We start from the raw sequence: 126,612 nt of genomic DNA on the forward strand, positions 1-126,612 counted from the left end.
TTATATATAACTTTTTTATATTAACTCAGAAAAATTGGGTCATGGGTCACAATGTATGTGTGTTGCACCCAGATGGCCCCAAAATAATAGCGTGAAACAGACAAAAGATTTTCCAACATGACACTACCTAGAAACGGCACCCAAAGTACTGCATTCTGTAAACTAATATTCTGTGTGTGTGTGTGTGTGTGTGTGTGTGTGCACGTGCAAATTCTGATTCTGAAAGGACTTTCTGAAATGTAGAAATGGAAGCACAATTTCATCTGATGTGTAGCGACGTTGTCTGCATTCTATATTCTTCTAACTTGAACTGAAGTGCCATGCTTGAGTTAATGTACATGTAGATAGATTTCACCACTGCTTCTGCACACGGAACATCCTTGACTTTTTCCTCTGTCAAAGTTGAAGTTAGACATGGATATAAACACTGCCTAGAATGCTGCTGTGGCTTATTTGCACTGGGTGTTTCCATCTCCAAGCTGTTTGCCTTCAGAGTCAGCTGAGATTGTTTATCCCAAAGTGATGACTCGTTTCTTGCTTACTGCGTTTCCTGAACCAGGGAACTGCGTGGGAATACTATTAACTGTAGCCCTGAAGTAAACACGTGCACACACACACACACGCACACACATACACACACTCCTGTGTAGCCAAAACAAAAGGAAAACTGGAAAAACCAAATGAAGCGAGCAGGTTGGTTCTTGACTGGTGAGAAACCAACAGCGACTGCATTGCCAGCTGTGTTCTGGTTTGCTTTCGTCTTTTCCAGGGCAGCCCTTCAAAGTCCACTTTGTTATTCAAAGCACAGACAAAGGCCAGCCCTGAAAGCTTTAGTGAATCGCAGCAGAAATAAAAGCTCTTGATATTCCTGTTTAACCATCCACAGCTCAAATAACCTTCAAGCAAGCACCTGGAAATCCAGTCACAGTGGTTCCATGTTACACACACACACACACACCCTCACGCACACATGAGTTCTACTAGTACACAGTGTTCCCAGAAAGATTTTTTTATCCCCTTGACTTTCTGGAGTGACGCCAGAATGTGTCTTAATCTTCATTCCTTCCATTCTTAACTTTGTTGTACTTTGTGTTAATGTTTTGCAGCTGACTTAGTTTTTAAAAAATATTAAACTGCAACAAGAAAAGGGCAAAGAGCAAAGAGCAATAACACTCCCTGTTTTTTTTTAATGAAAGAGAAGGAATGAAAGGGTGAGTTGAAAGACATGTTTTACAGATATATGATTCTGCCAAAGACAAGCCTGTTCTTGTGAGCTGGCGTTCCAGTGAGTAAATTTACTTTAGGAGGAAGCAAACAAACAGGAAAAAAAAAAGAAAAAAAGCCACAGTTAGACTCAACAGTCGCTCTGGAGGACAGCCTTATGAAAGGCTGACATGCTGTACAGGACTTCCTGGCTTTATCAGTTTATTGGTGACAAAAAAGAGAATATGTAGAATAATGATGTCAACACTTATACGTGGTCCAGAGTTCTGCTGTTGAGTCCTTAGAAAAAGTCAGCTGATCACGATGGTAGAGAACAGCTGCTTGGAAACAGGAAGCATAAAACGCCACAGAAACATACACAATCAACAATAATAGGAAGTTCCATTCATTCATTTGTTTCAGAGAGTTTAGTGAGGACAGAGAGTGAACAGGAACGAGGAAGACGATGAATTCCAGTTTAGCTTCTGGTTAGACAAACAGAACTGAAAGACACCAGTAAAAGCAGAGACTGGAACCATTATAACTCAGAAATGACTTCATCTACTTCCTGTGTAGCCCGGGTCTAAATGAGTGGGGGTTAAATTTGGATGACTCCACAGAAAGGAAGGAAAGAAATTCCAGATAAAGTTCAAGAACAACAGCATTAGCTGATCTTAACTGGATCACTTGATTACAGTAGACAGCGGTGAAGAATGTTATTGCGTTATAAGGTGGGTGTAGTTCACAAACATGCCATTCATTCCTCTTTAAAAGATGTTGCAGTTGTAGTTTCTGTCAGGATGGGCCTATGTTCAGGTCTAAATTCACACTAGTTCAATTCATTTAAAAGTTCTTTAAGTCCAAAACCCAAATGAAGGGAAAAGATTTCACTATTCAGTTCACAAAACTGCCAAGACAAAGCCTGTCAAGTTCAGATGAGCAACTGTGAATCATCTTGTAATCTACATAGAAACCATATCTTGCTCTTCAAGCCGTCAGTTCCCAGGCAGCTCATTCATTGGTTTCTTCCAACATGTGACTGTTATTAATTGATTACCATGGAAGGTACCATGGAAGGTACCATGGAAGGTACCATGGAGGCGGTGGAGATACTCTGAATGAGGTTCAAGATTTTGTGAGGTCTTTACTTTATGGTAGTCAGTGGCTTGAGGGGACTTGTGTTGTGAATTAGCTTTATATGAATAAAATGTATTTAATTTACATATTGTGTTGGAAATAACTAAAATAATTTTAGGGAAGTTTGGTGTACAGGATGCAGTTTGCAGGACATGAGACATCCACTGGTTCAGTGTAAATGCTTGCTTTGTTCTCACATGGCCTTAATCATGCATTATGCATACTTTGTACTAGACAGCCAGGAAATGACTTAAAATATCTGATCTGATCTAATCTAATCAATTCAGCCATTTGTTTTCTTACATAAAGCTCCAGAAGCTCATTGCTATAGAAGATCAGCACTGCAGTGCATGCTTCAAATCTATTCTAGAATCTGATTTTTGTTGTTGTTGTTCATATTTAATGTAGGAGGTGGTTGCACAAACTTTTTTGGCTCTACTGACACGTGAATTTTTTTATTCTCAGGAATTCTAGTCATGAGCCCTGTGACTGCTGCAGAATGTTAGGATCACACGCTGTGTTTGCTGTGGGGAGACTAAAACTAAACTTTTTAAAGTAGATTTTCCAAATGTGCTGCCTCCCATATTAAAAAGGTTGATTTGTTGTGGATTTGGGTAGAATATCTTGTTATCTCCAAGACTGAAACTTGTGTGGGAGCGTCACTCTGTACAAGTGCAAAATGAAACTCTTTGAGTGTGGGCGTGAAGCAAAAGAATGTGGTGAGTATGCCAAAAGCTATCTCACATTCGGTAAACAGATGTGTCTCCCCAGTCCAAAGACTCCTGTGTCAGGACCTTTAATTAAGTCGGATATGTGAGTGGGATGTAAAAGTCTGCCAGTATCTTACTCAAAGTACTGAAGGTGCCAGATTATGTAAAAAATATAAATAAGAGAGGACTTTTTTTTTTTTTTTGCGTGGGCTCATAAACCATAGACAAACCATGACCATGAAATAACTGTGTCTCATGAAAACATCATACCTCAGGGAGACAAAATCTGTTCAGGCAGGCAAGTAGAGAAAGGTTTTAAATTGGTTGTATCACTTGGGGCTTGGAATGGATACAGCCTTTGATATTTGTGTGCTACCCATGAAGCCACAAAAAGGAACATCCCAGGTTTGAGGACTAAAATGTTCTCCCAGAAAGAAGATGACATTTCTACACCGATGTTGGTTAAGTGCAGGAAAACAATTGCTTTTCCATAACTTTTTGTAACAGATTCCTGGTGTCTTGGCAGATTACAGCCATTTACTCTACATTTAAGTGTGTTTCATGATGTTTGTTAAGAGATTGGCTGTGTTCCTGTTCCTTTTACTGCAAAGAGTATCAAATAACTATGAACCAGAAAGCATGATATTTCAGACAAGGAGGAATGCAAACCGAAACTAAGGCAAACAACACTGTTCCTCTCTTTCTGTAAGCCGAGGAGCCTCTTCAAGGTCCACTGAAGGGCTCTCTGCATTCCTTTGCACTCAGCTCTTGTTTTTCTGGACCAAAGAGGGAATGGCTGGGTGCTCTCACTAAGGCTGAAAAAGCCTTGGATCACTGAACTAAAGCAATGCAGTTCACGTGCACTTCAGGCAGACTGCATGTGACAACATTAGGTTGTCAGGGTCCATTTCCAGGGCACATGGACCTGTGGTTAGTCAGCACACCTGTATGACCAGCCAGTTTTCTGCAGAGTCACACAACTTTCCACTTATCCACAAATTCACATACCAAAGGAAAGGAAAGAACAAGCTAGCACATTAGTTAGCACTAAACAATGAAACTACTTTAGCAGATATTTGGTCATAGACTAAAATACTGTACAAATTGACAATTTGACATGATGACTCAAATCTGCACTTAAGATTTCATGTTAATTAAAACCACAAAGAACATCCTCATGTTTGCACTACAAGATGAGGGATCATAAAGTTTAGATACATTATCCGCAAATGAAAGGGCATAAAATATAGTATTGCATGTACGTATTTTCATTAAGTAACTGGACACGAGGACGCAAGCTCTCAAGGGTATTTCTCAATGACCTTGACTGGATGTCCTTGATCACGTGCTGTCATTAGCCCAAGAACACTGTTCTTGTTGATAATCATTGCATTGCACCCATGTCTTCACATGGGACTGTACACTGCTTCCCTGTCTCACGCTTATCATGTTTCATAGCCAGAACATGATGCAGTGTCAGTTAACATCTACAGACGTGGACAGAATTGTTGCTTCTGTTAAGGAAAGAAGACCCACAAAAGGTCACTGAAATAACTTGAAACTGACAAAAGTAATAATAAGTAAAAATTTACTTAAAATTAACTAATGAAAATCAGGCATTGCTTTTAAATTGTGGTTCAAGAGAATTATTTTAAAAAACAAACAGTGAAACTGGCCTGGAGAAAAATGACAGTATGCTTAACTTAATATTTTGTTACACAACCTTTTGAGGCAATCGCTGCAGTCAACCCATTTCTGTAACTTGCAATGAGGCTTCTGCACCTGTTGACAGGTATTTTGGCCCACTCTCCATGAACAAACTGCTCCAGGGGTCTCAAATTTAAAGGGTGCCTTCTCCAGACTGCACTTCTGCAAACATCCTTCCACAGATGTTCAGTAGGATTTAGATCAGGGTTCATACAAGGCCACTTCAGAATAGTCCAATGTTTCATTCTTAGCCATTCCTGGGTGTTTTTAGCTGTGTTTTGGGTCATTATCCTGTTGGAGGACCTATGATCTGCAACTGAGACAAAGCTTTCTGACACTGGGCAGCACATTTCACTCCAGAATGCTTTGGTAGTCTTGAGATTTCATTGTCCCCTGCCTAGATTCAAAACACCCTGTTCCAGATGCTAAAGTTTTGTCTCATTTGCCCAAAGGACATTTTCCCAGAAGCTGTGTGGCCTGTCAATATGGCAAATTCCACTCTCACTTTTTAATGATTTGCTTTCAACAGTGGCATTCTCCTCGATCATCTTCCATTAAGTCCACTTTGGGTCAAACGGCAACGGAATCGGACACTGGTGTACCTTGAACTTGGAGTTCACCTCCAATCCTTTTGGAAGTTGTTCTGGGCTCTTTGGTTACCATTCACATTATTTATCTCTTCAATTTGTCATCAAGTTTCCTCTTCCACATCCAGGGAGGTTGGTTACAGTCCCATGGACATTAAACTACTGAATAATATGTGCAACTGTAATGATAAGAACATCAAGCTGCTTGGAGATGGTCTTGTAGCTTTTACTCTTAACATGCTTGTCAATAATTGTCTCTCATATCCCAAGACAGTTCTCACCTTAGCCTTCTGTGGCCCATGTTCAGTGTGGTTTGATACCAAACAGCACAGTGACTACTTTTTACCTTTTAAAATAAGTTAGAAGACACCTGTGGTGCTTATTACAAAGACACCTCAGTTTAACATGTCCCTATGGTCAACTTGCTTTCAATCTTTTCTAGGGGTGCCATAATTTTTGTCCACGCAAGTCAATGTTTGATTTTTATTTTAATTTTCATTAAATTTTAATTTATTATTACTTTGTTCAGTTTCAAGTTATTTCAGTGACCACTGTGGGTTTTCCTTTAACAGAAGGGTACCAACAATTTTGTTCCTGTCTGTATTTTTCGCCAAGTCCTACAATAAGGCTAACCAGAATGTTTTAGTTGGGGGCTTTCCAACCTGCTTAATTCCAACCACGAACACAGAAGGCGAAATAGAAAATAGTTTCCTTTCCCTTTCATTCTATAAAATCAATCAATGGCCAAAAGCTTCCCAGAAATCAGTTGTAATTATATAAATGCTTCACACACTCAGCCAGTGCTCCTGCTATTACGTCACCAAAGGTGAATACCCTTTTTCAGCACTAATAACTGTTTGATTGTCTGGGAAATATAACAGAACGAAAACACATGAGCTCATAAAAAGATTTTATCATTATGTCTGCACCATGAGGGTACAGTGTTATAACAAGAATAGATTTGTTTGTTTTTTTAAGTAATTAGCTCACACAAGATGCATGTCAGCTGTAATGGTCTTAAATCCTGACAGATTAGCTAAATAGAAAGGCAAAAAAACCACTGTTTCAATGAAGTATCAACAATAGTTTTGCAAGGTTAAGTGCAGCATAAATGGACAGACACACAAAACGCTACACACGCAACATTCAAGATCAAACGGACTCAGAGAAGCATGTTAGGTTCACAGAGGTCACACAGCAAATCCCAGATTTATCAGCAGTATCTGCTTCCAGTCAGCAGGTACTGGATAACTGAATACAGTTTAATGACCTGTCTGACAAGAATGAATTATTCAGGGGTGTTTCTGTGTATTTCTGATTAAGAAACAAATTAAGTAGCTGGGTTGAATGGAGGAATGACATCACTATATTGTACAGTGGCAATGGTTGGGGGTGAAGAATAAGGTCTGTTAGCTCTCATGCAGAGATGAGTAGGAGGATGTTGTTTATAGCCTACTTCCTACAAGTGCTTTCAAGTACAGTAAATATATTCAGTTTCCTCTCTCGTGAGCAAGTTTATATTGTAAGACCCTCTAGACTTTTTAACTCCCTTTTGTTAGCGATAAAACTGTAACTCAAGTTTGTCTACCCTGTTTAAAAACTTATACTTGTACAAGGAATCCTGAGCTGGAGTTAGAACCTGGTTATCTTAGTTTTTCTTCTTAAAAGACTATAAACAGCCTCTAAAATCTTATAAATAATTTATCATTTAAAGTTTTTCACTGGTTGCTTGTGAAATTATCATTTAAAATTTTTGATTTTTACAAGTCAGAAAGTGTGATTTAGGGGTTCATATTGGTTGCTTGGACAAGTAAGTTAGTAGTAGTATGTAGTATGATCTGCACTCACAGGCCACATCGTTAGGTAGACCTGTTGAAGTGTTTGTTAATGGAAAACTCTAATCAGTCAAACAGCATTTAGGCATGTAGAATTGGTCAAAAAGACCTGCTGAAATTCAAACTATGCATCAGAATGGGGGAAAACGGTGGCTTAAGTGATGCTGGGATTTTCCCGCACAACCATCCCACGTGAGCATCAGTTCTCTGGGCAAAAAAATGCCTCATTGATGCCAGAGTTCAGAGGAGAAATGTCAGACTGCCTCGGGCTTACAGGAAGGTAACAGTAGTTCAAATAACCACTGGTTAAAACCAAGGTATGCAGAAGACTATCACCGAACACACAACACTGAAGTAGATAGGCTACAGCGGCAGAAGGCCACACTGAGGTGCAACTCCTGTCAGCTAAAAACCAGAAACTGAGGGTACAATCAGCATGGGCTCACCGAAATTGGACAATAAAAGACAGTTTTGTAGGGGCACCCTTAGCACCAGTTGAGCATCATTTACACACCACAGGCTACCTTAGTATTTTTGTCACTTTATACCATAGTCTACACAAATTCTGATGTATGCCTTTAGCAGAATAATGCACCATGTAACAAAGCTCAAAGTACATCAAACTGGTCTCTTGAACATGACGGTGGATTCACTGTACTCAACTAGTCACTAGATCTCCATCCAATAGAGCACCTTTGGAATGTGGTGGAACAGGACATTTGTTCACAAATGTGCAGCCGACATCTGCAGCAACTGCGAAATGCTGTAATATCAATATTTACCGAACTCTCTGAAGAACATTTCCAGCACCTTGCTGAACCAATACTATGAAGAATTAAGGCAATACTTACAGCAAAAATGATCAAGCCTAGTACTAGCAAGGTGTAACTAATAGAGTGGCTGTTAAATGTATAGTTATATTTTATTGTGGCAGCAGCCTCACTTGGCCAAAGTGAATATATCGTACAGAAAAGATGTTGGGATCGATGGCATAATTTACCAAACTCTGCATTTTAACATTTTACTTTCCATTTCAAACTAATAGTCAATGTTATTTTATTTATATATCGCCAAATCACAACAAACAGTCACTTCAAGGCACTTTATATTGTAAGGTAAAGACTCTACAGTAATTACAGAGAAAACCCAACAGTCAAAACGACCCCCTATGAGCAAGCACTTGGTGACAGTGGGAAGGAAAAACTCCCTTTTAACAGGAAGAAACCTCCAGCAGAACCAGGCTCAGGGAGGGGCAGTCATCTGCCATGACCAGTTGGGCCTGAGGGGAGACACAGGACAAAAGACACTGTGGAAGAGAGCCAGAAATTAATAATAACTAATGAATAAATGCAGAGTGGGGTATAAACAGAGTAACAAGAGGTGAATGAAAAGAAACACTCAGTGCATCATGGGAACCACCCAGCAGACTAGGCCTATTACTCTAGCTGCAGCATTTTGGATCAGCTGATGGCTTTTCGGGGAGCTTTTAGGACAGCCTGATAATAATGAATTACAATAGTCCAGCCTGTAAGTAATAAATGCATGAATTAGCTTTTCAGCATCACTCTGAGACAGGATGTTTCATAATAACGCGCAAATGCAAAATAGCAGTCCTACATATTTGTTTAATATGTACATTGAAGGACATATCCTGGTCAAAAATGACTCCAAGATTTCTCACAGTGTTACTGGAGGCCAAAGTAATGCCATCCAAAGTATCTGTTTCGACACCACATTTCTAAGATTTGTGGAGCCGAGTACAAGAACTTCAGTTTTAGCTGAATTTAGAAGCAGGAAATTAGAGGTCATCCAGGACTTTGTCCATAAGACATTCCTACAGTTTAACTAATTGATGTGTGTCATCTGGTTTCATGGATAGATAAAGTTGAGTATCATTTGCATAACAATGAAAATGCATGCAATGCTTTCTAATAATACTGAATAAGGGAAGCATGTATAATGTAAATAAAATTGGTCCTAGCACAGAACCCTGTGGAACTCCATAATTAACCTTAGTGTGTGAAGAGGACTCCCCATTTACATGAATAAATGGGAGTCTATTAGATAAATATGATTTGACCCATTGCAGTGCAGTACCTTTAATACCTATAGTATGCTCTAATCTCTGTAATAAAATATTATGGTCAACAGTATCAAAGCTGTACTGAGGTCCAACAGGACAAGAACAGAGATGAGTCCACTGTCAGAGGCTCTAAGAAGATCATTTGTAACCTTCACTAATGCTGTTTCTGTACTGTGATGAATTCTGAAACCTGACTGAAACTCTTCAAATAAACCGTTCCTCTGCAGATGATCAGGTAGCGGTTTTACAACTACTCTTTCAAGAATCTTTGAGAGAAAAGGAAGGTTGGAGATTGGCCTATAATTAGCTAAGACAGCTGGGTTAAGTGATGGCTTTTTAAGTAAGGGTTTAATTACTGCCACCTTAAAAGTTCATGTTACATAGCCAAGAGATTGATCATATTTAAGATTGAAGCATCAATTAATGGAAGGGCTTCTTTGAGCAGTCTAGTAGGAATTGGATCTAATAAATATGTTGATAATTTGGTGGAAGTAACTATACTCAGAAAGATCAACTGGAGCGAAAGAGTCTAAACAAATACCAGCAGTGCTGAAAGCAGCCGAACATGAAGATAAATCTTTGAGATGGTTATTAATAATTTTTTCTCATGTCTAAAATTTTATTTGTAAAGAAATCCATGAAGTCATTACTAGTTAAAGTGAAAGGAATACTCAGCTCTACAGAGCTCTGACTCTTTGTCAGCCTGGCTACAGTGCTGAAAAGAAACCTGGGGTTGTTCTTATTTTTAATGATGAGTAGTAAGATGTCCTAGCTTTACGGAGGGCTTTTTTTTATAGAGCAACAAACTCTTTTTCCAGGCTAAATGAGCATCTTCTAAGTTAGTGAGATGCCATTTCCTCTCCAACTTATGGGTTATCTGCTTTAAGCTGTGCGTTTGTAAGTTATGCCAAGGACTCAGGCACTTCTGATTTGAGGCTTTCCTTTTTGGAGGAGCCACAGTATCCAAAGTCGTACGCGGCATGAATGTCAAACTATTGACAAGATAATCGACCTCAATGGGAGGAAAGTCTAGGTAGCTGCTCTGCACTGTAATAAAACTTATTCCCTACTGCTGTGTAATCCATTAAAGTAACTGTAAATGTTATTTAAAAAAGGATCAGACAGGACGGGGCTTTCAGGGAATACTGTTAAGTCTTCAGTTTCTATATGTCCGGACAAGATCCAGCCTATGATTAAAGTGGTGGGTGGGCTCATTTACATTTTGAGAGAAGCCAATTGAATCTAATAATAGATTAAATGCAGTGTTGAGGACGTCATGTTCAGCATCTACATGGCTGTTAAAAATCACCCACTATAATTATTTTATCTGAACTAAGCACTAAATCAGATAAAATGTCTGAGAAATCAGACAGAAACTCTGAATAAGGACCAGGTGGACGATAGATAATAACAAATAAAACAGATTTTTGAATTTCCCAATTAGGATGGACAAGACTAAGAGTCAGGCTTTCAAAGGAATTAAAACTTTGTCTGGGTCTTCGATTAATTAATAAGCTATAATGGAAGATTGCTGCTACTACTCCTCCTAAACCTGTGCTTTGAGCATTCTGACAGTTAATGTGACTCGGGGGTGTTTATTCGTTTAAACTAACACGTTTATCCTGCTGTAAACAGGTTTCTGTAAGGCACAATAAATCAATATGTTGATCAATTATTAAATGATTTACTAACAGGTACTTGGAAGTGAGAGACCTAATGTTTAATAATCTACATTTAACTATTTTACTCTTTGATGCAGTTGATGATGCTATATTATTTTTTCTTTTTGAATTTTTAAGCTTAAATAGTTTTTGTTTTGTTTTTTCACTGATTTTTTTATTTGATTTTGGTGGTCTGTGAGCAGGGACCATCATTTTTGCCATGAACATTCCATAGCCTTACTGGTCTAACCAAAGGGCTGCTGTTTATTTCCCTTTCTAAATTTAGTGCTTTTTGTGCCTCATCCTAACCAAACATATATTATCTATGCTGTAATAAGCTTCAGTTGGTCATATTCCAGGGTGCAGTTTTCAAGGTTGTAGGTTATGTCAGTTATGACATTTAGATATGACAAAGCTGCCCTTCTTCTCATTAAATAGGCACATTTCCCAAATGTATGCTGGTTCATTTAATCCAGCTCAGCTCATTGTTGAAACAGGCAAATACAGAACTGCAAACAACAGCTTCTGCACAAACACTATTATCAGATGACATATATTATAGCCCATGGCAAATATATACCTAATATCACCTGATAGTTCAGTGCTTTCTTCATTACTCTTCACTGGGTACATAATGAATCCAGTCATGATCAGGTCAGGTCTTGGAGTGTTTTTTAAAAACAGATAGCTTGTGTATTACCCTGAGATGAGATATAGAGATATGTATATAAGTCCACTCCAAACTCTGCACTGACTTTGTGCTAACCTGGTAAATATAATCAGCTCTTTCTTATTCAGAGTGCAGACCTTCAGTGCAGTCTTAAGGTGTGCTTGTGTTCTTCAGACAGCTAACACATGAACCACCATCACTTTCCAGTAAAGAAAATATTTACAATTAATTTGGGTGTTTGACCAGAAAAAAAGAAAAAAGAGAGAAATTGATATATTTTTGGAAAGTTTATAATAAAGTAAACACTAACCTTTAGCAGCAAGTCAGTGATCTTAATTAACATCTGTTGTTCCATTGTTATTGGTTTACATTTGCTTAGTACCATGATCACACTTCCCACGCAGTAATTTCCGTCTGATCCTATGCTCAGCCTATCTCTCGGATTTATGGTTTGATAAGTTTCCACTTCATTTAGCAAAACATTCTTATGAGAGATTTAACCCAATGCTTTCCTGGCCACATCTGGCCGTTCAGGACTAATGTAATAATTTAAATGTACTTGCACCAAAATCCAATGTATGCATTTAGCTTGTTGCAAAAAATAGAAAATGTATTTACTGTAAGAATAAATGGAATTGTGGTTACCCAGTCTTACTAGCACAAGATTGTTTGTTAAAGCTGAATATATTCATCTGTACAATTCACAGCACTGCCCACCCCAAGAATGCAGAAACTGATAGCATAAAAGATCATCTACGCTTTCTATTCAGTTAAAGGTCCCCACAATCAAACAATAAAAATATTAGATTTTAAAGACTCTATTAAGATGCTAGTCATCTAGTGTTTGCGTGATCCAGCAAAACAGCAAAATATTCTCCTGCTCCTTCAAGATCATTAGATTTCCATTTTTTGATAAAAAAACATTTAGAGTTATAATTTTAGAGTTAAACAATAATACTGGTATTTAACATATTTGTGAATATTGGGTCTTCTCTTGACAACAAAAGCAATAAAAAGAATAAAGCTAGCAATGTGTTAGTCTGGCATAATGCCCATTTATAAAAGTGGTTTCTAAATGTATGGTTTCAATAAAATAATTAAAAGGCTTTGAAATGTTTCTTAAAAATCTCTGCATTATTGTTTTTACAAAATTTATCACTATATTCTCGTTGCTTGTGCAGAGGCTACTTATAAGTCATTCTCAGGGAGCTCCAAAACTGGGACAAACTGCACACTGATGCCTGACACTTGTCACTGTGTGGTGAGCGTGGCATGTGGCAAATTAAAGTTGAGCTAGCCTCAGCTTTTTTCCTCCAGCACTTCAATGACACATTAAAGCATCAACCATACCCTCATATGTTCGTACACAAAAAAGCATGAGTGTGCTGTAGCTGGCCACACTCACGTCGTTATGCAACAGCAGTTTAGGGTTAGTCTAAACCAGCGCTGTAAAGTTGCAATTCTTACCAGCAATGTAGCCACACTTGACTTAGTAAGTTGACAAACTGGAGTAAATAGTTTGTTGGGGATTATCTTCAGCTGTGGATTAATACACATTTATTTTAAGTCAAAATAAACTACCAGTGTTTGCCACATGTCACCCATCATAATGGTGTGGCTTTCTGATGAGTTTAAACTTTTTAACACCCATGAAAATTAATCGCAAAGAAGAATAAGATAAATATAAATTAGTATGGTCAGGTTATTGTTGGTTTTATTCCTCTTATGGATTTGGTAATAACTGGAAAAAAATAGCCTGAGCCCCATTCTGATTAGAAGGACCTTCAGACAGTAGGTTTTGCTGTTTACGAACATGTCATGTCTTCTGCTAAATCTCTTTTCTGGTTTGAACTTTGATTTAATTCTCTTATAGAACGATTTGGATAGTAAAACACTTGATTAAGGCACTGGCAGAACTCACAAAAAAAACATATTTATAATTTTTTAAATCCATTTGATAAGCATTCATAGCAGACTTTATGTGGATTATCTTTTCAAATTATGTTTTCCATAACACAGAGAGCACTGTTTTCTTTTTCTCTAAGAAATGACAGCCTACCAACACAGGGATCAACACTTTAACCAAGCAGCTCTTTTTCTGGTAATGTGAAGGCGACAGGCTGGAGCTGGCAGACCTCCCTTTTTGTCTTTGATTATCAGCTGAGCTTATATTTTGTCTGTGCAGTAATCCCTCATATCGTCATGTATGGGGGAGGATAAAAGACTTTAGCCCTGACCCAAATTCACAGAAAAACCTTGAGTCAAAACAATGGCACAGCCTATAGCAAAAGCCCCTAATTATCGTTTTTGTAGGTGTGTAGGTATTCTCTGTGGCATGTAACTGGGGAACCACGCGCTGAAAACAATAATTTAACTCTCTTTGTAAAACATTTATCAGTGCTTGGACTTCACCTAACAATCTAACACTATTCATTTTTATTGTCTGGAGATTGTGGTGCTTGAGTGAGTTTTTACAGCCAAGTAAAAAAAAAATGAAAGTAAGAAAGAAACTCTCAAATGGCAGGATAAAATCTTGGCAGGAAAGTTAAAGGTCTTTAACTACTCTTCTACTACGCTACTTAACTGCCATTTTGTCCCTGAAGTGCATGACTATCAAATGTTTAAACAAATCTTTTGAAATTAAAATATTCTGAACCACTATGCCATTTAGGTGGTTCATTGTTGACTGCAGCTCAGCTGGATGGGTAAGTTTCATTTTAAAAATATGGAAGGTGTCTTATCTCCTGAACCCAACCTGGGAGCTGGTTCCATAACAGAGGCCTGTAGCTGAAGGCTCTGCCTCCCATTCTACTTTTGTGAACTCTAGTGACCACAAGAACAAAGTGCTCTATTGGGATAATATGGTACTATGGGATAATATGGGATAATATGGTACATCTGTAAGATATGATGAGGTCTAATCATTCAAGAATCTATCCGCGGGTTTCTGGAAGAGCACACGTAGGCTGCCATGACAGACTGCTATTCCGCTGTTCGGTTTTATACTTCCGGTTACCCAAAGTTACAGCCAGAGTTAATGACAAAATTCGGTTACTTTGTGCTGTAACAGGCGGCTTTATTAGTTGGAACATGAGCTCGGATTCAACTTGTGCTGTTGTCGGTTGTCACTACATCAGTCTGTACATTTTTTCAAATTATTTTATTCTGTAAATTTGTTCTTTTTCCCCCAAATTATACTACTCAGTTGCACATCCTATTACTGTATTTTCTCCTTATGTATTAAGTTTTCCTTTAATGTACAGCCTCTTTTTTTTACATTATTTTATTTATAGTGTGACACTACAGTATACAGCCTGCACAAAGCTTAAACAATGCGTGCCTTCATGTAGACACGTAGCAGTTAGCAAGATGACAGCTGCGTGTCTCCCTGATCACAGCCTTCGGCCAGTCCAGTGTTTCTGTTTCAGTGATCTGAACACTCTGATATCCAGATAATTGATTTACCTTCCACAGAATAGCTGCAGCATCACTACATGATTTCCCTAATCAGGATACAGGAACAGCTGTCTCCACCACTCCACTTTCCCTTAGCATGACCCATGCTAAGGGATGCTTAGCTTGGCCGAGGCGCTGGCTCGGCTCTACAGCTGCTTTAAGGAAAACAGCGTTGCCTTGTTTGTTAAGCATTACTTTATTGATTTTATTGCTTTGAAGGTAATCTGGTGCTCTTATAATTACGCGATTTCCCCGCCATCAACACCTTCGGAAAAAACAAGGTAACTGATAATGTGGATGTAGCTGACTTCAGGCCATAATTTCATGTCATTTACACAAGTGATGGGTGAGGCACTGTTACCTCGCTGCTTTTTAAAACATCCTTGCAATGTCTCCACCTCCAATGTGGTACCATTTAGGCCAGGTAAAAGAACTGCAGTGTTAAAATGTTAAACTGAACGGCAAGCGTGTAAGCCCGCAACCGTGAACAACAGCGCAAACGGAAGTAAACAACCGGTTTCCACTATGAATTATGGGTAGTGGCGCGAAGTCAGGAATACTGTGGATATGTGAGAAGGATTTTAAATTGAATTCTGGATTTAACAGAGAGCCAATGAAGAGAAATTACAAGTACCAACAGAGTTCTTTGTAATGACTTCAATTTTGCTGCTAAAATATGGGGTTCACCTCAGTCCAATACACAAGCTTCTTAAGGTGCATGTGTCCTTACAATGAAACTTCAAACACGCCCTGTTGTCTTTAAGTTAAATTACAGGTGAACTGCAGGGTCCTAGCCAGAAATTTTTTACAGGCCAGAATGATCGTATGACCGAGGGTGGGGTTGGGCTGGGGTGGGGGGGTTGACTCTCAGTACCGACCCAGTGTACCAGACAACCACTTGCTAATGCTAATGGCCGCGGCGCTACCTAACTGTGATGATAGCAATCTGTTCGCGGGAGCTAACTGCTGAAATTCTCAGCCCGGCGCAGCTCCAGGTAATCAACCACTGGCTAGAACCCCGAACTGGGAAAATAAAATTAAAAAATAACTCAGTTGGAGAAATACATCTCTATTATGTGCATATTATCTTTACTTGAGGCTAGTCACTCAAGGCAAGCTGGTATTATCATAACACACCCTATCCACCAAATGATCTTAGTTGTTAAGTCTACAAGGACAGGTTAGATAATGATTAATATAGGAACCAGGTTTATAAAAAAATGTGTGGAATCACTTACGTTTACTATACTAGTAGACATACTGTATGTCTAGTGTTGCAAAGCAAAGACAAAGCGTAACATGCAATAGGCTATATGATACTCTACTAGCATAGATCTCAACCTCTCTTCATGGGTCAGGTGAAATGCAAATGTTATTGTTAGGTAATGCAAAAGTCAGAGTGTGATCTTTAGAAGGGACTGCACTGAATTCATTCCAGCTGCACAATATAAAGAGAAGAATGGCACTAATACAATGCAGATGAAGGCAAATACATCAAAACAAGTGAAACTAAGTGAACTTTTCCAATCTGGGGTTAGATCAGACAAAACAAAAAAAAAGGTGTGAGCATGCCTTATCTAATATAGGTGTCATTTTCCATGTTTACTATCTCTAATGCAGAGTATTGGACAACACCTACATAGGAGAGGTCACACAGCAGGTGTTAAAAATAAGTGATACCTAATGAAGAGTCTGTCTGAATCTTGGTTGTGATTATGATATTTGATTATGTCAGGTTAAAAACTAAACAAATCGAGTTAATTTTTTTTAACATTGTTAATAGTACTTAAATGTAAAGAAAGGAGCAGGTGAGCAAACATGTTAAAGATCATATGTTAAGGGTTTATAAATGAAAAATTAAACATGACCAATATCATTTGTTGTTGTAATTCCTGTGTAGGCAGCTTGTGTGCATATATTATTAGGCCTTGTTGGGTTTTCTGATAGTCTAGCCTTCATTTAGATTTTTTTTTTTCCCCCATTTATTCAATTCAGGGTCACAGTTGGGCTGGAGCCTATCATAGCTGCCATTGGGCAAAGAGTATGGTACGACCTGGACAGGTTGGCAGCCTGTTGCAGGGCTAGCACAGAAAAACAACCACTCACATATACATTCAGTTTTGAATTACCAATTAACCTAACGTGCATGTTTTTGAACTGTGGGAGGAAGCCAGAGTACCTGGAAGGAACGTGCATTTAAACTTCATACAAAAAGGCCCAAGCCAACTAACAGATTTGAACCCAGGACTCAGAACCCAGAACCTTCTTACTGCAAGGTGACAATGCTACTCCCCCCCACCACACACACACACCAAAAAGCCAAACAGATGACAAAAAAATGTATGTATTTCCTTTTTTATTAAAAAAAAAAAAAAAGATTTACCATTTTAAAAACATTTTTCACTGGTTGGGTATGCCTACTAGTGAAAATTCTATCCAAATAGCCACAGTTCTAAGCCATTTGATACGATTGAGAGGGAACCTAAAACTAACAGGGGTGAGAAATAGCTTCCATAAAATTACAAAGTAAACTGTATGAATAAGGTACTAATGTTACACAGTAATTCACCAGGAAGCTTACATGCAGCTTTTTTTGCCCAAGCCCTCTGCCCAGACTGCCCTGTTGTGCCGTATGACCAGCCATATGACTGGAACAACTGAATGAAGGATCCCTTAGTGTGGCTTAGCTCATGGCATTAATAAAGTATGACTCATCATGTTTGTCTCCCCTGCAGAAGTATTATTTGCTAGTCCAACTAAAAATCTGTGGGTTTGCTTGGGTAGTAAGTTTTGACCTCATACACTGGAGAGCCACAGGAATGATTCATTCCCAAAGGGTCTGTGTTGCATCTTTTTGCCGACTAAGTGCTGATCACAGCCTCAGACGAGAGACAAAAAGGGGATCTAAAATTATCCTGCTGACGACAAAAACACGGGTTTCAACAACTCATTCTTTCAGCAAGAAAAATCATGGAAAAATCATATGATGCAGGGATGCATGATCCATGATTGCTGTGTCGAAATGGTAAGTCATATGAATTCTGTTAACAGATGACCATCAACAGCATGCTGTTTTTTTCCCCTAAAAACAAAAAAACACTATAACCTCCATTCAACTGGGATCAATGGCTTCTGAAACTGAACTCCACAGGTTTGCTGTGTGGAATGTTAAAGACTGCCGATGTCTATAAACAGCCATCGGCAAACGTGGTTTCCCAACAAAAGGTGAAGACACGCAGAGTAGGGGGCCAACAAGCTGTAACCAACACTGACCATTTGACCTCCACCTACCTGATGATTTAGCCAGATATAACAACATCACACCTTGGAGCATTCTGGTTAAACAAGCCCAGGCCTGTCACAGTTTGACCCCAAAACACCAGAAGTCAAAGGAAAGAGACGCACTGCAGTCACGATGCTTCTGAAAAACAGAATGCAGAGCAAAAGCAACTACTGTCACAGGTCATAAGAGTTTAGTGGCTAAGAAGGAAACCAATTACGTCATTCTGAGAGGTTTGTCACCCCTGCTGATTGTTCCCTAAGAACTGTATCTTCAACACAAACACGGAAAACGTCATAAAGCTAAAATTAACACCACTAAACTACATCTAAAACCAGATTTTAAGACTTTGTTGTTGTTTTTTTTAATTTTTATTGGTGAGGGCACTTCACCAGGTGCCTAGGGGAGAAGAAGAGGGTTCGTCACTGAGAGGACCCTGGTTCAAATCCTCGGGCTGGCATCACTGTGGGTCCCTGAGCAAGCCCACCCCCCCAGGTTGCTCCCCGGGCGCCCTTTGGCTGCCCCCTGCTCCATGCTGTGCTGTGTGTACTACATACTCCATGTGTGTGATGGGTTAAATGCAGAGAATGAATTTCACTGCATGTAAATGTATGTGACAAATAAAGCTCTTTCTTTCTTCTTCTTCATTATGAAGTCTGTACTTAGAGTCTTTAGTTTCATTTTTTCCTGCAGTGGCCAAAATCTTACAATCACTCTGCTGTTTATTCAGACTTATTTAAGTTTTGCTTTCAGTTTTATTCTGACTTTGAACTTGAATATTTTGAATGTATGTACAGCTGCAAATGGCTGTACATTAACGGTTTTCTGGCAGAAATTTGACTCCAATAATATTGATCATTGCATTTCCCTACAACATCAGCAACTTCTAGGTGAATGGCTCTGCTGAGTTCCCATGGTACACATTACCAAACTAAGCTGTGTTTAGTTATGTTACCATAAAGAGAAACAACATCATTCCAGCATTTTACTAGTTGTGTTGACATCAGGTCATTGGACAGATGGTAGTAGGTGGGCAATCAATGGGGACACAATTGAAAAATTTGACCTTAGGGCACACCAACAGGTCAATCCAACTACACTGCTCAAAAAAATAAAGGGAACACTTAAACAACACAATATAACTCCAAGTAAATGAGACTTCTGTGAAATCAAACTGTTCATTCATTCAGATCTAGGATGTGTTATTTGAGTGTTCCCTTTATTTTTTTGAGCAGTGTACTTCCACTATTACGGTCTCTCTATAGCATCACATTTATTACAGAAATCCAATGGTAACCTATTTCTCAACTGCACAGTTGCACACTGGGTTGCCAAACTACATCACAAACACGCTTAAAATGCTCACTTTTTTTTAAGGCACATCTGCTCATGAAGAACACTAACTGGAGACAAATTCTGCCTGCTTTTATGCAGCTAAAAGGTTATTTTTGCTGCCCTTATGCTCATTTAAGTCTAAGTAAAGTAAATTCAGAGTAGAGTTTTTGGAATATAACAAGCATGAGGCCAAACAGAAACAAGGACTGAAGAAACACTCCCATGTAAAGGCTTGATAAACAGTTGACTGACAAGTACACACACTGCAGAGGCCTGGTATTTATTCTTAGACTAAACGTTCTGCTATTTCCTTCCCATTGGTAACAAGATGGGAATTTTGCTGGGAACATCCCACCCCTTCCAGACAGAATGTGACTCTTGTTACCAAACTGTTCTTTTCTCTGAATAAAACAAAACATGGCAAGCCTCCAGTGACTTCATACATGGCCAACAGAGTACACCATGTGCTGAGAAAAAGCTTAGAGTTAGAATAGCTTCTGCTTAAGCAAAGAAATAACATGTTGCTGCTGTCTCACAGCAGGCAGTGGTAAGCAAATATAAATGTATTTTTTTAAGCATTATTTATTTAGCCTTAAAGATGCAATATCTGTTCTATCGGGAAACAGAACTGTCTTCTGGCAGGAGAAGTAAGAGTAAAGACTGCAGAGGTTAAAACTGTGCCAGAAACCTTTACGCTCTTCCTAAAAGACAAAATAAACCCAGAGGAAGCAAACCCTGTATGAGCCCATAAAGTAAATTAGATGTTCAATGCTGTTTCCAAAAAAAGTTGTAAATAAATACAGAATGCAATGATTTAATTTAAATAATAAATGAAAGCACTATAAAGAAAACAGTTCAGATACTGACATTAAGAAATGTTATTATTTAAAAAGTCTATGCTAATTTTGAATTTGGCCCCAGCAAAAAGTTGGGTCAGGTGGCAACAAAAGCCACCTAATACCAAAAGCCAAATATGTTCTGGAAACTAATCAGGTTAATTGGCAAGATGACTGGGTGTAAGAAACAAAACACCACAGAGATCAGTTTTTCAAAGTCAAAGATAGGTACCACATCACCTATGTAAACTTACAAAGAATTATAATAATAACAATAATAATCACCCTACTATTACTACTACTACTACTACTAATAATAATATACAGTACTGCACAAAAGTCTTGATCCTCCCCTCATTTTTCTATGCTTTGCTTCCAAGGAGTCAGACTTTTTTGTAATTTTTGAAAGGGATCTTGAGCAATAGTTCTTCAGGCTTTTTGAAGGTGTTTCAAAGTTTTTCTTTGGACATTGGCTCCTTTTTCACTCATTTTCAGAGGAATTTTTTTTTTGTTCATCAAGCCACTTAACACTGACTGTTCAAGTATAAAAAGGCAACTCAAGGGATGAACCAATGCGGTGTCTACACATAGCAGGAAATTTAGCAAAGAACCAATTTTACATTGTACTTGTAGGTATTTTGTTACTAGCAGCCAATTGCAAAAGCAGTATCTGAAAGTCAAATCCTTAGGAAATAGGAAAAGAATACAGCAAAGACTTGACACAGAACCTGAGCGATAGATCTGGCCCTTCAGATGATTGATCTACTGCTTTGCTGAAGTATCATCAGAAGTGGTTTCAGTGGAAAGGTGGCTGTCAAGAAGCCATTACTATGAAGGAAAACAAGGCGAAAAGACCGAGGTATGCCAAATTACACAAGAACTGGACTGGACTTATGGTGGGATGAATTCAAATTTGACATTTTGGTCCAAATCATCATCAATATGTACAGAGGGGCTCAGAAGAGAGGTACAACAGTGAGTGTCTACAGCTATCTGTAAAACATGGTGGAGCTCATCGTCATCATTTGGGGCTGCATTTCAGCCAGTGGTGTTGATGGAATTATGAATACAGAAAAATACTGTCCTGACTGAAAGTACTAATTTTGATCCATCATGCAATACCATTGGGAAAACATCTAACTGGCAATGATCCCAAACTGCCAGTGCAGTAAAAACATACTTGTATAGAAAGACAAACAATGGAACACTATCAGTCATGGATTGGCCTCCCCACAGTTCAGTGTGGGATCATCTTGTGATAATGGAACAAAGGCAGCCAACATCCAAAGAAGAGTCTTAACATCCTTCAAGAAGCCTGGAGAACTATTCCTAAAGACTACTAAAAGAAATTATAAGAAAACTAGATTAAGAGAATTCAAGCTATGCTGAAGAAAGAAGATAGTCATACCAAATATTGACTTTCAAGGTTAGAGTTGTACAAACTCTGTTTTTGCCTTATTTACTGTATTTCCATGTATGCTTGCACGTTTAAACCAAATGACTACACCCATTTTCCGTTTACCTTTGAAAATATAAAGAAATGAAAGATGACTCGAGTCTTTTGCCCAGTACTGTAGAAATTATTCAAAATGTTTAAACAATGTCTGGTTCCAGCTTCTCCACTGTGGACATGGACATTTTTCACAATCTTGTGGTGTTTATGGATCAAATTAAACTAATAATTACTTCATTATTTGCAGCCTTTTGCTTGAAACTGTGGAAGCTAGACTTTACAATATAACTATCATAAATAAAACAACTACTCTGTAAAGGAGTAGGAAGCATTTGTTGCTAGGGAGTATCTTGAATCCTAAACTTGTCAGGCTACACAATTTGAAAACAAATGCCTTATTTTCCTGTAATTTGCATATCTTTGCATACTGTACAGAGGTAAAACATATTTATAGTATCACAAACCATATGCCCATATCAAGATTACAGAGAAGCTAGGTGGGGAACCAAAGCTCATGCTAAAGTGATGTAATCTGCCAAAGAATATAAAATGTATACATTTCAAGCAATGCAATCACTAAGAGTAACCAAGAACAGATGTTTTAAAAGGAAGTTTTTGTTGTGTTTTGTTTTGTTTTTTAAAAATATATAATTTAAACACAGATGTCAAAACAAAAAAAAGCTATTCTGACATGAGGAACTGCAGACTGCAGTAAAAACTGATAGAGCCCAGCCTGCACGTCACAACTGCCAACACGGATGAGTCCATAAATAGTGCACTATGGTCTTCAGTCAAGTCAAAGAATAAAGTTTCAGGAGGTGGGATGACTCCACTCTGAAAGGAACGTGACACGTCACACAGAGGATTCAGTTTGATCTGAGATAAGTATCACCTCACCAAGATTGTTCAAAAGTTCATGCTGAGCCACTGATGAATGTGAGCCACAGAACCTCTGGCCTGCAATTATTTTGAAAACGTCTATTTAAAGGCTTTTTTCCCTTATCTGTATTCTACAATGGTCAACATTGTCCAAGAACAGTGAGCTCACAAAAGCTTTGGAAATGCCGGGAGCAAGGCACGCATTTGTATGAACAATGCTCACCACAGAGCACACAAGACAAGCCACGAAAAAATTATTATTTGACACAGCAGCAGATGCCTAATTTGAGCATGTATATACACACACACACACACACATACACACTTCATTCTCTCTCTCTCACTCTCTATCAGCTGCATAGTGTAGTGGTAACATTACCGGCTTGGACTTTGCCCGGATTAACAAGGTCCGCATCAGGTGTTGAGGAACAGGGCATACTGACGACAAATGGGCTACTGGAACAAGAATATGGTATAAGTGGACACAAGATGAGAATCGGGAACTATTGGAATGCTACTACACATGAATAGTTCTGATGCAAAACCCTCTAAATCCACCTGGAAACTTTTCTTTTAAAAACATTTTTTTATATGTGGCTCTTATGGTAAAGTTCAGTAATTTAATTTTACAGGCAATGGTGGGGATATTACTGAGAGAACAAACTGCCTTTTTTCAAAAATTTAAATATAGTAATTTCCCTACTTTTTAACAATTTTGTTTTGTGGTAATACCAGCTAAATCCAAAGGTTCTTTTTTTTTTTTTTTTTTGCAAAAACCTCTAAATCCACTTCTTCCACATAGACATAGTTAAAAGTGGCAAAATCACCTTTGATTGAACTGTAAACATTGAAAATGATGAAAGAACACAGAATAAATTAGAAATTCACCATTTCTGGGGATTAAGGGGGTGGATAGGTTCATCCATATCCATACTATTTTCGGAAAAGACATGCGATTGTTCTCTTCAGTCCGCTTTCTGCCCATTGTGAATGATGGCAAAAGGCCCAAATATTAGATCATCATAAAAAGATTTCTACGTGGATGCACACAGTACAACTGCAACAGCACAGCATGGCAGCATATTTGCTTTAACAATAACAGAATAGTAGATACTACGTCACGGTGGTCATGACGACGAAGAGATGCAAACGCTGTGCCCGGCATACACACAGAGCCATCAAGCCTCCAACCCGCCGAACTTTCTCCGCCACCCGGTTACTCCACAAGTGGACCCTGTGAGAGACCCTCGGCAGTGAAGGAAATGGGAGTGCCGCTGGACCCGTGCTGGCCTGCGAGTACGTTTGGCAGCCAGTAATGATCCTTCCGCAGGTTCACCAATGTAAATCTCTTTACGACTTTTACCTCCTTTAAATAGTTAAGTTTGACTGATTTTTCTACACACAAAATAATGCTAGACTCACATATGGCTGTGTTTACAATCTGATCCCCACCAACAAAAGCAGTCTCCTCAGTGCAAACACTTCAAGTCATATGATTCAATCTTGCGTTCTGATTGGTTCTAGGAAAGTAGAGGCTTTTGCGGGCAATGGAAAGTGGCGTTTAGAGAATTTTGACAACACACAGATAATTCAGGCTAGGCGGAGACGGTATTTAGCAGGTTATGATGCAAAATGATTTGATTCGAGCATAATACATGTGGAAAGGATTTTGCAAATATTGTTATCTCATTTTTGACGGCGGTGGCATTTATCGTATCATCCCCACACCCCAAGACTGGGTAACAAGCCCCAATTACAACTGGTATGTTGAATGCCAGAGCAGCTGATCTGAAAGGTAAGAGCTGGAAAACTGGACCCCCCGTGGCCAATTACCAAGACTATGTGAAGTACCCTTGGAAAGTCTATTAGAAGACGTGAATGCAGCACTATGAACAATCCCTACTTCAACCATCACTGAAACCAACCAGCTGATCTATACCACGGCAGCAGGGATCCTTGAGTTGCTTGGCAATAAGATGAACAGTCACAAGGAGCAGTACCCTGCATGGAAAAGATGACTAGAGGCTAAGATCAAGGTAACACGGATCGAAGCTAGCCAGCTATTAGAGCTGCAGAAAGGTGTGATGAAGAAAGGGGGGCCTAAGAAATACAACAAGCTGTCCATACCTGAGGCATTAGAAACTGCCAAGCAAAGACTCAAAGCCTCGGCTAACCGCTTCAAGAGGTATTCCAGGAAAATAAACCAGATGATTCCTGAAATGCCTAAAACTGTACAAGATCAACAGGACCCTAAGAGCCTTCATCAAGAACTCAATGGGAATGTGGAGAAGCCAACTTCAAGCCAATTGCATGATGTACCAATGAGATGCTCTGCCCCCACTGGTGTTCTGCATAGGCGTGAACCCCCCTCAGCCTGATCATCAACAATACTGGCTACGGATAACGACTACGGAATGAAGAAAAAATCATCCACCTCCTCTACATGGATGACATCAATCTGTATGCCAGGAGTGAACGAGATATCGATTCACTGATCCACACCACTAGGATCTACAGCAATGACATCAGAATGTCATTCGGACTGGAGGAGTGTAGTTGGATGGTAACAAAGAGAGGGAAGGTAGTCAGAACTGAAGTGATTGCACTACCAGATGGCAACTTTGCAGACATTGTGGACAGCTACAAGTATCTTGGAATCCCACAGGCAAATGGGAACCATCAAGAGGCCGCTAGGAAAGCTGCAACCTCTAAGTACCTGCAAAGAATTAGGCAAGTCCTAAGGAGTAAGCTGATTGGGAAGAACAAGATCCGGGCTATCAACACCTATGCCCTGCCAGTTGTCAGATACCCTGGTGGGATAATAAGCTGGCCAAAGGAAGCAACAGAAGCCACTGATGTCAAGACAAGAAAGCTCCTTACCACGCATGGTGGGTTTCACCCCAAATTCAGCACCATGAGACTGTACGCTAAGCGGAAGGAACGAGGCCAAGGACTAGTGAGTGTCAGAACCACTATCCTAGATGAAACAACAAAGATCCATGAATACATCAGGAAGATGGCCACAAAGGACCGTGTTCCTGTTCTTGCTCCTTTTCTTTCTTGGGTTTCTGCTGCCTGAGGTACTCACTAAGCACATGGTCCTTTGTGGCCATAGGAGCAAGAACAGGAACGATCATGGAAGGACAGACCATCAGCAGATCAAAGAAGTGGTTGACATAGAAAAGTCCTACCAATGGCTGGACAAAGCTGGACCGATAGACAGCACAGAGGCACTAATCATGGCAGCACAGGAACAAGCTCTAAGCACAAGGTTGATAGAGGCTGGGGGGTACCACACCAGGCAAGATTCCAGGTGCAGGCTGTGCAAAGATGACCCTGAGACAATCCAGCACATAACAGCAGGGTGCAAGATGCTAGCAGGCAGGGCATACATGGAACACTATAACCAAGTGGTCGGCATAGTATACAGGAACATCTGTGCTGAGTATGACTTGGAAGTCCCGACATCAAAATGGGATACACCCCAAAGGTGGTTGAGAGCAACAGAGCTAAGATCCTGTGGGACTTCCAGATACAGACAGACAAAGTTGTGATCGCTAACCAACCGGACATCGTAGTGGTGGACAAACAAAGGAAGAAGGTCGTAGTGATAGACGTTGCAATACCAAGTGACAGCAACATCAAGAAGAAGGAACATGAGAAGCTCGATAAATACCAAGGGCTCAGAGAGGAGCTGAAAGGATGTGGAAGGTGAAGGTAACAGTGGTCCCCGTGGTAATCAGAACTGTCGGGGCAGTGACCCCCAAACTGGGAGAGTGGCACCAGCAGATTCTTGGAATGACATCCAAGATCTCTGTCCAGAAGAGCGCAATCCTTGGAACAGTTAAGATACTGTGCAGGACCCTAAAGCTCCCAGGCCTCTGGTAGAGGACCCGAGATTGGAAGGCAAATAGACCACCTGTAGGGGCAAGCTGGGATTGGTTTATATATATATATATATATATATATATATATATATATATATATATATATATATATATATATATATATATATTAGGGGTGGGACTCGATTAAAAAAATTAATCGAATTAATTACAAGCTTTGTAATTAATTAATCGAAATTAATCGCATTTTAATCGCATTTCAATATTTGACATGAGAAATATTAATTTAAGTTTAGTTGATGAATGAATCAATATACATAAGCTTAAACTTCAAAATTTTGTTTATTTTCCCACCAGTCTACTACACAGACCAACGAAGGCCGGAAGTGCTCCTGTGATAAGCAAACACCTGAAACTAAAGTTAAGCATCATAACTGGATAGTTTTATTCAACATTAATGTCTGACTTAATATAGTTGGAAATTAATCATTCGCTCAGCTGTATTCCTTGATGTTGAAATGTGTTATGCTTGTTTTAACAGCTTATTTTGAATTAAAGACTTCAAATTAAACCACAAAAAGGAGAAAACGTTCGTTCTCCGTTTAACCAGCTGTTTTTACACAGCTGTGCTTCGCACTCACGGTTGCTAGGCGACATGAGCTACGCAGAGGTGATGGCAGCTGATATGAAGGCTAGCCGCTCACTTCCGGCCTTTGTGGCGTTCGTGGGCTGCGAAAGACGTGGGCCGGGTCCTTCGCAGGATGCGGCCCCTAATTTGGACATTGTGCGTCGATATAATCTGTATGCCGGGAACTCGCGCACTGAGAAAGGTTCCACGGTGCAAAGTGCGATTAAAATGCGTTAAAATTTTTAACGCGTTAATTTCCCCGTAATTAATTAATCGAAATTAACGCGTTAAAGTCCCACCCCTAATATATATATATATATATATATATATATATATATATAAACTGAAAGTTATTCTCAGTTGCAATGTGGACTCTTAATCAAGTTTACATATTTTCATGGTATGTTTTCAGTTCAGGGAGCGTATGGATCACATTTGTCCTCTTAATGTGCCATCACACTAGTGTATCTGTTTAAATGCTGCTTTGTCTTTGTTGAAGTCATTCTAGGACCAGGCACAACCTGCTTTCTTTGATTCTGAATGTAAATGCAAATAGGAGAGTGTTGACACCCTTTTATAAGTAACCATACATGAATGAAAGGCTTGAGTGTGATTCAAAATAGAAGTTCTAACAAGGATGGACTTGTAGCTAGTTTTATTAGAGAGAATGTGCATGCATATCTCTGCTTTTTTTTTTTTTTTTTTGCATAAATGGTAATGGCATTCAACAGGCGTTTTTCTTCTGGGCAAACCAGTTTAGAATTGCAGATTCCAAAGAAGTGTGGGGAGCTAGTGGCAGCAGAGATAAAGGCTGTGACTGGGCCAGCCACCAAAAATAAAAAGTGAAAGTCACCTAAGAGTTTAAGCTGTGATGTAGAAGCACCACAGCAATAGCTGCTGAGCACCCAACTCAGAGATTATATAGCACTAAACACAGGGAATCAACTTTTTTATTTGCATCAGCGTCTTGAGACTAATTTAGACTTGTTTTGCTCAAAGGCACTTCTGCCAATAAAGGAGAGGCTTCAGCAAGATACTTTGCACAATTATATAAACATGTTCTCTTCAACTAGAGCACAGACTTAGACAAAGGTTTAATTAAAGACTCCTTTCAAACCTCACAGTAAACAGTGCAAATCTCTAATTCTATGCCACTGAAGCAGCTCTGTAAACTTTTGTTTTGTTTGCACACTTTTTTTGCTAGTAAGACATGCAAGCACATAACTTTTTAATCTAACAAATTCTGCTTCCCTTTTACGCAGTGTTAATGCAATCTGCGAAAACCGGGCCTATCTTTGTAGCTCAGGGTCAGAGTTCTGAGAATTCTACAGTGCGCAGCCTTGTTAAAGATTAACTTCTGCGTCAGCTGACTTCTCAGAAACTTTGCCATTTTTAAATCAGGGGCGGGCTGTTGCTATGAGGAAGTGAAGCAACTTAATAACCAATACTGTCTGAAAGGCAGTTCCTCAGCTCATGTTACAATGTTACAACACTTGAGCGACTGAAATGGGTTGTACTTTTGAAACTAAAACTGTTTTGTGAAGTTTACTTTTGAATATCTCAGATGAGAGTTAGGCTGCCCTAAACACCTAATAGCCTGCAGACTGAAACCACTAGTTTTCATGGCAAAGGGGTGGGGGAAAAAAAAACAAGGACAATAATATCCAAAAACTTTTGCAGTTTGAGTAAAGACAGATTAGGCCTGAAAATTGTTATTTCTCTTAGACGGGCAGTTTCTGGGACGTGCTCTATGATGGCTACAGGGTGCATGCAGACAAAGGTTTCTAAACCACTCCTCTAACTATCCCATGTTAGGAATGTAGTACTATTACATTCAAGCACAACTAAATGTTTGAAAGGAGTTTAAAAAAAAAAAAACACAATGCACTGTAATGGTTTCATAGAATCCATATGACAGCTTCCTCTTAAGTTTTGCCACAACTGACCACTTATCCCAATGTACAAACCACAATGAGTTTGAAATTTGGTGCAACAGCAGTTTCATTTTCAGTTCAGTATACAATATTTAACTCTTTTGCAACAAAATGTTTTAATTTCATCTGTAAATTGGTGGCATTTTAGAATTTCTCTGCCAATATGTAGTTATGTGCTACCCCCATGTTTTTGTGCCATCACACCACTTTTGGTCTTTTTATATTGATGGATTCCCTCAAATATAAAAGCCACTTCATACTTTTGGAAAACAGCATTACTCCTTTAAAAAAGAAGCAAAAATTAAAGATAAACACCCTCACACACACACACACACACAGTGTATTGTTCTAACCTGGTTACCAGTTTCAAGGTTGTTCAAAGACTGTTTCACACTACAGAGGAGTCTGTTTTCTGCATGCACAATCCATATGGGGATTGTGCAAACTGTTGTATGAAATTGCCTCAGCCTTAATTCCCCATTGTCTACCAGTCTTTTCTTCAGTTAGCCACCACCCAGGTTACTCCTGTAGTTATCATTAGCTGCAGGAAAAGACTAGGAGAGGTCTGCTGTGGATCATCACCATGGTGAGACTCTACTCCATTTCTTCCTGAGACCTCAGTGAGCGTTGTTTGTTCTGTAACCCAAGACAACAGGAGGATCTGAACAAACAGGGGTGAAGCCACACATCATTACCAAGGATCCCCCTGCTTGAGACTTGATGCCACTTCTCAGATTAATGACACAAGCAAAAAGAGAGCAGAACACATCAGAAGTGTACTTTAGAAACCTTCTCGCCAACAAGCATATTAAATATGTGGTTAAAAGACATTAAAAACATTACAAATTCAAATACCCAATTAAATGTATCATATCTGACCAAGTCATAAGTTTCTAGGTAGCTAAAACACAGGAAGTAGACTGTTATGTAATTTCAGGATGTTGTGAACTCCTTTACCCCAGTTTCACAAACTACTTGTTGAATTCAGTTGTGCACCAGCTCTTTGCAGATAAAATGCTACAGATGCACCTAGCAGAAGTGCAGACGCAGCTGAGCACTTTGTGTGATGAAGGTGTTGCTGCAGTCTCAAATTTCTAGGAAATGGCAGCCATTGCTCTGCATTTGGGTTGTGGTGTCATTGTACTTCAAAGGCTAACAGATATGGAGATATTAAACTTTAAAGCTTAGTGCAGTGTTTAAATATGAAAATAATTAGTGTAGATATAACCAGTTTCCTGCTTTTGCAAATTTCCCTTTAAGGATAGACTGTCAAAAGGCCAAACTGTGTGAATTAAATACATTTTTAATTCTAGGTTGTGTGCGTTTTTTTTTTTTTTTGAAAGCTTACATCTGGGTTTCATTATTCAGAGTCCATTGTTGGTACAGAGTAATGTTATTTTGGGCAACTGTCATCTTCTAGTCCTTGCTCTGTTTGTCCCCTCACAAACTTTCCAGGATCCTGAACACTCAAAAGTCCAGCGTGATGTTGGGATCATCTCTTAGTCCAACATTTTCAGAACCAGGAAGTATTTCCACTCATGCAATTCCTCCTCCTCCAGCACTCAGTGGAAAAATTGCAATCATTCAGGTTTTCCTTCCATTTCTGTATCATTCTCACAAACCACTGTCACCAAAAACCAAGTAAACACAAGAGGGGGAAAAGACTAGGAAAAAACCAAAAAAAATTTTTTTTTCTCATTTTAATACATCTAGCACAGTTTACAGAGTTAAAAAAATAAGATCTGTAAATTAAATAATATTTATATATATTATAAATTCACATGGTGGTTGAAGTTCAGATAAGCAAGGCTGGGGGGGAAAAAAAAAAAAAAAAAAAAAAAAACTGTCCAAAAAAGGCTGGTGTGTCCTTTTTCACCTGATCAACAGGGCCAGTGTTGCCCCAATACCAGCAAATCCAGCAAAGGCCATGAGTGTGTTCCTCACTGTTGACTCGGGGTCTGCTACACGAAAAAACTCCACAAATCCATCCTGGAAACAAAGAATAAAGATGCGAAGGTCAAGCAGAGATACAGAAAAAGTCCTTTGAAGCACAGTAAGGGAAGTTATGCAACCAGGAACTTTTTTGGCAAAAAAAAAAAAAAAAAACCCCATTCAAATGAATCATTACTCACCCATGCATTGTTTTTAACCAGCCAGTCTCGTTGGTCAGACAGCAGGTATGTGGAAATCTCCTGGCTCACCAGCTCCACACAATTGTCCCTGCCTTTTTCCTTCAAGCGCTGACACACCACTGCCCCAAAGGCCATCAGACTGGCAATACGACCCCAGTTGGTGGTTTTGTCTGCAAACAGGCTCTTGGCTACCGCGCTCACAAATGTCACGTCCTCCCCTCTTTCATCCAATGACAATTTGTTGACCATTCCTATAAACAAAAACAAAAAAACAACTCTAGTTCAGACATCTAAATTACTGCCATTCAAATAATTAAGTTGAAACTTAGTGAGACAGAAGAATCAATTCAAAAGCAGCCCGTGACTGAAAGACAAACGCTGTGAGCCGTCTTTGTGTAACATCCGCACAGACTGGTTTCAACTTACCGTTGTATGCGTATCGGTGCTTTTCTAATACGTCCGCCACAACTCTTTTCATTGTTTTTAGTGCTTCGCTTTCTTTCCATCGTCGTTGAGAAAGTCCAGTAAAGTCTCTAAAGAAACTAGTAATGAGGCTTTTCGTTTCCCTCTCCAGCGCCTCGTCGGATTCACTATCCGAATGAAACTCCGGGGTGCTCGGCAACGAACCGTCTTCCACGTCGTCCGTGATATTTTTTGGTGCATATCCGTTTGTTGAGACCACCCCCAGGTTGTTCGGCCGTTTTGGGGTACCATTGGAGTCTTTAGGTGTACCTGTGGCATCTTGCGGAGAGGAATTCCCCGATCCATAGTGCATTGTTCCGTCCACGACTCCATTTTGAGGAAGAAAAAGGTCCATGACATTTTTATACGAGCTCATTCGACAATTCCTCATAGTACACGTGTTCATTTTGACTGTTTTAAACTAACACCAATTCGTTAACGCGAAACTGTATTTCGAGAAACTTTCGGCGCTAGCCTGTATCAGACAAAAAGCTGGCTTCTTGCCTAATACCCTACGTTGTTCATCTCTGCAGCGGAAGCAAGTATTGCGCTGAACAGCCGTGCGCACCGACTTTATACCTGCAGCTGACGTCAAAGCACATCCGGCCGATCCAACGTCATCTGGTTATAACCAGTATAAATGTTATACCAGTATTAACCAGAAGAAAATTGTGTTTTATATAAAAACGAGAGAAAAAATATAGAAAGTCATAGTTATTAAAAAAGAGAACTTAAGTGAGCAAAGATTTATCTATGAACGCTGTTGTTTTTCCATGGCATCAAAAATTAAGGTATGAAGTTATGATTGGCATCGTCATAAACACTCCCAAAGTCAATCACAATAATAATAATAACTACAATACCACTGATATTACTCACAAGTTAAAATTACAACAATGTGTTAAATCTGCATCAATACCTGACAGAACATTTGAAATGAATTTACTTTTAACCTTTAATTTGGGAAATATTTTTCCCAAAATAAAAACTAAATATATTCAAAGTACAGTTTTTTAACAGATGTTGAAAGAAAAAATATACTTTATTTATCTCAGATTGGGTAAAATCTTTTGCTACAGTTGTCAATATAAATAATAATAATAATAATAATCCAAAGTAAAATATTTTAAACTCAAAGCAAAACTTGTAATAATTTACTAAACGTAGTAAAAAAAAAAAAAAAAAAAAAAAATCACACGGCATAACAATGTGTAAGACTAGGGTTAAAATAAAATGTTAAAATGAGAGTACATTAGATCATCTCCTGGACAGATGTGCTGAACGGCAGATATCCACCAAGGTATGAAATAGCATCATTACAGGCCTTCAATCTCACTCCAACATTAATCTCACAAAATAACAGAGGGAAATTAATCATTGTTAAAACTCCAGACTCCATAATGTTCATTTACCACCACCCTGTCTTGCGTGTAAGCACACACACTTTTATGCCTCTTTAAGTTTAAGAATAGCTTTTGTGTTCTCCAAACTATAAGATTATTATTAGTGGTTCTCATCAAGTAAGATGCTAGTAAATTGGAAATTCCTAGAATCTTCCATGCTGGTTGTCTGTCTCACACCTAAATGATAATGCTTCCCCCTAGTGGAAAATGCAAGGTTGCACCTCCCATGTGTGTGAGTGTGCGCTTATGTTTTCATCCAGAACATTCTGGGTTTCAGACTTCTTCTGATGTCCACCTAAGAAATCTCAGGATGTAGTCGCCAACAAATGCATCTGTTCAACATGTAACAAGCAGAAATAGCCAAAAACTCATCAAAAAACAACAAGAAAGTCTTATTAATGTAAAAGTTTATTTCAAATACTGACAAAAATCCTCTCACCTACTTCCACACAACTGAAACATTCGAAGTACCCTTGTACTTTTCTGAAGTCTTAAAATCACTCCCATATTTTCCAGACATCCTGTTTATCATGTAAACCCTTAATTTTTTTTTTTTTTTTTTTTTTTTGTGGAAGCAAGGGTGCATCTGATTTCCCTGCAGTTATCTTGGGCCAGGATGAAATATACTAATTATTCATTAAGAGAATACAAGAAAAAAAATATTACTTGCAAAACAAGAAAACAGATAAGGTAAAAGCAGCACAAGAGTACTTCAGAGCACACAGCCTGTTAATTTCTTTATACATTCTGGCACATATTTATCAAAGCTGAACAAGAGACACCCTGTGTACTGGGTTTGAAACATATCCTGGCATTTCCTCTTGCTGCACTGCTTGGTGCGAAGCCAAACATTAAGTAGCATTCAAGAACCTCTCTTTACTGTTGTTTCATAGCATCACAGCATATTCGCCCTTTTAAAAAAAAGAAAGAAGAAGAATTAAGCCAGCCTTACTCCTTGAAGCAGAAACATGTTGGCTTTTTAAACACAATAGTCTGTTCTTTGCAGTATCAAGTGGCAAAGCAGATCAGAATTTTAAGATCTGGCTAGACCACATGATCCAAACCAACAATGCACTTACATATACTTTTCTTTTTTTGTTGTTTTTTTAATTTGCACTTAAGTTGAAGTTTAACATAGTTAACATGTAACCAGACTTTGCCACAGGAGCTTTAGAACTCTGAAAGTGAGATGCTTAAGAAGAGTCAGACTGGCATAATCAAGAAGACAGGTGTTCTTTACAGGGTATGCACTCTTAGATTTGTCATTGACTGAATCAGCAGCATTTACACATATTTCCATTTGATACAGATTCACATAGCCTCTGCGATACGATAAGATACAGCAGAAGTAGTGTTAAACAGAAAGGAGAGAGGAACCATAGAATCAGAAATCGCTCGGGCTATGAAAGAGTGAAAAGCAGGTGGGAAACAACAAAAATAATTTCCTGTTTAAGTCTATTTACAATAGCTGGAACGGAGAAAAGCAGTGCATTCATACACCACCACAGCAAGCACATATGCACGGGTCAGTCCTCTTTCACCCACTGCAACTTTGACACATTTTAAAGTCTCACTGAAAAATATGCGAGGTTGAGAGTGTGATGGTGCATGCACCCTGTTACCTAGCCTACGTGGTGGAGTGTGCGTTTGTGAAGGTTCCCTGAAGCAGTAATTTACACTGATTCTCAGTGAGTGACGGCATCCAGTTCAGGTTCTTGAATGTGTGAAGGGTGCACATTCAAAGTCTAGAGATTTAGTGATCATTCCATTGACCTGTTTTAGAGGTTGAATCACGATAACAGGTGGGATTACCCCCATCACCATGTTTTATGAAATCTCACTCTGCCTTGCCAAGTCTTGGTGCTCCTGGATAAATGCAGTGTCCCACTTTAAACCTGCGATGATCATTTTCAGAGCTGCACTTATCAGGTTGCCTACTGTTTACCCAATGACACCCCTGAGATCAAACGTCCATATGAATAGTGAGAGTTTGCAAAGAAACTTCTACAAGGTGCTGGTAGTAAAGTAGGTCTATAGTCCAGCTGAGATTTTTAGTGAAGTACTAAGTTTAGTGTTTAATAATGTGAAAGAGGATCAGATGTTAAGGGAACCATGTTGACATACTGTTTATTCTTAAGTGTTGAAACATTTTCCTACAAGAAATTAAACATCACTGGTCAGTCTTTAAGTACTATGAGAAAATTTACTTTACGTATGGCCTTGAAGGACAACAATGACTGCAATGTCTCTGGGTACTTTTGTCATCTCAATGAGACTTTTGCGGTTTAGACAAAAACCTTTAGCAGTGTATCAGTGTGTCAAAGATAGCCAGGAAGTTATGTGGATGGTAACATCACTCCTTACATCTTTAGCCAGATCAGTGTAAGCTCAAAGCTCCCTCATCACACTTCAATGTAAGCTGGATGACTAGACAGCAACAGCCACATTGAAAAGACAAGTGTATCCACAGCCTCTGGACTTGCAATGTGGAATTTGGCTCTGTTGTTAAAGCAAAAAATATCCAAGCCAGAAATCCTAGGATGTAATCCCAACTGAGTTGATATAGCACTACCATTTCTCTCAGGCATGCTAGCTGGTTCTGTTCTCAATGCGCTAAGCTTATCACGAGTTACGTGCTTGTTTGAGTATTATTTACAGAAGCATATACTCTATGCAGGGTGCTTCCAAACCCCCCACCCCACCCCCAAACAAATCTTTTAGGCTCATAGTTAACACATATCTTGATGCAACTCAACACCAACCAAACAAAGGCTGAGCTCATAGGCTGGCAGGATTCCCAGCCTTTAAAAATAATACCAGGATATACTCAGCTGGCTCCCACCCTGGGCAGCAAACAGGAGTGTGTGTACATGGATTGTCAGAACAGCAAAAAAGCAAAGCAAGTAAGGAAGTGTGACTGTGGACATTTCAGGGCTTCAGGTGTTTGTTGTGATCACTTACTAAGCAGCTGCTCCACTCCTACTACAAAAACATCTTAAATCTTTTTTTTGTTACATATTACAAACATGCAGCCTTTTTTTTTTAAAGAGAGAACAGGAGTAGAGGGGTAAGAAAGGAAAGCAACAGAAGCACAGAAACAGGGAAAAAAGTGTTTCAAATCCCTGCCTGGATGAGTTGCAGCAGTTGTCCTCAGGTTATATTTCACAAAGTGACCACAGGGGTGAGATGCAAGGAACCTTCCATTCATTTCCCAATAGGGTGTTGGTGAATGCCAAGTATCCCTTGAGCTGCCCCTCACAGATTTGGTAAGCAAGCAGTTATTCACATACATCTTCAAACCCCTCCTGTTGAAGCTAGCCACCATAGAAAGGGAACATGAAGATCAAAGAACACCCTGTGATCATGGTTCCTAACTCCCTTACACACATTATTTTGGTGTCATTCAGGATGCAAAAAAAAAAGAAAAAAAAAATACTATACAGAATACAAAGTGCATTAACTCATCCCATCCAAACCCTGCCCGATAACACACACACCTACTGTAATGCATCTTGGAACACTGAAAACCAAGATATAAGGGAGGCGGTAGCGCAGAGTGCACAGAGGGGGCAGAGCTGTGCGTGGTGGGAAGACAGAGAAGGCTGCAAACTTGTGGGCCGCCTAAACCTCCATCCCTCCCATCCCGCCCCACCCACATACAAGCAAATGGAGTTTCAACTTATACAACTCTGCCCGATATGTTAAAGCCAGTGGTGCCTGGGGATGTAAAAGGAAGAGAGGGAAGGGGATGGACATACTGGGGATACAGGTAAGGTGGAGGAGGGACGTTTGCTGGGAATCCCAGGGAGGGGAGGGTGCTTCTTGGATGATGAAGGCTAGCCAGCTAGCTTGCTGGTCACCAAGGAGGACTTCCTCTGGGGTAGATCTTGTGGCGTGGGGATGTGGTCACCAGTTACCAGGTTCTTGTCAGGTCCTGCCACAGGAAGCTGCTTGTTCTTCATCTTTGCCTTGGCCATGTTGTAGTCACCCGAATCAAAGTACTTTTGCTGTGTGAGAAGAGAGACAAAGAGGTGCTCCAAGCTTTAGAGACATGCTTAATATCAAAAACAATACTTGCATGCACATTCATACACTGAAAGAGTTATTGCTGATTGCAGTGGTGCTATAGAGAACCTTCCAAATACTATTCCAGTGTAAGAGATGGAGAACAAATCCATATTAATCTTTAGCAGTCTGAGTTAAGCCACCATATTTTTAGTGCTGAGCACCACAATTATACCCATAAACCTGAACAACTTTAAAAGCAGGTAGTGTGTGTATGCCTCAAAATTTGCAGCAATGCTAACTGAATGTAGCTTGTAATCTGTGATACACAAGGCTTATTCCTCCTTCCAAATTGCCACAAATGAAATAAGGATACAGTTAACATACAAGCTGTAACCATTACAAAACATAGATGCAAAATTTCTTTGCATTTCTTTCTACAATCACCTTAATATAAATGTAACCATCAGTATAACAGCTAAAGAGAACCAGAACCTTGTACACTGACACACCAGCACAACTGACAAATATGTTGACAGTGCTCACGCATCAGAGAACGTACCACAGGGGTAATGCTATTCTTTTTAATCAAATCATATGCTTATGTTTCAACATTAAAGTGTTTCAAGTATGAAGTTACCAACCTCCTCAGCCTTTGATAATGTTCATTATCTTATAATAAAGCACTTTTACTTCTGACTGCCTTGACTGCCTTGGGTACTCCTACCCAGTGATTTCCCATGTTTCCCAGAATGACTTTTAACAACCTCTAGAGGTGGAAGTTCTCTGTAGCATATACAGCATGTGTAGGTGGAGAGAGCAACAGATTTTCAAGTCAAAGGACAGTGAGAGGGGAGCGAAATTTCCCTCCTGGTGCTCAGCTCTGCAGTTCAAAATACAAATGAAAGTTATTCTCTCAAGCAAGCTGTATTTCACATGCTACCAACACAGCAGCTTTGTCTTCTAGTCTACTGAGGATGGAGGAATATTTTTTTTTCTGCTTCAATGGATCTACACATGTAAAAGTGATTAATCAACAACTAAAGGGTAGTTCGAGGTAGAACCTTTGCTCTTTAGCTTTAAAGGTGAGCATAACCTTTATCAGTTATGTTTTGGATATATTTATCATAAATTACAGATATGTTCACTGTAGCTCCTTTCAACTGTTAAGTGTTCAGTAATAGGAATATCAGTTTGTCTATACCAAAATGTCACCTATATATTGACAATTTTATGTAGGAGTGCAGGTGTTTCTTAACTTTGACTATGAAGATCAAATTGGTGACCAAGTTTCAATAAGGCACAATCCTGTTTCTCTAAAGCTACTGCCTCTGATCACATCATAGACAAACCATAGTAACTCACCCCTTTCTGTAGTCTCTTCATCAGGAAGTCTGACCCACCAGGCCTCTGGCCTAAACCAGGATACTTGGCCTTTAGCTTGGCCTCTTCTGCCTTAACTGGGTTTGCATTCTTCTCTTGAGAGTCCTGTGAAAACCAAAAGAAAAAAGAAAAGGTTTTACCCCCCCTGTGCTGCAGAAAAACAGGGATCCTTTAAAATGTCAGTGGATGCAGCTTTAGGAAAGTTCAGTCACAACCGTAACAGCTGGTTACATGACAGGCACTCATTTCTGGCCACTGTGCAATTCTAAAATTTCCCCCATTTCCAACAGGATACAGCATTTTATGCAGCAAAGTGTGGAGCACAGGACCACTTCACTAAAAACACCAAACTAAAACTACTTCTGTTAAGTGGGTTCAAAACTATGACCATGACAAGTGGAAACTTGATATGCTTCATGCTAGCATGAGTCACAGCATGAGCCTCCCATAACACCATAACGCCTGACAGGAAACTTGGTACAAACAGAGACCTTAAAAAAGAACCTTGAATGATTTTAGAAGCTTATGATGAAAACTAACAATCAAAGCTCAGTTGGGAAGTTATGTTATAAAGACCTCATTTCTGACCCTCCCAAGTCTGAACAAGCTCTTTTAGCAAATCTGTTTATGTGAAATTATTATTATAAAACTAAGAAATCTGCAGCACAGTCCATTACACACAACTGAATTCTGCAACTTTCCATTATTAAACAAGCCAAGGAATCAATGCTATTTTAAATATATATATATAAATAAATGAAGGAAAATATGAAAATTGGGTCAAGAAACTATAACGTGACCTTAGGTTTCAAACCTAAGCTGGGAATTTTGTTTAAACAATGAAAGGGTTTGTGCTGTTGCCTCTGACAAATACTAACAAAACTAGTCAGACACTGCCATTCAAGTACCTGACAGGCAGGTACTGAGGCTATTAATTTGGGGCACCACCCTGTGCACAAAGCAGGAGTCAAGCGTTTGACTCAATGTTAAATCTATTTCAGGAAACAGACTAGTGCAAGACTACAACAGACAAAATCCAGAGGGCATTTAGACACTCCTTGCACACACACCTGAAGTGAGCAGCACAGCGTAGACCTACTTCCACTATGTAGACAAGATAGGGCACTCAGCCTATAAAGCTTGTTGGGGCAGGGATAAAATGTGACCCAGGACACAGAAGCCGATGAACAGATTCCCTTAGGAGGAGGGTGTGTGTGTGTGTGTGTGTGTTGCACAGAGCGTGCTGATTCACTTGGGTCCATGAAGAGAAATTTATGAGCTACTATATTTGGTTTCAATGCAGAGAAACTGCAGAATCCAAAAACACAATCTTTGTGTGCACACTGGAACTGATGTATGACTGTAAAAATTCTGCTCAGGAAGGACTACAGCTTCTTGTTCACTTGAGGTGAGAGAAAGGGTTAAGACCCTTTTGTTCAAAAGGACTGTTTAAAGTACTGCAGCTTAAATGCACAGATTGTGTCACCATATGAAGAAAAATATTTGACAAAATAGTAACAGCAATTTGTGATTTGAACTGATTTATAACTATGTCAACATGAAGCAATGCATGTCACAACACCAAACAACTTCTATTCACTGCAACTTTTTATGACCAGATGGACATGAGAATACAAGTAGATTGCATGGTTATGCACAGAAATCAACAGGTTTGTCAATATAAGTCTCAATTTCAAACTTCCTATCACCCACCTTGCAAAGGATGGGCAACATTTAAAATCTTCAGTTGTCATTCTTTTTCTTGTATTGTGGGTTTAACACAATTTAGATGTGTGAATTATAACAACAAAGTTGAGAGTTCTTGCTATTGTTTCTAGAATACTTGCAAGCAGAAAACTACACTTTACATTTTAGCCTTTGGGTTTTACAGATTAACGTTGTTCTTGTAAAGTTAATAGATACTGAACTTTAACATTATCATCCACTAACCTTGTTGTTTCTACTTCACTGCTGGTAAAATGTAAACAAACCTAACGAGTGCCAACACCAAATCTAACATATACTGACACAGGTAAACCTTCGATCCAAATGAGGTGGACTATATTGCATCACTGCTGTGCTTATAGCATAGTATGGAAATGCGGAAACACTGGTGGTCTTGCACTGAATGTGATCAGTCAGGAATCCAGAACCTACTAGCCATTCAGGACAGTTTTCCATTAGAATTTTGCGCAGTTATCTTTACTTTCTCAGTATGCACTGAATGAAATCACCCTGTCATGCCTTTATCTGGAGTTTGCAGACCACACGTTTCGTGTGTAGCCCCCCCACCCCCCCGGGTACAGACCAATGAGGCCTGAGCTGCTGTGGATCGCCAGCCAATGACACCAAGCAAGGGACAAAACAAAGTGACACACAGGCAAGGTGCTCCGTGTGGTACGGCAGCTACAACCAAACCACTTCCATAATACCGAGCAGCACGTATGAGCTGTACGCGTCTTCCAGGTCTCCTCCCGTGCCTTGGTGCAGCGCTGAGGTTACTGCAAACACTTATGCTAACTGGTGCTAGCCGCTGCTTAGCTAGCATGCTCAGTAGTTAGCTAACAACATCAAGATAGCAGAAACCCACCTGTTTTTCGTCCTCGTAGTCCACCTGAGTGTCCGAGTCCAGGTTTTCTGACGACATTTTGTGACTGTGGAGGACAAGCAGGTGTCCCGTCGGTTGCCGGACTAACTCAAAGAGATGATTATTCAAGGTACCGTTTTGTGTACCTGTACTGAATCTAATCCTGCTTTTCTGAACACGACTGCGCTCCAACAAAAATGGCGTAACGACATATGACATCACCATTGGGGCCGGTGTCTTACTTGCAACTAACAAATACAGTAACCAATAGAAGATGAGTAATGGCCCACCCGGAGCCAATAGGATTACGCTAAATGTGTCGACCACTGTGATTGACAACCGGTTGGCGAATAAAATTACAAAATGAAGACGGGGGCGATGCGGGGCCGCACTGCATCAATACAAACCACCCGAACAAAACAAAACATATATTTTGGATGAAACGTGTTCTTTACACTTTATATCACATCTGAGAACGAACACACAAAATCTAGTTTAGTAATAGGCTCCGAAGCTGTCTTTTTTTTAGTTTTTCTTTTTTTTTTTTTTTTTTTAGCTCCCGGCGCTGTGATTGGCTCCCTGCTGGCGAACCTGTTGCTGAGCGTTAATCAAACAATTAGCGGGAACGTCTATTTTAGCTAACAGCAAAAAGTTATCGTCTATTTCCTATCCCATTAAACGACGGTACTGTATTGTTTTTGTAAAAAATATATATATATATAATGTTATTGTTCCCATGTAATTACAAGATCATGATCTAAAGGATAAAATTTGATGCAGGTCAATCATAGTGTGCAAGAAACAATTTCAGTACAGTGCTACATTATTTAGAAACTAGAAGGTTGGCTAGCTAGTTGTAATTTACAGTATTGTTTGTCGAGTAGACCCCTGTCTGTTCTCAGATTTTATGTTTGTGCTTTGCAGCTTTTGATTTTGTGCTCGTTTTACAACAAAGGCATGGCGTGCGCACAGCAAGTGAGAACATCACAGGTAAAATGTATCACTCGAATAACTCATTTTCTTGTTTTGTTATGCTGCAAACACTAAGCTGCTTAGCTAGCAGGCAAATAAAAACTTATACAGTTTTATACAAAATAGCGCTCTATTACGCACACTCTTCTATTTACAACAGCAGATTTGGAATCAGTAGTTATTATATTATTACATTGCGATATTTTTATTTTATGTGACTTTGTGACAGGGGAATACAGTATATAAGGCAAAAACAGAGCTTGTGCCGTTACAACTAGCTTGAAAGTTAGAATTTGGTATGAACACCTTTATTCTTCAACAAAGCCTGAACTCTCTTAGGAAAGCTTTCTCATAATTTCTTTAAGCAGGTTTCTGGAATAGTTCTCCCGGCATCTTTAAGTAGACACTCACTGTTGTACCTCTATCCCTCTATCCTACATATTGATGATTATTTGAACCAAAAAATTTTAATTTGGATTCATCACAACATAAGACCTGTTGCCACTGATTTTCAGCCCACTTCTTGTGTCAGACTTTTCTCCCAGTTTAATTTCTTTAAGAATGGCTTCTTGACAGGCGCAGCCATTTCTGATGAGGCTTCAGTGAACAGTAGATGGAGTGCCTCAAGGGCCAGATGCATCTCTCAGGTCCTATGCCAGGTCTTTGCTGGATTTATTTTCTTAATATTTTCTTAACTTTTTTATTGTTAAACAATTCATAGGTCAGTGTTAAGTGGCTATATTGCCTTTCAAGTTTGAATTGTACAAACATTGTTTTTGCCTTATATACTGTATTTTCATGTATATTTGCGTGTTTCAATAAATTGCTGCATGAGGTGGCTCAGGACACTCTCGCACCTGCCATAGAAATTTTGACTGTCCACCAAAGGAAAATCACCAGGACTGTGATTTTGTGAAGACAAGTTTTTTTGTAAGTGGGGTGTAATCTGCTCAAGATTAAAGTACATTTTGCTTATGACATGGCCAAAAATTAAAAGAAGATTTCTGTTAAGTTAGGTAGCACAAACAAGTGCCTTAACTGTATGCAGACCAGCCATACTTATGTATGTACTTTGAGCTGGGGGAAAAAAACCTGACTTAAGCACATAATCATTATAGTTTATATTTATCACATACAGTTGAGTACCTTGCTTTGTGATAAAATAGTGTTTGTCAGGCATGTTTCATGAGTAATAATTCATTTTAAGTTTCATCTTAGGTGAAACCAGGACTTACAAAGACTTTAACAGAAAAAAATTATGTAAAGTGACACCAGTATTGAGGTGTCACTTTACATAATTTTTATGTAAAGTGACACCTAAAGTGGTATTAAATAAGGTACCGTAGCCAGTTAAATGCAGCTGTTGGATGTCTAGATTTGTAATAATTGTGTTAACTGTCGCAACTAAGCAGTGCTGAGTCTGATTAATTTGTTTCTGATTAAGCTGTCTCCTGATCAGATTGTCTCGGAGCAGCAGTCATTGGTTGTTATAAAGAAGCTTCTGGCCATCGCAGTGTCTGGCATCACATACCTCAGGGGTATTTTCCCAGGGAAAGCCTATGGGAGCAAATATCTGGAAGGTTAGATTACATATGAAACTAATTGCATGCACATCCCATTAGCTTTCAAATTCACTTTAGCAGTGAATTTAAAAGCTTTAACAGTTCCAAAGAAGGTTCTTACCTCCTATTTTTTCCTTATAGATCAGCAAGTGATGATCCTTAGAGAGGAGCACAGCTGTCCTGGTGCCAGTCAGATTCTTCAGTGGTAAATTACAGCAACTTGACATTTGCTAGCCAGAGCTTTTCAGCAGGGTCACTAAAGCCAACTGGAAACCATCTTGTGATGGAATCACATCAGCTCCTCCATTTTGATGCAACTGTTTTGATTCTGTCTTGAAATACTGTTGCTTTCATAAAATCTGTTCACGGGACTATATTTTACCATGATTAGACAAACAGACCCACAAGGTACGAAGAAGACCATCATATCTTTTGTGGGTGGTAACAGATTGAACTAGAGTGAGCTTGGTGATGTTTACACAATATTGATCTTTGTTAGCATTAGGAAGATATTTGCACACATTGAACAAATATGATCACATCAGTGCTCGATACAAAAATGATTCATAGCATAGCTCTTAAAATCATGGAAAGTGAAACGAGAAGTAAACCGTAGTGTTACACTGAGCAGTGACTGGCTGTAAATGTGGGATAAGTTGAGGAGTTTTTGAATTTTTTTAATGAAATGAAGAACTCTGATGTCACTTCGTTCCTCAAAGATTTCTTGGTTCCTCCGTCTTTGCTTGTGTCATTCTTTTGTGCTTTAAAGTGTGCTAGTTTTAGATCTTAAAGCATTTCTCTTACATGCACATAACAAGCCAGAGCACGTGGCTTTGCATGATTTAGTGCTTACCAATGGTAGTACTGTAATCATTTTAGTGGGAACATTTTGGCGTACATGTGCTGTCGGCTAATTGTTTTTCCATTCCTTCAGGATGCAGGGGTGCTTCGATGCCATCCAGAAGAAATATGTAAGTCACATTTGACATTTCCATCAGTCATAAGATTTGTAATGTACACTTAGTTGAGTTGTTATGAATCAGGCAATATTAATTAACATTTTTTAGTTAATTTGTTTTGTATCGTTTCACCTTATACAGTCAAAATATTTTCTTTTTCCTCCACCAGCTTCGGACAGTCATTATGTCTGTGAGTATTTTACTAATATTTGACTTTGACTGTGTGTTCTTGAATATTTGATTCATTGTATTAAAAAATTAAGTTAGGGTAAGGAGTTGGCTTTGAAGACTGAAAGTAGTAAACACACGAGCAAGTAAATGTCTGAAGAACTGTAACTCTCCCTCAGAGTTTTAAGCTGTTGTGTTGGAGAATTTGGTCTTAAATTCTCCATGGTACTAACTTTTATTTATTTGGCCCTATTTTATAGATTTATACTGACCCAGAGAACCCACAGGTAAGTATTGGATTGCTTTTTTGCAATATTCGATGTTTAACAAATATATTGTACATACTGTATATCTAGATAGTTACTACATCATCTGGCATGTCATCTTTTTTCAGAAAGTGACTGAGTGTTACCAGTTTAGTATCCAATACTCTGCAAAAGGGGCGCAAATGGAATTTGAAAGGTGGGCTGTGTTTATGCATAGAAGTTCCACTCACATATGAGAAAGCAACTTGAATTTTGTTTTAATTGTTATTAAATCAGTCCTTGAATTTATCTCTGTTTCTTTGGTTCACAAGTTGCTTGAAAGTTGGAGAAAGAAAGTGACAGAAGCTGACATATAAACGAATGGAAACTTTTATTAGTGCATTATGACAACAAATCAAAGACTTGAAAGAGTAATTATATTTGAATCAATACTGGGCTACAACTGAGGTAAGAGGTGGAGTGCTAAACATCTCTGCCTGTCTGACTGGATCACCTATAAAATGTGACTTCAGAGTGACTGGCTTACCTCAGACCACCCCAAGAACCTTAATATATTTTACCATTCAGTGCAATGGTTGCCTGGCAAAGCAACTGAAAAAGCAGGTGCGTTTAAGCTCATTTCTTGTCTTGCTTGCCTTTCTTGATCAGCAACAACAACATCAAAGTCTCATCAGTGTCATGTGGAAACACCAGGAAAGCCAGCATCCTGCTGGTGAGGAAGCTCTACACTCTGATGCAGAACCTGGGCCCTCTGCCAGACAATGTCTGCCTCAACATGAAGCTGGCTTACTATGATGATGGTAACACTCACATCAAAATTGATCAGCATTAATTATACAGAGCCCACATTTTTAAAGCTTTGAACATTTTTATTATACCAATCACCATAAAGACTTTTTAAACCCAGTGTTTTAAGCAGCACTGCTTGATGTCTCGTACATGCCCCAGCTTTGATCTTTTTTGGCAATTATCCAACAATGGTGGTTTTCTTTTATGGTTTTTCAAAAGTAGACAAGATGAGTCTAGCATCTAGGTGTATATGATTTATACACAGGAAAAACAGTGCAGTGCCCAGGTGAATATTTTCATATTAGCCACTGTTTATTAACCTTTCTGTAGACTCACCAGTCACTTTGTTAGGTACACCTATTCAATTGCTTGTTGATCCAAGTATCTAATCAGTCAGTGACATGGCAGCAACTCAGTACATTCAGGATGACCTGCTCAAGTTCAAAACGTGCATCAGAATGGGAACAAAGTTGATTTAATTGACTTAGATCAGCCCGTCTGGCGCCAACAACCATGCCACATTCAGAATATTTCAGAAGCTGCTGAGCTGGGATTTTCCCACACAATCATCTCTAGGGTTTTCAGAGAACAACAGCAACAGAAACTCAAATAATCACTCGTTAAAACCAAAGTATGCAGAAAAGCGTCTCTGAGTGCACAACATGTCTAACCTTGAAGCAGAGGGCCTACAGCAGGAGAATAGAATAGAAAGCTTTATTGTCATCAAACACAGAGTATGATGAAAATGTAGCAGCTGCCACAGTTCAGTGCTCCTTATGAAACTTAAACAAAATAAAGAAAAATATTGTAAAACCAGTATGTATATATATTTATCAAAAAATACAAGGAGTTACAGGGGAGTAAATAAATGTAACAAATATACAAAATATACCAGATATTGGACAAGTGTCAGTTATTACGCAGAGAAGAGTTATGATATACTGAATGTACTAGGTAGTCAGACCACACCAGGTCCCATTCCTGTCAGCTAAGAACAGGAAATTGAAGCTGGAGTTCTCACAGGGGTCACCAAAATTGGTGAGTAGAAGATTGGAAAAATGTTGCCTGGTCTGATGAGTCTCAGTTTCTACTGCAACATTTGAATCGTAGGGTCAGAATTTGGTGTAAACTGCAGGAGAGCATGGATCCACTCTGGCAGGTCTGTGGCAACTGCTTGATGCTATCATATCAATATGGACTGTAGTCTTCTAGGAATGTTTCCAGCACCTTGTTAAATATTTACTACAGAGAATTGAGGCAGTTTTGAAGGCAAAAGATGGTTCAAACCAGTACTAGCAAGGTGTAGCAAAAAAAGTGATAGGTAATGTATTTTTTATTTTTGTCAGGTTGTCTTTGTGACTTTGACATAATGATTTTTGCTATGTTTAGTTTTTCTGCTTCGGTTCAGAGTTTTAAAATTGTCACAATTCAAAAACAAGGCATATGTTTATATTATTAATGTCTGGTTACTTATATTTGGACCACGACATTTCTTTTTTTGCTTCTTCATGGAGTAATATTCAACATCAGAAGGCCAACATACTTCTGTGAGAGAAAGTATACAGGGTTGATTATCGGCCATGACCATTTATACATCACTTGTGTGTTACTGTCTCTTGTTCAGTATTTGTATCCGTTTCATTATTGCTTCACTTTATGCTTGCTTCTCTATTTTCTAGTTACTCCTCAGACCTACCAGCCACCCGGCTTTAGGGAGGCTGACGGCGACACTATGGAGTTTGAGAAGGAGCCTGTCAGACTGACCGTGGGGGAGGTGGTCAGCCCCTACCACACTTTAAAGTTTGACATGGCCACAGAGAGACACAGGCTAGAGCAGGTTAATTAAAGGAAGCATAAGATAGAGGGATAGAAAGGGATAATGCTCATTAAAGCACATATAAAGACTTTTGTCTTCATTTGTCATAAAGTTTTTACTGTCTCACATCTGCAGCTTTTTTTCATAAGCATTTCTGAGAGCACGCGGTTTAATGTATGCAGGTGGAGGAGAGCAGTCAAGTGAAGGAGAATTGGCTCCTGAAGATGGACGAGAAGGAGGATGTCGTCACCCAGGTCAGTGGAAAAAAACCTCAGATGTGTTTTTTTTTTAACTCATTAGGTCATTTGCGATCTGAGTCATTCACAGGTTAATTTATATTACACATTTTCATTTTAGACAAAATAATCATTACAGTGGTTAAAAAAGTTTTGTTTTCATCTCTCTGGTAAATCTGATAAAATGTATTATATAAATCATTGTAACTTTTCCATCAGATTTTTCTTCTATTACATTTCTCCTTTTAGAAAATGTGTTCTACATAAACATTTTATTTTGGAGTAAAGATTGTTAATGAGATCACTGTGCAATGCACTGAATAGCTCCACTATCAACATATGAATTTGGAAGTACTAAATGATGCAAAGACAAGTGTGTCCGTGTCTGTTATCAGCAGCACTTTGTCAGTGTGTTGACATTTTCCAGTCATGATGTTTAGATAAGCTTTTGTAACCCTATAGAGAGAAGTCCCCAAAGATGTGGAGGAGTCTCAAAATGACCTGGATGGCACTGGTAAAAATGCTTAAAATATATCACTGCTACTGTCTTTCACATTGGTAACACATGATCCATAAATACCATAAATGTATCTTAGAATGTGATAACTGAATGCTTCCCGTCTTATTTTGTTATTTTCAGGATGTTTCAGTTGTTAAACTGAACAATACTCGTATTTACAGAATCTTAAATTTCCTGTTAAACTTACAGATAATTATTATTTTAAGACTCTACATAATATATCATCATATTTACTCAAGCTGAACTTAATGAAAATCTTGTGGAGTGTGTGTGTGTGTGTGTTTTTTTTTAACAAATTCAAGAGATCCAGATGATTTGTGATGAGGAGATCAAGACTTGTGAAAAAGTCCCGGAGGTATGTGTGACTGCACTGGCGATGCTCAACACATTGCGAGCAGGTGATGTTTAAAACTTCAAAGCTGCAGTAGGCCAGGCAGATTTGGTGCATCAAAATGCACCAAATCTGTAACTTGAGGCATTGCTGTTTCCTGGCATTTTGCATTGATGACTCAAAATATAAAATCAAATGCAAAGAAGAACTAGACGGGCACTCAGTAGAGCGCATACCTCACCCGCCCAGTGGTTTCATACGCCATCATAAATTACTAGATCGCAAAGACTACAAATTTATTTTATTGGCTTTTAAAAACTGTAAAATATTACTTTATATTTTTGTTATTCATTAATTTTTTTAAATGAACAGATAATGACTTATATAGTTTGGATATGTTTTATTCAGTTTATGCACCCTAGTAGCATCCTGTAAAAAAAAAAAAAAACTAAATGAAAAAAGAAAAACAAACACTTGCCGAGATATGAATTATATATTTGTGTGTGATTTTTGTGTAGGGTTTGTAGTTTACTTTGTATTATTGCAAATATTTTAATTTAAAATAGAAAACACAATGAATTATCAACAGTAATTATTTATACGTAAGTACCAAAATTCATCGCCATAGATGAAAAATTAAATGAGATATGAATTTAAAAATTTTGCCAGTGACGACATAGGGATTCTTTTTTCTTTTTTTGAAGATTTTTGGTGACCTTGACCTTTGGCATTTGACCTTGAAAATGAAATGATATGCTCTTGGGTCCCTAAGGAATATTTCCACAAACTTTAATAAATTTTGGTTCAAATCCTCATAAGGTTAGATGCAAATATGCGAATGTTGTCCCTCTCTCACAATCGTAAAGAATCCTTTTAAAAATTCCGGGATCCAGTTGTGTTCTGGATCACCACCAAAATGAAATCCATTGTTCCTTGTATCACCCCAACTACTCCAGAAATTTTAATTGAAATCCATTCATAATTTTTCTAATAATCCTGCTAATGGACAGACAGGCAAACGCTACCAAAACATAATATTTCCGCCTATTGGTGGGCAAGGTAAAAAGAAGGAGTGAGATAATGATTGCTCTTTTAAGAATTCAAAGGATCTCTGAAACTTTACCTTTGAGCGGTCTCAAAATTTATAGCATTTAAGACAACTGTTGGAGCTGAAACTGAAAAAACTTCAGCTTTAATACACAGAGTTTAGGAAAAGTATTTCTATTAACTATTTAGGAATTAAAGTCATTTTATACGTAGTCCCCAATTTTCAGAACTTGTAGCTGTTCACTGAAACTCTTGATAAGAGGTCCAAAGAGATGTAGATGCAAGCTAAGGAGACCATCAACAAAACTTTGTCACTTAGGGCTCTAACTGTATATTCCAAGGCTGTAAATGATAATACAAAAAAGTTAAAGACCTCTAATGTGCTCAAACTGCAAAGCTGCTGAAGGTGCTGGAGAAAGATAAAGCAGAAGTGTACAACAAGTGTACTTAATGATCGCTGGTGTTACAGACCATCTCTCCCCTGTCAGATGGAGACTCTGGTGAAGAGAACCTCTGATATGGAGGTGGACATAAAAAGGACCAGGAGCGGACGGATCATCAGGTCGACTACGGTCAGTCTACCTCTCAATAGCTCCAAGTTCTTGCTTCACTCTTTTACAGCTTGACAACCTCAGCCCCCTCCACACTTAAAACCCTCTGTAACTGTGTACAGGTTAGAATTTTACCTAAAAAGCCTTCCAGAGTTTGCAATATTTTTAACACAGGAAGACTTGTTGCCTTTTCTGAGGCAACAATTATATTATTGTATAAACCTAATGTCTCAATCACGCAGGTTTTCTTTCATAAATATGTCCCCAGTAAAGTGATTGCTGCTCGTTCAGCATGCACTGGTCTTCAGCTGGGCTCTGAAAGCAAAAAACAGGGATGTAAATTATCATATTGTTACCTAAGTAACACTGTTAATTTCTTCCGGGAATCTGTGTTGTTGAAAATTCATTTTGTTTTACACATTTTTGCACTTATTGTAAGATTTTTTTTTTTTTTTCAAAGTGTGTTTCTGTATGTGTGTCAGCAGAAGACAACCCTGAGTGTGGGCAACAAGCAGCTTACAGCTATGAAGGACAAAATGGTGGGAAACCCCTTACAGCATTTGTTACCTCTGACCTGATAATATATATATATGCATATATCAGTTTAAATGCAGGTGATTAGATAATTTGTCCAAACTGTTGTTCTGACAACAGTGACCTGTTGTCAGAAGATTACATGTGGGTTTTGTCTTCACATGACCTATAACTCAGTTTGAAAAAGCACCATTTGATTTGAGTGATAAAACAGCAGTATTTGTGCATAACAAAGATGTGTTCTGCAGATTTAGGATAAATTTTTGAACTGGAAAGTGCGTAGGAACCCTGTTTGCTTCACAGATGAGTCAACACTGATCGCTTTGGTTTCTCAGAGTGGGATGTTGCCTGTCAGTAGACACATAGTGCCGTGCTTTACTAAATGTCAAATGCATGTTTCTAATGCTGTTTTCAGGTTTCTCAGTATGAGATTCCCACCACCCAGGAAACACCATCTACCACTGTGCCTAAGAAGAAACGTAAGTTTAGCGAGCCTAAAGAACGTTACTGACTTCACACCCTACTGCTGATCCCGCAGTGATGTTTTTTATTTTGATTTCGTTTTTGATCACAAGTTCCACCGTTTGATTTTTTTTAGAGGGTGTTACCCACTTTTTTGGCAATGTTTCAGAAACATTTTGAGGTTGTGACATTACTGCGAAATGGTTAGTTTTGTTTAACAGTTTGAATAACATGCAGATCTGAAATGCATTGTTAAGTAACGTTCATCTGTGATATTGTAATACTTATACACAAAACAGTGTTTGCTACTTTTTTTAATGATTGTTTTATTGTTACCATTATCAGTTACTTGTGTATAAAGCAGTACTGTAAACATGAATTAAATGCAAAAATACTTCAAAGTGTAATCTATTTTTTTCAGTAACATGTCAGTGATGAGGGTGAAAAGGTACTACAAGTCTTTCTGTGCATTTTAAAAAGGGGTCATGACTGAGTTTTTGCATGAAGATATTTTAGTTATATCTCTAATTTTATGCATTTATTTGTTCCATAGTCTAAGGCTTTACACATTTGCTTAACAAATGAAAGATCCCTGGTTCAATCCTGGGAAGAGACACAAATCCTTTTGGGGTCGTGTGGGGAAGGGCATCTGGCATAAAAACCTACCACATCAAATATGCAGAGCTATCTGCTGTGGCGACCCCTTGTGAATGAGGTAGCAGCCGAAGGTTTTCTAAAATTTTTAAATTATACAATTTTTTCATTATGACTCTGTGGTCTTGAAAAAGTGAATTGATTAATAAGTGCAGAAATGCACCTCTGGAATCAAAAATACTGCTTCCATCAGCATTTAGATGCCATAAAAACTCCTGTGCTTCTTGGTTTGGAAACTCAAGGAGCACAGTCTACTACAGTTTAAACTTTGAACACTTTTATCCTCCTGTCTCTGAAAATATGTTTAAAAAAAACACAGTGTCTGCACTGTGGAAAAAACAAAATCTTAATCTTTGAATAGACCCTGAAATGCCACCATTTGCATACGAGGTGCCTTAAATGAAGCTGTTAAGTGAAAGTGGATTATATCTGTACACAGTGACCTTTCAGCCCAGATAAGAGCCCATCAGCAGCCTCCCGCCCAGCAAGCTGTGTGTTTTTAATCTATTGTTTTTCCCAGAGAGAGGGACATTTGCTGATAGACTGCCTTAACCCACTGCAGATCAATACTGCAGGAAGCCTTTGTGATGCATATCCAAGCAACCTGCCCCCTCTCCCCATGTCTGCAGCAGGCCAGAGTGGAGAAAGAGAGACTCCATCAAATCAGCCCTCACTTCCTAACTCGGGCATTGTCTTGGTCGTCACATTTATTTCATAGTCTTTGTGTTTTTATGGGCATTTCTGATAACAGGGAAGCATAAAGCAGAATGGACTGGGAAATCCATGGTGGACAATACCCACTCACCGATGCGTTGGCGCTCTTTATGAGCTGTGAAATGGATCGGGGTTACCTAACCTCATGGCCTGACTCGAGTGGCTTTTTCAGCACTTTTTATTACTTTAACAGCAGGAGGGGGGTTTCTTGCTGGTGATAAGTGATGAAATGCAATGACAACAAAGGCTTCTTTGCAGGTATTTTCATGTATTGTTCATAAACAATATCTCAGTTATAGACATTGCAACAGTACAAAGGGCGAAATGCCCAATGGCCTGGAAAATAAAACGCCCTGATGAATACAAATATTGAGAAGTTGTCTTGTGTAGCACCCAAAGGGGGTGAATAAAAACTTTAATGCTCAGAGACTCAGATATGGTCCACTTTTGATCACATTTTAGATGAAAATCTAAGAACTATATAAGGCCATGTTTTAAGGGTTGGCGAGCGTTCCTGTTAAGCACGTTCCAAATATCTAATGGTAAAGGGTGGTAAAGAAATCTAAATTGCATTATTACTTCACCTCCACCATCAATCTTTCACTCAGATCCTGGGACTCTACATCATTTCTGTACACACACGTCCCCCAGAAATGAATTCTGAAATTAAATTCAGAGACACACGTCCAGCGGCCAGTGTTAACAGATCAATCACCTGGTCAAACAGCAGGAGGGGCCCACCGGACGACTCTGCAAACCAATCACAAATCTGGGTTCGGATCGTCTAAGTCGATAGCTCAGGTCCGGGGCTGCTCGTGTACGGTCAAGGCAAGACACACTGACAGTCTGATGGACAGACAGCCGCAGTCCATCCCAGAGCTCCGTATAGATTAAAGCCAGCTTCTGTGAACCTATAGTCGCGTAGCGGTGATTGTGCCTGCAGGGCCTATAGGCCCCAAGGGGAGGCTGGGCTTTACAGCACGGGGGGAGGAGTTCAGGATGGAGTGGACATCCAGCCTAGGGACCATGACCCCTTTGACCTTGCCAGAAGGGCAGCAAATGTTTCCGAGCTGATTAGCGCTTCCCCAGCAGAGTACCCTACTCACTGTTGAATCAGAAAGTAGACAGAGATATTGGATGAAATCCAGAAAACATGTCATTCACATATTTTCTAGAAAAAAACAAAAACAAAACATGAACCATGGCTTACTGTATTCTTAAGCATGCTAATTTAATATTTAAGCAAATATTTTCATATTTTTTATTTTCTATAGTTTACCATTTTACGTATTTGCAATAGATAGTTAATTTGCAGGGAGACTTTTTAATTTGTACAGACTTTCCAGTAAGTTTTAATGGCAAATATGATTAAATGTTAATGCATCGGTAAGTTATCTTAAATGCTATTCAGAAGACAAAACGTCATCAAAAATAATGCATAAAAAAAGAGGTTGAATTAAAAATGCACATGTAATTTTGATTTTAAAGTGTAAAATAGCTGAAGTAAAAACAAGGCCTACTTTGGGAGATGTAAAGAAATAATAGCTATTCAAAAATATGTTAGTATTACATAGGCTTGGTTTGAAAAGAATTTACACACTGTCTCATGTTCCTTCTCCCACAGTTTGAAGAGCAGTATTAAAGTTAGACGCTGAACCAGGACCTTAACCTTTTGAGTTTAGGTTGCTGCATGTGTCAGCAGACCCTAATGATGTATACGCGTATTTTTGCAGGGTAAACAAAATACGCGTAAAAACAAAACAAAAACATTACAGCTACAGCACAGTACAAAGTATCATCAAATAGTAATTTAATCTGATAAAAGATAGTGTAAAAAAAAAAAGTTTAATCTTTTTGAAAATTACCTGGAAATTGGAGCAGATTTGTGGAGCTCTTAAAATCACGTAATACCCGTGAATTGAGCAAAGTTTTGAATTTACGATTTTAACCATGCCAAGTAAAGGAGCTTACCACTTATCTTAATCTTTATTACTACATTTTTTCATTCATATAACCATGTAACTACACAGAATAACAGCCTCACCATAAAAACAGTAGACAAATTTAGAAGCAGGAATGAAATGTGCTGAATATCCACAAGGGGGTGATAAGTAGCCATGGACTTTGCTGTTTGAATGAGGCCCACATAGATAACTCCTTGTGCCCTATGTCTTGACAGAAAAGCATCTTCTCTCTCATGCATGCCTTAATCAGCTCATACAGTTTGCTGCCACACTTTAGACAATTTAAAAAGCATGAGATCCTACTGAACAGCCAGCACAAGGCTATTCAACTTGTCTTTTGAGAGATACTGCAGTGGAGTCAACAGTATTGATCTGAATAAGGAATAATAAAGGGAGGGGAGGCTGAGAGCAGGTGGTAGTGGGCCAGCAGATTCAGGGATTTAGTTGCACACCGTGCTTGTATGGTCAGCGCTGCTGTGCAGTGAGGGGACCAGTACCTAGTAGAAACAGATGCTCAAAGCAATGGGATGTGCCCCCATTGTGATCAGAGTGGACAGCTGAATTGTTTATCACCAAAGGGCCCTTTTCTTCAGTGGAAGGCCCATGCACAATGGGGCCCCCACCGTACTGACACACTGAGGATTTCTGCAGGGTGAAGCATAGGGGTGGGGGGGTGAGTAGTTTGTGTGCACTGAGTAATAGGGGGTTTGTAGGGTGAGCCTCTCTCCGGACCCCCTTTTTTCTTTCTCTGTGCTCAGATGGACCTCTCTGTGGCCCCCCATCTTCTCCACAAAGCCCCCCTAAATCTACCGCAGGGCAGGGGTTTAAATGTTACGCTTGGCCATCAGAGCGCCCAGCCCCCGGCTCGTGTCTCCTGGGGGAAGCACGCCAAGAGACAGGGTGAGGGAGAGAGGAAAGCTTAGGGGAGGGAGACACTTGCCCTTGCCCCATTGTCCATTATGATAGGCATGAGCTGGTAACTGACTCCAAATCAAGTGTATCCTCTCACCACGTGCCCTGGCCTTGTCCTGCTCCTGCTCAAACACAAAAGCCCTCTGTGTTTTTATTTTTTTAACCATCCATAGGTGAATAGCAGCTTTGGTCATGGTATGTTTGAACGAGCAGCTTAAAGGAGGCTGCAGAGTCTAAATTCAGCTGGCCAACGGACTGAATGATAAACACAGTTTGTCATCCTGAGATGCTCAAGATCCATCCACATTGCACTCTGGTGAGCTCTAACATGGCAAAAATCAATGCTAACTTTCTGTGTTCAGTCACATAAGAGGGACTTCAAAACGTTAAAGTGAGTGGAGGTGGTAGATGGAGAGTGGATGAGGTGTGGGGTGACAAAATGTCAAGCTGAAATACAAGTACAGGACGAAATATACGAGCTACTGGCCAACTTTATCCCAGCCCAAGGTCCCGGCCCATACCTTACACACCCACAAGATTGAGTGTTTTATGTATCTATTTGTTCTAAATAGTGGCACACTTGACCTTGAGGCAAGATGTGTGTGGTTGCAGCTTGGCCCGGGAATCATCCCTCCTGTCAGAGACTGGAGGGAGTGACCTTGAACTGCCGAGGCACAGGCGTAGCTGAGTGCACAAACTCATTTAACTCCTGGGTTTGTTATCGACATGCTGTAATCGTTAACATTATGGATGATGAATAACTACTGACTGCCTTATACCTACGCAATATGTCGCTGTGCCATGCAGACTTTGGCCAGCTAGGGGCCCACAGTGGCATTCATGATGGTCAGGTGACTAAAGGGCCACATCACTTAGGCTTGTTTTTCTACCAAGTTACAGCGACAACTCATCAAGAGTCCCAGCAAAGCACACCGAGGTGCTTAAGGACATGGATCATTTCTGTGCTTTATGCTTTTCTCTCCCTTTTTTTTAGCAGACATATCTCAATGTGTACTCAGGAACACTTAACCTCTAGCACCAGCTGTTCAGGCATCTGCAGTGGATTTTTTTTTCTCTGAGTCTGTATTGATTCTAAATGGTTGAATTTACTGTAGATTCTGAAAAACCCAGAAAACGGACAAAGAAATTATGATCAACACTGCCAGAGCTGGGGGCATGAATTTTTAATTTTTAAGCAAGTTAATTAGTGTGGAAGTCATCCGTGAGATGAGCCCAGAATATAGAGACACTAAGTTCATTTCTTTTAGAGCTGCAGTGATAACAGTGCGGTCTCTAATGACCAAATCTTCCAAGGAACTAAAGTAAAAAATTGAAAGTTCCTTTGGGAATTCTTATTTGCATTTCCCCTGCAGTCAGCATTTTAACCTATTACTGTCTTAACAGGCAACAGAGACCCCCCCCCCCCCCCCCCCCCCCCAAAAAAAAAGAAAAATTCAAATTTATGCCATCCTCATTCCAGCTGTTTGAGAGAACTAAAATAAATAGAAATAAAAATGTTTACAGTATGGCAGAAAAGAAATACTTTGACATGAATGTCTCATACCTTTCCCCTTAATCTACAATTTTTCTATAATTCAGCTTTTAGAAACTGGAGTTTGATATTCATGTTTTAAGACATGCAAGGATACTCTACATTAAAACAGAATTTCATAAGCTATTCACATATATGTAAAGAAATAAATTGGACATTTTTTTCAGAGTATTGAAAAAACAATATCTGTGCATCACACATATATTGTTAAAAAAAAAAAAAAAAAAAAAAAAAAAAAAAATATATATATATATATATATATATATATATATATATATATATATATATATATATATATATATATATATTACTGAAACTATACATATATATATATATATATATATATATATATATATATATATATATATATATATATATATATATATATATATATATATATATATATATATATATATATATATATATATATATATATATGTATAGTTTCAGTAATTTATATTGTGTATTGTTTCTATATACTCAAAGACATGCAGTGCCAGATTCAGATTACAGTAACATTTCACAATTGACTTTACCAAAATTTAATAAAAATGTACTGCATGATGTAATACCTTAGGCAAAAATTTTCTGAAACTGCACTTGTCAAACTCACCATACAGTGAGATACTAAATGCAAAACCAGGTCACTGCTGTCAGGCAGCTTTTCACAAGTTGCTCAGAAGTTTTCTGTGGCACTGAATGCACATTTCATATACAATAACTCAGTTTTAACACCAGGCCCTCAGTTTGACCACACACACAATCTGCCAGAGGATACAAGAAAAAGTTTGGTAGTTTTTCCTCTCTCTTTCTCTCTGATGGCCTAAGGAGTTTGACTTCTGCCCTGCCAGTGTTTTTCTGCTCTCCAGGCTTTGAGAGCTTTTCATCTCACCAAGGTGCAAGGGCAGCCACTTCTCTCCACTCCCAGCCCCTTCCCGCCCATCCAACATGGATGTACACATGCGGATTTCCAATTCAGCTACAGTGTGAGATTAGCAGCTCCACCACCCCAAGGCTGGCTTAAGACGGGAGGGCAGACATCCAGCAGTGTTGGTGGGATGCATGCGGGGGAGAAGATCCCCTAAGACTTGTTTGAGGCCACTGTGGATTCTATGGATGAATCCTCAAAACATACATGTGGTTGTTTAGGATGAGCTGTTTTCTGAAGTGTCAATTTGTTGTCAACTTGATGACCTCACATATAGCTATCTCTCCGCTGCATGGGGAGAAGACATTTAAAGGTGTGTTGTTTTGAAGAACACTGTTTGATCTGTGGGGTTTCTTTGTTTTCATTACCACATGAAACAGTAGAGCTGTATAATTTTGGTTTTTAATTGTTGAGGTAGTGAATTGATCCGTAAAACACAATGATCTTAAGCCGCACCTTACTGTTTCCATTTGTCTATACTGCTTAGTTGCACTATTTGCTACAAGTTGTTATTGTATAGGTACAACGGTGCTGTAGGTGCTCATTTTTTCTTAAGATTTAATTCCAGATGATTTATATTTCTGTTAAAAACTATCTATTCTGATATTTTTCTAATTGTTCTGAATGAGTTGGAGCAAATCACAGATCTGGAAACAAAATGTGCTTTAAAAATAATAGTAAAATAAACCCAGATGTATCAGTTTTAATTAAAAGTTTGATTAAAATATTAATCAGTAGCATATTCCTCTTTAGAATAGAATAGAATGCCTTTATTGTCATTATACAGGATGTACAATGAGATTTATGATCCATACTGTAGGCAGTCAACAGAATATTAATTTTTTTCCACATAATTTAGCTTCATTGACAATTAGAAGATTACGATTTGAAAGACGCACTTACTTTATATAGTAAATAATTAGTTATTTGAACACCATGATATAATATCTCTGTTATTTCTGCTGGTGTGGTGCTAAAAAAATTCAAATCTATCTGCACAACTACTGCTTAGGAATATTTTGCTGAACTCACCCTACATCTTTTACAACAGAAACAGACCCATTTATTTGAAAATTTGACCTTAGTCCACTTAGATATACACCATGAGCTGCAGCTGTACATTATTCTGAAAAGCTCTTAACAGAGTTCAACAGGCTTACATGTAGATCTGTATGAGTCAAGCAGTGATAGGACACACAGGCCAAACCTCCAGCAAAGCCCATCAGATGGAGCAGGCATCCGGTAGCAGTATCACCCGTTTCAACTGACCCGTAACATGTGGCCCAACTACAACTAAATTGTGGCTGAATTATTGATATAGTGGCGTCGGCTGCTTTGCAAGTGGGGGCATGAAAGGAAGCCAACATGGGAATGGTCTGCTAATTTTATATGGGAGCCTCAGGGCACATTCCTACCACTGAAGACCAAACATATTGACATATGTGTGTAGGGGGAGAGACTGTATATAACAGCAACTTGATTCTGAAGGAGAAAAAAGGACAATATGACCCTCCATATAGGCTCAACTTCATACGCATGTATTAAATCTTTTTTTTTATGTAAATATCACTATAAAATGTGAAAATTTGAGGCGTGAGATGGTGCATGAATGGAGAATTTGACTGGTGGAGTAAAAATATGTCTAATGGCCTTTACACTTTTCAAATTTCTTCCTAAACTCATTACAGCAAAACTGCCTGTTTCACATTCATTTGTCAGTGTAATATCAATACTGTACTGAGAAATGGCGAGATGAATTGTGATGTATGGGATCGTGCCGTGTAGAAGGGTGGACCGGGGGGGGGCTGTTTGTAGCTAAGCCAAGGTTGTTGACCATCAGTGAGCTGGCCAGCTAATTTTTCCAGAAGGGCCAAAAGCCTTTGTGTTCTCAGTGCACTTTTATTTCCACCTTTCTTGGAATTGTGATGACCGTGCCTCGGGGCGACAGAGACACCTTGAGGAGTGCCCACCTTTAAATCTGCTGCTCCATGACTTCAACCATGACCCCTCGCTTGAGGGATCCCTCAGGCGAGATTTAAACGAGCTCCCCCAGGTCTGCAGCAGCTCCTCTATTCATCGTCACGTTTTTAAAGACATGAATTGGCCCTCTCTGATGGTTGATAGTAAAAATTAATTTAAATAAAAAAAGATTTTGGTAAATTGATATAAAAACGCATGTAGGTAAACGTAACGTGACATGTATGTGTAAATAGTCTCCCAGAGAGAAGAAAAGGGTAGATTTGAAGTGACTGTGACAGAAGGAATGTAGATTCCCTTTGAGAGTCACTTTATTTCGTTCTTGCTTTCTTGGTTGCTTGTTTACTTGCTTGAGTAGCAATTTTCATTATCCTTAATATAAATGCAGCTTTACAATATTTACATTTTGTCAGACTGCAGGCATTTTTCTTTTGATTTGATATGATCTTATTTCCTGTTAAATGCGATCGCTTACATTCTTTTCTGCCTCTCTCATTTTTTTTTTCTTTTTTTTTTTGCTATTATGGAGGACGAATGGTGAGAAAACCATACAATATACAGGCTATTGATCCACGCCCATCACTGCAGAAAAAAAGTCAGTACAGGGGGTGGGGGGAACATAGGGGGACTGGACACAGCGATCGATAACCTACTCTATCAGCCGTTTCCATGGCAACCAGCCGAGCAAGGACAGAGGGTTGCCATGCATTTTGCACCTGTCTATTTCTTATACCTATCGTGATAATGAAAGTGTCAGAGAAACTAATGCAAAGGTGACATGGGGCTCCTGCGCAGTGTCAACTTTCACAATTAAAAAAATTATATAAAGGTTAAAAGCTTGCTGGAAATCAGTGGTGAAAAATGGAAGCAAGGCTAGTAGTTCTTTAGGCATTTAGGTGGCCCTCCATATGTGGGCTGAAGGACGCTTGAAGGCAAAGTAGGTTGCAGCATGTTGGGTGCAAATCCAGGTTCCTGGTTCTTTGTTATTTTCAGAAAAACACACACAAATGATAGTTTGAAAATGGCAATTGTTTCCTGACACTGGAGACTTGGCCTCTTTTGTGGTTGACCCCAATTTGGAGGTCAAGCAAGCATGATCAATGTGCTGGTCTTTAGCTTGAGAAGAGCAACTGTAGACGCAAGAGCAGAGAATTATAGCAGGGTAGATACTGAAAAGGACTGAGAAGTGAAGACAGGCAGGAGGGTGGGAGTGGTGCTGTGGCCAAGGTTAGCCACAGCTTTCTTCAGATCAACACCCAGCAGGATGAGCCAGACAGACTGTCAGGAGAACTTGACACCCAGGCGATCACTGAATCTCTGTCTTCCTGACCATTGCAGGCATTGAACCCCGACTGAACTACAGGCTCCAGAGCCATAGCACTAAGATAAGTTGGCCCTAAGTGAAGGTAACAGATATCATGATCTGGGGCCCATGTCGATCATATGCTGTATTGATCACCAATCGAAACTACTGCTGAAAACGCAGGATTGTGAGGAAGAGAGCAAGAGACATAGTGGGAGGGAAGGCAATCAGCTGTGGCTTCTTGCTACGGTCAGTGATCCTGTTTCTGGCTGTTGTGGTTGCTGACATTGCCGCATAGGAGGAGATGGTGGTTTCTGAGAGTGTTGTATGCAACACATACGGCTTATGTACATTTCTTTGTGGATTGCCCCTCTTTACAAGTGTATACTAGTATTTTCATTGAGGCATCAGCCATGAATGACAAATCACAAACTACAGTGGATTTGCTTGAATGACAGAATAGAGAAACTCGAGCGTGAGCACAGCATGTCGACGTGTAGCAGGCAGCACTGCTGTGGACGACACAGTGGTTGTCCTCTAGCACTAGAGGCATTCCATGTTTTGTGAGCTGTGACAGCGAACTATTGACAGGCACGTGGCTCTACACTGTTGTTCAGGGGTTATTGGCTACTGAGCTGACCTTTGACATCCCTTCCATGCGCTGGCCCTGATTGTTCGGGGTAGAGGAGGAAGTGGGAGTAAACGGGAAATAAATGACCCTTGGGCTCCTAGTGTTTGGATTCTCCCTCCCCCACAGCCTCACCCCTCCCATCCCAACACTATCCATCCCTCCCCCCTTCCCTTAGCCCCGCTTCCCCCGTACACTCCACCTTATGCCGATCAATGACAGTTTCATGTGGCTTCACTGGGCCTGCAGTGACGTGTGTCCTATTGATTTATCGACATTACTCCAGGCAAGCAAACCCAGAAGCCCCCTCTCTCAGTAGGCAGCCAGGCTCCAGCCCAGCAGAGGCATACCTCCCTCTGCGCCGGGTGGGCCCATGCCAAGTCATCCAACTGTACCAGTATCTGGGAGCCGCAGCGCATTAGTTGCACACAACCGAACAGTATTTTATTGTGATTGCATGTGTGCGTATGTCATTGAGAATGCTTTTAAGCATCACCCCTCCCTTTCTCCATCTAGTTTCAACCCGTTCCCCCTCTTCTCTCCTGCCCTCCATGAGACATGTAATGGGGACAATGAGTGAGACACCCTGGCACTCACAAATGCATTTACTGTCGCCTCCAATTTCCAGAGGCGACTATTCCACTTTTATGGTTAAAAGGTTCTTTTCTTTCGTCCGTGTCAATGTCATGCCTACGTGGTCATCATCCTTGTGGCTATTGCTCTCATCTCTCCCTTTTTCTCTCTTTTACTGAGGGGGGAGGCTCAGACCAGCCCACCCTTTTACACTTTTTCCCCACCCCCCTGACAGTCCTGTGTCCAGTGAAAGGCCAGTGGATTCAAGGAGGGGAGAGTAATAGGGCATCTGGACACTCCCTGTGGCCTGGCTAGCCGGTGATGCGGGGGGGGGGGTTTAGAGGGGAGGCAATCCAACTCCATTAGGCTAGGAGTGTGGCGATGGCAGCTGGCCCTAAAAAAAAAAAAAAAAAAAAAAAAAAAGGCTCAGAGATCAGTGACCTGGCCACAGTGTCCAGCTGGGGGGTCATTTCACAGCCCACCTCCGGCCACATGCTGGATGACCATCTGGGGATCTGGCAAACCCCACAACAGAGGTAGAATCATCTTCTTAGTTGCAGGGATGGACAACAACAAAAGTCAAGAAATCTGTCAGCCTAATCTGAAGCACAGTGGGAGGGGACACTGCAGCTGCCTGTTGTTGTTTGGTATTAAGTGTGCACAACTACTTTTTAATGGTCGAGTGTTTGGATTTCCACAAGTGTTTTGGTCTTTGTGAATAAATGCAGATAAACTCAGTCTTTACTCTTTGTGTTGCTTGTCAATACATTTTTCTTAGTTCTGTCAGTAATGCTTACATCAATTGTCTAATTTTCCAGACACCACAGATAACTTGCTTTGTCTAGCAAATCCAGCTTTCAAAGATTTTTGTTTCACACTTGTTAAAAATAGTGAAAAGCAGCAAAACTTAACATTCAAGAAGCTACAGCCATACTGTGTTTGGAAATTGATTATTCTTTGCATTTGATGCAACATTCATGAGTCTTTGAGTAAAAAGATGACTATAGTTTAGATATGATGGTTCTTAAAGATGTTTTTAGAGAGATTTAAGACAGTGGAGAGTATCACAAAGGGAGGGGGGGGGGGGGGGGGGGGGGGGGGGCACCCCAGATGGAGTTTGATGACTGATCAGAGAACAGATTAGCACTGGTTTCTTGTCAGTTCCAACCTCACCCCTCCTTCTTTGCCTCCACCCCTTCTTTCTTCTACATCCAAGCTCTGTCCTCCCCCATCTTTTCATCCTCCTCTCCTTCTCCCAGAGCCCTCGCTCTTAAAACTGTTTAAGGTGATCGAATTGTGCCCATCCTCTCAATATGTTGGGAAGGGATCAAAGGTTGTGCACCCCAGCTTGATTGTAAAGGTTGTAGTGAGGAACCTCCATAATAAATAGAGGTCCCTGCTAGACAGATCTGACTTTCTAGATGTTTTTATAGGCTTAAAAAAAATTAAATTTTTTTTATTTGAGCAACTGTGTAATCCTTTTAACATTTATCATTGTTCTGCTAATGAAAGTGATCTATGTGTTCATGTCTGATAGGTTTCTAATTAGATTCACATAGACCCATGTGGAAATGATCCAAAAGATGAGCCATGGGAGGATTGGAGTGGTGGAGTTACTGCTCTCAAAAACGCCAAAGTGCCACAATGTGCTGAAAGAAATTCATAAATGTGGTGGAGGAATGGGGTGGGCTGCAATTGTGCACCAGTGTAATCTTTGGTCAGCACTTCTTCATGGCCGGTACTACGATAGGAGAGAAATCCTCTTCTGAAATTTGATTAATTGCTGTCTCTCCGCCTCTCAATCCAAACATTGGTGGAAATGGAGGCCAGTTGACAGGACAGATACATCAGCCTCGAGAGCTGCAAGCCCCTGGCAAGCAGAGGCATTTCTTATCCTGTAACAGGATATCCACATACACTGAGGTGTGGAAAAGTGAGAACTGCATCGTCTTCATTTGGCCATAACAAGGGAGAGGGGGAGGAAGCTTGTGAGGAGGGAAGATATGGGGAGGGAGGGGGGGACAGCCAGCCAGCCAGGCAGGCAGCTCTCTAGGTTGGGCTGAGGCGTATCGATTGATTTCCCAATAGCCTCTGGTCCATGAGCAGCGAACTCTGGCCCCGGTTGCTAGGTGACCACACCATCCAAGATGGAGAGCGGGGTGATGAAGGGTGACAGCAGCTCTGAGGGTCAGTGGGGCCACTGGTCATTCTGCAGCCCCTCTGGGACACTCCGGACATGCAGATAATGCAATGAAATTGGACCTCAGCTTGCAGTGAAAATCGGGCAAAGCAGAAATATAGAAAGACAATATCAGAGAGCAGAGTGTTGTGCACCATATTTGTTGTACTCGCCTGTGATCAATGCACCGTCAACATGTATCATTGCATGCATGTTGCTGTATGCATGTTCATGATGTATATTACAACAGGAATTGAAAAGCAGCTGTTAGATCAGTTTTATATGAGGTTTCAGGTTTCATGTCACAGCATCTTCTGCAAAAATAGATTCCCTGAAAAAATATTTATGGGCCCAGTGTGATTTCAGAACAGCCGTTGACCATATATGAAAATATTGATTTGGAAAACAAAAGGCTATTCAGATAGTCGTTGTCCAAAACATATTGCCTAAATTTGAAAATGGAGGTTATTGTCTTCTTGCAGTCACAGTAAAACCACACCACAGTTCTCATTACAGAGCAACGCAATTTACTGAAATGTACAATTTACAAGCAGAAGAACCCGAGAAATTTATTGTCATAGTTCTGCCAACATAAATACGCAGCGCTGAGTTCTTTTTGTCCATGGAGTGAAATTGTTCATGCGTTGTCACTGTAACCTTAAATGCAGTTTATAAAATAAAGTGTTTTTTTTCTTCTGCAGGCTAATTACAGGCGTGCAAGTGGAATGTTTTCTAGCTTTTTATTCCAAGTGTAGCTTATGATAAGGCATCTCCTCGCATGAGCATATGTTTTAGTTATATAGTCATTTGCTTTGAATAATCCGTTAGCGAAACCTTCAATCTAAAAACAATAAATCTTTGCTACACACAAATGGTAAACAGTACAAAAGAAAAATATTGTAAACATGAACTGACCATAATCTATATCACATATTCCACAATGATACATGATACCGTAGCGCTTTTCTACATATCGATTGTTCCACTGCATGAGTGAAAAATGATATGGAGGTAAAAGTGAAGAAGAAGAAGCACGAGGAGGAGGAGGAGAAGGAAAAAGAAGAAGTGGGAGGGGGGGGGGGGGTAAACTGGGAGACAAATGTAAAAGGATCTATCTCACACTGTAAGCTTTGCACTGAGACAGAAGTTACCAGAAGGCAAAAAAAGCAGCACAGAAGGGGGTGGGAGGTTTTTGTGCGCACTTGTGTATGTGTGTGTGTGTCGGGGTGAGGGTCATGGGGAGAAACCCATTCAGTCAGCCCTGAAAGGCCACCTTGCATTCTTGCAGTTGCCTGTGTTGTTCCTGTATGAAGGATTTCCCTTCATCCTGTGCCATGCCTCTAATGTCCTCCTCAGAAGGAGCCGGAGTGTTTTCATGTCTGTTGGAGTTCCATATCCTGAGGAGGGAGGACTTATGTGTCTTTGTGTGTGCGCCTGTGTATTTTCCTCCCTGCTACAGTATCTATTAATAATATTGGGGAGAGAGAGAGACAGGGAGATAGAAGTGGATGTTTGCTTTGGTATAAGGCGAGATGTTTCTGTTTGCAGCCCTAAGCTGTGCGAGTATTCAGCTCTTAAATATTCCCTTCCCTTGTGATTTCAAACTATCTTGTGCCCTAAAGGGATGCATGGACCTCCCTGGCCAAATATCCACATACCTTTAACAGCAACTGGCAACTGAATTATTTTTTTTTAAATGGGAGAATTTGGGCTTGGTGGCTGGAAAAAAAGAGTTAAAGATGAGAAAAAATGGGAAAGAGAAAAGAGCGACGTACAGTCCGAAGAAGTGCTAGACATTAAGGCAGCCATTTATTATGAGAGATTGTTCTCTGTAAGCCTCGAAACTCAAAAATTATAATAACTGAAAAACATGAAAAGTTGGATAAATGTTTTAAATTATATGCCAGAAATCTTCACCAGTTTTTATTCCAGTCTCAGCTTTGAAAAGCAGCGCAGTCCTACAGTTCAGTCCAGTCTGCGGACAGTTTCCAAAGCAGCTCGTCACTTTCATCTGGAGAAAGTTACGCACCCTCATGTCTTGTTGCCTAGATTACTGTACGTTTAATGTAACTATTGGAATTACTTTCATTTTTGTCAGCTTTTTCAAAATGCTTTTTATTACTCTCATGTCTTCCATGACTTTCGGTGCGTTATAGAATTGATTTTAAAACATTACTGCTCGTTTGTTTGGCGTGTATTTGGAAGTCCATGCCAGGTCTTCTGACCTGAAGCTATTGATGTTTCATGGTGAAAAATCAAACCAGCTGCTCTTTCAAAATTGAATAGGATAATGGGTCTTTTGATATGGCCTGAGAAATTGCTGATATGTGATTTTTTTTAACCTACTAAAAGAACAGCATTTGCTTGGTCCATGTGTAAGCACCCTTATGGAAAAATTAGTGATATATATATTACTACTTCCTCATCCACTGCTATTATGTACGCTCCAACGACTTATGTCTAAAATGTTCATTTACAGCCAGGTGAACAGAGTTAGATTGTGCTGAGTGTGTTTATAGCAGTGCAGCTCGAGTTTACTGTCTGAATTTGTTCATTCAAGGATTAGGCAAAAAGGATATGACCCTAAAAGCCACTGTTTTGACCTGACCTTTTTACCTGAATTTGTCTATCCTCTAAAGCCCTGGGATTTACCAACATTACCACTTCCACATTTCTCAATAGCCGTAATTTGTATGCCAGCAAGACATCCTAGTCTAATGACCATGAGGCATTAAGGCATTTGGACAAATAACCGATGCTCTTATTTTTCTTTTGAGGACAGCCTCTCTGCAAAGAAAACACATTTGACCCCTGACTGATGAGACTCTGAGAGTGGAAAAAGGCCTTGCTCTTAATATTACAAATGACCCTACAAGAAAGTCCTGCTGCAAAAGCATTTGAGCATTTTTTAAAATTTCCTTGTCAACTGGCCCTGAATCAGTGTGGTCCAATGTGCACGTCCGTATCTCACACACAAGAAGAATTTTGGCATCATTTTGGTCAGCCTTTGCTGTTTATAAATGTGTTTTCTAAATAAAATGACTTGAATAAATTACCACTAAGGGCCTCTGCACCCAAGACCGTCCTCCAGTTGTGTATCTGTGTGTGCGTGTTACTTTGTATGTGTGTGTGTTTAGCAGCACAGAGCGAGGGGGAGGTGGATGGAGATCGTATCAATCGCCAAGCCAGGCCATTGAATGTATTGATTAGTTACCTTTCTTATTAACATGCTGATTAAAGAGAGAAGGGAGAGAGAGAGGGAGAGGGAGTGAAAGAGAGGCTGCACACACACGCACTCCTTGCCTCAGCTCAGATGGACGGAGAGGAAGCAGCAGCCGATGCCGGGGAAAAGAAAAGGATGCAGAGTGGATTTAACAGCCGAGCAGGGAAGGAAAATCAGGGAATAATTGGGAAGAGGAGGAGAGAGGGAAGCAAGGAGCGGATGCAAAAGAAGAGGAGGAGGGTGAGGAAGAGGAGGAGGTGGTGGAAGGGGTGAGGGGGTGGAAGCAAATGGGAGGGGGGCAACCTGACTGGAAAACCAGGAAAAAGAGAGAAACCCTGCTGCCTTTGATCCCCCACCAAGTTACACTGGCTGGATAGACTGACACACAGTTTTCAGCTGGTAGACACACACTTTTACACCCACACACACTCACAAGCTTACACACACACACACACACACACCTGCACTCTAGCTTAGACACACACACATACACACACCCTTAGAGACTGACAGGCCTTGGCAAACGCATGCATTATCGTAGCAGAAAATAGCTGCGAGTTTTTATGTGATCGATATGTAGATGCTTTTTAAATGGTATTTTTATCTGTGAGTGACCATGTTAAGCAGCATGCGACAAGGGATTTCTTAAGATGAACACCAAGGTTGTCTGAGAAAGGGTGTGCTTTATTCCAAGAGGGACCAGAAGGTGTGGAGAGCAAGTTGGAGGAAGGGAGGGAGGGAGGGATGGAAGGAAAACAGAGGATGCAGACTTGTTTATGTGTATGTTTGTGTGGAAGCATTTGAGTGTGTGTGTGTGTGTGTGTGTGTGTGTGTGTGTGTGTGTGTGTGTGTGTGTGTGTGTGTGTGTGTGTGTGTGTGTGTGCTTGTTCGTCAGTAATTTTGCATGGAAGAGAAGAAAGTGGGTTTCAGTGTTTCACTTGGCGGCTGACTCTCATTATAAATTGACATATGCATGTTGTCTTATTTAGAAAAATAGCTCGAGCTGTTTGCCGCATACTGCAATCTGGTAACAGCTTTGGTAATGCCTGCTGTGTGCAATGTGGTTGTGACGGTACCTGCAGCCTGCAATGGTAACAATACAGGCCCAGGAATGCATGTGTGTATTTAAGAGTAGGCCTCGTGTTGTTCTTGTGACTGTTTTTCTTTAGCATGATCTATGTCTTAAATTGTGCTAAAAGTTGCTCAAAAGATGTCTCACTCTGCCCTTACGGTAATCTGATGTCCAATCAGAAAAACAAGTGGAAAACAACAACAAAAACAAAACTTTGTCATTTGATTGCCTGATTATGGCATTATGTAATTTCTTCTTTTTTTATATGAAGGGAAATTGGGTTTAAAATAACCATCATAATGCTTTTTTCCCCACAGTTTTCCCATTATTTGTGTTTGATTGATATTGGAAATTATATTCATGTGCTTTCATGTGACAGCTTGTTGGCTTCCACTTAACACTCCAGCTCCAGAAAAATACATTTGATTAATTGTTACTAAACCACTGCAGTTTTAGTAAAAGAAGCGTATAAGCAATTGGAGCTTAGACAAACATTTAAATAAAAACCAAAGTTGAAAATTAACATAACTGTCTCAATATAAGATGATGGATATGAAACCATAGTTTCTGACTAAACTTTCATATAATAAAGCAGCACATTTAAATCCCCTTTCAAAAGTTCCTGTAAGAGCAGGGCTTCACTTCCTCCCCCTGCTCTATGGCTAATAGTGATCAGCGCTAATTGTTTAACTTTTACGAACTTGTAATGAGCACTGACTCAGAAATAGACAGAGAGGGAAAAAAAATAACAAATAAACTCAGACGAGTTGCAACTTATCGACCTTTGCACCCCCTTGAGCTCCATTTTACATAAACACTTTTTCTTTTCTCCCCCCGCAGACGGGGCCAACAGATAATTTCATTTACATAAAGAATGCAGAGCCAATTATAGAGGGATATATTTGCATTTTATATGAAAAATAGTTGTAGGGCAAATAGGAGGCTGTTTAAAATGCATGGATCGATAATGGCTGATGCGCGCTCAAGCAGGACGCGCGCTCACACAAGAACACACACACGCACGCACACACCTACACGGTATCCATTATAACTTAGTAATGAAGAATTTTATAAAATAAAAGCTTTCTTTTTTTTTATATAAAAACATTTATGACAAAAAATACTTTAAACACCTTAATTTAATGCCCGTAAAGAAAATATAGCAAACTAAATAATTTCTATTAGTTTGCTTTTTGCAAGTGAAACTAGTTTTTTGTATGTTTTTTTTCTCCTTGCGGCTGTAGCGCATTATTGGCTCATGAGCACAGGAGGCAAACGCAGTGAATTAAACGAGTGAATTTGCATTAATCGGAGATATGATCGATAATAACATTATTCACGCTGCGAAGTCAAGTTCCACATCACGGCGTACACGATCATTACTGCAACTAAAACTGCAAATAATAGAGGAAAATAATGTGATTATCATTCATTCACTTGCTCCAACTTTCCAGCAGCAGCTCCAGTGACTATTTTACATTTTCGACCTGGTGGAGGATGGTGCCAGGTGGACTCCACTGTGTCTCGAAAAAATTGTTTATTTATTTATTTGGTAATTTTAATAAAAATATTTCTATAAAATGAGACATCTGTTTTGAGCTGTAGGCTAGCATAACCAACACTGAATATGGCGTGGGAATAAATAGTTATTATTATATAATAGTGGGCTTCTCTTTATTCATTTTGCTTGATGTGAAATTGTGTGTTAATATTCAGGTAATAGCGTGTGTATTTGCAGCAGGCCACACACTGTAATGCAGATAAATTGCAGGCCTGCATGAACACACATTTACCTGCAGCTTATTTTTGTTTGTTTCAACCTCCTTAAAGCAGCGCACACGAGAAAAGGCCAAGAAACGATCACTCAGCGTCATATTAATCATATTTTTTCGTGTTGCATAAGAGATCAAATGATGAAAGACCATTTTAACCTCATAATGACCAGTGTGTGTGTGCAGCTCAGCTTATCTGATAGCCACCTAAATGTGTTGAATCAATATGGTGGTTACATCTATGCTAATTCCTACCATTCTTATGATCAGGTATATTCTCTTCATTTTCTTCCCCTTCAGGTCTTATCTAGGCAAATTTATTCAGTTATTGATTATTCGCATTGTGATCTGTGTAACGCCGGGTCTCGTGGTAATAATTGATTCTATCGATTAGTTAGGGATGGGAAAGGGAAGAAAAGGCAACAACGGGGGGAGGAAGAGAAAAACAGTGCAGTGTCAAAGTGATAAAATATTATTATTCATGAGTGAACGTTTTCATTTAAAATGAGAAAACTGTAAATTTCGCTAATCTGCTTTGGGGTCAAAATTAAATTTTTTTGTTCATTTTTCAAACGCTAATTATCTAATTTTATTTCTTTATCTTTTTTTTCCTCTAGATTTTCAGATGTAATCTATTATATGTTTTATAATATACAAATATTGTCAGGCATATTAGTGTAATCCGAGTCAATAATAATAATAAATATTTTTAGAAAATATAATAAGCAAAGTTGTTACCTTAATAAGGTTTGTTAACCTCTTACACAGACAATGTAAAGATGTGAATATCGAGACCATTAAGACAAAGTTTAACTCTCAGTCAGCACAAAAAAGTTCTTATTTAAAGCTTCCCTGTAAAGTTTTAAACGCCAGTTTTAAAACTTCTGATCACAGGCGCTTATCAAAATCTGTAAAGTCAGCTTCACAGGTTTTTATTCTACCTATAGAGTAGGAAAAAAATCTATTTCTGCTGGTAAACAATGTCAGCTATTTCATTTTAAAAGCGTCTGTAGTAGGATGGAGCATTTATTACTTCATTAACAACTGTAGTTATTATTTTTTTTTTATATCGTCACCTGAAAGCGATATTTGCGCATGTTTTGCAGAGGAACAGGTGATACTTGTTTCTCACGGTTGCCCTTTCCTAATGATTTTCATCACAAAGAAAACCCTCCCTCCCACATATTTCAACTGCCCTCGAAGAAATGAATTTTTATACTGTTTGGGTTTACATCGCATTTAAACTAGTTGTAAATAAATGTTTCTAAATGTGTGCTGTTTGTAGCAAACTCCTGTTAACATATTGGCGCTTGTGGTATCTTTTTCTAACGCAAAATATAAGTGACAGGTAACGCAGCGGCGGTGAAATGATGAAGAAAGTTAAACTTAATAAATGGATCTGTGAATATCCATCTATCCCTGTGAATATGATGTAGAAAACTGATGGAAACGCCGTCACTGTGGAGCCGTTCACACCTGAAGCGTTTTAACTTTTTCTGTTATTTCCTGATGAACTTTGTTTTCAGTGCATGTATATATGAAGGTGGTTTTTTTTTCTTGTTTTTTTTTTGTCATAAAAGAGTCGAACAAGGTGAAAATTTGTCCATTTTCTAGTTTTCTTTCAAAGTAAGACTTGGTAAATATTAACTGTCCAAAATACGGTGTTCTGTAAGCATTATTACACATAATAATAAATGACTTTAAAATCAACTTGTGTTCTGTGTTTACTGTGTTAGAATATGTGCGCTGATAAAGTCTTTACACACACACTCACCTAAAGTAACGTGAACATGCAAGATTTTAGATGTCACATTTACCAGTCATTATCGTGTGTGTGTGTGTGTGTGTGTGTGTGTGTGTGTGTGTGTGTGTGTGTGTGTGTGTGTGTTCGCGTGATTAAATGATGCATGAGGGTCTAGATGAGATGAAAACAAAGGGTCTAATGTTAAAATGAAACCTCGCGCCCTCCCCCTCCTCATTATCATCATCATCTGTGTTTCATGTAAAAAGATTTATTACGATTTTATATTTGAATATATTAAATATATGTTTATATCTAGAAGAATCTTTGCAAATACTAACGACTTAAGTCAACAGAATTAGAAGGATGCTGCTTTTTCTCTTTTAATCCTTCAGAATAAATTCCTTTTCGCTGACGCAGGCTGCATAAAATCGTCATTTGGAGGTTTATTTTTTCTTTTTCACGGCTGCGAAGAGAGCGTCAATATCTCATTCAAAACTGCAACCCTGAGCGTGCGCTTCATCCATTATCATTTACCAATAAGTGATCACGTTTACTCGGTGATTAAACAGGGTTTGAGAAGCGAGTGTAAAGTGCAGGTTGCTGAAAATGTTGCTGTATTTTTCTTCCATCCTGTTGCTCCTGCAGATCGGTGTCGTGGACGTTTGCAGGCCGTCGGGTCCAGCATTCACAGCACGTCCATGGCTGCAGACATTTTTTTTAATCATTTTCTAATAAAATATGAATTTATGAATCTTGACAAGCCACATGCTGGAAATTCAGCTGCTCGGGAGGAGCTATTTCTCTCCCACACCGACCTTAATCAGTGCAGCACAGAGAATCTGCCGCTTCTGCTACTTTGGCTCATTCTGTTTATTTTCTACCGCATGCATGGTCATTTTAAGGTCAGAGCAATGTCCTCTGACCCTTGACCCTCTTGTTATTGGCTGCTTGTTATATTGGGGATTCAGGATTTGCTGAAGCCATATATGTCTTTCAGGAAACTTCAGCTAAACGCTTGCATTCTAAACAGACTCAGCATTGGATTTAGATTAAAAACTCTTTCTCCATCCACCGTATCTAAAGTAGGCCTAACTTTGATAAGAGCTGCAGTTAAATACTGAAACGCGAGTATCTCTCAATATATTTATTGCCTTTATTGTAATGGGGAAATCCACCATTTCTTATCCTAATTCCTTCTGAGAGCATCAGCTAAATGGCTGAAATGTAAATGTTTTGGCTGCAGTGCTGCTGATCCTGCTGCCGCTCTCAGTGTGAGGAAAGTGACCCTCGGAGCATCAACTAAATGCCTAAAATGGAAATAGGCTTATTACCTGTGATCAAAAGATTTGAAGCTTGAATAAATCAGATAGATGACTTTTTTTTTTTTTTCCATCAGATCTCATTAGGCATTAGTCAGAAATACGAGGCTTTCCCAGTTTTGTTATGGCTCTGTGTGGCTGAATTCAAAACCCAGTGTTGACAAACCCACACCCTGAACATCCCACTGGGTGTCAGTTTCCCTTCTAGGCCCGCTGCGTAAAAGTTGGGTGTCAGCCCGCCTTCTCGGGTTTTCCAGCCACAGAAGGTGAACTTTCACCCCGACCTCCGAGAGGACCTTTTATTTTCGTTCTGTAGCCGTTGACCATTTTTACCTCCAGCTACTTGCCATCCATACACGCATCCCTCCGTGCTTGCTGTGCGCGGGGCGGATCGATAGGGCAGCATCTGCTCCAGGAAGCCCGCGGTCCCACACCGCGCACCGCTTCGCTGTTTCCAAACGCCAAAACTGCTCATCTCTGAAAATTAAACTGACAGACAGATATGATTAGTATGCGCTCTGCCTCCCTGCTTCTGTCTGTCTCTGTTTCTCTCTGAGACCGATTCGCGCGCGAACGTGCACGCACAGGTCTTGCCACACAAACTGGATGTAATTTGCGCATATTGTATGCGCATGCAGGCGCTCTCATGTAAACACACAAGCAACACAAGCTCCAGCATAAGTGCACACAGTCCTGTATGCACACATACACTAGCGCGCTCGCACAAAAATATTATACCCCGAAAAGTAGAAAACCAGGCAGTGTAAGCACACGTTAATTTTACACGAAATAGCTGCCATGTGAACACTTTTGCACTTGCGTACACATGAACGCGCTCCCAGTAGTCCGGGCCTGCATTATATGTGTCTGCATGGTGCTGCGACAGCAGCAGGTCGTGGGTCTTCTGGAAAAAAAAAGGGTCGCATTGATCTTCTTTCTGGACTTTCCAGACTGAAGTGTTGGCAGTGTGAGTGAATAGAGCCGCGTGCTGAGTGCTGATTAAGAGCTGGGCTAAACATGAGAGCCACTTGACACCATTTTCCCCCCTAAAAGGTGGGTTTTGCATTAAACCAACGCAAGGAATTAAGAAGAAAAACACGTATACTAATCTATGTACATTAATAGTTTATAAAACTATATATAAACTTTGGCCAAGTGGAAATATTGCGCACAATAAAGTGTAAAATGATAGACAGTTCTGCTTTATAACACACACACACACACACACACACACACACACACACACACACACACACACACACACACACACACACACACACACACACATATATTCACACTTTGTTGTGCGCAATATTTCCACCAGTGTATATATATAGTTTTATAAATTTTACCCCCTTAATAAGTTAGTTAGGTGAGTCACATAACATATTCTGCCCCAGGGCCTTCTTCTGCACATATATTAGAAGTTAGGAGAAAATAGTAAGACTTGTTAGGAAAGCATGGCATTAATAAATAAAAATAACAATAATAATTAAAAAAAACGAAAAGCTGTTGTGTTGGCTGGCTCCATGTCTTTCTGTATTCCTGATGTATTATTTCACAGCGACAAAAGGAGCAGCAGCATTACTCGTTACGTAAAAAGGACAAAATGACATTAGCCACAGCCAGCAAAACCCATTGATCAGACACGATAAACAGGCGAGCGCAGCAGAATGACCAGGATGTGCGCACATAATTCATAAGTTGTACTTGCAATCAGTTGAAGAAGGCTTAACCTGTGGGGTTATGAGAAAGAGAGCATCTCCACCTCCACGCCTCTCCCGCCTCGTCACCCCCTCCCCTCCTCCCCCCGGAGAGAAAGGGTTAATTGGAGTAGGAATTTCATCGCACATCTGTCAGATTTTTAAGGCCGTGACGCACTGAAAGCAGAGAGTCAATGTGAGCAAGGGGGAGGAGGAGGAGGAGGAGAAGGAGAAAGAGTTGGTGGTGAGATCGATGAAGTGGCAGGCAGAGGGAAGAGGAGGAGGAGGAGGAAAATCTCACGAGATAATGAAAGAACAAGAGGAGAGCTGCTAGTGTAGAGCAAAAAACGAGGCTAGAACGGGACATTTTTTTGGAGTGAAAACCAAAGACTAAAAAGAAAGAAAAAACAAAGGAACGAAAAGACCGAGAGAGATTCGCCTGTAACCGCAGATGGTTTTTGTTGTCGGGTTTTGGTGAATGTTGCACCCCGGGGCGCAGCGGACCAATTGTGCGAATCTGCAGGGCTGCTCGGTGACAGAGTCGGAGAGATGCACAGGACGGACGAGAGTCGCGGACGGGCTCTGAGAAGTGGATAATACAGGTAGGATTTTGCACGTTTTGTAAAACCTGTACGTGGCGGTGATATATTGTCCGATTCGGCGTCACGTTTGGTAGTTAGTTAACGCGTCCTACATGTGGAGTAAATATGCGAAAGAACTGGTCATTTACAACGCTTCACATGCGCGCTGCGGGCTGCTTCTGTATTCATAACTTTGGATAACAGAGAAAAATCGTATATTCCAGGATGAGATTAAGTCTAAGTGAATAAAACATGGGTATCGGCGTTTTCTGGCGCGTTCCGACGGATGTGTGAGGCAGAAATACAAAAGTGCTTTTTTTTTGTTGCTGTTCTTGTTTGGGGTACATTTTATTTTTGATGCTTTTTAATCTCTGTAAGGACTGAAGTTTAAATACAGGGAATAACAGCGCCTGTCTTGTCTCACGCAGGCACAAAAGCGAGGCTTTTGCCGAGGAACCCAGCTGAGCACCAAAGAGACAAGCAGAGCGCTGATGCACAAGCGAGAATAAAATCACAGCTAGAGCTCCTAATGCTGTTGCAATCTCGTTTTCTGGGAGTTTGAAGGAGTTTGAAGACAGTACTTAACGTTATCAGATAATTAATTAGACACCCTATAAGCCCGGAAATCAATTAATTCACAAATCAATAAATCCATAGTCTGGTGTAACAAGAGACCTTACAGACTGTTTGCCCAGTTGTCGAAAAACAATAACAAGAGGAGACCAACCACTCATAGAGGCAAGAAATACAACTTTATCTGCTGAAATTAATGATGGATGGGGGTCTAGGGGAGATGTCCCTCCACAGCCACTCGGATCTGGCTCACAGCCAGGATGGCAGGGCCATGCTGCACTCCCGGGACCTTTCAGCTGCTTTCCCCAGGCCTTCCCTTGGGGGCTCCTCCATGTCTCTGGAACCCGAGCCCCGTCCACCAGGCTTTGACCACTCCATGTCAGCACTGGGCTACAGTGGCGATTCCCCATCCAGCTCTGGCAGTACTTACACCACGTTGACACCCCTGCAGCCCTTTGATGACAAGTTCCACCACCACCACCATCACCATCATCCCTGTCTCCCTGTCAGCAATGTTATTGGCAGCTTTACCCTCATGCGTGAAGATCGAGGCCTCAGCACCAACTTCTACAATCCTTATGGCAAGGAACTGGCCATGTCCCAAAGCCTGTCACCTCCATCCACAGGATCAGGCCTGGGTTCCTCCATGCATGGCTATGGCAGTCTGGGCAACAGCCCTAATGGCAACGGCAGCCAGATGCTCCCTGGTGGCTATGATGTCCATGGAGGGAGCCTTTTCTGCCGAACATCGGATTTTGGCCGAGAGATGTCACCACCAGGCTTAGGAGGAGGTGATGTTTCAGTGGGGCATCAGCTAAATAAAATGGAGACTCACCAGCATGCCCCAGGCCATCACCCACACATCTATACACAGCACTACCAGCCCCACCATCACCCGAGCCAGCAAGCCACCAAGATGGGTGACCACCTGCACTCATCGTCTGCCTCATCCTCACCCAGTGAGGGCATGCTGCCGGGCTCACAGGGCAGTGGAGGCAGCACTGGAGAGGAGATCAACACCAGGGATGTGGCCCAAAGGATCATCACTGAGCTGAAGCGGTACAGCATCCCCCAGGCCATCTTCGCCGAGAGGGTTCTGTGTAGGTCACAGGGCACACTGTCTGACCTCCTGAGGAACCCTAAGCCCTGGGGCAAGCTCAAGTCTGGCCGTGAGACCTTTAAAAGGATGTCCCGCTGGCTCCAGGAACCTGAGTTTCAAAGAATGGCCTCGCTCAGGCTTGAGGGTAAGATCTGGCTTTACTCTGTGTTTTCTTCACACATACACACGTGTGTTCACACACACACACACACACACACACACACACACACACACACACACACACACACACACACACACATACACACACACACACACACACACACACCAAGACCACAACAACAGACTCGCTCACTCCTCTTGTTTTCCCCCAAACGCCTCCCTTCTCCGTGTCTTTCAAAAAAAAATCTTCTCTCCAGCAATCAGTATGCAGCTCAGGTTGATACATGAGTAAAAGCAAACGCATCATACTGATGTTTCCCTTCTTCACACCACTGTGGATGTACAACTGGTGTGTCTATAGTCTCATCAGCCCAGGTAATAAGAACTTAGCAGCACATTAAGGACAGTCTGATCAAGAACAGGCCATATGTGCTGTTCCTTTGTTTACTTTGCTCCCAAACAGCTCCTATTGATTTGTACAGTAGCTACAATAAAAAAAAAAAAAAAGCCACAGACATTTGCCCTCCTCTTAAATGAACCATGAAGATCAGTGTGAGCAGCGTTTGGCAATTTAATCGCTTTTGAGCCCACAAAATAATTTGCGCAGATATGCGATTCTGAAGCGATTGATTAATTTGAGCAGTGATTTATATCTGCTCAGCGCCTCAGTCAAGTTGAGTTGGCAAGGTAACTGATGCAAATTAGACTTGAGCTTTTGCCAGACACCTTTTATCAGCGTTGTCACTGAGGCAATTACTGCGAGGCTAAATACAAATGTTGTTCAGCTGTAAGGCAGCTCCTTCCAGGTCTGTGAGGTTTCTCACATGTGGAACAGTCACTGCTCAACTGAGGTGCGTGTAGTCATTAGTCATCAAAACAATTATTTGACAGCTGTTTGTCAAATAATTAATTGTAAAGTTAGTAGTTAATAGAATTCAGTTATTAAGTAAAATGTTCAAAAATTAGCTTTTTCCAATGCAATATATTTTGGGTTGTGATGAGAGAAAACATGCAATTGAAGGACAGCAGTGTGGGCTCAGAGAAAATCACCTTTCTCCCTTTGTCACTATTTTCTGCCATTCTAAAAATGTATTTGTTTAATTATATAAATATCATAATAATCATTTTAATTTAATAATTTCTTGCAGGCCTATTACTATTCATACAGCTTTCATGGCACATTTTGGTTTTGAAAGGCGCGTTGTAATCTGCTGCGTGACATTTAATATTCTTTAGAGATGTGAACTGAAGACACGACAGCACGCCGTACAGTGCCGTGTTACAGTGTTGTCCCTCCGCAGGGACCGAGGGCCCATCTGATACACGCAGCACAAAAAGAGATCCAAGTGAACACGGTAATATGAGATGAGCATAGACGAGTGTGTATCTGCAAGTGGGCTGCTCACTGCGGGGGTCTGTGAGCTGTACGTGCGTGTGAGCCTCCCCACTTGATCACTGCTTTTTTCATTTCTGTTGGCAGCTCGACTGATTAAGCCCAACAACACAATAGGGTTCATAGTTAATGATTGTGCGCTCTTGCAATCCCTTCACAATTATTGATCTTTGATTGTTCAACTCCGAGAGCACATGTGTACATCCTCCATTCAGCAAAACGTTACAGCAATCACAACCAAACCTCTTTTCCAAAGATGAGTTTTCTTGGGGTTTATTCTGTAATTTGACCCAAATGCTGTTTGATTAATCTTATCCTGCAGCGTGTGAATGCTTTGTATGCAAAACACCTTTTATCTCTCCCACAAAAAAGCAGATCTTCATCGTGATAAATCAGCCCTTTGTTCTTTTGGACACATTTAATCATCGTTCTTTCTTTATGTGCAGCATCCTTGTTTTTCTTCATCGTCACAAACACAAACATTATTTTTAACGAGTCAGACCGCCAAGTCCGAGCAGCCGATCAATCAGACTCATAAAAAATTAAAGTCCCTACACAGAGCAGTGTACTAATGTTTGACAATGCTCCTCACTCTCTCTCTCTCTCTCTCTGCTTTCGCACTCTCTGAAATTGCATATTTAGTTCTTGGCAAAGCCACAATTTGGACAGCTCGGCACTTTTCTACATAACCTACTTTCCGAAGGGGGTTGTTTTTTTTTTTTCCCTCTGGCCAACCCCCTTTTGTTTAATTACAAGCCTCTATTGATTTCCATGGGAAAGAGCAGCACGCTTTGCCCACACACACCTCGGCCGCATCGGCAAATCGAGACTGGAATTAGAATGCGCAGTGCCCTGTGCTCCCCAGTCTGAAGATAGCTCAAGTGCTCTCTGCTTCACGCCTCAAGTTTTAAGATGATCCTCCTTAATGCAGCACTCGCTTAAACACATAGAAGGCCCTTTAGTGTCAGCCAGAAGCACTATGTTATTTCCATAACTGTCTCTTCTATAGAGGGCTGCAGAGCTCGCTCCAAAGCTTGGCGCACAGTAATTATGGAATGTAGCTGCTGCCATTTTGTATTTTCATATGAGTGTCTTTTTGCAGAAACCTTTTGCTAAAATTGCTGTGATCCCTCAGATTTATCTGCGGTATCTTGCTTGTGTGTGTGTGTGTGTGTGTGTGTGTATGCTCTATGGATTACTGCACTGTATATGAGATGCATCTCCAGCCCAACCTCAGGCTGTGGAGGAGGCAATCAGGATTTAGTCAGAGAAGAAGGCAGGATAAAGACCACACAGCCTAGCTCTGACACTTAAAGTCAAGGAGGGGGATCAGAGACTATAACTTTAAAGATGATGGCCGAAGCCCTTGACTAAAGGTCTAAATGAATAAGAAAGGTCAATGCGGTTTACGTGTCAGCTCCAGTGCCTGCACCACCCCCACAGTAATGAAAGCCACAAAGCCTTGTCCACCTCTCGCTGCGTACAGTTCACATTTTGCTAGTGAGGCTCAAAGGTCAAACCCGATGCCATTTGCATATCAGGAATTGCAAACAGGCCGGCGTGACCTTAGCTGTGCAACATCAAACAAACAGTGTTGCTGTTTTTGTTGTTTTGTTTTTTTTTTTTATCTGACTCTAGCAGCTCCCCCCACTCTGGCGCGGAAGGGGTTAACCAGCCTCTGTGGGTCGAGGAGTCTGAGCTGCACAGATTTAATCAATAATTTCTATCAGCCCCTGGCCCAAGAAATCAGCAGGGGGTGGGCTGGGGCTGGGTGGGGTGGGGGGGTGGAGGGAGAGGACAGGGAGGGGAGTGGTGGTGGTGGTGGTGGTGGGGTGGTGATGGGGGGGGGTTGAGACGCCGGGGGGTAGGGAAAGGGCTTTCGATCACGTTTCAGCAACACGAGACAGGGGCATACATCATGATTAGGGGCTGTTCCCACGATCATAAGAAGCCTATAGGGGAATATTTATGTCTCCAAGAGTAGCCCCAGCACTGGGGATTTATAGCATGGTAATTGTGAGCCTTTTACACATGATTACAGTATAAGGAAGCATTTACTTAATGGTCGGTGTTATGATCGTCAGTGAGGGAGAGAGCTGAGGATAGGATGGAGGCAAGGAGGAGGAGAGCGGCAGGACACGGCAACTCCTTCAACAAGCCATAAATCCCCACTACAAGCAAGCAGGCAAGCACTATCATGTCATTCCCTTCATTACTGCATGAGCTCTGAGTGCACCACTGTATATACATTCCATAGCTGAAGCCCACATCCCAACACCCAACCCCGAAATATTGATGGTGGTGATGGTGTAACACCTGTGAAAAATGCAGCATTTAAAAAAAAAAAAAAAAAAAAAAAAAATATATATATATATATATATATATATATTTTTTTTTTTTTTTTTAAATAAATTTCACTCGTGGCGATATTGACATGTTGTTGACATCTCGGCCTGTTCAGATTTTAATGAGACGTGGTTCGATAACTCTCAGAAATGCAAACGAGCTCTGGATGCCTAAAAGCTAACAGGCCTCTGTAATCTCAAGTTGACAAGAGTGCATCCCCGAGTCAAAACATTTCCTTCAGATAATGATTTTAGAGGAGAATGTTCACAGGGAATTCATGGGGAGATTTATTCTTGTCCAGTTGAGTACTTAAGTTTCAGAAACCCGGCTGGATGTTAGAGCAATCAAAGCCGGGCGGTGCAGAGTACACACACACACACACACACACACACACACACACACACACACACACACACACACACACACACACACAACCTTTAGACCCGGGTCTAATTCTGCTGTTGCGATGGCACTCTGTGGAAAAGATGGTGGTGAGGTCACACTTATTCCACAAGCGCTCTGCTAATGAGAGAAATTTGCTGCTGTGCGTTTGAAGAGTGAAAAGACAGCCATACAGTTAACATCCACAGCACCCCTCACTATGTGAGTTGTTTCTCAATGGGAAACTATGAGCCAATCAATTGGACGTGTCAGTGCTGTTGTGAGAGCGAAAGGCAGCATCTGTGTTTTATATAATGTATGTTTGTAGCATGTGTGAGTTGGATTGTGTCTCTATGTGTTAGGGTTTAAAATATTGGATTTAAAGGTTATTGCTAGCAGAAATTTCCATATATTCAAATCATTTTTTGTCAGTAACAGAGCTTTATACACTTTTTCTGTGTTTTCTTAATACAAAAAAAAAAAAATCTGCCAGTGCAGCAGGATTATTTCAACCAGCATCAACATGAGTGCAGCTGGTTCTCCTTTTGCTTGAAAAATGGCCCATCTTAAATCTTAAAATAAAAGAAAATAAAGACTTACTTATTTCTTGTATTTCTGTAAAGTAAAAAAAAATAGACATTTGTTACATTCAGGGCTGTTTTGATTGGTGTAATTCTAAAAAAAAGCCCAAAAATCTGTCATAACCTCAAGATTTTACCCTTCTGAATCTGGAAAAGATGTCTAACACCATACCTATTACAAGAGTTAAAAAAAAAAACAAGAAAAAAGCCTGAAATAGGCACTAATCCATCCATCCCTCCTCTTTTGTGTGTGTGTGTGTGTGCATCTGTGTCTTGGTGTTTTGTGTGCACATACACCAGTGTGCTTACACTTAGAAATGCATTTGATACCATCAGCAAAACAGTCTCCCAGCAACCACACAGTGCTGATTGAAACCTCTTAAAAGTGTGCATTTAGGTAATTGCACGACTCCCCCAAATATGTTTTAGTCCACTTAAGGCTTCTAAACGCCCTGGGCAATGCTGACTCTGCTTGTTTCACTCACCCCTGACGTAACCTGCCTTTAATAGAAAATAAATTAGTTCCCCCTAAAGTGATTATTACTCACTCACTGCCGCCACATGTAAATGACTTTTATGAGAAACTAATGATGTTGAAGTGTCCACTAAGGGAAAGGAAAGAGAGGAAGTGGAGGGAGATGGGTAGAGAAAGAGAGCAGGATGGAGGGAGGGAAGGGAGGATAAGTTGGCTCGGTACACAAAGGCAGAGGTTGGTGTTGTGTTTCCTGTAAATACAGAATTACAGCGTGTTAGAGGTGAAAGGTTCAGCGATGGATATGCAGAGGAACATGCAGCCTGAATTCAAAATGCTCGTCTGATTCTCAAAATGGATCTGAGCTCAGCCCACACGCGTCAGGCTATTTTTCTCTCTCACTATACAAAACTGTTCGTTGCAGGCTTTTTTCAAAATAAATTTCAGACTTTTTCATGAGAAAATATTGATTATATAATTGGACGGGCTGCCGCGGCTACAGTGGTGTTTAACCCAGACCCTGAGATTTTATTTTTGTGGTTGGTGAACGCAAGACTTAGATTAAAAACAGAAATTACCAAAAGACTGAACTGTTGCTCCTTAGACAGTTTGGATATGGAAAACTTTGATACTGAACAAATGTTGCTAAATGTTGTTATCCTCTGAGGACTGAGGATGCAGAAATATACGCATATCAATTGAGGGAGATTCTAAGAGGGACAAAAATGTGGCATTTTATGTGATAAAGTATATTTAATATGTCTCACAAATTTGTAAGATAATTATTCTTGTTTGCAATAACCGTTTTGTGTTTAAATTTGGTTATTCTTTGGATGATGTCATCATTATCAGTGCAACACCAGATTTAGTGTTTTGTCTGGAGGCCATATCTGGGTAAACCTATAGACTGTTTTCCAAAACGTAATTAAAGAGAAGAATGAAAACCATCATGGAAAACTTCAGGGCTTTGGTCTGGATGTAGTTACATGTTTTTTTTCTCCCTGGCTGCTTACAGCACCTCACTGGTAATAAGATGTGATAGGTTGAACATCTTGATTCCTTTACTGCACAATGAAACAAGTTGCTGATTCATCTCTTTTAACTAATCAAAGTTGCTTAGCTAATCTGTTTTCTTTCAACAAATCCACTTTCCCTCAGCTTAATCCATTTGTCCTAGTTAGCCAGCCAGTCTGTTAGCTAACCTGCTTCCCCTTTTCTTTTTTTAATTTATCTTTTATCCATCTGCCTGCAGCCTGCAAGCGTAAGGAGCAGGAGCAGAACAAGCTGGAGCGCAACCAGGGCCCGAAGCGCACTAGGCTGGTGTTCACAGACCTGCAGCGGCGTACGCTTATGGCCATCTTCAGGGAGAACCACCGCCCAACCAAAGAGCTGCAGGTCACCATCGCCCAGCAGCTGGGCTTAGAGCTCTCAACTGTCAGCAACTTCTTCATGAATGCCCGCCGACGCAACCTCAACAAGTGGGCAGATGAGGGCCGTCCTTCTTCCACCGGTTCCTCGGGCTCCAGCATTTCCTCCTCCGCAGTGTCCTGCAGCACGGCATGATGATAGACCGTCGCGGAGGTGTGGTGGGTAGGGCGCTGAGGGAGCAAGGGGGCACATAGACTGGTCTAGGCAGAGATCAGCCGTAATAAATGTCCTCCTCGTTATCAGAAGGAGGGATGGAGCCAGCTATTATAGATGAGTTTATGAAGATGAAGCATTTTTTTCCCAAACCAAAGTTGATTGTTCCCTTGAAAAGGAAGGGGCAATGCCTAGAATGATATGATTGCAAGATGTGAGGTCTTGCTTGTATAGTCAAGGGTGCAAAGATGATTTGACTCAAAGAAGAGTCACACCCTTACATAGATACCATCTCATTGCATTATTTTGATTATGTAGATTAGAAATATTGAGGGTATTACAAATCAGGAGGAAGCATATTTTGGTGTACCTTCAAATCTATTCTCATCTCTCCAAACGTGAAGAATCAAGAGGTGCCGTTTGCTCACATCTGGAGAGCTTCATTGTGTAACTTCTTAATCAAGTGATCACCATCATCCAAAGACATTAATCCTCCCCCAATGTTCTTATAGCCCTTTTTTTCCCCTCCAGAATCAAGACGAAATTGGAGGAAGAGGCACTTTTTTTAAATTCTAATTTTTTTCTTGGAGAACTGAATTCCCTTTTCTTAGCATGTGTTTCCATGGTAATGGTTCCCAGGACCGTATGGCGTTGTTCCAAGTTCGGAGCCTGGAATAATCAGGAGGGTTCTGTAGCGTCTGTGACTCCCAATTGTCAATCATTTGCCATCAACAGGAGCCTCTTCTGTATTGTGTCAAGATGGTCCTACCTTGAATGAATCAGAGTTTTCAAGGGGGAACCGCAGCGCATCTCACCGTATGCCAGGACAGAATCAATAAACACGAGCAGGATGCAGAAACAGACTTGTTGGTGCAGCCGTCTAGCTTTAAGACTCTCGCTGAGCTTCCAAATGAAAGCTCCATAGCCATTTTTTTGGACTCAAAATCAAGCCAAAAATTATAAAAAAAAAACAAAAAACCAAAAAAACCAAAAACAACATTTGAACACAAAGGCTCCCTGGAGAAGAGGTACACCAGACACAATGTATAGTGACATTGTAGTATTTTTTTCCACTCATTTCCAAACAACTGTATACTCCTCCATTACAAAAATCTTTTTTTACAGATGTCTAGAAAATGGAGGAATGTGATTCTTTCCAACCTTTTTGTACAGATTTCAAGCACATCGCTCTATTTATAGAAACACGTTGGAAGTGTGGGGCAGTTTGTTTCAGCCCTGCTGACGTACAAGGTCATTTTTTTGGTCCACAAAGGAATGGCTTTAACCATGCCTCCTTATAGCCAATAGACGAATCAAACCAAGAACTTTTCAAATGCAATTAATGATCTGATCAACATATTTATTACGGCATTTGTGTATTTATTGATTTCCCTTTTTCCTTTCCTTTATTTATTTGGTTGTTTATTTATGCTATCTATATACTGTAAGTATTTATTTAACGATGCTCTGTATGTCTGTGTGAAACTGAAGACTTTTTGTGATGGGCACTTTTAGCTGTAGAATCCCATCGTAATACCAAAGATTAACATTGCCTCCCTGAATGTACGGCCTGAAACCCTAAACCCAGTACCCGATTCAACCCGACCCAGCCTGACCCAGTGATGTTACGTATCTCTCTCTATCTTTAAGGCCTGGCCGTTTTTGTTTTCTTTGTTTTTTGTAGAATTTTGGGGAATTCTTTACTCTTGCAAATGTCTCTGCTGTCAGCTCTTAAATGCCAAGGCCAAAGCTTGTTTGAATGTTGTGATAATATTTATAATTAATATTACTATGAATAATGACAATAATAATAATAACAAAGACAATGTGGCATCCCATAGGTTCACAAGTTGCTTGTAAAGTTGTGTTCAGACCAGTGCCATCTGGCAGTGTGTGTAAAGTGTCTGGGGACCCACTTAAAGCGCTGTCTAATGTTGCGCGTGAATCCTTTGGGGTCACATGCAAACATGCGTACCGTGCATACCCATCTCCCTCACCTAACCCCTTCCCCAGTGCAGATACTACTGTCTATGTCCTTCTCAGTGTGATCTCACCATCCACCACATGCCAAGGCTTCTGCTAGTTGTCTCAGTTCCAAGGGATTTAGTAGGATTCACTCCCAACTCCTATCGTGTTTTCCTCCTCTTAGAGGATGTTTTTCTCTTGGTTCTTAAGGTCTCAAGGTTTGTTTGTGTTTTATGTGGTTCTTAAGGTGTGTTCCTCATCTTCTGGGAAATTGGGTTTATGTACCCCTGGTTCTGAAAGTCTTAGGGATGGGTTCCGTCCCATCCAATAGTTTGTCCCTGGTTTTATGGTCATCTTCACGTTTGTTTCTCATCTTTTGGGGATCTTTAATTTCTTTACAAGGTCCTTTAGGTTTTTGAGTTTTGTCGCCGGCCTCCTAAAGTTCAGTCTTTATAAGTCTTTGATTTTCTTGTGAGGCTTGTGGGGTTTGTCATTAGCCGTGTAAGAGGTTCACTGATCTTTTCTAATCATTCAGAGTTTTGGAGTTTCTTCTAGGTCCTCCTTCCTTGCTTGGATTTTCCAATGGTCTGAATGGTGGATGCCTAAATCTGGAGAAGTCACCCAAGATTTAATTCTCTGACTGCTGTCTAAATGCTGCCCAAGAGTGGGAAAACTAGATTGGCCGTTTTCAACATTGACTCTTTCTCTGCCTCGTTTTCTCTCCCTTTCTCTGTCTTTAACATTGTAAGGGGCGGATTGCCGGGGCCCCCTTCACAGCGTGCACTTGAAAGACGGGTGGTCATGAAAGAGGCCATTGACTTTTTCGTGGACTTCAAAGGGGAGGCTTTTTTCATCCCGTCTCCTCTCTGGGTATCTGGTCTGGGGTCTGCTCTTGGCCAGACCTGTGGGCTTTAGGGGGCATTCAGAAGAGTGGGGGGGAGATCAGAGAGGAGGCTGAATCATCCAGAATGGGGATGGTGGTAGCAGTGTGTGTGGAGAGGTAGGAGGGGGGGTTGTTTGAGGAACAGGAGGTGTTGGAGTAGTGGGGCATAGAACTGAATTAAACTTTAATGAGCAACAATTGTAAGCATGCTGAGAGCTAAGGGGGGTGGTGGTGCTGCTGGGGGGGGTGGTGGGGTGCAGTTGAGTCTGTACAGGGATGAAAAAAATTAAAAATGAAAGAGCTTGAAGGCTTTTCTGCTGATCTCTGCCCACCGCTGTCATTGTATCAAAGCTGAGGTGACACCTTTCAGGTTTTTCTTTGTCTCTCTGACTGAGAGTCTAAAATGGAGACAGCGCTTTTTGTATCGAGCCACCCTCTGCTCCGTGTCAAGCAGGGAAGCTCTTCCCTTTCTGTACAGAGAGGGTAGGCGGGAGGGAGGAGTGAATCCAGTTGGCTGTTGCAGGTGATTGCCATTTTAGCCTGCGGCACCCCCTAGTGACTTTTCTAGAAACTTGACCCTGAGACAAGCCTGGCAGCCGAGGCCATTGCAGAGCAATTCTGAGGAGCGCGTTAAAAATGAAATAGCAGAACTGAAAGCTAATATATTCTTAAAACATTAAAAAGACCAAAAAACTACTGTTTTTGATAATGTTTGAAACCAAAAACCAACAACAACAAAAAAAAAAACAATAACCAAAGATTGATGGGTAACTGCTGAATCATTATGTATCGTAGGTAGTTTTAGCAGTTCCCTATCAGAGCTACCGTAGCACTCAGAGGATTCAAAAAAGCACCAGTGGGGTTCCGCGTGCTGATTATTTATGTTGCATAAAACAGTATTATGTTGAGCTGGAACTGAGAAACTGACATGAAGCAGCGTCTTCAGATGAAAGTCTTTTGACTCCCCAGTGTCTCCCCGTTTGTCCCCGTCTTCTCCCGTGTGCGTACATGAAGACTTTACCCATCTACCTCAACTGTGTGAGATGTTGTGTGGCAAAGATGTTCCTTAACCAAAGAATCCATTCTGTCAGGGTGTCTGTCTATGTATCTATCTTGTCTGTTCATCCGTCTCTTCTTCATGCCTTTTACTTCAAACCAAATGTGCTGGAATCAATCCGTAAAGGGGCAGAATGAGGCCCCTGTCCAGCCGAAGCTGAAGTCGAGTATGCTAGTGTCCCATTGATCCATGTTCTGTATATAAATGAAATCATTCTCAAGACCAAAAAAAGAAGGAGGTGACAATCCAAGCAAGGAGGATCTTGCTGTAATCAACGTTGCCTGTTCCTTGTTTTCCAAAAACTAGAATTATGCGAATAACTGTAATACAAAAAACCCCCCAAAAATCAAGCACTCATCCCAAAATAAAGAAGGTCAGAGGAGACAGAAGCTATTTTTCCACATTTGTAAGCCGCCCCTCCCACCTGTTTTTTTTTTTTCTCAAAATGTTTAGTGTAGTTGAAATACTGTTCAATCCCACTGTTGTAAGTAGGAATTAATAAGATCCATACAAAAAGCTTTAAACGGGGAAGAGCTGAGGTAAACATTTGACTGAGTCTGAGTTTCCTCAGCTTGGACTCGACCCACCATGCTTTATTGTGCCATTCTTGTCCATGTGTTAGACTTACTAATGAATGTGGCTAACCTACCAAAGGCTTAAAAAAAGATATACAAAACTTTAAACGTCAATCATGGTGGGACATTTTGTATCAACAACTAAAGAAAATCCCTTTGAATACCTCATGTGAAAATTGTTTGTTGTGATGTTGCACTAAAAAAAAAATAAAAATGACTCATTTGTAACCCAACACTGCAGTCTGTTGACTTTATTCTGACCTTGTTGTTGGTGTTAGCAGGAAAGATCTCCGGGTTTTTAAAGGCCAACACCAAATCCAATACGTCTCAGAAATGCTGTTTAAAGTGTGCTCTGGAATGGGATTTTTTTCTTTTCTTTTTTTTGTCCAACAGAAGCCCCAAAAAAAGTCACCCTTATAAAACCAAGGCTTCTTTTTTAAATGTAATTTTTGTATAGCAAAAATGCAGTATAGTAATTGTGCATATACATTTGTATATATATGCTGCTCAAAGAAAAAATGAAAGCAATACTTTCAAAACACATCAGATAAGAAAAAACTCATGTTGGATATCTATACTGATATTGTCATGGCCGGGGAGGAAACAGGCGAGGAATGGCTGACACGAAGGACTCCAGAAGTCAGCGTAACTTAAAAGGGATTTATTTAAGCAGGGGAAAAACAAATACAAAATCTTGGAAGGGAGACGACGGGCAAACACAGGGAACACACGGGCACACAACATCAACGACACGACAAGGAACACATGGAAACTGAGGGCTTAAATACACACTGGGTAATCAGGGCAAGAGGAAACAGCAGGGAACAACAGGTGAGGCAAATGAAACTAATTACACAGGGGAAGCAAAGCTGAACACAAAGCACAGGAAAACCAGACTGTCAAAATAAACAGGAAGTGACAAACCAAGGAACATACTGACTAAACAACAGGCACAGACTCAGGACAGAGACGCAGACATATCACAACACTAGGAAACACAAGACATCAACCTACTGGGAGGACACACTCAGGAAATAAACTAACACAAAACGCTGGGCCAACGGCCCAGGACATGACAGATATGGACTGATGTAAATGACAGAGGGCTGTATTCAAAGACACCCCAAAAATCAAAGTGAAAAAATGACGCGGCAGGCTAGTCCGTTTTACTGATATTTCACTGCAGCAACTCGAAATAGTACTCAGTAGTTTGTATGTGTCAGATGGATTAAAACATGATGTTCCAAAGGTGTTCTACTGGATCAGTTTCTTCATCCAACCACCCGCATACTCTCACCACATGAGGCCGGGCATTGTCGTGCACCAGGAGGAACCCAGGACCCACTGCACCAGTGTAGAGTCTGACAGTGTAGGGTCTGACAAGGATTTCATCCTGATACCTGATGGCAGTCAGGGTGCTGTTGCCTAGCCTGTAGAGGTCTGTACGTGCCTGGATATACCTCCCCAGATCTCCACTGACCCGCCACCAAACTGGTCATGCCGAACGATGTTACAGGCAGCATAACCTTCTCCTCAGTTTCTCCGGACCCTTTCATGTCTGTAACGTGCTCTGAGTGAACCTGCTTTCTTCCGTGAAAAACACCGGGTGCCAGTGGTGGCCCAGCCAATTCTGGTATTCAGTGGTAAATGCCAATCAGGCTCCAAAGTGTTGGGCAGTGAACACAGGGCGCACCCTCAAGCCACCCTCATGAAGTCTGTTTCTGATGGTCTTGTCAGAGACATTCACACCAGTGCCCTGCTGGAGGTCATTTTGTAGCTCTGGCAGTGCTCATCCTGTTCCTCCTTGCACAAATGAGCAGATCCTTGTCCTGCTGATGGGTTAAGAACCTTCTACGGTCCTTTCCAGCATTCCTAGAGTAACTGCCTGTTTCCTGGAATCTCCTCCATACTCTTGAGACTGTGCTTGGAGAACACCAAAGCAGCTGAAACTGATTAACAACCCCCTCTGCTACTGAACTGACCAGATCAATATTCCTGAAGTTTAACTGACTTGAGGCTGTACTCTGATTAAAAAGTGCTCCTTTAATTTTTTTAAGCAGTGTGTACGCCCCTTAAATAAAACAAATCCATGTGCATTATTTCCTGAATAAGGACCCACAATTTAAAGCAATATTTTGGAAAATATTTTATTTTAATACTGAGTTAGATTACATAATCAGTAGAAACAGCAAAGCAGCTGGTAAGCTTCTATTATGAATGTAATCTTCCCGCATCATGTCAAATAAAATATAGCTAAGCTTGAAATGTTCACTAAAATCACAACTTTTTACACTTTAGCCTTTGACAGAAGTACGTACTGCCAGTTATCCTAGTTAATGCTAACTACAGTAAACATTGTTGGCTAAATATTGTTTTCTTTAATGTGTGAAAAAATAAATCTTTTAAAAACAAAAACCAAACCTTTCCTGTCAAGGGCACTTTTTTAGAAAAGTAGTTTGACCTGTTTGAAATGAGGGCCAGCTGAAAAAAGACTTTTCACTTATACAATGTTACAGTTTTAAACAAGCACACAGATCTAAACTCTAACACAAGCCAAAGACAATCAGTCCTATAATCACTCAGTGACATAATCATATTCAGTGTGGAGAGAAAAACTTGATTCCTCCTCAACAAATATTCTTCAAGAGAAGCACCATAAAGTACTGCTTTGAAGATGTAGTATTTGAAGACTTGTAGTACAAAAAATAATTATAAATGATACATTATTCATTTTGTGAGGGATTCAGGTCAGTTCCCTCTGAGGCTACATGATGGGGTAGCAGCCATACAGAGCAATGCCACACTGGTTGTTCTTGTTGCGTGCCATCCGGATGTAGCCCTGATCTCCGAAGGTAGTTCCCCAGCTGGAGATGGAGGGTAAAATAAATAAATAACTTAACCATCAGCTAAATTAATGAATTTAATGATCAAGGCCAACTGTAGAGCAACATAGTGTGGAGAATCAAGTTTGGGTAATTTAAAGTTAACCACTGCTGTCAGCAAAAAACAACCCTGAACAGAATGTAAAAATCAGTCATTGCGTGTTGGTGACATGTACTTTGTTGAAAAGCCCCGACTTCCCTGTTTCACTTCTCGTTTGTCTTCTAGAAGCATCCAGAGTGCACCACATCAAGTGAACACAGAGGCCCTATGTATGAAGTTTGTATATGTGACCCAGATGGGGATTCATGGGAAATTAGGACGGTGAAAATTTCTCACCTGTTCTTTACAAGCCAGTAGTCCTGTCCATTCAGAGTGCCGTAGCCCACAGCTAAGACCCCGTGGTTCACATCCTGTGTGCATGATGAGTCATCATACACTCCTGAAATTATAAAGAGAAAATACCAATCTCATTATAAATTTCTAAGAAGTTATAGATGATTGTTTCTAAGAAAATGTCCGTAACTCAAGCTTTTCTTCCCCAACCTTCTTAAAATTATTTTCCCGTCTCTATTTACATATTAATAAGGAGGAAAAATAGACATTGCACCTGATGATGTGTAACTTACCACTTCTATAGAAAGCAAACCTGGGCCGCTTGGCATCAATTCCCACTGAAATGGGTCCAATGGTGGCAAGTCCCTGCTTCAGGGCATTCTCGTCCCCTTCAGTCAGAAACTGGTAACTGGAGCAGTTGGCAGCACGGGATGATGGGTTGTAGTGGCACGCTCCATCCTGAAGTTAAAGGACAAAATGGTCAAGGATTTTATCTGATCAAGTAAAGAACTTCATAGATATTAATTAAAAAAAAACAAAAAAAAAACTGTTCTTGTTTTACAACATGCAGGCCTGACCGTAGGCAGAATTGAACTAACTGGGACCTCATATCCACTAGGAGGGAACTGAGAATATGAACTTCACTGCCACTCATTACCTAGGTTTTTTAATACACACAAAGATATAGTCCTTGAGCTTGCTCTAGTGGCTCATAGTGATGTGCTCTTACACAGATAATTGATATTTTAGTTATTTGGGATTATGAGCTGCTCTCTGTTGAAGCCATTGTGGTCTGGTAAACTCTGCTGGGCTATCCAGTACCTGGACTGCACCTCACTCCTCAAAGGAGTAAGTCAGTGCTGTCATAATCTGAACTTCAGGACAAAACTAAACCTAAAAAGTGTTTAAAAATACATACATATTGTCATAATGTATGTGTTAAATATTTTCGAGTCCTGAATGTCAGTGGCACATGATAGTCACTGAGTATTTCACATCACAAAGGATATTTTTTAAATTATCTTTTGGTTAAAATTTAAAAAACACCACCTCCGCGAGGCTGGAACAGTCTGTCGAAACGGCTCGGGACTGGCCTCCTCCTCCACACAAACAACAGCAAACTACATAAAGCCTGGAGGACAAATATGTTGTCCACTCCGATTAATTTATTGTTGCTCCAAAGAGACATTAACAGCTGACCACAGACAAGTGTGAGCGTTGCTGTCTGCAGCCCGAAGGGTCGAACTCAACTTCTTGCTGGTGTTTATACACCCACATTGGTGTCTCACTCATACTGGAATTTGTAAAGGCTGTGTTTAGTCTTATGTTTAATGCTCTTTTTAAACTTGGATAAAGTTGGGATGCTGTGAACAATGTAAATAAAACAGAATGTAATTACTGCATATCATTTAAACCCTAAATTTAATTGAAAATACCATAAATACAACTCAAATTAAGAAATGTTACTGTTTTGTTTTTTTAATGTCATTGTTTTGAATTTGCCCAGTTTGTGCCAGCTTTATGTCCTGTCAAAGAAGAGGTGATTCACTTATTACTATTAGCTGAGGGTTTTTTTTTCCATTAAGTAAGTAGTGCATGGGCTTTTTTGGCACTTACATATCCTGTATAGGGGTAAGAAGCCTCAGAGTCGATTCCTTGGTTGTCGATGACATATTGGAAAGCTTGGTGCATGAGTCCACCATTGCAGCCATGATTGCCATATTTGCTAGAACAATCCACCAGGTTTTGGGGACTGAGATCCACCAGCTTTCCTGTAGTCTTTGCTAACTGGCCTTCCAGGGCCCCTGCAGCACTGAAGGCCCAGCATGATCCACAAGCACCCTGAAATTAAAAAACAAAACACAAGAAAAAACTAAATTCATACATATAATACAAAATACAAAAATGTACATATTCTCACTGTTCCTCTAAATGTCCACCTAATAGCACCCCAATTCCAAAAAAGTTGTATAAAAAACAGAATGCAATGATTTGCAAATCCCATATTTCATTCACAGTAAAATAAAGTAAGACATTTTATTGTTTCATGACAAATATGAGAATTTTGACAAATATTCGAGCCTTTTGTTGAGACGGGGCAACAAAAGGCTAGAAAAGTAAGTGGTACTAAAAAGAAACAGCTGGAGGAAGTAAGTATGGTTCACCAATCTTCAAAACCTGCATCTACAAAATGTAGAACATTTTCAGAATAATGTCCTTCAATGTAAAATTGCAAAGACTGAATATCTTTGAATTTCTCATCAACTGCAGTAGGCAGCATGGTGGTGTGGTGGTTAGCACTGTTGCCTCACAGCAAGAAGGTCTGGGTTTGAATCCACCTGGCCGGGACTGTTCTGTGTGTTCTCCCGGAGTTTGTGTGGGTTTGTCTCCGGGTACTCTGGTTTCCTCCCACAGTTAAAAGACATGCACTTAGTAGGGTTAGGTTAATTAGTGATTCTAAATTGACCTGCGTTGGCCTTGGTGACCTGTCCAGGGTGTACCCTGCCCCTCGCCATATATGGATCATCTACAGTACATAATATCATAAAAGGGTTCCAAGAATTTGGAGAAATTGCTGAAACCCCTGATTTTTGGGCCCCCATGCAGCACTGCATTACAAACAGGAATAATTTGGTCATTTTCTCAGTTTAGACATCTTGGCAAATAACTTGGTAGAGACTGTGGTGATGACTTCCTGTGCAAACGAAGTGATTCAAAGCATAAGGAACAGGGTGAATGTTGGATATGGTGACACTGCTGACTGTGTGACTATGAGACATGAAATGTTTCTGCTTTCCTCAGCAGCACTGATACATTCGGGAGAGATTATATGTCCTCTTTTTTTACCTGCTTCTTGACGCTGGTGACACAGCCCTTCTCTCTCCAGTCCATGGTGTCGGGTATGTCAGAACCTGATGCCCCTGCAAAGGGAGCTGGCGCCCTCTGGATGTCAGTGGGAGGAGTGAGAAAGCCAAAAAACTGCGAAATCTCTTCTTCTGTCTGTGAGGAAGAAGAACACGTGATGAAATGAGAAACAGAAATCAGTTCAAATTGGCACACAGTTACAGGATCATATGTCCATGTATTTTGTCAAATATAGCTTATCACCAATTCCCAGGTTCCCCTCATTTTAGCATCTTTCAGCTCATTTTTCTTTTAGGGAATGCAACTTTATTGTTTGGGTCAAGTTTACTGAGTTTATTAGTACTATTTTGATCTACTTTCATTCAAAAAGTACTAAAAAGTCACTGCAGATAAAACAGCAAATTGAATATTGGCTTCAGAGTCATTGGGTGGACAGAACTCCCCATGTGTAAATAAATATTTTCTGGTTTTTGCTATAATCACTTTATATGTTCCCAAAACTGACAATTTAATTACCTATTAATAAAAGTTTTTCTCTAACCAAGAAAAAGTAAGCGTTGTTGATAACCTGACCTGGACAATAACAACCTTTCTAACATTAATGGAGAGAGCAGTCAAAGAGCGTTCCTGCTGTTGCATGAGGTTATATATAAATGAATAACTAAACATATCAGATTTTTATGAGCACATTCTTTAATGCCCAGATAGCATCCTTGACAGTACAAAGAGTAAACCCAATACACTAAAGCAGGTAAACAGGTTTCATTTAATGCTTCACATTCAGGATCACGTTTCTGTCCTCTGAGCCGAGCGCCTGTTCACTTTGGCTTTAGTGTCTCTGGAATCAGACGTATTTCTTGTGGTATAGATGAAGCCAATCAATTTTTAAAAAATGGACTTCAATTTTGTCTGAACACCGCAAAACTTTCTCCAACACAGACTGAGGCGAAGCAGGTTAAAGGACACAGATCAGACACCAGTTAGTTAAGATTCCAGTACTCCAGTCTGAGTGCTTTGGTCAGTCATTACGTTGGCTCTGAAATATACTGTAGGCTATTGAGTACTGGAGCGCGGATTCTAGTCAGCCTGATGAGTGGCCAAGTTAAGAGGAGAAATCATCTCATTACTTCAGTCAAGTCTCAAAGGGCAGAACCAAAACTCTGCAGCTACTTAGGAAAAGAAAGGTTAGAGGAGTCAAAGGGTAAAAAGATAAAGCACCGGGCTCAGCAGCAAAAGTTATTCATTTACATTCTGCAGGAGGTTAAAGTAAAATCACTAGAATTCATCTTTTTAATTATTATCATCATGTTTTTTTTAAACTCAGTTGAAGTGTTATTACAGCAATTTTAAATATGATTTCAGCTCAAATTTTATGAACGTTAACTGAATAAATTAACACACTTAGTTTGCAATGTGAAAATATACATTTGTGGCCCAATATATGTTAGATATTAGCCTGCTTGACAAAGAGCAAAAGAACAAAGTAAACAAAAAGAGACAGTTGTTCTGTTATTTCCTGGTTTTTTTTCACAAAGGAGGGAAAATAACTAAAAAATAAAACTAAAAGAAGAAACACAGGAAAACATGCATTCAAATCCAAACAGGAAGTAACCAAAAGACAATTAATACCAACAATGAAGACACTGAAAGGTGCAAACTCACATGGAACAATGAGGAAGAGAAAGGGGAACACAACAGAAAACTAGAAACATGAACTGGCACAGCAAAAACAACTCAGCACCCGGACCAATACCATTTAAATTTTTAACAAGTCCCATTAAAAGAACCAAATCAACAATATATTAACCTGTCTATCATTTCTGTCACTGCCTTGAGTAAATTACTATTTTACTATTAAAAAAGTAAAACATTTCTTTCTTTTTTTAAGTAAACGTGTCTGCTGTCATTTCAATGTCCCCATTATTTAATTATTAAAGCACCTTTAATGTTTCATTTCCTAAAGCAGCTTTGCATCTAATTCAGTTACTGACCAAATGGCAGACAGCTGAAGCTGAAAAAAACACTGCTGCGTATCAAGTGCCACTTCAAGCACCAACAGGAAGTGCCAACAGGAAGACCAAACATGTCACAAGACAGCAAAAAGCCATTGGCTGTTTTTTTTGTTTCTTTGTTTTTTACCTAAGATTTCTCACCTGAAGAGTCATTTTCCAGAGCTACACCTCACCAGACTATATTTGTTTTTGTTTATTTCTATTTGTGGGTCGTAAAGCTTGAGATATTTCTTGATCTAAACATCAAGCCTCTCCACTGGCTTACGCATGAGGGACCCCAAGAGGTGATGAAAGGGTACTTCTGCAGAAGCTGAGAAGGAGAGCTGCAGAACCCTGGATGCACATGTGGGAAGTGAGTGAGAGAAGTGTTTGGTAACACTTTAGTTGAAGGGGTGTACATAAGACTGACATGACACTGTCATAAACATGACATAACACCTGTCATGAACATGAAGGGGTCTTCATGACTGTTTATGACTGTTGTCATTCAGTAAATTATGACACTTTTGACACTTTGATGCAAATTTGACATTGTTTAAAATTCAACTTTGCATTAAAAGTGTCATAATTTACTGAATTACACTTAATGACAACAGTCATAAAGACTCCTTCATGTTCATGACAGGTGTTACGTCATGTTTATGACAGTGTCATCTCGGTCTTATGTACACCCCTTCAAATAAAGCGTTACCAAGTGTTTTAGGGGAATGAGGAAGCTGATAATTAGGGCCGCTGGCATTCCCTGTTGGGCCTTAACACAGAGACTTTTGAGCCACTTGTGGGTTCAGGTTCTGCCAGTAATCCACCATATGTAAATAAGACAAATGAAAAAATTCCAGCTACACTTCAATATGCATCCACTTTTATCCTGCTGACCTTTTAAGATCTTTAATACAATCACCATTAATGAATAGAAATTTTCATAAATCAAAAACATTAATGAAAGAGGAGAGTGTCTCACCAAGTCTCCCATGTGGTTCATGCCCAGTTCATAGGTGTGAAGCCCCATGGAGGCCTCCAGGTTGTGCACAGTAATAAGCATCAGGTTCTTCTCCCACAGCTCCCTGCGGCGCACGTTCTCCACCTCACATTTAGAAAGAGCAGATGAGGTCAAAATGCTGTTTATGTTAATCATAAGAGTATGTAGAGTTTGAATGTAGAAAAAGAACACTTTTTATATTTACTACGGCCATTTTCTGTCACATACCTCATTTTTGTAACTCTTCCCATGTGTCTTCTTCCACAGCTCCCAGTGGGCTTCTAATTTGCCATCAAACATGGCTGCTGCCCCCACACAGAAGGAGACGAGCAGCAGGCTCCCCAACATCAGGCCTGCAAACAGCACACACACACACACACACACACACACACACACAAAGGAGCACATGAGAAAACAGGATGTCACCTGACCTTTGATGGTCGTTTTCTCGCTTAACGCGAAGAGAAAACCACCTGCCTGGCAGAGATCGAGCTTCAAGCCAGAAACAGATGATTGACTTTCGCCTCATAAAAACGACGCAAAGTGAATCGGCCATTCAGAGACTCTGGGATGACACATGCATACATGGTCCTATTTCCTAAACTAGGAAATCTTTCTTTCAATTTTATTGTCTTCAGCTTCTCAGTCAGAACCAGGAAACAACACGACTGCAAACATAGCTTTACATCCTTTATCAGGATTGCTGTTAGTAAGTCCAAACTTTTCACAAACAGCACTCAGCATACAGAGTTGAATTTAAAGTCTTTAAACTCAAGGTTAAACTGGGGTTCAGGTCTTAGTGGTAGTGTTGTCTTTAAATTACTTCACATAATATGAAGGAATGATTGTGTGCAAGAATGTGCAAGAATGCAAGTAGTTGCATTTTAATTTTACTTTATGTTCCTTAAAACATTTCGTGTTTATAATACACAAATATATTCAACAGTAAAGAACAAGGTGTCGAAAAGACACTGAAGGAAAGGCAAAGTAGAACTAACAGTCAACAGGGCTCGAAATACAGAAAGGCAGGCTGATAGCTCAGTTTGCTCAGAACAACTTGTGCAACTTCAAATGTACAAAACTGAATACACTCAACTAACTTGGCTCAAAAACTGTATTTTTCATGTGTGGCATCTGGACTGTACAGCATCCAGCTGCAAAAGAGAAATCAATGTTCTGCCTGAACATTTCCTGTCAAAGCTGACCTTAAAAGTGAGTTTTAAACACAAACATTGTACTCTTGTCTCATACCACCTTGTAACTGCTGCATGTAGATAAATTGTCACATCTATAACATATATCGATATGGTAAAATGTACGTATTGAGCTCTGAAATCATTAGGAAGCAGTTTATTAGGAATAGCCAGCTTCACATGTATACTTCTTGTTGTCTCAGAGCTGCTGACGTTGAGGCTGATGTTCTCATTTACAAAGCAGGGGGCACTATTAAAAACAACTTTTTGCACATCACTCATAACACAGAGTCTTTCTCATGTGGTGGTAAAAGAAGTCTGTTCTTCAGGGCGTCAGCAGTCTAAGTATCACTTCCACATATTTACGTTTGTGTATGAATTTCCAAATGATGCCACAGTCACAAGACCTGAAGTGAAACTAATGAACAAGCAAAAAAGTGCAAGTACAGTGATGAGTGTGAAGGATGAACAGATACTCCTGGCAAATTTCCCAGCTAGGGAAAGAAGAGAGGTTAAGAGTTTTATTCTAGAGCACACACAATACCCTCAGTCTATGTGTAATATTTTTAACCAGAATTTATAACTTCGCGGACTTCTCAGATCAGTGTAAGCGATTTAAAGTAATTTAAGTAAGCTATCTACCACAGTATTTACTGGATTTTATCCAAAGAGGACCTTAATTGGCCTTTTTTTCTCTTTTTTGTTGCCAAGTTAATAAATAATACCACGAAGATCAAACTTCCGGGTTTTAATTGCTTTTAAATAGCCATAACACACAAATGCCGCAGCCTATTGTACAAGACAGCCTTCCTATCTATGATGTAATTACAAGAGGATATACTAAAAATACAGCGACTGTATTTCGATAGTTTCCCCCCCCCATCTAATTGTTATTAAACATCAGACACACTTTAGTTCAGGATTACAGTGTTTTTCTATAGTGGATAAACACACCTGCAACCTGAACACAAAAGAAACTCTGAAAAGCAGAAAAACGAAAGTAAAAGTAAACTCAAGTCCACCTTAGATTAGCAGTCACTAATATTTCGATTAAAGCCGTTAATTTCGAATTACGACATTAATGTATTATTGGAAAACGTCTCACTTGCCTTGGTTAGTCGGACTCATCATTATTGCTCCTGCTGAACCCGCTCTGACTTTCTTTTCCTGGTTGGTATTTAAGAATAAGACGGTCACATGGTTTGTTTCAGTTCTTCCTCTTCTGAAACCGAGAGCGTCACACGAGTGTGTTTGGTAATCGCCTTCAAGCGCAGTACAAGAGAGGAATGCGTAAGAGAGGCATAAGAAAGAAAAAAAAAGCGCTTATTTAGCTCCTTCTTGAAGTGACAAATTCGACCACATAGACAAAGACTGAACCTAAAGATGTAAATATGAAGTGTTTATTTATATATGGAATGGCAGTTATGATATGGAAATGGAAACTTGTGTTCATTTCTCTGTGGGGAACAAATATTATGGCAATCCACTCATTAGATTTTGGTATTTATTGCACTGAAATTAACATTTTTATGTTTGTTTTTCTTTTTTTGGGGGGGGGGGGGGGGGGGCATTGTGGTGCTATCAGAAAGGTCAGGAAGGTCATTAAAATGCTGAGGGTATAGCTGCAAATATCTTGGAAGTTTATTCTACAGTTTCAGGAATATGCAGTTCTGGAAAGAAGTGAAGGTCAAAAGAGGTCAGGAGGTCACTGCTGTTTTCAGGCAGTCTGTTGCTGGATGAACACACAAAAACCTGACAGAGCAACACAAATCTGACCAGCTCATGCATTTAAGTCATGAAGTTCTAAACAGTGGTTTAATCATACTACATGCTTTTTATAGTCTAATTCAGCACCACACACACAGTAACCATGTAAACATAACCAAAAAATTACAAATATCACTCATTTTCCTACATAAATACAGTCATGGCGGTCAGGGTTTGGGCGGTGATGTGTATTCACCTTATTTCCAGAAATATAGAACTTTTGCACAGTTATTGGAATAATTCAATTATAAATATACACTCACCAGCCACTTTATTAGGTACACCTGTTCAACCACTCATTAACACAGCTATTTAATCAGTCAAACACATGACAGCATTTAGGCATGAAGACACGGTCGAGACAATCTGTTGAAGTTCAAACCGAGCATCAAAATGGGGAAGAAAGATCATTTTAGTGACTTCGAAGGTGGCATAGCTGTAGGTGCCAGACAGGCTCAGTAGTTCAAAAACTGCCCTACTGGGATTCTCCCATCTCTCAAAGCATCTCTCAGGTTTATGGCAAACTGTCTAAAAGCAAGGAAATATCCAGTGAGTGGCAGTTCTCTGGGCAAAAAATTGGTTGTTGATGTCAGACATCAGAGGACAACAGAAACAGTAACTCAAATAACCACTGATTATAACCAAGGTATGCAGAAGAATATCTTCAGATGCATAGCATGTCAAACCTTGAAGCAGATGGGCTAGAGCAGCAGAAGACCACACTGCTGTCAGCAATAGATAGATAGATAGATAGATAGATAGATAGATAGATATAGATAGATAGATAGATAGATAGATAGATAGATAGATAGATAGATAGATAGATAGATAGATAGATAGATAGATAGATAGATGAGTTTCTCCCAGGCTCAGTGAACACAAACACTTTTGTTTCAACTGTGTTTAAAACTGGCATGATTTCAGGATTAGCTGCATGTGTTATCTGAACTCATTTACAGTTTTATAGGATATGCGGCCATTTAGGAAATTACGCATGCAGGGTTTGTGTATATTATATAGCTGTATTTCATGGTGTTTTGGTGTATGACTGAGTTATTGCATGGTCATCTGACTTACTTTAGTGGAAAACATTTCCAGTACATATCCTAATCTTTAGATCGCTCTTGTGATGTTTTATGTGTTGGCATGAAACATTTCCAAATGATGCATTCAAAAAACCTTTATTCAATTTCATAGAAAACATCTGTTTACAATGTAATCATTAGAAAAGTGCTGAACAGTACCACAAGTGCCCTTGATCAAAAGAAAAAAATAGTTAAGATTTATAGGAAATTACTCTCTACCAGCAGGAATGGAGTAGCTCCCATTGCACAGCAATGTTTCCTGTCTGTTTTTGCACAAAAAGTAAATAAAAACAAAAAATAGGGACTAAAACTCTCACTGACTACCAGCCAAATACTGAAAAATGGTTTGTTCTGCTGTGTAAGTATGTAGATTTAACTTGCCACTTGCCACAAAACCAGCCTGTGTTTTGGGTTATAATTATTCAGCTAACAACAAGCCCTGAAGTTACAAAATAAAACTGTATATGTTTCTTTACTAAACAGACCACAGCAGAGGTCTGCAGGTCTGAGATTAACTGAAAAAAGTGCTTCAAAATAACCAAATGTCCTGATTTTAAATTTGTAAAAATGTACAAATCTAATACTCCTCAACGTTTAACACGATTTCACTGACGTTGTGTTGCGACTCCAAATTCATCTCCTGTTTGAAAAATCCGTGTAAACAAACATATTTTTACTGTAGTGGTTCCTGATGTGTTGAAACGTTTACTCAGAACATTTCCAAGTGTATTTTTGTCTTTTGTAGTAGTCTAAGCAAAGCCCCTTCATTTCCCCTCATCTCTTCACATGATGGGGTAGCTGGCGAGGTTGGCGATGCCGCAGAGGTTGCCACGGTTACGTGCCATCAGGATGTAGCCCTGGTTGCCCCAGCCCTCGCCCCAGCTGTGAGGAAAAGACAAAAGACGGGATCAAAGATGGAACGATAGAGACGATGAAAGGCGCCGAGCATCGCCAGGAGTCAAACGGCTTATCATTTCTGACAGAATGACATGAAAACAAAACTATATCAACAGACAACCATCATTTAATTTTAGTGGCCTTTTGAGCCACCTGATGCCATTCAGATAAGCGGCATGTCCCACCTGTTCTTGACAATCCAGTACTTCTTCCCCTTGGCGTTCACTCCGTAGCCGACTGCCAGCACGGCATGATTGATGTCTTCTTTGTTACACTGACGATCGTAGTAAATACCTGTGTGCAGAAACACAAGTCCATCGGTGAACCAGTACGCAAACTCTCATACAATTTTTACATTGAAAATCAATTTAGTATAACCAGAAATGTTGTTGATGTCTATTGTCTTTCAAAGGAAACACTCCAGCGTTACATTTGTTTTGTTTTTGTTGGCCTTTTTGTATCCTTATAACCTGATTTTATTATATTTTCTTTTCCCCCTGATATGAAGTAAGTACAGCTGACTAGTTTTACCACAGCAGAAATCTGAGCAGTTCACTGACCGTGCTTGTAGAACTGGAAGCTGCTCTGCGTTGCATCGATGCCCACAGACACTGGACCAACTTTAAAGAGCGCGATAGCCAGCGCGTTCTCGTTGCCCTCTGGGATCACCTTGTAGCCTTTGCACTGGGCTGCCATGCCTGATGAATTGTAGCGGCATGGCTGGTCCTGCAGATGAGCCAAAGGAGGAGAAAACGTTAAAACAATAAGCCAAGATGACTAAACTTGAACTTCAGAAGATTCTTCAAGCTGCGGCGTTTCACATCCTCGCATGGCAGTAAATCGAATTTCAGTAAAATCTTGTAAAATCTGTATAATAATAAATAAATTCTTGTAACATAAATCAATAATCAAAATACTTCTTCACTGAGGCTCTAATACCTTGTGACTTTTCTGTCACATGCTTTCATCGCATATGTTCGATCTGATTCCAACCGGCCAAACAATGAGAGGCAGCAGATTTTAATCATTACCAAGCAGATGTACTTCCTCCTCATATTAACAGATGACTAAAGAGGAAACGATGATCACGCTGTGGGAGAGTTTCCCCTTCGTTGTTTTTGCTGAATCACCCCCCCCGGTGAGATATTTGCAGGTCTGTTACTGTCACCATGGAATATTTTCTTTTCTGTTGTGTGCGGTTGGTGAAGAGTGTGAAGCAGGGAACTGTTGACCACTTTGGTTTCAGTATGAGTTTGTGGCTGACAGCTGATTTCTGAGTATCATTCATAAACACCAAGTTAAACGATTTTTTTTTGAAAGTTTGCAAAGTTTTTTGTAAGAGTGCTTTCTCAGAACCTTCAACTTAGCTTACTGAGAAGGTGGGGCAATGCCTCGCTTACCTCAAAAACAACAAATAACTAAATTATTTGTCTCGCTTGTGATAAAATTTCTTGATTGCTTTGCTCCATTTTGCATTTATGTGTTTAAGACAAGCACCAGATGACATTAAAATCTATAAGTGCATGTTTTACACAGGAAAAGAAAGTAAAATTATCGCATTATAATTTATCGATGAAGAGTAAGTAATTGTGTAGGCAGTAAATAATGAACTGAAGTGAAAGTCCGGGATTAATAAGATACTTCTAGATTAGTTGTAATTGGCAGGTTGGGTTGTTTACCTCTCCAACGTACGGGTAGGCCTCTTCAGAGTCAATGCCTCCGTTTTCATTCACGTATTTGAAGGCGTTGGTCATGTATCCTCCCCCGCAGCCGTCGTTCTCTGTGACACAGTCCACCAGGTTCTGAGGACTGAGGTCAGTGAGCTGACCCGTCTGCTTGGCCAACTGGCCTTCAAGGGCCCCGGCAGAACTGAAGGCCCAGCAGGAGCCACAGGAGCCCTGTTGGGGGTGAAAGAAAGACTGGTGAGTGAAAAGTTTAATTTGATATGTGCACATTATTGTTACTGCACTGTTGCTGACAACAGTAAGAGGACACTAAGCTGACAGGTGAGATACAATCAAAAGAAATGTATGAAAAACTTTGATTTAGGGTTAAGGTCAAATTGTAAACATTGTACAGAAAGTGCACATTGTACAGAAATATACACCAGGCTATTCTGATGATCAATTATTTTTCAAGCAAAAATGCCAACCCTCTTTTAGATCCTCGTTTGTGAATATTTACTGATTTGCTTTGTTTTATGTGACAATAAACTAAATAACTTTGAGTTTTGGGTGATTTTAAATAAGAAAGTCTGGGGATTTTATAAAATAATAATTTAATTAAGAAATAATTAAGTAATGGATTAATTAATACTGAAAGCAACATATTTAAATCATATTTTAATAGATTAAAGGGAATGAAATTAAACAAATTATGTGAAATCATTATCAGAGCAAATGCTGTGTCTTCTCCTGTCTGTCCACTGGGGGGCAGATTGTGGCAACTTTGCCAGAGAAAGCCATTTCTGTTTGCTGAGTGAAACAAAGTAACTGCTGTGAATTTGGTTTGTAGACAGAATTGGCTGCTGGGAAGTTTGTGGTAGGCAGTAATGTTGAAACAGTTTTAATGCCACAGCAGTGAGAAATGGGCTGTTTCACTGGTCTGGATTGACACATCCTGCACAGACACCACAACTGAATGGGGACCTGCTGTAAGATGGATCAACATATATGTTGAAATTAAACCAAAAAGGTCATTCTTATTACCATGTGATGGATGTAACTAATGCCTTAATAGGGACAAATCCCTCCCCTGCATCATAAAAAGAGCCTGCCAGGAGAAGTGCATGCACTAGATTAATGCTCACAGCTTTGGGACACTCAGGTGTCCACGTACATCTGGCGATAAAGTGTCTCTGGAAAAAGACAGATCCATTTCGGCCTTATCCCCTACCCAGAAGAACAGTTTTACTCAATAGCTCAGCACTTCTTTTGTTTTTGATCTTCACTTAAAAGACCTCTGCTGCTCCACCGCAGAAAAAAAAAAATGCTGCTACTTAGGGTTACCCCAATTATAACCTTTGTAAGTCTGTAATCACATCAGTTTGCCGGGGAATGTTCTGAGTGTGGCTGTGAGCTCTGCCATAACAGAAATTTGCCTGAAATGATCAAAACATCAGAACACGATTCAGCCATCATAAAAGGAGCTGAGGATGAAGCAGCAGAGCTGTTAGTATGCAGAGACTGCAGCGAGGCTGTTGCATAATTCATGAACCACAGGAAGCAAAGGAAGAGCTAAAAAAAAAAAAAAAATCCTGTTTATGGCTGCATATTCACATTCATCCGCCAGGGGGAGACAAGGTAACACACACCAATCTGTCAAAGAATGCATGTTTTACTAATTTATATTTCTGATGATCAAATACTGCTTACAAAAGTGATCTATTTTCAGACACTAATATTATTCTATGAAAATAAAGATACAGTTAAATGTAAATAATTTGATGCAAATATATTTACCACATCAACCAGATCAATGTTGTTTACATTACATGTTGTTCAGTTTGCTCATAACGACCAGTCACACCTAATAATTGAAAGCCATCCCTGTTTCTTCTATCATGCCTGTGCATGCTAAGTGGAACTGTTTGTTTTTGAAATGTTTAAAATAAATTAAGTGGATTTTCTAAAGTAATACATTTTCCACTGGATCTACAGTAAAAATTATTCTCCACAGATTATGAATGTTCCCCCCCAAAGAAGGCCACTCACACATGCTGCATGTTTCTGAATATTTCCATTTAAACTATAGATGAATATGAAGGTTTTTCAATGTCAGATATAAACATTTATTTTTCAAGCTATCTGTTCCTGAGTCATACATCTGTGTTTGGACTTTGCATAATTATGTTCAGATTATACAGCTGAACTGCACATAAAAGTAATTTATCATATCATAAAAACTTAACTAAAATCTCACAGTATCCTTTACATGTGCTATTTCCAACAGTGTTCCCAGCTGATGTCATTATTCTTGCCTCTGCCTTCCACAGTCACATTTCCCCACAGAAATCACGGAGTTTTTGTGTTTCACTCTTAACATTTTGCCTGAAAATAGCCTCGGGAACTTTTTCTTACTTCTCCACAAACTTCTCCGCAGATTACTCTGTTGTTTTTCAGTTACTGTTTCATACCATGACTATGACAGGAATAAAACCTCTTTAAAAATTACACAAATTTCCTCCAGTAAGACACCTGCTGGTCCAGTTTTGAACTATGACGCAGCAGATTGTCTCTGTCCTCCTATGCTCAAATCCGGTTTGGTTTGCTGTGCTTACTGATATGCAACACTGCACTTGATTAAGCTATGTCCTTGTGTTCTCACTTGTTTGTTGACTGACACATTTCGTTTAACCGCCACAGCACTTGATTGCTATTTTTAAACCACCGGCACTGTCACCATACCGAGAAATCAAAGTCTCAGCCAGAGAAGGAGCTCAGCCAACATGTTCTTCAGCTTCTCTGAAACTCAGCTTTTGTTCTTGGCTCCCTGTGTAGAGTTTATTTATTTATTCAGATTTCTGATTCGTGTCCTTCTTGTTAAGTCCCCATTTCTTTCTCTTTAAAAAAATAAATAAACAAACCTGCAGCAACAGATGTTTTGCCAACTTGGACAGTGAATAAAGGTTGTGGAAAAAAAGACCAACAAACCATGACCTTTAAAATTAAAGCTGAACTTTAACAGTTAAACAGTTGCAAACTGACAACCAGCCTGCGCAGGTGATATTGAATAACAGCGTTTCATGTGATGATATCGATTTATCATTTCCAGCACCCCCTCCACACTGACAGAAACTATTCAAGTACGATTCTATTCTGACCTGATTCTTCACTGGGGTCACCATGCCCTTCTTGCGGTAGTCGACAGATTTGGGAATTCTGGACGGCACGTCATCCATTTCCATTGTCAGACCGAGCTCACGGTTCATCGGGATTTGCAGGCCAGTCATCTTCTCAACAACCTCCTCCGAGGTCTGTGAACAGAAACACAGTTAACATTTTTAAAATCAGGTTTCACGTCATAGGGATGTTACTTAACGTTTCACTCGCACCATTTCTAGAAACAAAGGATGTTATAGTTAGGGGTCAGAGGCCATACCAATCTGGCAATAGGTTTCTTGAATAATTGAGTGAGAACAAATGTTCTCGGCCAAGAACAAGAGAAAGGGGGTTGTGGGGGGTTATTTTTAGATTTAAGACAGGAACAAGTAAAATAAGATATGGGAAAGGGAGGATTTAATTCAGCAAGGTAACTGAGGATGAAAAGTGATTAATGAAGACATGGATTTAACAGTTTTAACAGAGTGTAGGGACATTTTTCCCTGGGATACGAAAAGAATCATAAATGTGCACATGACAAACTGCAGAGTTACAACACAATAAGCAAAGGAGTAAAGAAGAGAGGGATGTAAAGAGCTCAAAGGGAATACAAATTTGTGGGTTTTTTTTACTATTTGCTAGCTGCCACAGTGGAACTTCTGGTTATACAATATTTTGTTTAAAAAAAAAAAAATCCCCACTTTATTATTGCCCGGATTTCCCCAGGGCTTTCATTATAGCTGAGTCTAAAAGCAGAAAGATCATTAATGGAAGAAACACAGGCCATCTGTTAATTTCTTTCATTAAGGGCTTCCAATCAAAATAGAAACACAAAAACACCCTTCATTTCCCACCACCTGTTCTTTCATAAACATGAAATTGGCCATACTTCAAGAATTCAGATGTGCGTACTCGTTCTGTCACTAATAAATGAGCTTGATCCCCACCGTGCTGGGCTTCGTTTCTGGAGCAGCCTCTTAAAGGCTCTTCGTGTTGATGGAAAAACAAGCCTCAGTCATGACCCACGCTGGCATGTCACTGATACCAGCTCATTTATGGACGCCAAGCCCAGTTTTACATCAACGGGCTTCAGCATGCATGAGCGAATTTAAAAAAAGCAGAGATGACAACAAACTACAGCTACAAAAAGCCAAAATTGTGGAGGAAATTATGAAAATTTTCAGTAAGCTTTACTGTAAAATATTCAGACCTTAGTGAAAACAAGCAAAAAAAAAACCACACCTACACACGAGCAGTTCTAAACAAAGTCTAAATCAGCGTCCTTAATTATGATGCACTTCATGGAATAAAAAGTGTTACCTGGAATTTGACATGATGTTATGCTGGATTGGGATATTATTAGGCTGATATTTTTAGTTGGGGCACTTGGTCTAGAGTGTACTCTGGACTCACCATGTCTCCCAGGTGGTTCATCCCCATCTCAAAGGAATGAACGCCCAGAGCGGCCTCCTCGTTGTGAGCCTCAATCATGCGCATATTCTTCTCCCAAATGGCCCTGCGGATCCCCTCTTCACCCTGCGGGAAATAAAAGATGATGTCAATTCAAAAATGTTTAAAAAAAAAAAAAGAACTCCCTGCCTTACACAATCAAGCCTAAGTATGTTCTTCCTAATTTGAACAATAGGAGTGTGAAGATGATCCAGCCTCACTTTTGAACTGGTGTGAAAATAGATTTTTTTTTTCCAGTCTTGAAGTTTGCTTTCCCTGTTTCTACAATCACACACTAACACCTGACAGCTGAAAGAAACTAATCTGGGCAAACAGGGCAAATTTGCATTATAATTAGCAAATTAAAAAAAAAAAAAAGCCTGTCTGTGTTATAGCCCCATTTCATTAATTAGGTCAATTAAACCAGTGCACATTCACACAACAATCTTCCCTGCGGCTTTTACACATGTGGGTTAAAACATTTCTTTATCCTTTATTCACAACCCACCACTATGTGTCATTTATGTGCCAGCTGCTGATGTTCTGCAGTGTAGCTTAAAGACACAATATGAAAATGAGACACAGCTAAGTGCTTGGTATCGAGAAAAACATGCATGCTCTACTTAGTATTGGTAGGCTTAGCAGTAATTAGCATGACTATAAGCATTATTTCCATCTTGATATCCATTCCAGTAATGGAAAATGTAAATACTGCAAGGAGACTTTGACTATATTAGATTAGTGATGTCAGTTCAAAGAAGGCTGAAAGCCCCCCTGTGCATGAAAACTGATTAAAATCACCATGAGAGGGGGAGATGTTATTTCTGCTAACTACACAACCAAGTATAATAACAGACTCACATGCACACTGTGCTCATGAATCAAAGCACACGCAGTGCTGTAAATAAACTACACACATGTATCGATACACACACACACACACACACACACACACACACCCCAGCTGGGGAGTGCTGACCTCTAGCTGGAGGTTAAGAGCAGAGGGATAACAGATGCTCAGTGAGCATTTTACGGAGTGAATTCACAGACAGCGATAGTTCAACATCAAGTAAACTGCAAAGTGAAAACATCCCCTTCTTCACAGCCAGGAACAGAAACAGTACAGGAAATTTTTTTAGCAGCAGAGAAACTGAAAACGGAGACGGGAGGTCTTTATTAATTTCTGACACAGGCTCTGGTGATATGACACCATTAGGTTAAAAAGCTAATGATAAAACTAAATTAGAAAATAGGCTAGGAAATATTTTTTTTCTCCTCTTGATTCATAAGCTCATGAAATAATAATTTAAATACCCATAGCTGCTGAATTAATCCTTTAAACTGAAAACTCTTGAATTGTACTCAAGAAAAAGACAATTAAAAGTCCTCTTATAGGAGGATCTAAACATCTACTGGCTGTGGATGAGAAAGATGAACTCAAAGTAAATTCTCATTGTGCATGCCCTGCTTTAGTTTAGCTTCTCTGTTCTTTAACTCCATCTGTCTAATTTTCACTCTGGGCCAAAGCAAGGAAGTAGAGCAACCAATGCTGGCATCACATTTCTTGCTTTTCCAGTTAACTGTTTCCCTCAGCATTTACATACAAAGCATTGTATTGTAAGGCTGGCTAAAGAAAAGGAAAACATTTTGATGATGTAGAGTTTGTGAAAGACTGAAGAACAATTGTGGACAGTGCACGCACACACAGGGGGAGACAGAGAGAGAGAGAAAGAGGGAGAGCGAGCACAAAAGTGTTAATGCAAATTCTTGGAAATAAAATTAAGAACAGTTTCTACGTAACAGATCTGATAATCTACACTAAAGTATGACTGAGGATGAATATTTGACATCCTTTCTCATTAATGTCACTGATCCTTCCTTCTGTGACTCTATAGCAGGGGTGGGCAAACTACGGCCCGTGGGCCACACCCGGACCGTTGGTCTTTTTAATCTGGCCTGCTGGTGACTGGTACAGAATTGCCCAAATCAAATCACTTCGATGCACTGGCAAAAACAACGCTGTTCCCATTAAAAGTAAATCTAAGTATTAACACTGTAATGCCTGTTTTATGTTTATGTTTGATATGTATGCATCTGGTGCTCTCCTCTCGCTGCTCCACATTCTGCCAAAACAACAAACAGAAAGAAAAAAAAAGCCCAAAACAACTGAAATCGGTGCACTTTCTTTAACGGGCAGTTTAGTCTGTACACTTAGTCTTGGGCTCAGATGTGGACTGTGGTGTGTAAATAAAGTATGAGGTTTTACCACATATGGACACAAATTTATTAAAGTATGTGAATTATAAATAACTACATGTTGCTGGGACTAGATTATTTTTTCTTCTTTTTTTCAGTCAGACATAGCACGGTGCGGTCATGTCTCCTCCAGCTGAAGGTGCAAGTCACATCATGAAGAGACAACCAATAATGTTGCATATATGAAAAGCAGTTCTGTGGTTTCAGAGTGGAAAACAATGATTTGCACATTTTATTCTGGAAACTGGCAAATCTTAGAAAGCAAATGTGCATAATTTAAATTTCACTTTAGCATTAATGCATTTTTATATAATCACAGTCTTTATCAAACACTTTAGTAAACAAACTATTGCTCAAAGATTTTTTTAGTCTCAGTAGCCTCCTCCTCCTCTTTCAGCCATGGAAAATCAGTTTTTAAAACTAAATTTCTATCTCTCTTTTATGATTTTAACACCACTAGCACAATATAATATTAACTACAGTGGTAACAGAGACTCACCAGGCCATTGTATTCTTTCCTGTGTGTGCTCTTCCACTCTTCCCACTGTGCATCCAAAGAGGCTTCATCAAAATGGCCTTTCACTGAGGTAGCCAGCAACAACACACACACAAACGCCAACATCCTGAAAGAACAAAAACAGACAGTCTCCATGATTTTATAGATACCACACCCAGAATGAAATGCTTACCCAAACTGTGTTGTAATTTTTTGCAATAAATTTTCATTATTCAAGACTAAAAGTACAGTAATAATGTAGCACAATGTTAGTTCAATTAATCTCAAGTTACACACCAGCCCAAAAGCTCTCATATATGTTTTTTTTTCCAGTCACAGCATTGTGCTTGTGCAGAGTGATTTACTACACCATGTGATGGTTTCATTATCTCGATCAGGTGAAACAAAGACCAAAAAAAAGGAGCTGATTTTGGAGGGAAAACCTGAGTGCCATCCTGTGGTTTAGGACCTGTTTTCACTGTGACAGAAAACTCTCTGGAAAACAAGTTTTACTTTCTTTTACTGGGTTGGACAATGTTGGATATAATCTGACAGCAGCTTCATACTGAACTCATGAATAAGTGCAACAGGATGAAGACTCAAACTCAAGCGAACTATCCTGAGAAAAAGTTTCCTCTCTGTCTCATCAGGAATTTTAACCGTGCCTTTTTTTCAGTCCAGTCTATGAAAATACATGAGAACCTTTCCTCTGCCTTTGTTTCTCTCTGACTTCCTGAGTTTGCCCAATTTGTGTTTCGTCTGCATGTGTGGAGTTAGTTTCCAGTAAAGGTTGCTGACCTTGGATGTTTTCTTAACTAAAAGCAGAAACCAGAGTTTCCTTTTGTTTTCGGGATGTGTGAAGTGAATCGTTTTTTCTTTTTTTCTTTTTTCGTTCTGATTCTCTCACTAATTAAACACAGCTTCACCTTCGGGTGCAAATTCATGTTTTAAATAGCAAAATCCCCTGATACATGCTAATAATTCACCATGTGTGCACAGTGCTGTGCACGAGTCATAACTATTCTCCCTGTAATAGTTTAGGTTTTAAAAATAAATGCATATTTTGCATAAAACATTAACATTCACATCCCCTGATGTATTTTCCATGGGTATGTCATAAACTGTAGAGCTCACATTGGCTCTCACTTAAGGTTGCATCTCTCCCTTCCAAAAATGCCTATGAATGTGCAATTGGGTCTGAATTGTTCTCTAATCCTAATCTTTTTAAAGCTAATGGCTTTCTTGGCTAAAAAAAAAAAAAAGAAAAAAAAAGGTTATGAATTTATATGCACCTAAAGGGGTGGGGGAAACCTAAAAATAGTAATGAAGTGAGCTTGTGCCTAACTTCAGTTCAGTTTAGTTGCTTTAACTTTAACAGAAAAATGTCAGAAAGCAGCAGTTCTTCAAACTACCGTGAATAAAGCACGAAACTGAAAGTAAAACTCAGTGTTAGAAAATCAGCAGTAGACAAACTTACCTGAGTCCAAAAGTTGAAGAGTTTGGAGAATACTTGTGAGTCTGACTTGGTGTTCCTCTGCTGCTGAAGTAGGTCAGCGGACGAGTTTATATCCGCTGAATTTTGAGGAAGTACAATGGGAGCTCAAGGTCTGGGGAGGAGTTTCCTTCTTCCATGCAGGGAAATTACATCTGGTTTCACTGAATAAACCAGATGATGTCAGGCGTCAGGTTACAGAGGCATGTCTGAGGAGGAGAATGTACCGCTGCAGTTTGGACTGCTGCGTGAAAAATAAAGAAGGCTTTCAGATTTTTAATAAAAATGACTTGAAACTTGGCCTTTGTTCTTTTGTAAAGTCTAACATTGATTAGCTTTTATGGCAGACCAGGCTGTGTACTCTGTTCAGTAATCAAAGTGAAATCAAAGAGGAAGCCTTGCTCGTTTATTCTGCTTTAAACTCTGCTCTAACTCATTCTGAAGAATAATACCACAATGCTGAAATGGACCTGAGCTCTAGTCTCATGATTAATTATTAAACAAAGACTTTTGTTATCTCAAAAGGAAGGAAGGAAGGAAGGATGCAGCAACAAAGGTAGGTGTAAAGAACAAGTATGGGACAAGTGTGTGCAATGCAGTGGTTGTCAGTCACTATACTGCATCAATATTGTGTTACACAGATTGGAAATCAAAAGATTAGCATTAAAAATTCAACTGTGGACTCCAGCAGGAGCTGCTACACCAAAACATCTCCTGCAACGCGCATTTATTATTTACTTAACGTTTAGCATGACTGATTTAGCGTGACTATTCATGCCAGTGGAGTGAAATCAAGTTTTGTTTCAGGCCATAAGTGACTGAAGATTTCCACAAACCTTTCCAAGGGAATTTCTGCTGTTTTATATTTCATCATCTCAGGTAAACACTGGCATGTTCGCCTGAGATGGTCAAAATGTGGTCTTTGCAGAAAAACAGAAATGTTTTTGTACTTCAGATGAAGAAAATACACAAAACAGTTTTCTGTCTAAGGATGCTTTACCACACATACACATACAGCACTGGACTGTATATAATGTTGTGAAAATGCTACATGCTATAGTCCACTGATTTTTGCGAAAGTTACGCCTTTGTTTAAGTCTTTTCTTTAAAACTGACACATTTATGTTCATTGCGTCTTATTGGAAAACTATTTCCTTGAAGATTGCTAACCAAACATGCTTTTTTAACAGCAGTTTTTGTGATTAATAACACGAGAACAAGTGTAAAACCTGATCATAAGCAGCAGCTCACTAAAAAAAAAATTCCCACAGCAGAACCTAAATAGGTCTTTACCATATTTGTATTTGCCCCAATTTCTGTCTGTTTTGTGGTACTTCCCCATGTTGTTAGTCATGTGTGTATATATGAACATGTCTTGTGATTCCTATAATCATACTGGTGTCTAGCACATATCTGGACACTGAAGTAAATATAGGAGCATCCCGTGGAGCTCAGCTGTCCAGTGATACATGGCCGTGTTGCTGCAAGTTAATCAGACATGTAATCATGTAATACATGAATAATAAAACTTGTTTTAATGGAGAAGCTTCACTAACACTATGGCTAACACTAACTTTACAATTACAGTTACTATTACAACACATAATATATTATTCATGCATATCAGTATGTTGTGTTTTTATGATATGGACAAATGTACATTTATGCTGGCAGTGAAACCTTAAGATGACACTATGTCATGTGATTAGGTTGACTGACACTTTGGTGCAGAGCTATGTATAATAATTGGTTAGACTCCCTCATCATTGGGCAGTATTTCCTCATTTTTATGTAAATTAAAATCTTTACTGGTTGCTTAATTCCCTCATCAGTATTGGCTATCTGATGTAATTTATACATAACACTTATCCTGCACAATAGGAAACTTCAGCAACTTTAAGTAAATCAGTGTTAAATCAGTGTTAAATCATGTGTTACACTCTCCTGCAGCACAGACAGATATCTTCAGGTGCTAGAAAAATACTATGAATACTCATGAATGCATTTATTGTTATAAGATGGAATTTCAAAAATATATTTATTTAACCTAATAATAATAATATTAATAATAATAACAACAACGATAATAATAATAATAGTATGAAAGTTGTACATTCATGACCCTCAGTGGACCAGTGACAATGACCTTTGCATTAATATCAAACACCCATTTACACTCAGTAATATTAAAATCTAATCTAAACTTGTTGCACATTCATGCCGTTGGCACTACATGAGTTTGCCTCATATGCCTGGTCTGCCACGCTATCAAACTTCATGACAATGTAGGCATTTAGAACTGTTTTACTTTTTATTAAGAGCAATACATGAAGCCACAGTTAAGAGGAATCACACAAAAATGCTAAATGGCAAAACAAGGTCGAAAAGTCTTAGATATAGACATAAATCATGTGCTTTTTTTTGTTACTCTTGTAATTACTTGTCAACTATACAGGTTGTTAAAACTTGCTAACAGTGGGTTCCAGGTCTTGTCATAGCAGTGAAACCTCTGTTTTGATTTTAATATGTTTATATTCTGTACATTAATTTGTCAGATTTTGATATTTATTTAAATTTTAATCTTCCTTGGAATAGGTTTTTGGTGGGTGAAATTTAAATAGAAGATTTAATCATAGACATTTTTGTAGATGTCTATGATTCTCTTTAGTTTAATTTAATTATAGGACAAGTCAAAAGCAAGTTTTGAATTCAGGACATCAAAAATTCGTCCCATCAGCAAATGTTAGACAAATCGCAAAGGACCCAAAGTGCTGCGCTGTGGGGCTCCAAAGTTAAAAGTAAAAACCTTATATGACTTTTAACCTACTGGAAATTTTTTGATAGGAGGAGACCATCATAGTCAAAGCAGAAGAAAATGTAAATGAGCAGAGTTTGCTCGGCAGAATCTGATGATTTACAGTTTCAAAGGCTTTACAAAAAAGAAAAAAAAAAGTCAAGGATGTCATTCAGTGTACAAATCCAGCTATTTATCTCTCCTTTGCTGCTTCAGCTCTCCTCAGGGTGAAAAACAATCTTGGGTGCTGTTCTAAGATCCCTGTTGAGTTAAGATCTCTAGTGTGTTAAGTGCAATGCAGGCAAGCAGCTCTGGGCAATGACTTTCATCACTGACAGCTCACTGTCTAACTGATCGATATTTTTTTATATCTAAACATCTGCTCAGTGGATTTCACCAGGCTGGAGAGAGCATCTTAAACCTCTGTAAAACTCCACGAGGTTCCTCTTTGGCCACTTTAGTTAATGAGACTCATGAACTGTAGTGTCTTGATGGATCTACCATGCAGCATTCAACCCCCATCTTAGCATTAGGGGTCATGACCTTTGTGTATGCATGTGAGTACATAGATTGATTATCCAGTGTTCTTTATTAAGGTGGCTACCTAGCAGTTAGTATTTCTCTGTTTTTTTTCCTCTTGGCTGTTAAAACAATCTATTAATATCTTAACATGGGACTGATGTTAAGGATGCAGTTCTACATTTTCTCATGTGAGCACTGGCAGACATTTTTTTCTTCTAGTCTGACTCTTCGCTGTGAACGGTGAAAAGTAATCTGAGGCCCAGCTCAACAGTAAATTCCTCTTGTCTTCCCTTTTTTTTTTTTTTCTCCTCCTATTAGGTCACATCTGTTTCCCATCTCAGCGCATATTCAAAACCTACCACAAAACTGGAAACGGCTTAGCTCCCAGAATCCTCTGCCAGTCATATGATCCATGCACTGACTCACACCATCACGGGACATCAGCTTTTGCCATTACAAAACTGAACTGGCTCTGCAATAGCAAGAAATAATCTTGCATCACAGTGGTTAGGTACTGCAGAGTAAGCTGAATGACATCTAATTTTCTATATGCATCTATATGACCCTCTCAGGGGACAGATTACATATCACTAATGTTGTTAGTAGTTGAAATCCACTGGATTTGAGCACCATATGACATCAGACTTCATTCAGATTCGCCCCCCCCCCCCCCCCCCCCCCCCCCCGGCAATCTACTGAGAAAGCCCAAGAGGCTTCGAATTCTCATCTGACCTGTGTGCACTTTTCATTGACCAGTTCAGAGATTAGTGCTGCAGACACCAAAGAGGTTTTAAAGGCTTGTTTTGATTCCAACAGATTAGACTGTGTTGTCTTTTTTCATTCCAAGCTCAGATTGTTTATGGCGGGAAAAAACATTACGTGCATGCCGAGTTGTTGTTGTCTGAGCCGTGCTTGTCCTGATTCTGCTACAGAAATATGAGTGTCAGAGTTTTACATCAACAAAATGAAGAGAAGACGTTTGTCATGCTTTAAAACTGCCGTTCAGTTTTGCTGTATAATTCTGTCAGTTGTGTTCTAGAAATGAGGACACTCGCCTGTAGTCTAGAGCTGCATCTTTGTATTTGTGCAACTATTTTTCTCGAGAAAAAAAAAAAATCAAATCTGTTTAACAGGCAAGTAAAAGCACTCCTGAAAATCTGATCCTAGGGGATACTCAGCACCTATAGTGAAGATAAGACTCCAGAAGGTTACTGCTGCTAGTTAACAGAAAAAAAAATCTTTTTATATTTTTTTATTTTATTTTATTTTTTAAAGAGAATAAGATTAAAAAGAAAATCTTAATCAGTAAGCATTAGTAAGCACAAGGTACTTTGCTGCTTGTGATTGCATGAAAGCACCCTGCACAAATGGTCTCAATTTCTGTTTCTGAATCTGATGCAGATCTGTGTTTTTTTTTTATGGAAATTAGGTTTTTAATGTCATCAAGAGCAGAGATGAGTGAGGCTCTTTTGATTCTGCTATTGGGTTCAATGCTGACTATGATAATAAAACTAATTTTCCAGGAGTTGTACTAAAAATTTCTTGTATTTCAAATGAAAGAAGCCAGTCAGTTTCAGCACAATTCATACAGCTCATACAAGACAGTGACTGCAAAAAATGGGGGACAAAATAGGCAGCAGTAACAGCAATAGTGGGAACAACTTAGTGCCACCTGGTGGCTGGTTGTGCCTTGTCAGAATTTACAGTCAATTCAAATGGTCTAAAAATGGAGTAAAAATGTTTGTCTTAAAGTGGTCATAAATTTGATTGTTGATTTGTGCCAATGCAGCATCTGCAAAATAAATAAATTTCATAATTTTTCACACTCCATTTCTTTTATCAGGACGTATATGTATCTGAGAACATCTCACAAGAGGCGGCTGAAGACATCCTCCAGTGAGTGTCACTTCAGTGTTAAACCAAAGTCAGTTCATAAGCTACTTCTACCAAAGCCAGAAACTTGAAGCAAAAGAAGCAGCACTGGGAGGACTGAGTGCATTTTGCAATGAGTGAGACATAAAAGCAGCCATGAGCCACTGGGGCTTTGTCTTAATACCATATCACTTGTAATGATATAATGTCCGCTGTGACCTTCAGTTTCATTTGTACGTTTCAGTAACCTGCCTTCTGGGGAGTGTAACTATTCCACACTGTTGTGTAGCTTTTACTGCTGTTATTGCTGACTATTTCTTCCAGGATGTAATCCTTTTGGTCAGTTTAGAACATCTGAGATGGATATTTGCCAAATTTAGAAACAAAATACCAATGAATCAAAAATCAAAGACCCAAAAATTTCAGACTTCAGATTTTAAAGAGCTGACTCTTTGCCGAGCAGTGATGTTGGTTCAGTGATGTGTGGTTAGAATAATGAAATAAAGGTAAAGACTGAGGTTTTTTTTTTATTTATTTCTTGGACTTCTAAAGGCTCCAAAGAGTTCATGCAATTTAAAGTTGAACTGCATAAAAAGCAGGAAATTTCTGTACATTGTTCTATGATGCCTGAAATTTTTTGCTAACGTATGAATGAATGAATAAATAAATAAATGAATAATTTAAAAGGAAAAGACATTTTTAATCTCAGGGACTTTTCAATAACAGCTAAAACCTTAATATCTATTCTGGTAAAAAACATGTTTTTGTTTTTTAAAGTGCTTCTATTTTGTTCCTGTTTGTTACAGTGCATTAAGGGACTCATTTCAAATGCTATATTTGGAGAACTCTGACCTCTTTTTGTAGATTTGTGATTACAGACAAACAGCTGTCAGATGAATCAACGTGCCAACATAAAGTTTAAATTAAACAACACAGTAACATCCTGCATCACTGCTGAAGTTAGAAAGGTTCCCAAAGAAGTTCAGTGGAATGTAAAATGAGGTTGAAATAACCAGCATGTGTTCAGTAGGTTAATTAGCTGAATTGCCGCAGAGGAAATCCAGTGGTTGTTTTGGCCTCAAAGTGACTCTGTGTGTGTGTGTGTGTGTGGGGGGGGGGGGTCAGAACAAGCAACAGAAAACAGACAAAACCACACAACACACAAAAGAACTGCACATGTCTCTGAATCACAGGTACATTCACAGGGGTTGGTTTTTGGCTTTAAGGCTAGAAGATCTGGTTTTTCATAAGGCTGCTGTAACAGTTACTGTGGTTGAGGTACAACTGTATAAACTGATTAAATATACTTTGTTTCATTAAGCAGCGTTCCCGCTAACCTGTGAAATCTAACCTTCTTAAATGTAAATCTTGGTGGGTTGTGAGCCAGCCTGCAGCTCACTAGGTTTAGATGTTGTGGACGTCACAGCACCTGCATGCAAAATACCTCCCTCCACTGGTAGTGGTCTGCACCCTGTGACCTGCTATGCAACCACAGAGACGTGCTGTCCTTATGCTTTTGGTGTTTGTGGTCCTCATTCAGTTTTCATGTACTCATATAGCTAAGGCACCAACCAAAAAGTAAATCATTCATTGGAGGAGGGGAGAGCAGCAGGTTTGTGCAGACTATGACAGACAGACTTGTGAAGTGGCTCAGAGTCCCAAGCCTCTAAAAATAGTGAGGGCAGCCCTCCAGCCTTTGCTTTATTTCAGGTTGACCACAGTAAGGCCTGGGGTGAAGGTGAAAATCAAACAATCCTGAATGAGAGCACTGACATAGAGTCGGGTATGGTTCAATGATTGATCATTTGATATTATATCAGTGAACCACATTCTAGTAAAAGTTTTCAAAAAATTGCAACCACAAATCATGTTCAAATGATTTCATTTGTATGGCATGCAGGGTCAAGGTCAAATCAATGCTGGCAATCATTTCAATTCAGTTACTAATTCAGTTATTACTTCTTATTTTAAAACTGTTCAATATCATTTAGGAAGTTTGAATTTGCAAAATAAATCTGCTTGATTTTCCTCTCTCCTCTGTCATTCCAAAATTTCCAGCTGGTTCCTGAGCATGTACTGAACAGCAGTGTAGACCTACATGTAGAATGATAAAGTGTACATGTCGGCCAGTCACTAAAGACATGACCGGTAGCTACACAGTAAAATGCAACTTGAAGGCATCTAACCCAGTCATCAAACATGAACAAAGTACAAGTTGATGGTTTCTGAACAGTCGCTGCAATCTTAAATAGGTCTTTTAACTTCTCCACATACATTTATAGGTTCTTACCTTTTTCATCCATCCAAGGAATTTGTTGAAGCTTAGGGAGCAAAACATTTTTTTTTGGCAATTTAATAATTCCTACATCTATATGTAAGGGTTTTTTTTATGTTAATGGGAACCCTGATGGATAATGATATCCAACTCTAGTTTTTCAGGCTGTTCTAGCCAATTTCTCAGGCACATTTCACGAAACTCATTAGCTTAATTTCCAGCAGCAGACAGCTGTTTTCAACAAACCGAAAGAGGGTTGATTAACTCATTGAGCAGCAACATAGCAAGCAAAAAGCAAAAAATCAGATTTTTACTAGCTACAGAAGAGCATCTTTTTTCTTAGGAACTGATGGAACTTGAAGTGTTTACAGTAACATTCAAGTTGCAATATTTTCTCAGGACATGGATTGATATCTCATCTCAAACAGCTGTAGGACGATGTCACAGAAGACAGACAGGTGTTGGCTTTAAGCACACTGATTTGAATCTTTTTGCCGTCTTCCTAACTGTATCTGCTTTGTGTGGAAATGAAGACGACGGTGATGACGAGCCTGTTCTGCATAAATTGGAACAACACAGGTAAAAACAAAACTGCACATGATTGAGACCACTTCTTGGGAACAGCTGTTATTGATGGTGCACTTCATCAATAACTCAGAAACTCTTTTACTCTTACCATACCATACCATCTTTATTCATAACAGCACTTTAAAACAACCACAGCTGACACAAAGTGCTATGCATTGGAACACACAAAAAAAACAACAACATAGAAATAAGTCTAAGTATGAAAACAGACAAATAAGTACTACAGTAGGTCTTGTTGGGGGGCAGGGAAAAAAGATTATAGGTTATAAGACGTGCTTTAAAATTGGACAGTGAAGAGGCCTCTCAAGTTATTCCATAATTTAGGAGCAATGATGGAGACAGCCCTGTCCCCTCTGAGCTTCCTTCTTGATTTCAGTACCTCCAGGAGCAGCTGGTCAGCTGACCTGAGAGACCAACAAGGTATCTAGGGGTGAAGAAGCTCAGAGAAGGAGGGCAGAGCAAGATGATGAAAAGATTTAAAAACAAACATAAGAATTTTAAAATGAACCCTAAAATATACAGGCAGCCAGTCTCTTGTAAAAGCGACTGCTAATCTCAATTGTTTCAATTGCTTGTGAAATAACAAAAAACAAAAAGACATGTTCATGTTCAAGATGTATATGCAAAATTATTTTATTCCTGTTGATATTTTAAATATTTCAAACCTGCAGTGTTTCTGTGTGGGTGATCAGAGTCTCAGGATAAGCACAGTACAAGTGAAAAAAAAAAAATACAATGCAAGGTACAAGACATGGCACCCCTACTCTTATGAATCCATAGACTTCCAGGATGGTTTTTGCCACCATAACTTCACCAACCTGCTATTGGACTCTGTTTGCTAAAGCTGATAAGCTTGGTTAGCAAGTTGTTTCCATAGATGATATGGTGTATTGCACACATACTAACAACAACATGCAAACAACCAACTAGTGCAAATAATGCAAATGAAATAAAAGGCTTTCACACACCATAACACAGACTTACTGGATGCACACAAAGCAAGCTGAATATATATATATATATATATATATATATATATATATATATATATATATATATATATATATATATATATATATATATATATATATATATATATATATATATATATATATATATATATATTATATATATATATATATATATATATATAAATAAAGGTATTTGTTTCTGCTCTAGAGTTAAGCATTTTAAAATCTATGGGGAATTGCTCCCCTTGCAGCCTGAAATAAGAAATTGCAACTTCCACCATAGTTCCATTTTTCACTATAATGGTTGGCATTTGAAAGCATCCTCATTAAGCATAACTCAGTATAGTACATCAGATGGTAATGTGGTGATAGGTCTGAGAAATGACAACTTTGCAACATCTATGGACCATTAATCTAAAAAAAATGAGGAAAAAAATCACTGATCAGATTTTGCAGTGCCATCATTTGCACATGTAAGAGACACTGAGCTGTAGGGGAGCTGATTATAATGAAAAATGTCAGGGACAACAGTGAGATGTAAAGGAAGCTTTAGTAAATGCTTTACATTAACTGAGTCTCAAAAATTCATAACAGAGAACATCTAATCTGTCAACCTCAAAAACAATTTAACAGTCTTAATTCATTCACTCCCTTTTTACAAACTTCTGAATAAAATATTTCCTTTTGACTTTTATTTGCACTGATGTTTCTTATCAACCTTGAAAACAGTTCTAGGTCCTCTTACAGTGCTTTTGTGTTTTATAATCACTAGCATGTTCATGTTTACAAAAACAAAAGCTTACCAAAAATATTGTGACATTATTCCTAAAAAATTATTTGTACACTGACAGCAGGCTCAAAAAAAACAGCCACTGAGTCTAAACTAAATAATGCTTATGTATATTCTTCAAAGACTTGAGATCTATATGAGATTATATAAAAATCTACATATCCCTGGATTTGCTTAATTTTTTTAAACAGCACTTCACTTTGAACCTTCCCTTTCTGTATCTTTGTCACATGCTCATGAGAAAATCATCAACGAATCTAACCATAAACTGGCAGAAAAACAAAGTCATTCATGATTCCTGGCATCTAATCTCTTTACATGGCCTGGTTGCTGTGCATCTGTGCTGTCCATTGATGCACACATGTGCTCTGATGTTCAAGGGATTAGTATTTATTCTAAGCAGAGAAAACCCCTCATATCACGCACACGGAATTGAAAGCCCATTTCACGAACAACCTGCCAGCACACATTCATAATTTTTCCAATGGCTGATCTGTCACGTGCTGATCCATCTCCAAGTTCGCTCTTCAGGGATTAGCAGCCCACATGAGGCTTTAAAGTGCTGCAGTGGCTTACACTTCTGTCCTTTATATTTTTAGGATAGGGTTATGCAAATAACTTGCTGATGTGCAGAAATTAAATGAGCTCATGGCTTTTAGCTTAAGTGACACCCTCTTTATAGCAGTGCCAATATTTTAACTCTGAAGACTGAGCACTCAGCATTGGTTGGACTCTCAGCTGACACCTCAACATGGATTAAAATGCTAAAAGGTCTGTTTTTGCTTGTTTGCTTTGGTCTGTGAAATGGCATTAGTGTAACTTTTGAGACCAGTTGATAGTTGGTCGCAGCTTTCATTCAGAAAGGAAGAGATTTACATCAGAAGGTTTAGAGAGGTTAATTAGCAGGAGCTTAAAAAAAGAGGCATTTTTAAAAGATTTCATTGATTATCAGATAAAGGGGAATTCAAAACTTCACTGCCACCCTTTCTGACAGACCCTCTGCAAGAAGAACAAGCTGTATTTGCCTCAGTTTACTTTCTTAAAGCAGCCTCATTTATCATAAAGATGACCATTATTGAAATCACAGCAACTGACATCTTTTTTATTCATCAGGCAAATCATTTAAAAAGCCATTAATTAAGGAGTAAATAATTAAATTATCCCTATGTAGTATCCATGGTTGTAAGAAGACACCCAACCCGTGGATGGCAGCAGGAAGACCAGATGTCGCTGGCAGCCATTACTGAAAAGGATAATCACTTGAGAAACCGTGCTTCCTCTTCAACAACCTGACAGGAGTTCCTGTTGGCTAACTGTGCTGAGCTGCACGCTGGGCAAAAGCCAGTCTTGCTTTGCAGATACGAACATTTAATTAAACATAACAGCTAGTCAGCACTGTGGAAGAAGCTTTTCCTGTACTTTAATAAGCTTATGGGTCAACCTACCTAAGATGTTTGACGTTATTAGTTTCTTCGTTGACCTCACAATCCACTTTGTACCAACACATCAAACAGAGTCGACTGCTGCCTGCATACATAAACATAAAAGCTCACAAACACAAAGGAAAACAGGAGGGCGATCGGGGTAACCAGCCCCCAAAAATTATTCTACTCACATGCGTGTGGACGTCAGCTGTTTGTTTTGTCTGGCAAACCCCACGCTGTTGAGAATCTAGTCACGTTTCTGCTTAATCATGCAGAATCTGCTTTTGACAAATTGCACTAATTTAAAGGACAAGGGGTGAAAGTAAACTGGGTTTATAGGTACAGTTCAGTGCCAAGGAACTGATATACAATTTATTGTTGATATTTACAATATCATTTACTTCTGAACTGACTACATAAAGAGCAATGACTTTATCAAGCAATCATGCCTTTCTTTATCAGTGTTGCTATCACTTGTAGGATTACCACAGGAATTCACCCTGGGGGCCAAAGGTCAGACATCATGATTCCTCTCTCCTAATTAGCTCCACTTCCCATTGCTCATCTCATGTGGTGTTGATCCTTCTTTGGGGCTCTATTCTAATTAAACCCTGGAGAACAGCATACCACTGTCATTCGAAAACACAGATGGATGCGTCTTCATTTGTAGAATGTCAGTTCACCTTCAGGCAACGCTGTCCTTTCAATATGCCATCATTGATGAGCTGTCTTCTCAGATTACTGCATCTTAAAAACCTATAAAATAACACTACATTATTCCAACAACACATATTAAACATTCCCATGTGCTCACTGTTGTAAAACTTCTCGTACACCTGCCGATGTATAAACTGCTGACTTGTCCACCAAGAGCATCAACATGCTAGGCAGATGGTCTGTCTTCTGCTGCAGGGAAAAGAGTAGGATGCCCTACTCTGATCAGAGAGCCAGAGGCAAAATGGATGAGGATTAATTAAAATGGAAAGTGAGGTTAAGCCCCAGTCAGACTCCTTTTGGGAGCCAAAACTGAGAACTTCAAGCATCCTGAAAATCCGCTTACTGTCTGAGAAAACAATTTCAGCGTTGGGAGGAAGCTAACCTCATTCAAATATTTCATGCAGCTGTTCTATTACTAGTAATTTGCTACACAAATCAAATAAACATCCCATTATTATTTCTTCTTCTTCTTCCAAACATATCTTAATCACAATAAAGTGTTCACATTGTAACCAAACAACGAGGCAGCATGTAAAACAGCGAGTAAAACCCAACGCTTAAGTTTACACAGCTATATGAACTGACCTTAATTTTGTAAATTTAGATATACACACACAAGACTCATTACATAGTTGCAGAATTTATGTTGCAGATATGTCAGCAATATTGTTACTTAAATGTCTCAAAAGAGTACAGCTGTCCAGAGGACCTAATGACCGGGTGGTTAAGTTACTTATCAGTTTAAATTAGCTGACCAATCCCCAGTCTGACTCCTGCTCAGACTCCTGGCAGCTTGTTGTCCATTTATTCGCTTGCCCTCATTTTCTGTCATTTTAACAGTGGGTCTTTGTCAGTGTTTAAAGTTCTGACTGACTTCTTGGCAG

The 126,612-nt window shown here is 39.6% G+C and overlaps 6 protein-coding genes across 9 annotated transcripts; 2 read left to right on the top strand and 4 right to left on the bottom strand.

Annotated features, from left to right (window-relative positions):
• Positions 1-28,238: 28,238 nt before the first annotated feature.
• On the bottom strand, positions 28,239-32,391 carry mcl1b (MCL1 apoptosis regulator, BCL2 family member b). The gene is made up of 3 exons (XM_030749373.1): positions 31,798-32,391; positions 31,372-31,622; positions 28,239-31,228 (listed from the first exon to the last, which is right to left on the bottom strand). The coding sequence occupies exons 1-3, from the start codon at positions 32,237-32,239 to the stop codon at positions 31,112-31,114; spliced, it is 810 nt and encodes a 269-aa protein (XP_030605233.1). The 5' UTR covers positions 32,240-32,391; the 3' UTR covers positions 28,239-31,111.
• A 1,366-nt stretch (positions 32,392-33,757) lies between these two features.
• On the bottom strand, positions 33,758-41,451 carry ensab (endosulfine alpha b). The gene is made up of 3 exons (XM_030750062.1): positions 41,215-41,451; positions 38,607-38,729; positions 33,758-37,243 (listed from the first exon to the last, which is right to left on the bottom strand). Exons 1-3 carry the CDS (start codon positions 41,434-41,436, stop codon positions 37,073-37,075), a joined length of 516 nt encoding a protein of 171 aa, XP_030605922.1. The 5' UTR covers positions 41,437-41,451; the 3' UTR covers positions 33,758-37,072.
• Positions 41,452-41,793: 342 nt separating this feature from the next.
• On the top strand, positions 41,794-51,825 carry hormad1 (HORMA domain containing 1). 4 transcript variants are annotated; one of them, XM_030750060.1, is made up of 16 exons: positions 41,794-41,895; positions 42,136-42,201; positions 43,643-43,763; positions 43,887-43,950; positions 44,680-44,716; positions 44,874-44,894; positions 45,133-45,159; positions 45,267-45,334; positions 45,787-45,938; positions 47,607-47,764; positions 47,926-47,997; positions 48,442-48,493; positions 48,802-48,854; positions 50,366-50,449; positions 50,914-50,967; positions 51,378-51,825. In XM_030750060.1, the coding sequence occupies exons 2-16, from the start codon at positions 42,169-42,171 to the stop codon at positions 51,471-51,473; spliced, it is 1,092 nt and encodes a 363-aa protein (XP_030605920.1). In that variant the 5' UTR covers positions 41,794-41,895; positions 42,136-42,168; the 3' UTR covers positions 51,474-51,825. The 4 variants fall into 4 exon arrangements, with proteins under 4 accessions (XP_030605920.1, XP_030605919.1, XP_030605918.1 ...); XM_030750059.1 differs by having other exon boundaries at positions 41,795-41,895; positions 43,628-43,763; XM_030750058.1 differs by lacking the exon at positions 41,794-41,895 and having other exon boundaries at positions 42,004-42,201; positions 43,628-43,763.
• A 24,057-nt stretch (positions 51,826-75,882) lies between these two features.
• onecutl (one cut domain, family member, like) lies at positions 75,883-87,646 on the top strand. The gene is made up of 3 exons (XM_030750057.1): positions 75,883-76,243; positions 76,651-78,039; positions 84,440-87,646. Exons 2-3 carry the CDS (start codon positions 76,992-76,994, stop codon positions 84,748-84,750), a joined length of 1,359 nt encoding a protein of 452 aa, XP_030605917.1. The 5' UTR covers positions 75,883-76,243; positions 76,651-76,991; the 3' UTR covers positions 84,751-87,646.
• Positions 87,647-91,425: 3,779 nt separating this feature from the next.
• Positions 91,426-100,744, bottom strand: LOC115794259 (cathepsin S-like). Its single transcript, XM_030749651.1, has 8 exons — positions 100,623-100,744; positions 98,549-98,673; positions 98,303-98,425; positions 95,312-95,464; positions 94,082-94,306; positions 92,758-92,923; positions 92,468-92,570; positions 91,426-92,112 (listed from the first exon to the last, which is right to left on the bottom strand). Exons 1-8 carry the CDS (start codon positions 100,642-100,644, stop codon positions 92,013-92,015), a joined length of 1,017 nt encoding a protein of 338 aa, XP_030605511.1. The 5' UTR covers positions 100,645-100,744; the 3' UTR covers positions 91,426-92,012.
• A 1,701-nt stretch (positions 100,745-102,445) lies between these two features.
• ctsk (cathepsin K) lies at positions 102,446-113,892 on the bottom strand. The gene is made up of 8 exons (XM_030749728.1): positions 113,761-113,892; positions 112,287-112,410; positions 109,496-109,618; positions 108,085-108,237; positions 104,942-105,160; positions 103,823-103,988; positions 103,448-103,556; positions 102,446-103,247 (listed from the first exon to the last, which is right to left on the bottom strand). The coding sequence occupies exons 2-8, from the start codon at positions 112,407-112,409 to the stop codon at positions 103,148-103,150; spliced, it is 993 nt and encodes a 330-aa protein (XP_030605588.1). The 5' UTR covers position 112,410; positions 113,761-113,892; the 3' UTR covers positions 102,446-103,147.
• Between the last annotated feature and the right edge of the window lie 12,720 nt (positions 113,893-126,612).

This window comes from Archocentrus centrarchus, chromosome 16 (assembly GCF_007364275.1).
Source record: "Archocentrus centrarchus isolate MPI-CPG fArcCen1 chromosome 16, fArcCen1, whole genome shotgun sequence".
Classification (NCBI taxonomy): domain Eukaryota; kingdom Metazoa; phylum Chordata; class Actinopteri; order Cichliformes; family Cichlidae; genus Archocentrus; species Archocentrus centrarchus.

Bases quoted from the DNA above. Each gene is read 5' to 3' on its own strand.
- mcl1b (XM_030749373.1), bottom strand. From the start codon at position 32,239: ATGAACACGTGTACTATGAGGAATTGTCGAATGAGCTCGTATAAAAAT. The intron at 31,623-31,797 runs GTAAGTTGAAAC...TTTTGTTTATAG, and splicing joins GCACCGATACGCATACAACG to GAATGGTCAACAAATTGTCA. The intron at 31,229-31,371 runs GTGAGTAATGAT...CTTTGTTTCCAG, and splicing joins TGGTTAAAAACAATGCATGG to GATGGATTTGTGGAGTTTTT.
- ensab (XM_030750062.1), bottom strand. From the start codon at position 41,436: ATGGTGATGTCATATGTCGTTACGCCATTTTTGTTGGAGCGCAGTCGT. The intron at 38,730-41,214 runs GTGGGTTTCTGC...TGGTTTTCACAG, and splicing joins ACTACGAGGACGAAAAACAG to GACTCTCAAGAGAAGAATGC. The intron at 37,244-38,606 runs GTGAGTTACTAT...CTTCTCACACAG, and splicing joins TGAAGAGACTACAGAAAGGG to CAAAAGTACTTTGATTCGGG.
- hormad1 (XM_030750059.1), top strand. From the start codon at position 42,169: ATGGCGTGCGCACAGCAAGTGAGAACATCACAG. The intron at 42,202-43,627 runs GTAAAATGTATC...TTTCTGATTAAG, and splicing joins AGCAAGTGAGAACATCACAG to CTGTCTCCTGATCAGATTGT. The intron at 50,450-50,913 runs GTCAGTCTACCT...GTGTGTCAGCAG, and splicing joins GGATCATCAGGTCGACTACG to AAGACAACCCTGAGTGTGGG.
- onecutl (XM_030750057.1), top strand. From the start codon at position 76,992: ATGATGGATGGGGGTCTAGGGGAGATGTCCCTCCACAGCCACTCGGAT. The intron at 78,040-84,439 runs GTAAGATCTGGC...ATCTGCCTGCAG, and splicing joins GGCCTCGCTCAGGCTTGAGG to CCTGCAAGCGTAAGGAGCAG.
- LOC115794259 (XM_030749651.1), bottom strand. From the start codon at position 100,644: ATGATGAGTCCGACTAACCAAG. The intron at 98,426-98,548 runs GTATGTGACAGA...TCTAAATGTGAG, and splicing joins GGAAGAGTTACAAAAATGAG to GTGGAGAACGTGCGCCGCAG. The intron at 92,924-94,081 runs GTAAGTGCCAAA...CTTTAACTTCAG, and splicing joins CTTACCCCTATACAGGATAT to GATGGAGCGTGCCACTACAA.
- ctsk (XM_030749728.1), bottom strand. From the start codon at position 112,409: ATGTTGGCGTTTGTGTGTGTGTTGTTGCTGGCTACCTCAGTGAAAGGC. The intron at 108,238-109,495 runs GTGAGTCCAGAG...TTCTGTTCACAG, and splicing joins TGAACCACCTGGGAGACATG to ACCTCGGAGGAGGTTGTTGA. The intron at 103,989-104,941 runs GTAAACAACCCA...GCTCATCTGCAG, and splicing joins CCTACCCGTACGTTGGAGAG to GACCAGCCATGCCGCTACAA.